Raw genomic sequence first — 117,056 nt, forward strand, 5'->3', positions numbered from 1 at the left:
ATATATATATTTAATCTCATTAAACTGCTATATCTGGATGTTGAACATTAACAAGCCAGGGCTTTTTGTATAATGCTGTGGAGGATGGGGAAGTTTGGCTGTTAGAACAGAAGAAAAAATGTTGCAACAGCTGCTATTTTGCTCCATAGGCAATCACACCGACCAGAAAGGATCAAAGGATTGTTCATGCAGCCCTGACCCTTCACTGCACACCAAATGCAATGTTCAGGGTAGGTCGTCACAGAAAACACATTGAACTGTCTACAGGTGTTTGTAATTCTCCATAGCAAAATACAACTAAGGTCTGCAAAATGCTGCCTGTTAAATTAATTATGGAGTGTGTGTGTAAACATGAGACTTGGAGAGACATAAACCAATGTAAAATATAAGATCACGAAAAAACCTGTCTGCAAAAAAATAAAAAATAAATACTATTTTAAATGACGTTTTCTTAAATAATGGGTAGGCCTATATTCAAAACAAACCTGACCTGATAAACATGTCAATGTCCTCCTTTGTGAGGAATAGAATGGATCAAGATATTTCACTGAGAATCCAACTTATTTTAAGGTCATTCTATTTTAAATCAAACAAAATGACATGGAGGCTATATTTTATTGAATGTTATTAAATGGTGAATGGTGTTTTGTAGTATCAACCTTATTCAAATATTTTCTTATAAATGTTGATCCTTTCATGTTATTTATCTAGAGCAGGTTAATATGCGACTTTTATGGATACTTAGGCTATTAAAACACTTCTTAAGACATGCTGAGGTCTGTCGAGCTAAATAAGTGGCTACAAGTTAATATAATTACACAGTTAGAATATATAAGTGCTATTTGGGTGCTGATTGTTGGGCAGAGACATCGAATGAGATGTGGAATGCACTTGGACACCCAAAATTTTCTAGCACTGTTACTGTAGGCGGGGACTGATGCTTTATCAAGTCAAATCACGGCTCGCACCCTCTCCACATTCTCGACCTTCATCGGGTTCTGACCTCCACCCTCAAATGACGTCAGAAATCACAACAACTGATCGGACCAATGGTGTGCTGCATGCATACTTCTGGGGTCTGAAACACCAAGACGTCTCGGAGAGGAGTCAGAGTGGGTTGAACTTTTTCCAGATTAGTTATTTGAACAATGTGCAGTGTGAGATCGCTTTATGGATGTTTCGAAGTAATTTTTAAAGCGTTGGTTTATCGCAGGATTACTGCAATCAAGAGCAGCGAGAATAAAGAGTCGACGCGCATCAAGATGTTGCCGCGCGGTTTGCTCTCGCGGCAGTGAGCAAATGTGATTCATTCCAACCATTTGGAGTTTTGACCATGGATAGATTTCGATGCATGTTTCTGTGAATAGTGAAGTAACAAATATGAGCACACTTAACTAAAGTGGTCAACAAAACGCGGCTAGACGACGGCGGGCATGGAACAAGGAGAGTTGTTCGTCTCAATCTCTGGTAAGAAACATTATGGATTGTGGACAAACAAATGGAAACCCTTGACCCAATAAGTTAACTTTCAAGCTGTTGCATGTGGGCACATCAAGGAATGGCACAGTCTGGCAACCTTGCAGTCACTCTACGGCTGCAGATATTGATTTTGTCCATCGGCTGTGCGTTGATATGTTTTAGTCGTTTATCCACCGCATCACAGGCACACAGCCAGCGTTTGATATGCTGGCAGGCCATCATGAAGTGCCAAGCAGAACCGGAGTGTCACTACGCGTATACTCAGTATCTACACGCGTGCGGTCCGGTAATTAACGGCAATAGGAAGAAATGTCCTAGCCACTGCATTTCGTCCATAATTCAGCTCAACCTGACTGTGAACGGCCCGGCACTGGAGGACTGCGAGTGCTCCTCGGACACTTTATGCAAGATGACCAAGCGAGCCATCGAGCCCTGTATGCCCAGAACCAGCCACATGGGCTGCACCGAAGCCCGTAAGCAGTGCGAGAAGGATCCCGAGTGCAGCACCGCCATGCGAGACTATCTGTATCACTGCAGGAAACTGTTCGGAGGAGAGCGCTGTTCGGACGACTGCCGGCGGGTCATCACGAACATGCGCTCCATTCCCAAAGCCCAGCTTCTGGACACTTGCGTGTGCGACGGCACAGAGAGGACCATATGCGAGTATGTCAAAGTCAGCATGAAAAACTTCTGCTTTAACGACAGATATGGCGGTAGTGGCTTTTCAGATACTGAGGACGACTCGGAGGACGACTACGAGACGGATTATGAGGACGAAGAGAGTGATGCCTGGGATTTAAGAGCACAAAAGTGTTCGATTGTGGTGTCCACCATTTTGACACTTTTTTCTTTTCTTTTGTTATATTAAGAAAAGTTATGTTTACAGAGTTCAGTTGTGCATGTTTGGCCTTGGTGGAAATGGGACAAGTTCTAACCCCCCTAAAGCAGAACTTGCACCCTCCCTCATATGGAAGTCAAAACAAAATGTTTGTGTTGGGGTATATAGGCTACAAATAACTTTAGGCTACGTGTAACAGTTTTCCACGTTTCAGTGTCTGCAAAAGTAAAACTATGTTATCAAGACACTTTCAAAGTTAATTTTTCAAGGTCTCTATGGTCTGGTGCGAGGACACATGAATTGGGGCCCAGCAACCGAAATGAAATCGCACCCATGGTTTCCCCTCGATTAGCCAATTACTAATCACTTTATTGTTGGTGACACACAAAAATGTGTTTTGTTTAAAATGTCTATCTTTTTGGCGGTGGCACCATGAGACATTTGCATGGGATGAATCTCACATCGAAAAATGTTACTGACAGAAAAGTAGCACGCATGAAAGTGACCGAATCATTTGCACATTGTATTTGACCCTATATTTGCAATCGCTTAAGTGCTTTGTACAGTTATACAAGAGAAACAGACCAATGGTTAAGAAAATGGTGGAAGAAAACCCAGAATCCCATAGTTGAAGGTAGTTCCAAAACCTAGTTGATCTGCCAAAATTTGCACACCATGAAAAGGATTAAGTTGTTTTTGATGTCAAGACAATATGATGGAAATATGTGCTCCACTATATATTAAGTTATTATGAACTATTGTGGAAACTTCTGTTCAAAGAGATAAAAAATAAATAAATAATGGAAGTTTATTTTTTTATGAAAGATGGTCAGTGTAAATTGTAGGCGAACAACTTGGTTATTGTAAATGTGTATGTTTTTGTATCATATAATTGTGTGAATAATGTTGATAAATAATACCATGTAATACGGTTTATAATGTTCATAAAAATTGGCTCCAAATTATTACAAAACCATTTGACCTTTTGTGTGGTTATTTCACTATACAAACCAAAACAAATGGTGTACATTTGTTAAGCTCAAATAACTTACTACATAATAACAACTACATTTGAATGATCTACGGCATGTCCACCATGCAGATCTATTGTCAAGTAAGGTATGTTTTTACTTTCTACTGTACAGTAAGCAGATTAAATTTTAGCTTACCATATGCTAATATACTATCAAGTGAGCATTAAGTAATTCATTTAGTCAATAATGGTCTTGGGCTGTCATCAAACAAGCTTCAATTTCCACCTGACACCCACTGCAGTTTATAAATGTTACCAAAGTAATCTGCTAGTCAAACATTTTGGCTCTGTCTGTTCCTGCACTTGACCTTGTAAACATAAATGTTTACAGAGGGAGTTAGTCTAAGTTCCCAGAGACTCTCAACATCTAAGGAAACAAATGAGGTTGTCTTTAAACGGGATCAGAGTTGAACATGAGCCAAGTAAGGCCTTGACTGGCTTATTTGTTCAGAGCTTGAGTGTTTATTTAAAGTCTTCACTCAGGCTGATGAGGAAAAAAGTGGTGTTCGCGTGAATGAAGCCTCAAGTAGCCATCACAAACGTACTCAGTCTGCTACTGTGTGAGTGTGTGTGTGTGTGTGTTTAAGTGGGCTTGTCATTGCTCAAAAGAGTTTGCTTCTCAGTGTGAGTAGCACTTATAGTACAAATCTCCTCTTGGATTCCATATGCCTCTTTGTTCTGTGAAGTTTGATATAGTTAACATTCCAAATACAAAAGAAAGGCATTATCCCCTAAAATAGCATAGAATTTGCCCTTCCCCCAACACCTTAAAAATATCATACTCTCACAGAAATGAATCATTGGAAAAATAGTGATTTCTAGAGACCCAAGATGGTAGCTGTGGCGCTTCATTTCGAGGCAGATGCGGGACAAGGCTCCCCAGTCTTAATGAATGAAGGAGAAGTCGAGTGGCACTTATGTCATGCTAATACTAAACACACAATAGAGGCAGTACACAATGACCAGGCACTTCATTCTGTCTTCTAGCTGACACCTCTAGAAAGAGCAGATTGAACATTCTTGAGAGAGCAGAAGGAGGAGATAGTACAATGTAAATTATGTTAATCTGGCTCAAATGAAGAAGTGGAGGAGGTTACTTTTTAAAAACTATACTGGTGTCCCAAATGATACACTATGCGCTTATACACTATGCATGTACTCAACCTTGTAGTGTATGAATATTGTACTGTTATTTTGTCATTGAATGTCAGTGTCTGATTGCCCCCCCCGTACATGAAGCGTCCAACATTCCACACTTTGTTTTTTCGGTTAATTGAGTGCATTATCCGTATATTTTAAGTGCACTTTTTCTATTTGGAATTTTCATTATGAACACACTACTCACACTATATTTCAAGTCAAGTCAACTTTATTTATATAGCGCTTTTAACAATGTAGATTGTTCCAAAGCAGCTTTACAGTGTTAAACAGGAAAATAATGCAGCATAATTTTATTCAGCTGTATAGCCATTCTGGAAAAAAACGCTGATGTCATCAATTCATTTCAATTATCATACAGTGACAGTGTGGGCTTTAGATCAATAATTAGATCAGTAATTTAGTTTAAATGGTTAATTTAGTTTATTAATTAGATTTATTTCGATGTTTAGTTGAAAAATTTAGTGTCCCCAACTGAGCACGCCAAGCCAGAGGCAACAGTGGCAAGGAAACCAAAACCCCATTAGGTGACCTAATGGAGAAAAATAAACCTTGGGAGAAACCAGGCTCAGTCGGGGTGCCAGTTCTCCTCTGGCCAATTAACAAACAGCGTATTATATTATTATTATTATTCTGGCAGCTTTACTGCTCAGAGGTCATAATAGATCAGAATATTCAAGGGACCGGGGGCAACATGCTGGAGACGGGTTTATTGAGAATGATGTTGATTAAATAATTATTAAAGTGCAACATTCGAATGATCGGAGGCAACACGCTGGAGACGGGTTTATTGAGGATGACATATCGGTTTAAGTATTATTTAATTGTAATTTTCGAACAATCGGAGTCAACACGCCAGAGACGGGTTTATTGAGATGCCGTGTCGATGAGGCAGTTGCAGGGGGAGTCTAATCACGGTCTCTGCAGACACTTAGGGGTCCTGTGTTGGTCTTCTCCGGGCGCAGGTCCACCATCTGAACTGGATACGGCCCGGATCCAGCTGACTGCAGTAAACCTCGGGATAAAACAGAGAGACTATCATTAGCGTAGATGCCATTCTTCTGATGATGTAACGAGTAATGGGAAGTGTTCCCGGTTCCGGCTGACCTAGTTAATGCAGCCTAACAATCATTTCATTGAAAAAGTGATTTTATGTGTATGCCACAGTAAAGAGATGTGTTTTTAGTCTCTTGTGTGTCTTGTGTGTCTTGTGAGATGAGTCTGCTTCCCGAACAATGTTAGGAAGACTGTTCCAGAGTTTCGGAGCTAAATAGGAAAAGGATCGACCGCCTGCAGTTGATTTGGATATTCTCGGTATGATCAACTGGCCAGAATTTTGAGACCGCAGTAGACGTGATGGAGTATAATATGTTAAGAGCTCACTCAAGTATTGGGGAGCTAAACCATTTAGTGCTTTGTAAGTAATAAGCAAGATTTTAAAATGTATGCAATGTTTAATAGGCAGCCAGTGCAGTGTTGACAGAACTGGGCTAATATGGTCATACTTCCTGGTTCTAGTAAGAACTTTAGCTGCTGCGTTTTGGACCAGCTGGAGTTTATTTATTAAGCGAGCAGGGCAACCACCCAGCAGAGCATTACAATAATCTAGCCTTGAGGTCATGAACGCATGAACTAACTGTTCAGCATTTTGCATTGAGAGCATGTGCCGTAATTTAGATATATTTTTAAGATGGTAGAAAGCAGTTTTACAGATGCTAGATACGTGGCTTTCAAACGAAAGATTGGTATCAAAGAGCACACCCAGGTTCCTCACTGACGACAAGGACTTGACAGAGCAGCCATCAAGTGTTAGACAGTATTCTAGGTTACTACTTGTGGAGCTTTTTTGTCCAATAATTAAAAATTCAGTTTTTTCTGAATTGAGTTGCAGGAAATTACCGGTCATCCAATGTTTTATATCAGCTATGCATTCCGTTAATCTTGTGAGTTGGTAAGTTTCTTCAGGGCGTGAAGAAATATAGAGCTGAGTATCGTCAGCATAACAATGAAAACTAACGCCATGCTTCCTAATGATATCTCCCAGTGGTAGCATGTACAGGGTGAAGAGTAGCGGTGAATATTTAAATTTTTTTTATAGAATAGTGCAAAAGTACGTGATTTGGGACACACCTTATATTATTTAATATTTGTATACACTTTATGTGTGTTCATAAATGTTTGCAATACAACTAGAAAAAAGTAAAAATGTAAATATATTTTTGAGAGAGTAAATATTTTGCATAAATAAACAGTATAAATATATTTTAGTTTCTCTTACAACAATTAAGCAACAATTACATGTATAAAGTTGTAGAAAAGTTACATTTTTTATTTCTCCTTTTAGTGTTTTTTAACTGGATATTTGGCTATTCTTTTCTGCAGGTTTCATGTTGGAAGTTTTTCCAAAGGCTGCATACTGCCTAACTAAACTTTTCTGCTTGTTTTCTCTCAGAAGTAACAAGGTGAGGTGAACTGACTATTATCCCCGTCAGGTGAAGGGCCCCATGGGACTTAGTAAAAGGGGAGCCGTTTCTCAGATCAGACATGCTGTGTTGAACCTGTCACATTCAGTTTTTCTTGAGAACAGGCCCCTTTAAAACTGACAACACTGCAGTTAATCCAGTTATGTCCACTGATTTGAGTGTGAGAAAAGTCAAAGAAAACGTTACCTATTTCTTTCAAAGTCTTAAAAGTTGTTGTGTATCTTGTGTCAGCATGGTGTATAGCTGGATTTTGCATTGATGCAAGATTCATCATGCGATAAAATTCACAACCCTCCATTCAACTGAAAACTGTTAATCTACATCATGGTTCTACGTAAGAAATTAGACAAGGAGCAGTTTCTCTCTGTGGAAACTTTTCCCATTGCACATTTAATCTGTTGAGTGGGGCATATACATAAAAAAACATTTTGAGCGGGTGAGGTTCAGATGTCAGTGGATGGGAAGAGGGGGTTGGTTTTTAAGAGGTTCTTAAAAGAAGGAATTTGGGGGAAGGGCAAGCAGTAAAGGACCTTTTCTGAATGACCCTACAGAGGACCCCTCCACACCATCAGCATACTTTAGTCTGAAATAGTGAGCTGGACTGCATGAGTGCATATGACTTGGTTGCGCTTCTATGTCCATTTTTTCTTCCATCAAGGGGATGAAGAGCAGTGAAAAGAGAGAGAGAAGAGAAACAAAACTGTGCTGACATGGGGCATAACTTAATTTTCACGCTGCCGAGACAGATGGGAAAGGTAATGTGGCGTGACGGCTCTTAGAAACTTCAATGGATGCCATGACCTCAGGGAAGTCAGAATCTGACTGCACTGGGAAATTAAATTTTTTCTTTGGTGGTGGAGGAGGTGGTTTGGGACACCTTTCAGCTCATTGCTTTGAGATATTTTCCAAGAACAAAAAATGGCTCTATCATGTTAGAATACTAAAAAAAGAAGTTTCATGGAATTTTACTATCGAACAATTCACCATATTTTGATGAAACATTTTGATGAATGTACATCTAATTGCTCTTTTCCTTTCCAATTGCCCGTGTGCACTTTTTTTTTTGTTCTTGGTTTGGAGTGTTGTTTTTAGATGGGGTCTCAGTCCAAATCCATTGGTGCCACAAGTTGACTCTTGAAGGGTATTGAAGCTGAAAGGAGCTTCTCAGAGGCTCAATAGGGAGTTAAGAGGGCTACTCTATTAACCTGACCTCTAGAGGCCCAAGATGAGTGAAAAGTGAGCCATCTACCTCAACATCACATCTATTTCTCATACATTCATTCCTTCTTTGTGTGGGCCAAAACACTAGTTCTCTCTCTCTCTCTCTCTCTCTCTCTCTCTCTCTCTCTCTCTCTCTCTCTCTCTCTCTCTCTCTCTCTCTCTCTCTCTCTCTCTCTCTCTCTCTCTCAGCATATTCATGTTCAAACAGATCAAAAACATGTTTTTAGTTTGATTATGTAGTTTTAGTTTGATTATATTTAGTTTGATATATATATATTCTACAATTAAACTAAAACATGTTTTGATCTGTTTTTGTTTATGTTGACATTAAACTAAAATACAATAGGCAAATCACACACAAAAATAAATAAATAATAGGAAATGGGGATGGTAATTGTGTGCGTCTTGTTCACAGAAATGCCAACTCTTAATTTCTCTCTGTCAGTAAATCAATGAATGATTCATGCAATGCAAACTATTTGGGCTGTACTGCCTATTTTGACCACAAGCCGGCAGTGTTGTCAAAAATGCGTGGAACCATACAACTTTATGAGAGTATCTGTAATTGAACCTGTTTATTTTCTTATTTTGTTCACAGCATTTTTAATATGTGATTCTTAGCAGTAGTCTTCGCTGGTTGTATCTCCTCTGCAGGTAACACCTCGCGTAATGCAGGTGCGCGTCCGTTGGCGACGCCCTCCGGAGCAGCGGGACCAGGAAGACCAGCAGCCCCAGTTCCCCAGCTGTTCAAAAGACGTGCCTAGAAATGTGTGAACAGAGACAGACAGAACGCTCAGCTCAAAGCAGCAGAAACAATGTTATGGAAGTTTTACAGGCCGTTGCACACAGAAACACACACCTGTTTTCACCATTTTCGTGTCAACGTTCTGACACGCGACACCTTCAGTCCCTGGTGAGCACATGCATTTACACTCCCCGTCTATCTGGATCACAGTGCCACCGTTCTGGCAGGGCTGGCACTTACACACGCTGTATTCGGCCACATAGTCATCGAGGGCTCTTTTGAGATTGTCCCGCCTCGGCTGAGCATCAGGAAAGTCCAAAGGGATCGCATTGTAGATGGGTTCAGGCTGGCAGAAAAATGAAAACAAATTGTGTTCCAATTACAGCAGTTAGTTACCACGCATGCACTGGCATTCAGTTGAAAACTGAAGGTGAAGTGTCTCACATCACTGTGAATGAGAACAGGTAGATCGGAGACGGTCTTTGCCCATTCCACATATTGCTTATAGTCTAGAATGCCATCTTTAGTGAGCTGAGACTTCATGGCTACTGCTGAGGCTGGACTGCCCCCTCTCACTGCGATCAGCACCTTGTCAATAACCCCCTTATTGTTGTTGTCATCTGGTGAACAATTTGTAAGCAAATTAATTTAAAAGGAAAGTTCACCAAAAATTAAAATGATGTCATCATTTGTTCACCCTCCTGCATTTAACACAGAAGAAGATTATTTTGTTGTACAAAACAACACTGGATCCCACTGATTTTTATTTGAATGGACAACAACAAAAAATCTAATTTTTTTTTGTGTTCATTTTTAGTGAACTATTCCTTTAATATCTTACTATTAAAATGAATGTATGCACAAACACACCTGTGGGTTTTTTTGTTAGACTATCACATTTGCTTGGTTTTAAATGTCCTCCTCCGTCTACAACTCCAATCTGCAATGTGGCTCGAAGTCCAACCTCGAAACAGTCCTTGACCGTGGATTCACTGACCTCTGTAGTTAGATAAAGTTGAACCATCAAATAAAGTAAAGTCATCCTTTAATGAGGCTTTCAGTCTGAAAAATTAACGCCTTTATATTACTGAGTGTCATTTAAATGCCATTTACAGTATATATTCTAATATCTTTTGGAATTGCAATAACATTGTGATGTTGCACCCAAGGTCTCCAGGCTTTTAAAAAAAACTTGAAATGTGATTTTAAACTCACCTTTTAGTTTGCGGATATCCTCATTCATTATGTAAACAAGTTCATATTCTCCACCGGACTTTCCGTTCTTGGTGAAGTGTGTTCCGTAGTCCTCCAAGAAAGCAAAATACTGTCCCTTCTCATATGTAAGTGGCAAGGCATCCACATCATCCAAGAAAGTTGAGGATACCTCCAGCCCTCGCTGTCTCATCCTGTAGGTGGCCAGCTCCACTCTGCCTTTCACTCTCAAGAAGGTCTTTCTCTGAAAGAGAACACAGTAGTAGAAGCAACACAGATGTTGCAGATTTGAGAAGGTACTCTTTATTATTTCTTTTCATACCCTACATAAACAAACAACATATTTATTGTGTATATTTTTTGTGTCTTTGTTCAGTTTTGAATTTCAGTCTGTTCTACATGAACATGGTGGTTTATGAGCCTGAAGATGTGAATTACAATAAATAAACGGGTGCAAACTAATTGTAAGTAATTGCTCAAGAAAGCAATAAAACGAATAAACCTGAATCTCACTCACCTTGGTCGTTGTGATTTCTGACAGCTGTTTGATGATATTTTTTCTTTCGAGCTTAGTGTCAACTCCTCCTGTTATACTCAAACCTGTGCCAAGAGCAGCATTTTGCCCCCCACCTGGCACGGCAGCCTCACTGCCGTCACCAGGACCTTCAGCTTCACCACCCACAACAGGACCTCCAGCATCCTCACTGGGACTAGCAGCTTCACCACCCTCACCGGGGCTGGCAACATCTCCACCCTCACCGGGGCTGGCAACATCTCCACCCTCACCGGGGCTGGCAACATCTCCACCCTCACCAGGGCTGGCAACATCTCCACCAGCACCTCCAGTGTTACCGCCTGCACCAGCACTGGAGGGCTCAGTAGGTGAAAACTTAAAGCTTAAGCCAAATTCAAAAGAGTTGGAGGATTCAGTAGTTATCTCTTTTATTACAGAGTGAATGTCCTCATGCAACACTTTGGAGCTGCTTTCTTCCACTTTTGTCTGAAGATAAAAAAAACATTGGTGAAGACTAAAAATTGTGTTTGTAAGGTGTGTGTCTTTGCCAGAATTAAAGTGCTTTTAACCTTTTATTGTCCGTTTGTTTGTCTTGCAGTTATTTTTAGGAGATTTACAGTTTGTTTATTTCAGTTTTTCTCTCTAATACTCAAAACCTTTGTAAAACAACAGTTGACAACATGCATACAGTAAACTGAGTGACCCACCTCATAGCTGAGAACTCCAACGTTCCAGGGTAATCTGTTATATTCCAATGTATATGGATTTCTGATCCGGTTACATTGGCCATTATTTAATCTGTTATTAAAGGGATTCATTCGAGGTCCAGATCCCAGAATATTTATTCTGTTTAGAGGAGAATTAAACATCTTTAGAATATGTACAGAAGTTGTGTATGCCAAAGTGTATTAATAATTGCAATATTTGTGTTCTATTCTATTTTATAATCGATTTTTTAAATAATTGCCTACAAAAATGACAGGCTTGACATTAGTTAATGCAAAACCTTAAAACATGAAATAGCACAGTGTACTTTAACAGCATATTTTAATCCTAGTAATGTTAATTTGTTACATAGACTACTGCTCAAAAGTTTGGGGTTGTTCTCTTTTTTATTATTTAGTAAAAATATTAAATATTGTAAAATATTATTACCATTTAAAATAACTGTTTACTATCTGAAAATATTTTAAAATGAAATTTAAATCATGATAACTCTCAAAATAGGCTTAGTATGGTAATGGATATGACAATGTTAATGTATTTGGTCTTGGTGGACTAGATCTGCTATGCTGCTGCTGCTGCAGCAGAGCAATTATGGAATCATTTCTAATAGATACACAGACACGCTGCTGCGAGCATGTAAGATATGCTGCTGCTGCATAAATAAACATACATAAAAGTGCATTTACGCCATGCAGTAATTATGAGATTTCATATTTATATATACATACATGTACATATTCCTGTGATTATAAAGCTACATTTTAAAGGGGTCATGAACTGCATTGTTTTATAATGTTTCCTGGTGTGCACTTAAAATGTTAGTATGATTTTTATATCAAAAATCGTCATAATTTAGGAATAAATGACATTTTTCCTACCCTGGTTTTAGCCCTCTGATTTTAACACTGTTTTAAGGGGCGGGTCTGCTGTTAGACTGCAATGTAAAAGTCCATGCTGTGATTGGCTAACATCTTTGCATATGAAATAGCTAAGTATTACACGTAGAACTCTCTCAAAAACATTTAGCACGTTTTTACAATTACTGCTCTAAAGGTTAACTAATCAATTTCAGTAACTCAGAAACTAACTTCAGTAACTGATAAACTCGTGCTGTTTGATTGACAGCTCCAGCGATTGGAAAGGGAGTGTTCTTTGATCGCTTTCTATATATAATTTAATCACAGTTTAAATGACAGATTATTTTCATCCTGCTAACAGAAACAATGTTAAATTGACCGTTTAGTCACCGGTTTGAAATCACATCAGAAATCACTGGTCACAGATCAGGCATTAAAATTAACACGGTCACTTATGTAGTGGCATTACTGTCGAGTCCATATCGTAAAAGTCTGTTTTTTTTAAAGCCTGCGCCGAAATTGCGACTGATTTACCAAAAGAATCCACTGTGAAATGTACCGAATACAAATAAATAAGGCTCAACGGAGAGTATAATAACCACATTCCTAGCATTAGTATCCTTTGGATGGTAATGTTATTTTTATTCTAGTGATCCTGTATCGCTCTTCTATCCTCGTCATCTCACTAACACACCAGTCAGTGGGGCCAAAGTTGCAACGATGAAATAGGCATTGATTGTCTTCTGCAGTGGTGGTCTTTGACCTATTTATTACGATAGGCACATTCCACAATGAGTCGTAATCTGGGCTTGGTTACAATAAAAGCTGTTTTTGGACTAACAAGGACGTTTTCAGTTCTGAAACTTACAGGACATTCTTATAATATGATTACCTCTTATATGCCAAATGCTAGGAAAAATTTCTTTCTCAGTTCATGACCCCTTTAACCAGACTGCAGATTTCAGTGTCACATGATCCTTCAGAAATCATTCTAATATGCTGATTTGGTGCTCAAGAAACATTTTGTATTATTATCATTTTTTCAGGACACTTTGATGAAAATGATAAAATACAGCATTTATTGGAAATAGAAATCTTTTGTAACATTCTAAATGCCTTTACATTCACTTTTGATAAATTTAATGCATTCTTGCTGAATAAAAGTTTTAATTTCTTTAAAACAAATCTACTGTCCTCAGACTTTTGAATGGATGTGTACATTATTAATATACAAATATAGAAAGTTACAAAAGGCTCTGACCCGTATCCAGCTTGGATGGCTAGGTCAGACTCAAATACAGCTGTTTTGCCGCAAGGTGTCCTGATGACGGGACACTCGTCTTCATCAGACGTATCTGACTCTCCACAGTCATTATCTCCATTACACTTTAGATTTTTGTTTATACATATTCCTGAGGGTAGAGTAATATATTTAATGCTGAATACTGCTTAGCAAATTCACCCTATAACTAAACACATACCGGCCAACTTTGCACAGACAAAATTATTCTGACCTGAAGCGCACTGCCATTGAGAGCTTTTACAGACTGGTGGAGGGTCCACCTGGCATTTGGTAGAAGGTTTACAGAGTCTCTTCTCTCCAATTGGGTTTATGCACCTAGAGCCTTTAAACTGCCCAAAGACCTCAATGCCCCTAGAGCGATGCTGTGTTACACAAGCACAGGTGAATGCAACACATTTCTTCAAAATATTAAATCAGAATGATTTCAGATGACAATTTGAACGACATTATACAGAGAAGAAGAGCTATTCCAGTACCATGGTGTTAGTGCACGGGTCACAGGATGCCCACTCGGACCAGGCACTCATTTTGCAGTCGATTGATGCAGGATCATTAATTTCCCTCACCTCCCGTCTGGACCCTCGCCTTTGAAAAAGACAAATAATGATCAGCTTTATAATAATAATAACTTACTATTCTAACTCCATCTTAGCGAATAACTTTGGTTCAACACTAAAAATAAACAGAAAGTTACAACTTTTTACACATCCAACAGTGTAGCATGCACTACAATGTTTCTGAAATTGTGCATACTTACATGTGGTCTGTTATGCTCTTTCCATTAGCCTGATAAAAAAGGCATATCGTTAAACATAAAGCAGCTAAAGTCTTCATGGTGAAGCTTTGGACAGCCATTTGAATGTGTGTAGAAATGTGTACACTAGTATTTAAGCGCTGATTCAATGTTAATAATTAACATCAAGCTTTTTAGAGTCGACGAGGTTTGGAAATGTGTGTCTCCAAATGTTTGTATATCACTGTGCTTTCCCAGATATCATGAGACGCCACAGCATTTACCGTAACTGTCTAATGTTAAGTTAAATATCTACACTCTAAGAAATGCTGGGTTAAAAACAACCCAAGTTGGGTTGAAAATGGACTAACCCAGCAATTGGGTTGTTTTAGCCCAGCGGTTGGGTTAAATGTTGGAAAAACAACCCAATCGCTGGGTTAAAACAACCCAATTGCTGAGTTAGTCCATTTTCAACCCAACTTGGGTTGTTTTTAACCCAGCATTTTTTTTAAAGTGTAATGTTATTTGACTAATGTATTTCAAGCTGTTTTTCCCTGCTTTTACCTGAATTTTTGTACATCATAGTGTTTACCAGTCCCAGAATTGCCCTCTCTCCCAGACACAGCCAAGGAGGCCATCCCTGAGCTGCAGACACCTCCCTGGCTCCCTGAGCTTCCCTGCTCCCTGAGCTGCCTGCGCCTCCCTGAGCTGCCAACGCCTTCGTGGCTCCCTGAGCTGCCGGTACTTCCCTGCTCCCTGAGCTGCCTGTGCCTCCCTGAGCTTCCGGCGCCTCCCTGGTCCCCTGAACTGCCAGCATCACCCTGGTCTCATTAGTTCGGCTGTTTGTGGTGTACTTAAGCCCTGTGTTCATTACAGTCTAAGTTGTCTGTCGTTGGTATTTTCTGGTTGTTCTTGTTTTTGGTATTCCTGAGAAACCTGAGCATTACTGTTTGATTTTTTTTTTAATCAATAAAGACTGCTGCACTAAGATCCAGTATCAGAGAGAGCCTTGATTTCACAAACATGTTGACATCTCAAACAAATACTATTGACATATCAGAAGTCCAAATGTTTTTACTGATTACAGGCTTTTGAAAATGTGTCTGTTTGTTTGGTGGATGTTTATAAATGTTAATCTTAATGCACAATCTCATATAAGGATCTGTGTGTGATGATATGAATTATTACTTCTATTTGACTTCTTTCATATAAATTATTTGATGGTGCACAGTGTGTAATATACACAGAGATGTTTATTTATGTAGATTTCCTATTTTCAAAGTGATCTCAGAAACCTGCATTTCATCTGTGCCAAGTCAGCTGCCTTCTCCACTCCAAATTCAACCATGTCACAAAACAATACAGCTCTGATGGTGCCTTTGTGCAGGGTCAAAGAGGAATGCTGGCCAGTCAAAGTGAACATAGATCCTGTCCTGTACACCACAGCTATGTGCTGAGAACACCACTTTTTAATGTTTCAGACGCTTCCCCTCGGCTCACTCAGGAAGGTGGAGGGGACTTGAACTGCACTCCTTTCCTCTTTTCCTGTTTTTGGGGCACCATTACTGTGAGATTAGTCCAAAAAAACAAAAACAAAAAACCCTTCACTCAGTTCTTCTGCACATCTGGGAGATGGTTGGTGAAGGGCTGTGTTTGCAACCTTAAAAAAACTACACTTAAACATCTAGATCGATAGAGACTGTACTTTGTCAGATAATCTGAAATTACAATATTCTTTTTTCAAAATCCTATTATTATTCAATGCTAGAAAGTGTTCTAAATAAATACACTATTATTATAATTATTTAATTAAAAAATATTTTAGATTAAGACTCTTTATATGCAAATAGCTTGTGAAAGCATTGTACTTAATTCATTTCATGAGGCAAACTATACATTCAGATAGCTGTCAAATTTTGGTAATTTCTCAGTTCTTATCCCTAGACAATGCAAAAACTCAAATCTGTAGGAAAAGCAGCCCTCTGTTCCCCCATGAAGGAAGCTGAGTAAGTGAAATCTTTGACGCATACCATTTCCAAATAGCAACTCTAGTGTACAACTCTTACAATTGCCGGCCATCAATTGTATATTGTACACAATCAATTCTTACAAATGATTACTGAGTGAAATGTGTGAGTGATATGCCCCATAACTAATCATTATTCCCCTTTAAAATATTTGTATGACAGTAATAAAAACAGAAAATTAAATGTCTTGTGGTTAATATATGGCACATTGAGCTAAAAGTCCATCAGTTGTCCATCAAGCCCATCAGAATCTGTTGCCCTGAGATAATGCCATTTCATATTTGTGTAGTTTTATTTCAATACATACAGTGGCAAGAAAAAGTATGAGAACTGCTTGCAGAATCTGTGAAAATGGGAATAATTTTAACTGTTTAACTGATGCTCCAGACGGAAACACAATCCATTAATGAATTTGAAAATCAAGGTAAATTGTACTTAATTTGTCTTCCGGGAAACATGTAAATATCTTCTGTTGCTTCTGAAGGGCAGTACTAAATAAAAAAAATTAATATTTAAACAAAATAAGAAAAATTTGGATATCTTCATCCTGTAAAAAGGTTTTCACCCCCTGGCTCTTAATACATTGTGTTTCCTTCTGGAGCATCAGTGAATGTTTGAACCTTTTTTAATAGTTGTGTTTGAGTCCCTCAATTTTCCTCAGTGTGAGAAGATGGATCTTAAAATCATACAGTCATTGCTGGGGGAGGGTTCAAATATGCAAAAGATGCTGGAAAATTGAAGAATGTGCAGGACCTGGAGGATTTTTCTGAAGAACATTGAGCAGTTTAACTGCTCAAGACAAACAAGGGAATCAAGAACAACCATCACAAAACAAAAAAACAGCCGTCGATCATCCAAGTAACGACACACAGCACTGAGAATCAATGGTTCATAAACTCGGGGTCATTTTAATAAATTCAGCTATTTTTTTGTCTTGTGGACTAAAATATCTTATTCAGGACAGTACTAAATAAAAAAATAACATGCATTTTGTATGATCCCTCTTATTTAGTTAAAATTATTCCCATTTTCACAGATTCTGCAAGCGGTTCACAGACTTTGTCTTGCCACTGTAAATACAAAAAAAGAAAGACATTTTGACCTTTATTAGTTTTCGCATCTCTGTACTACTTTCTTCCTATCCTTACTATCCCTCTGCTGACACTGCTGACATATAAGAGAGGGAATCGGGTAAAGAAAATGCTTGCCAAACTAAAGATGGAGAAGGGTTTCAATGAGATGTGAAAACGAATAAAGGTCCATTTCACATTTTTTATTTAATTTTACTAATAAAGTTATACAAATCATTAGCGTGAACTGACCCCCATTGGTTTCAATGTTTCACGCTAATTTGGACATGCACATCAAATAGACTTGTTTTACAAAACTTTAAGACTTTTCCCATAAATGTGTCATATATCACTAAAATGGGAGTATCTCAGCTTTAATGTAGTATGGCACATAGTCAGGAAAATTATGTTTCACATTTCTTGCAGTTTTAAAAAATAAGCTTGTTTTTAAATTTGGAATTTCTCAAAAACAGGATTTTCTGAGCCTGAAATTCAGCACATCTTTGACATGGTCTTACTCTAAATATGAAAGATATCAAGGTTATATGTTCACAGAATGTTCTTTACATTATGTAGGATGTTTTTACGTAGAAAACAGTGAATCACAAAAAAATGACAGGCGGGGTCACAATTATGTCAGCAATGTCAGCAGCAGAGAGAAAGGATAGGAAGGAAGGATGAACTGAGAGCTTAAGAATGTTCCATGGTTTAAAAAAGAAAAACAAAAATGTCCATGATATATGTAGGCCTATGCATTATAATCATCAAGTGATGATTTTTGCTAAAAGTATTTGTGTTCAATTCAAGGTTAATCAATCAGTGTATTGGTTATAAAGGCCAGGATAAGGTGCGCGGTACCTGTGGGAGGCGCTCAAGTCTCCGCCAGTTTGGCACTCGTTAGCGAGCGAGCAGTTTGAGGAGGAGGACCGCCTGTCTGGAGTAAGAGTGGTTTGGGTTTCACGCTCATCAACACTATCTATTTTTTGAGTTTGTTATCAGTTTTTCAGGTGTGGAGTTCAAGAATGCATAATTGCGGTAAGTTACGGAGGCTATTGCGCGTCATCCTCAAGTATTACCTGTGGCGTTTTGATGTTGAAGTTGACTGTCAGTCCGACATGTGTCGGTATTTGACTTGATGGCATTATAAAAGAAAAGTTTCAATGAAAAGTTTAATTTAACTTAAACATGGTTACAGGAGTTTGATATAGGTGGTTTTGAATTTCACCACGTGCCATTTCAGTTAGCGTTAGCTTTTTATACTTTTAACAAGTGAATTAAAAAAGAAAATACTGAAATTATGTGCTAAGTTTTAGTAGTCTACTATGTAAACTATTCAGTTATTTAAAAAAAAATGATTGTACTGTATCCTACTAGAGCTACTACGTTTTTCAAGGGGTGAAAAATCTGGACTTTGATTACAGAAAGTCAGCACCAGGAAAAATCTAATCAAAAAGTAAAAATTGCCTTCCCAAGTTCATAGGTGTCATTTGCTTCTCCCGTTTCCTTTTTTTCTCTCTCTCTCTTCTAATTCGTTTTATTTTAAATTCCGTGCTTATCTGCTGTTATTAATGTAATGGACCTGTTTGCAAGGCTAATGTGTAACTTGCATGCTTGTAATACTGCTGAGGTGGAATTGTGCCTGTTTATGAACACCCTCAACTGTTGCTGAATCCTCTGTTTTAATGAAACTTAACTGTTGTGACTTTTGGGTCCATTTAAGTTACTGAACAGCCAGGGCCATGAGACCGGTCCTCATCCGAGTATAAATTATATTTAGGCATTTCACTGAGAGGTGTTTGTTTGTTTTTTGGAACAGAAGATCAGACATATGGACCTTAGAAGTTCTCCATATTCAGGGGGCATATTCTATAAGAAAAAAAGAAAGGAAATAAAATACTTTCTGAGCTTGTGTGGTCCTCAATCTTGTCTTACCTGGCTCATTTGGGTTAATGTGTAGATGGTCATAAGATTTGTGTCTGTGAATATTCTCGGTCATTCAGGCTATCATGTTCTAGAATTCCTGAAGCATCTGGGCTTTCAGATGGGAAACTGTGCAAATTCTTTTGATTTGTGACATTTCTGACTTCAATTGAGAGATTAGGCAAAATCTATGAATTGGCAGGCAGACGAAAGTTCTGTTTAATATTGTTTATAGTATGCTTTGATTATGTTTTTATCTAGGCCCAGATTCCTTTTCTGATCAGCTGTAATAATGTCAGATATTAGATTGTTGAATTGATTGTTGTTTGTGTATTCTGATTGGTATGATTATGAGAGGGGGGCAGAATTCCATTGCCCTTCATAACCCATGTTTAAAGCTGTAACTTCCATTCCTGCATTTCACAGCACAAAACCCGTTATCAACATTTTATGTGCTTTTTTGTGAAACCGCATGCAGATTACCTGCTTGGGTGCTTGTAAAGCAGAAAACACTCATGATTGTGTTGCACAAGAATCTTCATTTCGCTTATCACGCTTTTTTTATGGTTTCTGCATTACAGGCTATCTTACACTATGACCCTGGAAACTAGGCCATAATGAGAATAATCTTACAGCTATTCTGCTACTGTTTTCCGCTCTTGATAATCAACTCCGCTGATAAACCATTCATCTTTGCCTCTGTCAGCTGTTGACTGTCATAAAACATTTACTCTTCTACCAATTGGGTTGTCATATTCCTCTTGAAATGGAAATGTTTTTTCTTCTGCATTCTCATTTATAGTGTGTGTGTATATAATATAATATAATATATAATATAATTAATATAATATAATATAATAATAATAAATGTGTATATCATCTCTAAGTAATATTCTCATAGTTTAAAAGAGACTGTACCTGCTGCTCATGGTCATATGACCTAATAGAACTTTGGGTTAATTATAAAACTTTAATGCTTTCATGATGGCCATTACTGATATATTTTCAGCTCCATTTTGTCATCCTTGTCACTGCTTTAGGCTCCTGCTGCATTATGATTATGTAAACTCGTAAGCTTGCGTCTAAATATTGGTCACAACAAATTTATGTAAGATAAGGAACAGATAATCCAGAGTACATCAGACAGATTTTATTCGCCAATGTAAACCTGGAAAAGTAATTCTGTCCTAAAACCAGCACCGTGATGCGAACATTTGGGTAATCTTGAGAATCATGGGATTGGATATGTGTTTTTAGGGATGATGAGCTGCTGGAAAAGGATTAACAGGTTTTAATTGCTCAACCTTTGATCTGCCCACCTTTGCTCTGTTGCTCTTTTCTCTTTCTGCTGAGAAAGACACAGCTAAACTTTATTTGCTGCTCATAAGGTATGTCTTTCAGACCATTTGAAATGATTTTCTTTCCTAAATTGAAACGGTGTCTCGTTCAGTTTAACTGATTAATATCTGTGCAGATGTTTATCCATCTTGTATGAGTGTTATGTCTCTGGATCTTATGGTTGAGATGAACAGCCTTTCCTTTAGTCTCTGAAATTAGTTCATGATGATTACTTCATGCTTGATCTATTTTGCATCATTTTATTTCTAAAGGTTACACATTTTGGTTTTGAAAGTACTTTATTGGTCCTAATGTTTAAATCAGGGGGTTTAGGTATTTGAGTTCAAATGTGGAGATTAGGCATAGACATGAAATGAGGGATTATTTTGGAAGATTTTGTTTCCTTAATGGCATTTTCCTATAAATCCTGTATTTCAGGGATGGAAAACTTATTTTGCACCCCCCCCCCCCCTGCTTACTAAGCAGGAAGTGCTTTTTTTGCTTCTGTCGTTTCCTCTCCTTCCTCTGCCTTTCTGTCACTAACAGAATCTATGGCCCAAGTTAAATTTGTTGGCAGAGTTTTACGTTTTTGAATGTGTATGTGATGCCTTCTGAATTAAAACGAATGAGTTGCTTGTTGTTAAATATGAAAAACTGGTTATGCATATTAATACTTGTTCCTGTGACTGAACGTCATGAATAAAAGAGATCGATACTGGTCACGTTTCAAAGTTCACAACTATTTATTTCCTTTATTTATCTTTCTTTTTTTTCTCTCTCCAGGCGCAGTGCTGAGAATGTGTGCTTGCTGAATATCCTACCTGCATCTGTCCCCTTGTTTTTTTTTTTTGCCGCTTGGTTTTGTCCCCTTTTTTGCTTTCATTCTCCTGAAGCACCCGTCATGTTGCAACCACCTGATGCCGAGCCCGTTACTGTGGTACCAGCAGAACCAGCATCAACCACTGAGCCAACTGCCATAACACCCACTGCACCCGTGACCAGAACTTCATTCTGGAGGGAAAAGAGAAAAAGTACAGTCTGGCCTTGTATCTTTAAAAAAAAAACAAAAAAAAAAACTTTTTTCTTTCTTTAAGTAATGAGCTTGTCCTGTTCCTCCACAGTCCCAGAGAAGACAGATGAGTTCCTGCTGGCCCGGTTTCAGGGTGATGGAGTGAGATATAAAGCCAAGCTTATTGGCGTGGATGATGTCCCAGAAGCAAGAGGGGATAAAATGTGTCAGGATTCCATGATGAAACTAAAGGTGCATATTCAAGATGGCTTTATTTCTGTTTTGCTTTATATGGTGTATATTTTTAATGGTTCAGAAGACTTCGCTGGAACAATATAATTCATCTCAGAGCAGAAGAGGCCATAAAAGCCATTCTTGTAGTATGAGGTTACGCACCAGTCACCGTGTGTATGTGGAAGTGGCAGGGTTAAAGTCTTTCTCGAAGATCGACCGTTACCTTTCCTTCTTATACCCTGAGCAAAGCATTGTTAAACATGAGTGGAATACCAACACCAAAACTGGGAAACCAAAAGTTATGGCAAATGGGTGGTGATCAAGAGTGGCAGAAGTACATTTACATATTCTCCTCAATGCATGTTTAAGCAATAGTACCTAGATTGTACATTAGGATACTTTTAATATCTCTGAGTTCACCACCGATCAGTTTATAAACTGTCAGATGAGACCAAACACAACATGTGGTTACATGTTAGAACAGACTAGTAGAAAAATAGTATGTAGTGGAAAGCACGTGTCCTGTGACGCAAATGGTACAGAGATGTCATTGAGGTGTAAATGACTCTGTCTCCCCTGACAGAACCATCATGTGCATGGAGTGTCCCAACAGTCCTCAATCAGCATATTGATGAATCCCTTGCAATAGACTGGCATTAGCATACTGTGATGAAGGCCATTGTGCCACTTTTAATTCACTTGTATACTTTGAAAAGGATTTCAAAAGTTAAAAGTTCTACCCATATTTGCTCAGTCCTACATTATTATAAACTGTGGTACAGTTATTGTTGGAAGGAGCTGTACTCCGCTTTTGTTTGTGTACAGGGCATGGCAATAGCTGGCCGTTCTCAAGGCAAGCACAAGCAAAGAATATGGGTGAACATCTCTCTAACAGGAATCAAAATTGTAGATGAGAAAACTGGGGTAAGTAGTTTTGTGGAATTGATTATTGCCCTTGTCATGTCATAAAAATCTGTATTGACTTAATAGCATGCTCTGTCATATCATGATTTAAATTTCTCTCTCAGGTGATTGAACATGAACATGTGGTGAATAAGATCTCTTTCATTGCTCGTGATGTCACTGATAACCGGGCCTTTGGATATGTTTGCGGAGCAGAGGGGCAGCATCAGTTTTTTGCTGTTAAGACAGCTCAGCAGGTCTCAGTTTGTTCATAAAAAAAATAAAAAGATATCTTGTGATGTAAATCAAATCTTGCATAAATATAATATAATATATATATAATAGTGTGTGTGTATGACGCAATTAAAAATATATATTTTAAAATGTGGATGGAATATGTCATTCAAAGTGTAAGCAGAGCACTCATGTACTCTTGTTGTCAATTCCTCTCTTACAGGCTGAGCCTCTGGTCATTGATTTGAAGGATCTGTTTCAACTAATCTTCAATATGAAGAAGAAGGAGCAGGAGGCTGCACAGAAGGTGTATATCATCGTAATACTTTAAACCAAAAGCATTTATTTAGATTAGTCCCTTAAATTACTGTTGTCTGAGATTTAGGGATACATTTGGTACTACATATTTCATGCAGGAAGATTGTAGGCTTATCTAGATATTTGTCTTTGTTAGTAAGCGAAGCTATTTTGTAGTACTCAAGACTTTTTTCCAAACATAATAACCGCTCTCAATAATTGATAATTGTTTTTCTTTGTCACTTTGATTTTCACGTTTTCATAAATATTTTGAACCCTTTTTCCTATGTTATATTCATTTTATTTACTAAAACCTTTACTACTTTGCAGGGTGAAGGAAATGGCACTGTGACTGAGGTGGGTATAACCCATTTTTGGGAAATATTTCAGTTGTATTTTAATGTAACCTTTCATCTGTCTTCATGTTCGGTCATCAGAATGGTGGTGATTCTTTACTCACCCTGGATGGCCAAGAAAATGCTGTAAAAGTGAGTGCTTGCAACTTTGTACAAAATGGCAATTTCATACAGATTAGACTAAATAATCTACTCCAAATGGACCTTGGAATCCTCAGAAAATAACAGATGCCATTTTTTTTAATTATCAGACTGTAGAGCAGATGGACCTGTTTGGCAATATGTCTACTCCACCTGACATTCACTCACCTACGGTAATGATCCTACAGTATACATCTTTGGGTGTGAATCTTAAGCGGTTTATTAATTTTCTTTTAGAAACATACCCGGACTTTGCCAGTATCTTCTGTTAAAAACTACCAAAGTCATCCATCGGACCTCTCATTTAAGGGTCTCAAGCATTTGCATTGGCTGTTTTTCAAGACCAACTCAAATACTCTTTCACTGCTAATATTGCTTTTGGTAAAATCCCACTGGCCAGTAGATGGCACCCAAACTCAAAAAATGGGAGAAGTGCACTCACAATTACTGGTGGTTTTATATGATGCTATAACTACCTTACTGTTTTCTTTAAGTATGTATCACAGAATCTACCTCACCTCATCTTTTTTTCTTTTTCTTCTAAAACCAGCCTGACAGTGTTCTGCTGCTTGACTTTGCTGTTGTGATTGATGACATTCAAGTGAATCAAGAAAATCCTTTCATCTGCTACCCATCTCCTCTCTGCCATAAATCTGACAAACCCGTTTCATTCACATCAGATCTTTTCCCAACTTCTAGTTCCGATCCCTTCAGCGATGATCCCTTTTCTCCATTGAATGATCAATCAGATTCCATGTTCTCTTCCAATAACAAGTCAGATCTTTCTAGTTTCCTCTTGAATGAGCCAGACTTGCAGCAAAGCCTGAATAAAGACTCCTCAAACAGTCAGCCGTTTAATGGACTGTCCAGTACCCAGTTGTCTCATGAAAGTCCAAATGCACAAGTAAAGCAGCTTCCCTTAAGCACTCTGAATGGTGACCGCAATTCCCTCTTTAGCCAGAATCCTTTTTTGTGTACCTCATTGAACAACCCACCTATCTTAAACGGGTTATCCAAATCAGGTCCTCCTGTCCTCCAAACACCTCTCTTGTGTAATGGATCAAGTAAATCAGTGGCATTGTTTCAAACCATTCCGCCACCTTCTGTTCAAAATGGAGGCTTGATGGTCCTTTGCCCCCCACCCCAAAGTTCAAAGTCTGGATACATGCAGAGGAGAGGGAAGGTGAACATGTGGCAAGAGCAACTCCTTACGGAGTTCTCAGTCTGTATTACTTCACTTACAATGGATGAGAGAGACTATAAGGACAGTGCTGTATGGCATAAACGTCATTAATTTAATAAATATTTAATTATTTAAACCATATCCAGATGTTCACATTGGCCCTCATTTATCAATCTTGCGTACACCATTTTTCCAGCGTACACCTGGCGTACACCCAAAACCACGGTGACTTTGAGATTTATCAATATGGACGTTGGCGTACCGCACGCTCAAATCCTACACCAGCTCAGGAGGTGGTGTACGCACGTTTTGAGTTAGTGCGAAAATGCACAGAAAAACAATTCCTAACACCACAAAACGCACTGACAAAGATATGCTATATTATGACCCACTGTAACAACAACAACAACAAATAAAGCCCTATTCGCACGGGATAAGTATTATCTGGGGACCTCGTGTGATTTATTTAGAAATTACTTCCCCACATCTGAATTTTGCGTGGCGCATTCGCACGAGATAAATTTTACTCGAATTTACTGACTTATCTCCCGGATATGATGTTACTTGAAAATGTTTTTTCGTAGCTGTATGAAATTATAAACAGTCGTATCGATATCATTTTGATTGTTTTAGTAATACAAATAATTTCGTATAATAACAATATACGACGGAAGATTCAGTTTCAAAGCTAATGTAAAAGTGCCCATTTAAGCGAGTTGTCATTGTACTGTTCTGTTTTTGTGTTTTTCATTAAGAATAATATTAAACACACCATTCAAGCAATTAGGCTACTCCCAAATTGTGCTCATTCTAAAGTGAAAGTAGTAGTCTATAATCCGCGCGGCCGCACGGGAAGTCATAACGGTGCGCATTATATGCAGCCTAGCTCCATTCTTCGTGAAAGATAAAGATAGAAATGCGCACAGGACACAAAAACCTTGCAAAAATTGTATACGATCCGCCTAATCCCGGCCAAATAGATGCCGATTCGCACAGGACTAATATTAGGCCTATCACAGGACCTCGGTGTTCGGCGAAATATGGTAGGTCATTTGCGGGGGAATTTTTACTTTACATATTACAGACATGGCCGATTTGCACGGGATTAAGATCACAGACATTCTCTGCAATTATTACAAATCACCAGAGCTCCCCACATCCCGTGCGAATAGGGAAGTAATTATAAACTTAAGTGTTTATTTTTGTGCAACATGGACTTCAATGTTTAATTTGTGTGACTTTACCAAAGCATTTGATATGTATTCCTCCAGTTGCGAGCCTGTGCGCTTTACCTGACGTTGGTTAGGCCCGGTTAGCTGCGCACGGACTGGAACTGAACATAATTCAGACTGACAAAATAATAAAAATGACATTCTTCTTCTTTTAAATAATAATAAAATAAATAATAATAATAACGAAATTCTTCTTCTAAATAACAATAAGCGTCATTAATAGGCTAATACAAATCATAATAATAATAAGAATCTAACAAATTGTCATGCAATTATATTAATGTGAATGAATGGTACTCCACATCACATCATCATCACTATTGTACACCCGAATACATGTGATGTGATACGAAATTAAATGCATATTATTTCAAAACACGTGCTGTAAAATAATTAATTGTGATAGGTAATTTCTCATCCAAAAAGCTATTTAAACTGGATTTCCACCGTACACCTTTTTGTGGGCGCCTTTAATCCCACTCTTTAAACTCCCAAATAAAAAAATAAAAAATTTTCCACTTCCCTGGTGATGGTCTCGATCTCCACGTCAGAGAAGTTTCGCTTCATTGCCGTCTTCCGAGTGTCCATGGCGTAAAATGAGGGCGTGGGGGAGGCATGAGACTTGAATATATAGGGGCGTGTTATTCTAATGACGATCGTTTTCAGCACGGCATTTATCAAGGGCAGGTTTTGCGTACGCCTGGATTTCAGAGGTGCGCACAGCTTCATAAATCAGGCGGTGAGAGGAGTGTAAGCATAATCTTACGCCAACATATACGCCCGTTTCTACGCAAGATTGATAAATGAGGGCCATTGTCTAAATGCATTGAGGCTTGAGAACGAATGGATGGTTAAATTATTGATTTAAAGAAAGTCCTTGTAATCTGTCTCATAGAACCGTCTGTCTCACGATAGTTGGATATATTTTTGGGTGATGGTTTTTTTTCTTTTTTTTTTTTTTAAAGGGTAATTTGTCACATTGGAAAGTTGGATGGAAACTGTCACTTTAATAATTTGTGTTGAGGGACATGGCATTGTCTGTGTACTGTGTGTCTTAAATGTATTTTTATATACTTTTTGCTGATACCAAGTTTTATGTTAATCGGCTGCATGGTCTCCTTTCTCTACTCCACTGTAGAAGCTGGATGAATCCATATAAAATGGTTAATTTCAAAGCTTAAAAAAAAAAAAAAATAAAAAAAAATATATATATATATATAATTGTGGATGTATACAACAAAGTCATGACAATCCCTGAAACAAATACTATGTCTAACTGCATGCTTTGTACAGATATACTGTAGATCTAACTTAACTGCCTTTTTTGTTGTTTAGGTTTTTTTTTGTCTTTCCAAATGACATCATTTTATTTAAAAATGTTCTCAGTGGCAGCATTATTTTATACTATCTATCTCACTCTCTTTAAAAAAAAAAAAGTTTAATGTCATTTGGTACTGAAATTTTGCTTAAGTGCAGAGTACTAAACATGATTTTAAACAACATTTGTTCCTCCACAGTCACCTGGAAATGACATGTTTGGAGCTGATCTCTTTGCTCCACCAACCCAGGAGTCTCAACCCTCAAATCAGAACTCCTCCATTCCAGCGGACTTATTCAACACCACACCTTCCTCCACTATCAATGCTCTTGGTATAATGCTTGCTTTTATTCTGTGTGAGGGGGGAAAACTAATTAATATGACTAAGTTTCATATTATGAAGAGTTTATTTTTTTACTAAATCTGCCTTTTATAGTGTGAATTAATATACAGTACATGTATTGTAAGAATCTATTTTCTCTTCTAGCACCCTCTGGGGTCTGCTGACTCCTATTTGAAAACCCAAGTTAATTAACCCAAGTTATATATATATATATATATATATATATATATATATATATATATATATATTATATAAATTATTATTTTTAATAGGTTCATTGTCTCTGGGCCCTACTTCTGTAACTCAAACTCCTGGGACAGCTCCATCTCCATGGGGTCAAATGCCGCCGATGTTTCCTCCTCAGGGCGGTGTTCCTCAAGTAACGCTTCCAGGACAACCAAAACCTTTTCCTCAACCATCTGCATTTGGGGGCCTGCCTGCACCTGCATGGGGGCAGCAAGGAGCTTTGCCTTTTGGTTCACCAGCTGTCACACAAGCCTGGGGTCAACTGGGATCCACAGCACCTGTTGGGGCCTGGCCCACAGCCAGTCCTGTAGCCAGTCCTTTCCAACCAAACCATTTTGCTCCCATAATGCCTCCTAATGCTATGATGGGTATGCAGCAGGGTGCATTGGTTCCTCCTCGCCCACCACCCCGTCCTCCGGTGAAAGAAGAACCTCCAGTGGCCAAAAGTGCCTTTACAGCTTTGGACCCCCTTGGGGAGAGGGAGAAGAAGACCGGAAAAGACATGTTCAAAAATTTCCAGATGATTAAGCCCCAGAAAGCAGAACAAGAACCTGGTCCAAACACCAATGGCTCATTTGACCAGTACTTTTCCAGTAAGGTTGGCCTGGTTCAGGAGGTGGCAGATCACGATGACTTTGACATAAACCAAATCTCAGTTAACTCAAATGGTACACATTTATTTATCACCTGTAACTTATGATTTAAGACATGCAGCATAGCGATTTTGATTGATCATTACAGTTCCCCATTTTGTGTCCAGGGACTTCCAAACTTGCTCCTCAGCAGTCCCTTGCGACTGTTGCAGTACCTCAGGGAGCAGGTCTGATCCCGGTCCCAGCCGCAGGGCTTTTGGATGCTGCCTTCTCTCCTAATCTAGTCCCTGCACTCTTAAACCAGAGTCCTGCAGCAAGCTCAAACCTTTTTGATGACACTTTTGGAACTAACCCTTTTGGAGCACCACCTATGAATACAGTATGTGTATTATTAATTTTTTTTTAATTCTAAAAGTGTCATGTTAAGAAACGACACTGTTTTTGGGATTGAAAATGTGTTGCTGTTTTGAATTACTGAATTTTATTTATTTGTCTTTTTTAATTTTTATCACAGAGCACTCCAGCCGCTCAGACTGCTTCCCACGCAGATGCTTTTGGAGACCCATTTGGGGGAAATCCTTTTGCCTGAGAAACTTAAGCACTGCTGGTACATAACTATACATATTGAAATATTACTTCATGTTGACCTCTACATAACATGCTATTTGAAATCTCTAAGAAATGTGATTTATGTTAATGCATAGGCTTGGTTTTATTAACATAAATGCACTGTAATATTACTATTATTAATATTTAATTTCCTGTTCCTCTATTTATTTCAGTACACTCCACTGGTCCAGTGCTGCTGGGCCAGAGAACCACACATGCACTGTAGAGTTGCTATCAGCATTCTACTACAATGAAAAGCAATGTGCTCCTAAACCCCTTTCTTGTATTGTTCACATTTCCACTGTATAGCTTTTGTAGCCTCACTTTCTGTGCCTTTCTAACTGATTACAGATCAGCCCTTCTCTTTCTGTCCATTCAGATCAACCCATTTCAATCCCAAGTCACTCATGAAAAAAGATGCACAGTGAAGTAGTTGAAGTTAGGGTTCTTTTGTAGAGCGTAATAGAAAAGAAGAGCGAATAAAAGATAATCATGTTTGTGTAAATGATTTTTCTCTATGCAATTATCCTGAGCATTTATGATGACGTAAATCTGCTTAATCCTAATGATTTGTCATTAAAGAAAGTGAATGGATATCTGGCTTTGTTTTTTTTGTTGTTGTTTTTTTCTGTGTTAAAACGCTTGAGTAATATTTTAGCCCCAGGTAGTACAATCTGAGCAATTATCAATGTTAATGCATCTTTCGTATATCTGACTTTAAATGTTGTTTACTGACTTGACTAAGGAATTCTTTAGAGCTTTGATAAAGTATGTACATGCTGTTGTACAACAAAGTTCGTTACCATGGTAAAAGAAAGAGCACCAAGATGTGACCGGACTACAGAGGCCATAAATGAAACCACACTATTGCCAGTGTGCCCGTTGTCATGCGCCAAGAATTTGCCATTATCCCTTCAGTTCTATTAATACAGATAGGATGGCATCATTCTGTGTATGTCAGATTGTAACATTTGGGTGAAAGATTTGCCAAGCCTCTTTGTTGACTTTTGGGACTGGATAACTGGATAATTTGGGATGAAGGTTTAATCGACAAGAACGGTATAAAAGAAGTGCGTGGTAGCTTTTCGCAAGTCTGCAAATCAGATTTACTGTTGCTATATCAGAATCAGATATTCAAAACAAAGTGTTTTGAAATTAAGTTTAAAGATGCCTCGTCCTTTGTTTCACCGAAATGGTTGCTGGGAACCTCTTCAGGAGAGAACACAAAACCTTTTCAACCAAAACACTGACCTCCCTTGCTTCCTTGAGCCTGATGAGGTTAGCTGGATAGATTCAGCCAGGAAAAGATTAGGGACATCGACCTGGCCAGGATCTATGCGTTTACCTCTCTTCAGCTCTTTGTGCATGGAGATTCCTCCTAAATCATGTATTGGACCTGAAGGACGGGATTCGGAATCTGTGTGTGAACAAATGAAAGGACCGCAAAACTGGAAAGTCTGTCTAGATGTCAGTCCATTTTCTTCAGAGGAGATCAGCATCAAAACCAAGGAGGGATATTTGGAGATAACCGGTATGATGACCTTGATATGTCGGGCTTTGGTCTATTTATAATGCAATGCATACTTCTGTTAATAAAAACTGCATTTACAATGACATCACATACTACAAATCACATTTCATTCGGATGGCAATGGCATGTTGTTTAATAACTGTTTTCACTCATAGGTAATCACGAAGAAAGGCAGGATAATCACAGATTGATCTCAAGAAGCTTTACAAGAAAATACAAGTATGGGAGCTTTTGTTTTATTTTGTTGTTAATTTGTGTTCTCCTATTAACTACTACTGTATTTTAAAATGAAAAGAATAACACAAGAGCCAAAGCTATTTCTCCAAACTGAACCTAGCCGGAAATTATGCTGTTTTTTTTTATCACATAGTTACAGCTGTACATAATGTAAGGTGTTACTCCATCATTACTCATGGCTGGTTTAATTTTTCTTGTGTAATTCATTAGGCTTCCTGCTGACTTAGACCTAAAACTGATCAACTCCATGCTGTCTCCAGATGGTATTCTCTCAGTTGAGGTTCCATTACCTGGCTCTAATACCAGTCTCCCTGGAGAGATTGTCATCCCTATTCACATTATGGACAAACCGTTGCCTGCAAAGTAGTAACCCAATATCTTAAAAGTAATGAATGTGTTTTCCTAACCTTTTGTTTTTGATGGCTAACCTTGTAAATGCTAGTGTTGCTAGAGAATATTTATCATATTTTGAACCATTACCAAATTATAAACATTACTGTGCAGACAGTGATGTGCTAAATGATAAGCTCTGCAGTTACTTTGGTTTAAATTCTCAGACCAGTTTGTAATGCATAATCTGTGCTTTCTATGTATTAGAATTCTTATAAGATGATAAATCCTGTGTAACCAGTAAGTACTGACAGACAAAAGAGCGTTCAGATCAGTTCACTCTTTTTCAGGCTAAAGGGTTTCACACTGGGGTTGGTGTCATATAATGCCAGGACAATCCGTTTGATCTTGAGAGACTGTACTAAATGTGTAAACAGTAAAACAATACAATCATGTAAGTTATATTAAACAAGAAGACACTGTAATTGTGATCTCTAATCAACAATTAGTTAGTTAGCAAATAATTAATCTCAGCATCATGTACCGAGCAGAGCTTCGTGTCACATCCTATAGATGGTGCTGGTATTTAAAGTCAGACAGCTCACACCAGATTCTGTGAAGTGAACTTCATGACCGTTATGAAACCCAAAGCCTTCCTCCTTTGGTTTCCTTCTTGGAGGTGACCAAAAGTATGGAGGCAGGTTTCTCCTTACTTCAACAGTTGTACCTTGACTATTTTTGGATGTGTTCCACAGCTTTCATCACATTGGCCAGGGGCAGTAATTCAATGACATGTCTCAGTTACAATGCATGGTAAAAACAGCAACATGTTTCCAAATGGTCAGTACTTTGTTCTATTATATTTTGTGTGATTCAAATATATATCTCTAACAAGAGTTGCCCAGAGGAAGTTACTTATAGAATGAAGAAGTGCCAATTCAGCATCAATAAAATAGCAAGATGCATGTTGCTGACAGACAATTGAGCGTCTACCCGCTATAAATCTTCAGAAGAGCTCCGTTGGTTACGTGGTCATCTAGCGTTTATCATATGATGAGTTTTCCTGCATTTCCTGATTCTGACTTAAGAAATGAATCCAAGGAGTCAACTGAAGACTTCAATGTTCATTAGCTTGTATAAAACTCTGACCTTGATATAGTGTGCAAGTGTGCATAGAACACACATCATTTATCTCTATTCATATCTGGCAGAATGTAATTTGTTGCTTAGGGCACAAACAACTTCCTCCAAGTCGTTCCTACAAGTTGTCTAGGGATCAGTGTGTGTGCGCATAGAGATTTTACACAATCAAATGTCAATATATGTTACAATAAATGATGTATGTAAACCGCTATTAAAAACTTGACAGTATTTATTTATTTCTTGTATTAATGAATCAATTAAGACCAATGAATGAATCACCTGTTGTATTAAATAGTCTGAGCTTATTAAAATGCTTATGATAACTGCTGTTAGTACATGCCAGATTAAATTGAGGGTTGGAACTAAGCCTGTAAATATACACCATATAATACCGCAGCATGTAGAACTGCCACTTGGCACCATCATTTAACTTAGTGCACACATGGTGGACATGCCAAAAATACAGCACAGGGAATCTCCAATTACATTACAAGCCTTAAGCTATTCAGGAGGAAGGAGGGTGTTGAAATGGTGAGAATGTCACCGAGCTCCACAGTGGCCACTCTCCACTGTAATGAGCAAATGAAGATTTATGGCTCAATAAATGTTTCATTTGTCAACATCTTCACATTTTAGTGTTACGTGCAGAACATTACAATGTGTAAACATAAAGGAACAGTTTTGCTCAGAAATACATCTGTTATTCACATTTAGCATTTTCTGATATTGAAGAAGCTAGTATACATCTTAAGTATGTTAAGAAAATAAATAAAAAAAGATCTTGAGTGTTGGTCTTGAAAAATGATTCTTGTTCTTTCCAAAGATTGTTAAAATCACAACATTATATAAAGTATGATTAGGCTGATGGTTTCAGGGCAGAAATTCAAATAATTGCAATTAAATCATTTTTCATGATCACCATGGGGCGTAATTAATACAGGTTTCCTTTACAGCATGAGCAATTTAATGCTGTAAAACTTTCTTTTTGGTTGCCTTTTAATTTGATTGTCTATCTCTGCTTGTATCTCTTTTACTCACGTCCTACCACCCTAACCTACTAAAAGCCATGCATGCCAAGAATGTGCAGGCTCAGTGCTACACTCATTTGCCCTGCTGTAAAAAAATCAGGCAAATGTTATGCTAGTGTTGATGTCTGTTTTGGAGGGAACGAGGCAATAAAAAGTAAAAAAATATGCTCCAGGTCAAGGTGATAATGCAATATTGTTAATGTCTAATATGATTGTTGACACTTTAGACAAACTTGATGTATTTTCCCATTATATAACAAAATATCAACCAAAAAATATTGCTCAAACATATTAAGCTAAACATTTCACAAAATGGTTTAACATGATTAAACAAATAGATATGCTGTTCAGAGTTAGGTATTTGTACACTAGACAATTGTCAAATGTTAGTGGAATAGGTAATGTGATGAACTTCACCTGTCGTTTGTCTGTAAAAGACACCTGTGTGAACTTGAACCAATAACCTCGAGACCATTTGGTTAAGTCATTGCAAAAAACAAAAAAAACAAAAAAAAAGCCTCAGAAAATTAAAGTTTGTTCTGAGAAATGGTCTAGCATTATTTGTTTGCAGATGCCACTTGGTTTTAAATTGTTTCTAATGCAATACAATTGATGTACAAGTGACTTACAAGTGGCCTAACTCAAAATGTTTTTGGGGCCACTGTTGAATACAATGCAGTTTAAAATTGTTACACTGATGATTGTAACATGCTTCCAGTTTGACAGAGGCTTCTGTTGTTTGAACATGAAACATTTTCCAACATTTTCTCCAGGTAACAAAAACAACCAATTGCCATAGCACAGTCATCTCTCTCTCATTTAGAACAGCAGAATTAATATTGAGACTAGTCCTGAACATAAAATGCCGATACCTTTTTTCTATGATGACATTTTACTTTTCTAATTACAAATACTTATCTTGAAGAGATTGAAAAATCCATTATCCAGTATGATGCTGCTGCAGCTGCATAGTGATGACAAAGCCAAGCAGTTCAACACATTTCTCCTTGACATTAACAGGTACATTAAATAAGAACTAATCCATGTGTGACTAATCCAATCTTGGTTTCAGAGTCACTGATGTATCATAATATATCTGTTGACATTGCATGCATCTTCAAGGTAGTGTTGAATGTCATCATAACTAATTAGTTATATCAATGCAATTGATGTATCAAACAAAACTATTATATCTAAACTTCACTTTCTCTAAGACAAAACAAAAAGAGAGAAAATGTAGTATTTTCGTTCTGGAAAAAATAATAAGCAGTACAGTTATTTCCATCTTCAGAATGATTGTCAGTGCCAAGTGTTTCACCTGATTAATTCTTTGACTCCCATTTCTAGCCATATTTAACTTCTGCTTGGCTAGCAGAACAAATCCAATATAAGGCAGTACGGATAAGCCCTGAAGACTGTCGAGGAGACAGAAGAGTTTGTGGTTGTGGTGAGAACTCTAATTTCTTTAAGCATACTTACAATAGATGATGATTAAACAAAATGGAGAAAAGGGCTATGACTATTGAATATTCTGGATGTTTGCGTTCAAGTTTTTTCAGTATTACTTAATGTGAGATGTGAAAAGAAATATCACATAAATGCATGGTACTTTGATAAAATAAAATGGTAACACTTTACAATAAGGTTTTATTAGTTAACATTTATTAACTACATTAGTTAACATTAACTAATAATGAACGGCACTTCTACAGCATGAATTAATCTTTGTTAAATGTTAATTTCAAAATTTACTAATTCATTATTAAAATCAAAAGTTGTATATGATAACATTAGTTAATGCACTGTGAACTAACATGAACAAACAATGAACAGCTGGATTTTTATTAACTAACAACAAAGATTAACAAATACAGTAACAAATATATTGTTCATGGTACATTCACGTAATATTTTGATAATTCAATTAGAGGAAAACGTAGAACAGGAAGGTCACGTGAATTTTAAATCTATTACAGAGCTTCTGGAAAAACATCACTAGTGGGAAGAAGAAAAAAAAAGGTAAAGTTCATCCTTATTTAGTTTGTTAATAATTAAACAGCCATTCTCATTCTTAATTCATGGACAGTTCATTTGAGTTATTTATTTATTTTTGTCATGTAGTAGTACAATTGAAATGTCATGAACATCTTTTTAATATAACCATGACACTTAGTGTATCGATGATGACAAGTGTCATTTAAACAATTAATGGTGTTTAGTGATGAGATTTTCTTATAAATAATATAAAGTTACCTTCTGTTCACTGCAGTAAGCCGCCACCATGAGTACGGACGCGGAGATGGCCATTTATGGCAAGGCTGCCATTTACCTCCGTAAGCCTGAGAAGGAGAGACTCGAAGCTCAGAGCAAACCATTTGATGCCAAGACTGCCTGCTATGTGGCTGATGAAAAAGAGTTGTATCTCAAGGGAACAATCAAGAGCAAAGATGGTGGCAAAGTCACAGTTGTTTTGCTTGACACTAAGGAGGTAAATGTATACATTTCATTAAGAAACTGGATGCTCAATCTAAATTAATCATTACATGGTCTTGATAAATCTAATATCGACTGGATAATATTTATAGGAGAGAGTTGCTAAGGAGGATGACGTCCACCCAATGAATCCTCCCAAGTTTGACAAGATTGAGGACATGGCCATGATGACCCATCTCAATGAAGCCTCTGTGCTGTATAACCTCAAAGAGCGTTATGCTGCATGGATGATCTACGTAAGTTCTGAAACAATGTAAATCAGCACTGACATTAATTTGATCTGTGTTGTTGCAATCTGACCACGTCTCTGCTCATTTCAGACCTACTCTGGACTCTTCTGTGCAACTGTGAACCCCTACAAGTGGCTCCCAGTGTATGATGCAGAAGTGGTGTCTGCCTACAGAGGCAAAAAGCGTATGGAGGCCCCACCCCACATCTTCTCTGTCTCTGACAACGCCTATCAGTTCATGCTGTGTGGTAAGATCTGATTTATGAGATCTGAATTAAATATAGGTTGAAAACAATTGCTTAAACATTATTACCTTTGAATTTACAGACAGAGAGAACCAGTCTGTCCTGATTACGTATGTATCAAGCCTTCAATTAGAGATGTTGAGAACAGTTATATTTTTCTCTTGTGGAACTTCCCCATGTCTTATCATCTTCTGTCTTCTAATCTCTCATAAACCAGTGGAGAATCTGGTGCTGGAAAGACTGTGAACACCAAACGTGTCATCCAGTACTTTGCCACAATTGCAGTGGCAGGTGGTGAGAAGAAGAAAGAGCAGACTTCCGGCAAAATGCAGGTATGAGATATAAAACAATGTCATACATATTATTTTGAAAGATGTTGATTTACACTCATCTATCAAACTGGTAACACTTTACAATAAGATTGTATTAGTTAACATTAGTTAATGCATTAGTTAACATGAACTAACCATGAACAACACCTCTGTTCAGCATTAGTTAATCTTTGTTAACGTTAGTTAATAAAAATACAGCTGTTCATGTTAGTTCACAGTGCAGTAACTAATGTTAACAACATTTTAATAATGCATTAGTAAATGGCTAAATTAACATTAACAAAGATGAATAAATGCTTTATAAGTGCAGTTCATTATTAGTTAATATTAACTAATTTAGTTAACTAATGTTAACTAATGAACCTTATTGTAAAGTGTTCCCAACAAACTATATGATGTGTGAATTTGTGAAATGCCTATAAACAGTGTTTAGTCATGAAATAGAAAATAAATGAAAACCATTCAAACAACACAGGGCTCTCTTGAGGACCAGATCATTGCTGCCAACCCTCTGCTTGAGGCTTATGGTAATGCCAAGACTGTGAGAAATGACAACTCCTCTCGTTTTGTAAGTTCACCACTTTTTATTTACCGTAAAGTTGGTCAGTTGTGTTTAATTTCTCTATACAGTTTTCTATAAAGCAATTTTTAATATTATTATTTATTTATTATGCTATTTTGTTTTAAACAGGGTAAATTCATCAGAATTCACTTCGGTACATCTGGAAAACTGGCTAGTGCTGACATTGAGACATGTAGGTGGACATAATTTCATTGATCCATCCTGCACATTTATCTTTGTCTGTCACTCTTCAGATGATTGTGACTCAAGTACATTCTCTCAACAGATCTGCTGGAGAAGTCTAGAGTGTCATTCCAGCTTCCAGATGAGAGAGGCTACCACATCTTCTACCAGATGATGACCAATCATAAGCCTGAGTTGATTGGTAGGTGCACATATTTCATTCAATATTTTAGATAATATTGTAAGATGCTCTTTCATAAATGCTGTGTATTTTTACAGATATGACGCTCATCACCACCAACCCCTATGACTTTCCCATGTGCAGTCAGGGTCAGATCACAGTGGCCAGCATTGATGATACAGTGGAGCTGGATGCTACTGATGTGAGTCATTGCTGTTTAAATTGTGGCATATTCTATTTAAATTTGGCAGATCCTAGAGTTCATTCTTCTCTGTAATTTACAGGACGCTATTGACATTCTGGGCTTTAGTAATGAGGAGAAAATGAGCATCTACAAGTTCACTGGAGCTGTGCTTCATCATGGCAACATGAAGTTCAAGCAGAAGCAGCGTGAGGAGCAGGCTGAGCCTGATGGCACAGAGGGTGAGTAAATAGTAAATAGTAAAATAGTACTAATGTGTGTCAACATGCAGTTCTTTGACACAAAGAAAAGGATGGTTTTAGTTTTCAAGGCAAGAAAAGGGATGGATTTTTTTGCAACGTTTTTAATTGCAGAGGCTGACAAAATCAGCTACCTTCTGGGTTTGAACTCTGCTGATATGCTGAAGGCTTTGTGCTACCCCAGAGTCAAGGTCGGAAATGAGTTTGTGACCAAAGGCCAGACCGTGCCACAGGTATGTAGCATTTGTTCAATCTGACTAATTATTGCAAAGATAAAAAAGCAGAAGTTTTAAATAAAATATCCACTCTATTCTTACAGGTGTACAACTCTGTTAATGCCTTGGCCAAATCTATCTATGAGAGGATGTTCTTGTGGATGGTCATTCGTATCAATCAGATGTTGGACACAAAGCAACAAAGAAATTACTACATTGGTGTGCTGGATATTGCTGGCTTTGAGATCTTTGATGTAAGAATCATTATTTTATCTCTTTTTATGTCAAATTGAATAATATTCAGTATTCAGTCAGTAAATGTTTCTGTTATTTTTTTTTCCATCAGTACAACAGCATGGAGCAGCTGTGCATCAACTTCACCAATGAGAAACTGCAACAGTTTTTCAACCACACCATGTTTGTGCTGGAACAAGAGGAATACAAGAAGGAGGGCATTATTTGGGAGTTCATTGACTTCGGCATGGACTTGGCCGCTTGCATTGAGCTCATTGAGAAGGTCTTTACCGATTTTTTTACTTATTAATTTCCATTAATGGTCCATTCTCAAAATCTTACATTTTTACTAATTAAACAACATTCTTTAATAAACAGCCCATGGGTATCTTCTCCATCCTTGAAGAGGAGTGCATGTTCCCCAAGGCTACAGACACATCCTTCAAGAACAAGCTGTATGATCAGCATCTTGGCAAGAACAAAGCTTTCGAGAAACCAAAGCCTGCCAAAGGCAAGGCTGAAGCCCACTTCTCCCTGGTTCACTACGCTGGAACTGTGGACTACAACATCACTGGCTGGTTGGACAAGAACAAGGATCCACTGAATGAGTCTGTTTTGCAGCTGTACCAGAAGTCTTCTGTCAAACTGCTGGCTACTCTCTACCCACCTGTTGTTGAGGGTAATAAACTGAAATGTTAACATGATTATGTACATAATTTTAACCAAACTTTGATCCAGTTTTGCACTCTTTTCTTGTTATTACTTTATATGTTTTCTTTTGTCTAGAGACTGGTGGCGGCAAGAAGGGAGGCAAGAAGAAGGGTGGCTCCATGCAGACTGTGTCTTCTCAGTTCAGAGTATGTCTTTGTTAGAGACCAAATGTGAATAATGATGCAATTAAAAGGACTTAATAAGCATTGACTGTACATCACCTTGCTTGAGTCTAGATCAGAAAAATCAACTACTGATAGAATCTGAGTAAGAATGCTGAATCTTTTCATTATTAAACAGGAGAACTTGGGCAAGCTCATGACCAACTTGAGGAGCACTCACCCTCACTTTGTGCGTTGTCTGATTCCAAATGAGTCCAAGACTCCAGGTAAAGTAATAAAGAGCTCACAGATATTCTCATATTAATACAATATTTAAAGTTAATGTATATAATAATGATAATGTTAATTTACCAAGCTCATGATGTAAACTGTTAATTATAGGTCTCATGGAGAACTTCCTGGTTATCCACCAGCTGAGGTGTAACGGTGTACTGGAGGGTATCAGAATCTGCAGAAAGGGCTTCCCCAGCAGAATCCAATATGGTGACTTCAAGCAGAGGTAAATGTGACCACATGAAAATAAAATGTCCTGTGTAGGCTCTTTATTAGAAGATATGAAGCATTTTAATAAATCTTCCAATCTTCCATAGATACAAGGTGCTGAATGCCGGTATTATCCCAGACGGACAGTTTATGGATAACAAGAAGGCCAGTGAGAAACTCCTGGGATCCATCGATGTTAATCATGACGAGTACAGATTTGGACACACAAAGGTTAATATTCAGCTTTATAACTTTCAAGATTCAGTGATCATGGTCATTTTGCCAGGTAAAACAACATATGTTGTATTTACTGTTTTACATAAATTCAGGTGTTCTTCAAAGCTGGTCTTCTGGGTACTCTTGAGGAGATGCGTGATGAGAAACTGGCAACTCTGGTCACAATGACTCAGGCTCTGTGCCGTGGTTACCTGATGAGGAGGGAGTTTGTGAAGATGACGGCGAGAAGGTAAGGAATGTCATGAAATGAAAAAAGTATAAAGCTTTCTCAGTGGGAAATTTTACAATGATTCATAACCCACATTAATTTGCAGTGTTTATGGGTTATCAATGCAAATATTTTTTAAAGGTATTTAAAAATACTCTTTACAAATATGTTTGACCCATAAAGTGAAGGAAATATTTTGTTGACTAGTTTAAAAAAAAATGCATTTACCAATAATTCTGTATTTGATCATCCCAATTGTTTCATCAGGGATGCAATTTACACCCTCCAATACAACATCCGCTCATTCATGAATGTCAAACACTGGCCATGGATGAAGGTTTATTACAAGATTAAGCCTCTGCTGAAGAGTGCCGAGACTGAGAAGGAGCTGGCAACCATGAAAGAGGACTTTACAAAATGCAAAGAAGATCTTGCCAAGGCTGAAGCCAAAAAGAAGGAGCTTGAAGAGAAGATGGTATCACTGCTGCAAGAGAAAAATGATCTGCAGCTGCAAGTAGCATCTGTGAGTATTCTTGAATTGAATAAATTGAATTTAAGCTCCATTAAAATGTGCAATGCTGTTTCCAAAGGCTATAGCAACAACATTTTTTTTTTTTTTACAGGAATCTGAGAATCTTTCAGATGCTGAGGAGAGGTGTGAGGGTCTGATCAAAAGCAAAATCCAACTTGAAGCGAAACTCAAAGAGACAACTGAGAGACTGGAGGATGAGGAAGAAATCAATGCTGAACTGACAGCCAAGAAGAGGAAACTGGAGGATGAGTGCTCTGAGCTGAAGAAAGACATTGATGACCTGGAGCTCACCTTGGCTAAAGTGGAGAAGGAGAAACATGCCACTGAGAATAAGGTTGGAGATTGAGTTGGTTTAAGATTGGACTTAATATCTGTCTTATATGTTGATATAGAATATAAATGGTAAAATATAAGCTTATTTGAAACAAAACCAAAAATCACACAGGTCAAGAACCTGACTGAGGAAATGGCAGCTCAGGATGAGAGCATTGCCAAGCTTACGAAGGAGAAGAAAGCCCTCCAAGAGGCACATCAGCAGACACTGGATGATCTTCAGGCCGAGGAGGACAAAGTCAACACCTTGACCAAATCCAAGACAAAACTTGAGCAGCAAGTTGATGATGTGAGTTGATTATGTAAACATGTTATTAATTAACTGTGTTTAAATGTTATATATCACTGTGAACATAACAGTTGGCCCCACTTTATTTTAGGTGGCCTTAACTACTATGTACTTACATCAAAAAATAAGTACAATGTACTTATTGTGTTCATATTGTATTGCAAAACACTTTTGCTGATATTGAGGTGGGATACGGGTAAAGTTAGGGACAGGTGTGGCGGTATGGGTAAGTTTAAGGGTAGGGTTAGGTGTAAGGGAAGTGTCAACAGTGTAATTACAAATGTAACTACAGAAATTAATTACAGATGTAATTACATGCAGGTATTTTTAAAAATGTAAGTACAATGTAAAAACATGTATGTACACAATTGTGCATTGTATCAAATAATTAATTAAAATGTTAGTACATAGCAGTTAAGGCCACCTAATATAAAGTGGGTCCTAACATTTATATTTATATAACAATGAACATATTTTACAAATCATTGTCCTGTAGCTCGAGGGTTCCCTTGAACAAGAGAAGAAGCTTCGCATGGATCTTGAGAGAGCCAAGAGAAAGCTTGAAGGAGACCTGAAATTAGCCCAAGAGTCCATCATGGACCTGGAGAATGACAAGCAGCAATCTGATGAGAAGCTGAAGAAGTAAGAATTCTTTGCAAATTCTTATAAAAAAAAAAAATGGTTTTCATTTATTTCAGATCATTCATTGTTTTCCCCTTTTACACACAGAAAAGACTTTGAAACGAGCCAGCTGCTCAGCAAGATAGAAGATGAACAATCTCTGGGTGCTCAACTCCAGAAGAAGATTAAGGAGCTTCAGGTATTTTCAGATTTCAGCATCAGATTTTTTCAAACATTACGATCATTATGATCAAATACAGATCAAATACAAATCATCTAATTACCTACTTTCCATGTAGGCTCGCATTGAGGAACTGGAGGAAGAGATTGAGGCTGAGCGCGCTGCTCGTGCCAAGGTTGAGAAGCAGAGAGCTGATCTCTCTAGGGAACTTGAGGAGATCAGTGAGAGGCTTGAGGAGGCTGGAGGAGCCACTGCTGCTCAGATCGAGATGAATAAGAAGAGAGAAGCTGAATTCCAGAAGCTGCGTCGTGATCTTGAAGAGTCCACTCTCCAGCATGAAGCTACTGCTGCTGCCCTCCGCAAGAAGCAGGCAGACAGTGTGGCCGAGCTGGGAGAGCAAATCGACAACCTGCAGCGCGTCAAGCAGAAGCTTGAGAAAGAGAAGAGCGAATTCAAAATGGAGATTGATGATCTCTCCAGCAACATGGAGGCTGTTGCCAAAGCGAAGGTTTGAGAACTGATTCTGATAAAAAATAACTGATAAAAAAAATATATTTTTAAGGAAATATATCAAATGTGGTTAAAAATCGAATCCAATGTTTTTACAGGCTAATCTTGAGAAGATGTGCCGCACTCTTGAGGACCAACTTAGTGAAATTAAGTCCAAGAATGACGAGAACCTTCGCCAGATGAATGACCTCAGTGCTCAAAGAGCAAGACTTCAAACTGAAAATGGTAAAATATAAATATATTTTTTATTTCCTCCACTGACAAATGACTTACATGAACTCAAACCTATAGTGGCAAAATTGTTTACACACTGGCAGTAGCACACATTAATGACATAATGTTGGATATGCCAGCCACTTTTCTTAGAGGATTTTAAGCATGTTGTGGTTTACTGTGAAACTGTCAAACAGAAACTAGACTGATAGCAGTGCACTAAAACCCTCTCCAAGTTGTTTATTAACTATAAAGTATTGGCACTACTGTCATAAAAACAGTGTTTCTTCCCTCCATTATTATCAATATAAACCATTTTACAAATATTTTTGTAAATGTAAATCTCAAAAGGTGAGTTTGGCCGTCAGCTGGAGGAGAAGGAGGCTCTGGTTTCTCAGCTCACCAGAGGCAAACAAGCTTTCACTCAGCAAATTGAGGAGCTTAAGAGGCAGATTGAAGAGGAGGTTAAGGTAATACAAAATAATCAATACATGCATATTGTCAATTACTTTACTGTAGAGACAAGCTAATATTACGTGACTTTGTCTCCTAGGCTAAGAACGCACTGGCCCATGCTGTGCAATCAGCCCGTCATGACTGTGACCTGCTCCGTGAGCAGTTTGAGGAAGAGCAGGAGGCAAAGGCTGAGCTGCAGCGGGGAATGTCAAAGGCCAACAGTGAGGTTGCTCAGTGGAGAACCAAATATGAAACTGATGCCATCCAGCGCACTGAGGAACTTGAAGAGTCCAAGTATGTATATTATTGTATAATAGTCCCAATTCTCACAGCTATTGTATAGGTTGGTTTTCAAAACAATGTGTATTACATAACAGGAAGAAGCTGGCTCAGCGTCTGCAAGAGGCAGAGGAACAAATTGAGGCAGTGAACTCCAAATGTGCATCTCTGGAGAAGACCAAACAAAGACTCCAGGGTGAGGTGGAGGATCTCATGATTGATGTGGAGAGAGCCAATGGTTTGGCTGCTAACCTTGACAAGAAACAGAGGAACTTTGACAAGGTAAACAATTTGAGTCATTATATATGATATTCTCTTTTTAAAATATTGCTGGAATGGGCTTTGTTAAACATATTATTATTTAATTGATACTAAAATATCTCCACCAAAGGTCCTGGCAGAATGGAAGCAGAACTATGAGGAAGGTCAGGCAGAGCTGGAAGGTGCCCAGAAAGAGGCTCGTTCACTCAGCACTGAACTGTTCAAGATGAAGAACTCCTATGAGGAGAGTCTGGATCAGCTGGAGACCCTCAAGAGAGAGAACAAGAATCTGCAGCGTAAGAATGAAACTGTTAAATTAGAAAATACTTCAATGTTTTAATTCAAAATGAGCATTTAAGTGTAAACACGTGATTATGATTACAGATAATATTTTTTAAATGTATTGATCTTTCTATAGAGGAGATTTCAGATCTGACAGAGCAGTTAGGTGAGACTGGTAAGAGCATCCATGAGCTGGAAAAGGCCAAGAAGGCAGTGGAGACTGAGAAGTCAGAGATTCAGACTGCCCTGGAGGAGGCTGAAGTGAGTATCTGGACATTAATATGGAATTCATGCTAGAACCATCATAATGTGTTGTTAATTCATACTCTCATTCTGATATTTAAATGTAGTTTTTATATTTCAAAGGGCACCCTGGAGCATGAGGAGTCCAAGATTCTTCGTGTCCAGCTTGAGCTAAACCAGGTCAAGGGTGAGGTTGACAGGAAGCTTGCAGAGAAGGATGAGGAGATGGAGCAGATCAAGAGGAACAGCCAAAGAGTCATTGAATCCATGCAGGGCACTCTGGACTCTGAAGTCAGGAGCAGGAATGATGCCCTGAGAATCAAGAAGAAGATGGAGGGAGACCTTAATGAGATGGAGATTCAGCTGAGCCACGCCAATCGCCAGGCTGCTGAGGCCCAGAAACAACTCAGGAACGTCCAGGGTCAACTCAAGGTAAGTGACTTCCTTTTGAGTCAAGTCAAGTCACCTTTATGTATACAGCACTTTTTACAATGCCGTTTGACTTTGGAATGTACTAATATGTTTGCATAATCAAACTTTTGTTAGGTTAAGGTCACCAGAAAGCAGATTGAAAGCTCATTCTAAAGCTATTGTTATGTTCAGGATGCCCAACTGCACCTTGATGATGCCCTGAGAGGACAGGAAGACATGAAGGAGCAAGTGGCCATGGTGGAGCGCAGAAACACTCTGATGCAGTCTGAGATTGAGGAGCTGAGAGCTGCTCTGGAGCAGACAGAGAGAGGCCGCAAAGTGGCTGAACAAGAGCTGGTGGACGCCAGTGAGCGTGTTGGGCTGCTGCACTCTCAGGTAAGGGCTTTTTTAGGAAATTGAGAGCACAATTTAAAATGTCCAAACTGTTGCTTTCCATTGTGTAGAACACAAGTCTCCTGAACACCAAGAAGAAGCTTGAGGCTGACCTTGTTCAGATCCAGAGTGAAGTTGATGACACAGTACAGGAAGCCAGAAATGCAGAGGAGAAGGCAAAGAAGGCCATCACTGATGTGAGCAACAGTAGCTGCCAAATGTTACAACAGACGCTTATGTGCTTGAATAAAAATGTCTAATGACTTTCTGTATTAATGCAAAAGGCTGCAATGATGGCAGAAGAGCTGAAGAAAGAGCAGGACACCAGTGCTCACCTTGAGAGGATGAAGAAGAATCTGGAGGTCACAGTGAAGGACCTGCAGCACCGTCTGGATGAGGCTGAGAACCTGGCCATGAAAGGAGGAAAGAAACAACTCCAGAAACTGGAGTCCAGAGTAAGATTGCCTTCATTCTGATGTTAAAGGAGTCATGAACTGGCTTTTTAAAAAAAAATGATACTGTTGTCTGCGGTCAACTTATGATGTTTGCGTGGTTTTTACATTAAAAAACATTATAATGAATAAGTAATAGACTATTTCCCTGGTTTTAAGCTTATCTCTGGGAACGCTCTGTTTTTATAGGCGTGCCACATTGAAGACTTGGAAGTAAACGCCAACTGCTATGATTGGATAACAGTTGTGCATAATAATAAGCTTTGGCTTCCCCGTCAGTACATGTGGGAATTGTTTTGAAAACGTGTGGAAAAAATGGCAACCGGAATGATTCGTCTACAGGGCTCGCAAAATGTCTTTATCAAACAAACACAATGATTTTTCTCTTATTCTCCCGCAATTATTTGGATTGTTATTCTTTATTACTTGGCCCGCCCGATCGGTGGATATAACCGCAAAACTTCACAGCAGGTAAATTAATCTGTTCAAAACTTCCACGATTGTATTTTTCCTTCAAATATCAAGAGTGAATGACGCACATCAAGAAAGGAATGTTATTTCACTATTTAAGATAGCCCGTCGGGCAGGCCAGTGATACATTTTGGTATCCCGACTGGAAAACACATAGTCCCGGGACGTCAGGCTTTGCGAGCCCTGGCCGATACATGTTCAAGTCATTGACTGAAATCATTTTAATAATGTCTCCCACTAACTATAGGTCCGTGAGCTTGAGGCTGAAGTTGAAGCAGAGCAGAGACGTGGAGCTGATGCTGTTAAAGGTGTCCGCAAATATGAGAGGAGAGTCAAGGAGCTCACCTACCAGGTACAAAAAATGTGTAGTTAAATTCAGGCAACATTAATCTGATTATGTTCTAGTCTGATCCATGTTCATTATCTGCAGACTGAGGAGGATAAGAAGAACCTTAACAGACTGCAGGATCTGGTTGACAAGCTTCAGCTGAAGGTCAAGGCTTACAAGAGACAGGCTGAAGAATCTGTGAGTACCTCACTGTAAAAAATGGTTTGATCAATAAGTTATATCAACATACATTTTTACATTGCTTTAACTCATCAAAATAAGTTAAGCAATGTTCAACTTGAAACTTTTTATAAGTTATACAAGATTCAACTCAAGTCAGTTTAATGCATTTTAAGTTGAATTGTCTTAAACATGCAAGTTGATTGTAGTTAAAAATTTAAGCCAGCAACTTTTTTTTAGAGTGTACACCTTGTGAACATATATACAATCCTGATACAATCATATAGGCCTGTCATATATTGGTCGATGCAATCGACTGCGTCAATGCTGATAATTAGTCAACATTTATACTTTTAATCAACTGGCTAAGTTGGGTACAATATGACATTTTATTAGTACCGGTACTTAAAAAAATCGGCACTCTAATAAGAGCAGTATTTCTTCATTTGTGTCGATGTGTGACAGCAGGAGTGTGTGTGAGCTCTGCTTCCACCGTTCACTAAACAATGGAAGCAGAACAGTCAAATATATATGCGCAGGCAGCTCAGGGAAAAGAACGCAACAGAAAGTGTGGCGTGCACACGCCTTTCACTCAGACAGATTGCGTTGTCAATTTCGCAGATTATTGGGTTTGAATGGTCAAAAATATGTAAAAAAGCACGTCCTGGCGAGGATTAAGGTAAACACAGTCGGATATGTCTTTAGTGAATGTATACAGAGTTGAATGAGAAATGTTACAATGAATTTGGTCCGTGCAGGTCTTAAAGGGCCGGACGTAATATTCTGTGTGATTAATGTTAATCAAACAACAAAAGAAAATAGAAAATCACCCCATGCTTGACTGAATAACTTTAATATATTTATTAAGAATCAGTGTATAGTTAATTTACAGAGTGACTATGCAGACTATGCATTTTTGTTTTTACATTGGATTATTTAATTTATTTATTGCTACTGTTAATTAGAGCTACTGTAGCTGAAAATAAAACACTGTTTTTATCATATTGTTTATAATTTACATTTTGGCTTATTTAAAAAAAATGGATAAAAGAAAATCAAATATCTATATTGTAATTATAAAATTACATTTAAAATTTTTTTTACTACTCGTATCATGAAATAAGATTTCGGTCATCCCAACCTGTTCAGAATAGTGGTTAGTGTTAACATGATTGATAATAATGTTATTGTAGCAAACATCTCTGTAAGGATGTTCACACTGGCATGTTATTATTATTATTATTATTATATTATTATTTTTAAATAAAGAGGGGGGAATGGTCAAAAAGCAGGGCAGGAACAGCATGGCCAAGTGAGTTTTTAGGGTTAAAATAAAAAAAACCCCGGTTAACCTTGAATAGTAAGTTCTATCATATTATTCTATTACTTTTACTGTTTTTTGCCATGGTATCGCTTCAGTATCCGTATCGAGGTATTTTAATCTGGTATCGTATCGAAGTCATAATTTTGGTATCATGACAACATTCTATATAAAAAGTATTTGCTGATATTCTCTTTTTTTTGTTATGTTGGTTTACAACTTCGTACCTTTTTCCATTTTTACTCTTTCCGTTTTACATTTTGTCAAAGGCTTGTTTACATGTATACTTTTTTATACATTTTTAGGCCATACTTTTAGGTCTACACTACTGAATGCCAAAGTTGCAAGTTAGATTAAATGTTTTAAGTAAAATTGTTGAAAATTATTGTGATAAATTAGTCGATAGATTAATCGATAAATTAGTCGATAGATTAATCATTATAAAAATAGTCGTTAGTAGCAGCCCTACAATCATATGTGACTTTGCAGGAGGAACAAGCAAACACTCACCTGTCCAAGTTGAGGAAGGTGCAGCATGAGTTTGAAGAGGCTGAGGAGCGTGCTGACATTGCTGAGTCTCAGGTCAACAAGCTCAGAGCCAAGAGCCGTGATGCTGGAAAGGTAAATTATTTTTCTGATACATGTATTTTCAAACTTAACTTGTATTCTCTGTTATTCTAATAATGTATTTTCTTACTCTCTTTTTTTCAAGGGCAAAGAGGCAGCTGAGTGAAAAACCTAACATACCATGTACATGTCTCCAAAGCTGTGAAATTAATAAACCTTGAAAATCAGCAGCTTTCTTTTGTGGTCCTTTTTCTTGATTTATTTATTCATTCACTCACCCACTCACAATTTTTTATTTTGTGCTGTTACCAAAGTATGCTTCATGATAATTTTTTAACACTTGATAGATATGGCTTAACAAATAGTTTATGAACTTAATGAACTTGATTTTTGCTTCGTATTTTTCTTTATAGCTACATTAGCATTGAAAACTTGTTGAACAATTTAAGTCATAAACAAAACTTCAACTTGTAGCTAAAATTTGGTATCTATTTTGAACAGAATTCCCCTGAACTTATTATTGTGAATTTCACCATATCAGTCTGATATACAGTTTCCAGAGGCACTGGGATATGTTAACTAGAGATTACAGAGCTAACACAAAAACCTTTCTATCAGAACCAGCATTAACTTCTTGAGCAATTTGAGCTACAGTAGCTCGTCTGTTTGATCGGACCACATGGGCCATCCTTCACTCCCCACATGCCTTGGCTGGCCATCACCCTGTCGCTGGTTCACCACTGTTCCTTACTTGGAATACTTTTGATAGATAATAACCACTGCAGACCGGGAAAACACCACACAAGAGCTGCAGTTTTGGAGATGCTTTGACCCAGTCGTCTAACCATTTGGCCCTTCTCAAACTCACTCAAATCCTTATGCTTGCCCATTTTTCCTGCTTCTTACACATCAACTTTAAGGACAAAATGTTCACTTGCTGCCTAATATATCCCACCCACTAACAGGTGCCGTAATAAAGAGATAATCAGTGTTATTCACTTCACCTGTCATAATGTTATGCCTGATCGGCGTATAAGCTAACAGTATCCGGTAACTCTTATTTGATGATGCAGCATAAGCATTTGGAATATGACACAAAGACTGAGTTTAATGAAACTGGGTTAATGTAAAAATGCAATCATGTTTTGGTTGATCAAATAATCAGCATCCAAATGCCAAACAGGCCAAAATTAGCAGCACACTGTACAGCCACAAGTACAGCTAAGGTCAAAAAAGTGTTAAGACTAAGAGAACAGAATGCTGTCACTGTAATGTCACTACCAAACAAATCAGAAGGGATTTGCCAACATTAAACACTGTCACTGTCAGGAAAAGTGCATGTAAGAATTTATCAACCTTTTAATTGTTTGACCTTCTTATCTGATAGTCTTATAAGGTTATATGTATATAATTATTTTGAATTGAAACCAAAAGCATCAAAAAGACTGTCATGCAACTGTACTGGAGCCAGTCCTATAGTTCTAACATTGCAGTCCTACGTACAGGTCTTTTTACATTTAAGGCACAGCAAGAAATCTGATACTTGAGAGAGCCTGTTCATGGAATGCAAAGTCATCAAGCAAAGCAGTAAAATGTAAAAAAAGCAACAACAAAAACATGTATACACACGGTACATGTTCAGTTATTCAGATTACAACATGACACTGAATAAGAAGTTAATAGAAAATATATGATAAATATATAAATCCAGACACACTTATTTGTTAATAGTTACATTTATAGGGATATAATTAACCAATATTAGTAGTTTACAAAAGTCTATTTATTCACTTACCTGCTATAACCCATAAGCTGAAATCATTGAGGTTGGTTAGCAGTAATGGTCTATATGACTAGCATTTTGCATTTTTTTTACTATAAGGAATCTTATCTTATGTTGACAAGTCTTGCCAAACAATACACTAAACATCCATGAAGATAAAGAGGAATTACAAATTATTCCAAGTGTTTCCTCTGTTTCAAGTCACGTTAAAAATGTAATCTTAAATCTGTTCACCCCTTTAATTGATGAATTTTAATTAATTTAATTAATTTTGTATATTGCATATTTAAGCAAAGTACTGAAATCTTTTCAACAATATCTTAAAGTGTTACTTACTTCTAGTTATTTTGTTCTATTCCCAACTATGGTTAGCACCATCTGATCAATTTCCTGACTCAGATATTAGCCATATTTGGTGTTAGCCACATTTAACTTCTGCATTGCTTGCAAAGCAAGTCCAGTATAAAGACCATGGGTAGAACCGGAGACCTTTGCGTTCGGAAGGCCAGTCAAGTTTGCTTGTGGTGAGACAACACTTTAATTTCCTTTTCAAGATGTACACAGTTTTAAAAAAATGGTAACACTTTAGAATAATGGTCATTAGTTAACATTAGTTAATGTATTAACTAACATGAACTAACCATGAGCAATACATTTGTTACTGTTTTTGTTCATCTTTGTTAATGTTAGTTAATATAAATCCAGCTGTTCATGGTTTGTTCACACTGCATTAACTAATGTTAACAAGATTTTAATAAAGCATTAGTAAATGTAGAAATTAACATTAACAAAGATAAATAAATGCTTTGTAAGTGCAGTTCATTATTAGTTCATGTTAACTAATATAGTTAACTAATGTTAACTAATGACCATTATTCTAAAGTGTTACCAAAAAATTATGCCATCTTTTTTGATAACCTGTATCAACTATTTGTACAGTAATTCAGTTTGTGTATTCTTCTTTTAAAGACAAAAGTTGCAAAACATTTTTTTTTATAATGTAGCTTTTATATATGAAAAAGCATGGTTTTAATGTATAATATCTTATAATATCTCTATGTATATTACAGTTTCAGAAATTCATCAGAACTTGTGGCAGTGTGGTAAGTTACATTTAAGATGCTAAATTAAACTAAATACATTTTATGGGAAAAATAAACATACTGAAAAAGGCATTAGTGCTCTGGCTCTGTATAGAAATACACACACATTTTATATATTCAATATCCATGTTTTGGGTTCCTCAAATCTGGCCCTGGAGGGGCACTGCCCTGTTTAGTTCAAACCCTGATCAAATCTACCTTTTGTAGTAGCCTAACTCTGAAGATCTTGATAAGCTTGCTCAAATGTCTTTGATTAGGGCTGGAGCTAAACTCTGCAGGCCAGTGGCTATTCAGGGCTGGATTTGACATGCTTTACAATATTGTAGATAATTAGTGATCAAATGCCTGATAATTTACACTTTTTACCTATGGTTGTGACAATCTTTAAATTCCAGAAGTAAGCCGCCACCATGAGTACAGACGCGGAGATGGCCATTTATGGCAAGGCTGCCATTTACCTCCGTAAGCCTGAGAAGGAGAGAATTGAGGCTCAGAGCAAACCATTTGATGCCAAGACTGCCTGCTATGTGGCTGATGTCAAAGAGTTGTATCTCAAGGGAACAATCAAGAGCAAAGATGGTGCCAAAGTCACAGTTGTTTTGCTTGACACTAAGGAGGTAATTTTCTACATTTCATTAAAACTGGATGCTCAATCTAAATGAATCATTACATGCTCTTGATAAATATTTGGATAATATTTATAGGAGAGAGTTGCTAAGGAGGATGATGTCCACCCAATGAATCCTCCCAAGTTTGACAAGATTGAGGACATGGCCATGATGACCCATCTCAATGAAGCCTCTGTGCTGTATAACCTCAAAGAGCGTTATGCTGCATGGATGATCTACGTAAGTTCTGAAACAATGTAAAGCAACATTGAAATTCATTTGATTTGTGTTGTTGCAATATGACCACGTCTCTGCTCATTTCAGACCTACTCTGGACTCTTCTGTGCAACTGTGAACCCCTACAAGTGGCTCCCAGTGTATGATGCAGAAGTGGTGTCTGCCTACAGAGGCAAAAAGCGTATGGAGGCCCCACCCCACATCTTCTCTGTCTCTGACAACGCCTATCAGTTCATGCTGTGTGGTAAGATCTGATTTATGAGATCTGAATTAAATATAGGTTGAAATTCACATTCATAGTTTTATAAAACAATTGCTTAAACATATTTATCTTTGAATTAACAGACAGAGAGAACCAGTCTGTTCTGATTACGTATGTATCAAGCCTTCAATTAGAGATGTTGAGATCATTTATATTTTTCTCTTGTGGAACTTCCCCATGTCTTATCATCTTCTGTTTCCTAATCTCTCATAAACCAGTGGAGAATCTGGTGCTGGAAAGACTGTGAACACCAAACGTGTCATCCAGTACTTTGCCACAATTGCAGTGGCAGGTGGTGAGAAGAAGAAAGAGCAGACTTCCGGCAAAATGCAGGTATGAGATATAAAGCTATGTCATACATATGATTTTGAAAGATGGTGATTTACACTCATCCCACAAACTATATGAAATGTGAATTTGTGAAATGCCTATAAACAGTGTTTAGTCATGAAATAGAAAATAAATCAAAACCATTCAAACAACACAGGGCTCTCTTGAGGACCAGATCATTGCTGCCAACCCTCTGCTTGAGGCTTATGGTAATGCCAAGACTGTGAGAAATGACAACTCCTCTCGTTTTGTAAGTTCACCACTTTTTATTTACCGTAAAGTTGGTCAGTTGTGTTTAATTTTTCTATATAGTTTTCTATAAAGCAATTTTTAATAGTATTATTTATTTATTATGCTATTTTGTTTTAAACAGGGTAAATTCATCAGAATTCACTTCGGTACATCTGGAAAACTGGCTAGTGCTGACATTGAGACATGTAGGTGGACATAATTTCATTGATCCATCCTGCACATTTATCTTTGTCTATCACTCTTCAGATGATTGTGACTCAAGTACATTCTCTCAACAGATCTGCTGGAGAAGTCTAGAGTGTCATTCCAGCTTCCAGATGAGAGAGGCTACCACATCTTCTACCAGATGATGACCAATCATAAGCCTGAGCTGATAGGTAGGTGCATGTTTTTTATTCAATATTTTAGATAATATTGTAAGATGCCCTTTCATAAATGCTGTGTATTTTTACAGATATGACGCTCATCACCACCAACCCCTATGACTTTCCCATGTGCAGTCAGGGTCAGATCACAGTGGCCAGCATTGATGATACAGTGGAGCTGGATGCTACTGATGTGAGTCATTGCTGTTTGAATATTGAAATATTCTATATAAATATGGAAAATCATAGATCTCATTCTTCTCTGTAATTTACAGGACGCTATTGACATTCTGGGCTTTACTAATGAGGAAAAAATGGGCATCTACAAGTTCACTGGAGCTGTGCTTCATCATGGCAACATGAAGTTCAAGCAGAAGCAGCGTGAGGAGCAGGCTGAGCCTGATGGCACAGAGGGTGAGTAAATAGTACTAATGTGTGTCAGCATGCAGTTCTTTGAATTGAGAGATCCGTATTTCTATTTTCACAAAGAAAAGGATGGTTTTAGTTTTCAAGGCAAGAAAAGGGATGGATTTTTTTGCAACATTTTTAATTGCAGAGGCTGACAAAATCGCCTACCTTCTGGGTTTGAACTCTGCTGATATGCTGAAGGCTTTGTGCTACCCGAGAGTCAAGGTCGGAAATGAGTTTGTGACCAAAGGCCAGACCGTGCCACAGGTATGTAGCATTTGTTCAATCTGACTAATTATTGGAAAAGAAAAAAAGCAGAAGTTTTTAATAAAATATCCACTCTATTCTTACAGGTGTACAACTCTGTTAACGCCTTGGCCAAATCTATCTATGAGAGGATGTTCTTGTGGATGGTCATTCGTATCAATCAGATGTTGGACACAAAGCAACAAAGAAATTACTACATTGGTGTGCTGGATATTGCTGGCTTTGAGATCTTTGATGTAAGAATCATTGTTTTATCTCTTTTTATGTCAAATTGAATAATATTCAGTATTCAGTCAGTAAACGTTTCTGTTATTTTTTTCCATCAGTACAACAGCATGGAGCAGCTGTGCATCAACTTCACCAATGAGAAACTGCAACAGTTTTTCAACCACACCATGTTTGTGCTGGAACAAGAGGAATACAAGAAGGAGGGCATTATTTGGGAGTTCATTGACTTCGGCATGGACTTGGCCGCTTGCATTGAGCTCATTGAGAAGGTTTTTACCGATTTTTGAACGTATTCATTTCCATTAATGGTCCATTCTCAAAATCTTAAATTTGTACTAATTAAACAACATTCTTTTATAAACAGCCCATGGGTATCTTCTCCATCCTTGAAGAGGAGTGCATGTTCCCCAAGGCTACAGACACATCCTTCAAGAACAAGCTGTATGATCAGCATCTTGGCAAGAACAAAGCTTTTGAGAAACCAAAGCCTGCCAAAGGCAAGGCTGAAGCCCACTTCTCCCTGGTTCACTACGCTGGAACTGTGGACTACAACATCACTGGCTGGTTGGACAAGAACAAGGATCCACTAAATGAGTCTGTTTTGCAGCTGTACCAGAAGTCTTCTGTCAAACTGCTGGCTACTCTCTACCCACCTGTTGTTGAGGGTAATAAACTAAAATGTTAACATGATTATGTACATAATTTTAACCAAACTTTGATTCAGTTTTGCACTCTTTTCTTGTTATTACTTTATATGTTTTCTTTTGTCTCTTTATCTGAATAGAGACTGGTGGCGGCAAGAAGGGAGGCAAGAAGAAGGGTGGCTCCATGCAGACTGTGTCTTCTCAGTTCAGAGTATGTCTTTGTTAGAGACCGACTTAAAAAGCATTGACTGTACATCACCTTGCTTGAGTCTAGATCAGAAAAATCAACAACTGATAGAATCTGAGTAAGAATGCTGAATCTTTTCATTATTAAACAGGAGAACTTGGGCAAGCTCATGACCAACTTGAGGAGCACTCACCCTCACTTTGTGCGTTGTCTGATTCCTAATGAGTCCAAGACTCCAGGTAAAGTAATAAAGAGCTCACAGATATTCTCATATTAATACAATATTTAAAGTTAATGTATATAATAATGATAATGTTAATTTACCAAGCTCATGGTGTAAACTGTTAATTATAGGTCTCATGGAGAACTTCCTGGTTATCCACCAGCTGAGGTGTAACGGTGTACTGGAGGGTATCAGAATCTGCAGAAAGGGCTTCCCCAGCAGAATCCTCTATGCTGACTTCAAGCAGAGGTAAACGGGACCACATGAAAATAACATTTCCTATGTAGGCTCTTTATTTGAAGACATGAAGCATTTTGATAAATCTTCCATAGATACAAGGTGCTGAATGCCGGTGTTATCCCAGACGGACAGTTTATGGATAACAAGAAGGCCAGTGAGAAACTCCTGGGATCCATCGATGTTAATCATGACGAGTACAGATTTGGACACACAAAGGTTAATATTTAGCTTTACAACTTTCAAGATTCAGTGATCATGGTCATTTTGTCAGGTAAAACAATATATTTTGTATTTACTGTTTTACATAAATTCAGGTGTTCTTCAAAGCTGGTCTTCTGGGTACTCTTGAGGAGATGCGTGATGAGAAACTGGCAACTCTGGTCACAATGACTCAGGCTCTGTGCCGTGGTTACCTGATGAGGAGGGAGTTTGTGAAGATGACGGCGAGAAGGTAAGGAATGTCATGAAATGAAAAAAGTTTAAAGCTTTTTCAGTGGGAAATTTAACAACAGTGATTCATAACCCACATTAATTTGCCATGTTTATGGGTTATCAATGCAAATATTTTTAAAGGTATTTAAAAATACTCTATACAAATATGTTTGACCCATAAAGTGAAGGAAATATTTTGTTGACTAGTTTAAAAATAAATGCATTTACCAATAATTCTGTATTTGATCATCCCAATTGTTTCATCAGGGATGCAATTTACACCCTCCAATACAACATCCGCTCATTCATGAATGTCAAACACTGGCCATGGATGAAGGTTTATTACAAGATTAAGCCTCTGCTGAAGAGTGCCGAGACTGAGAAGGAGCTGGCAACCATGAAAGAGGACTTTACAAAATGCAAAGAAGATCTTGCCAAGGCTGAAGCCAAAAAGAAGGAGCTTGAAGAGAAGATGGTATCACTGCTGCAAGAGAAAAATGATCTGCAGCTGCAAGTAGCATCTGTGAGTATTCTTGAATTTAATTAATTAAATTTGGCCTCCATTAGCCTGTTCAATGCTGTTTCCAATGATATAGCAACCTATTTTTAACAGGAATCTGAGAATCTCTCTGATGCTGAGGAGAGGTGTGAGGGTCTTATCAAAAGCAAAATCCAGCTTGAAGCTAAACTCAAAGAGACAACTGAGAGACTGGAGGATGAGGAAGAAATCAATGCTGAACTGACAGCCAAGAAGAGGAAACTGGAGGATGAGTGCTCTGAGCTAAAGAAAGACATTGATGACCTGGAGCTCACCTTGGCTAAAGTGGAGAAGGAGAAACATGCCACTGAGAATAAGGTTGGACATTGAGCTGGTATAAGAATTGACTTAATCTCTGTTTTATATGTTGATATAGAATATAAATGTATTATATCATAAATGTAAAAAAATATGTAAAATATTAGCTCATTTGAAGCAAAAAATAAAATAAAAAATTACACAGGTCAAGAACTTGACTGAGGAAATGGCAGCTCAGGATGAGAGCATTGCCAAGCTTACGAAGGAGAAGAAAGCCCTCCAAGAGGCACATCAGCAGACACTGGATGATCTTCAGGCCGAGGAGGACAAAGTCAACACCTTGACCAAATCCAAGACAAAACTTGAGCAGCAAGTTGATGATGTGAGTTGATTACGTAAACATGTTATTAATTGACTGTGTTTATATGTTATATATCACTGTGAACATAACATTTATATTTATATATCAATGAACATATTTTATATATCCTTGTCCTGTAGCTCGAGGGTTCCCTTGAACAAGAGAAGAAGCTTCGCATGGATCTTGAGAGAGCCAAGAGAAAGCTTGAAGGAGATCTGAAATTAGCCCAAGAGTCCATCATGGACCTGGAGAATGACAAGCAGCAATCTGATGAGAAGCTGAAGAAGTAAGAATTCTTTGCAAATTCTTATAAAAATAATCTTTTTAATTTATTTCATATCATTCATTGTTTTCCCCTTTTAAATACAGAAAAGACTTTGAAACGAGCCAGCTGCTCAGCAAGATAGAAGATGAACAATCTCTGGGTGCTCAACTCCAGAAGAAGATCAAGGAGCTTCAGGTATTTTTCAGATTTCATTTTAAGATTTTTTCAAACTTCACTATGATCAAATACAGATTACTACAAATCTAATTAACTTCTTTCCACCATAGGCTCGCATTGAGGAACTGGAGGAAGAGATTGAGGCTGAGCGCGCTGCTCGTGCCAAGGTTGAGAAGCAGAGAGCTGATCTCTCTAGGGAACTTGAGGAGATCAGTGAGAGGCTTGAGGAAGCTGGAGGAGCCACTGCTGCTCAGATCGAGATGAATAAGAAGAGAGAAGCTGAATTCCAGAAGCTACGTCGTGATCTTGAAGAGTCCACTCTCCAGCATGAAGCTACTGCTGCTGCCCTCCGCAAGAAGCAGGCAGACAGTGTGGCCGAGCTGGGAGAGCAAATCGACAACCTGCAGCGCGTCAAGCAGAAGCTTGAGAAAGAGAAGAGCGAATTCAAAATGGAGATTGATGATCTTTCCAGCAACATGGAGGCTGTTGCCAAAGCAAAGGTTTGAGAACTGATTCTAAAATATTTTTAAGGAAATATATCAAATGTGGTTAAGATTCTTAAAAATCGAATCAAATGTTTTTACAGGCTAATCTTGAGAAGATGTGCCGTACACTTGAGGACCAACTTAGTGAAATTAAGTCCAAGAATGACGAGAACCTTCGCCAGATGAATGACCTCAGTGCTCAAAGAGCAAGACTTCAAACTGAAAATGGTAACAAGTTGCACAATATCTAAAAAATATAAATATATATTTAATTTCCTCCACTAACAAATTACTTACATGAACACAAACCTGTAGAGGCAAAATTGTTTACACACTGGCAGTAGCACACATTAATGACCTTCTTCCCTCCATTAATATCAATATAAACCATTTTCCTCATCATGTAATTTAAATTTAAATCTCAAAAGGTGAGTTTGGCCGTCAGCTGGAGGAGAAGGAGGCTCTGGTTTCTCAGCTCACCAGAGGCAAACAAGCTTTCACTCAGCAAATTGAGGAGATTAAGAGGCAGATTGAAGAGGAGGTTAAGGTAATACAGCATAAACAATACATACACACTTAATTACTTTACTGTTGAGACAAGCTAATATTATGTGACTTTGTCTCCTAGGCTAAGAACGCACTGGCCCATGCTGTGCAATCAGCCCGTCATGACTGTGACCTGCTCCGTGAGCAGTTTGAGGAAGAGCAGGAGGCAAAGGCTGAGTTGCAGCGGGGAATGTCAAAGGCCAACAGTGAGGTTGCTCAGTGGAGAACCAAATATGAAACTGATGCCATCCAGCGCACTGAGGAGCTTGAAGAGTCCAAGTATGTATATTATTGTATAATAGTCCCAATTCTCACAGCTATTGTATAGGTTGGTTTTCAAAACAATGTGTATCACATAACAGGAAGAAGCTGGCTCAGCGTCTGCAAGAGGCAGAGGAACAAATTGAGGCAGTGAACTCCAAATGTGCATCTCTGGAGAAGACCAAACAAAGACTCCAGGGTGAGGTGGAGGACCTCATGATTGATGTGGAGAGAGCCAATGGTTTGGCTGCTAACCTTGACAAGAAACAGAGGAACTTTGACAAGGTAAACAATTTGAGTCATTATATATATGATATTCTCTTTTTAAAATATTGCTGGAATGGGCTTTGTTAAACATATTATTATTTAATTGATACTAAAATATCTCTACCATAGGTCCTGGCAGAATGGAAGCAGAAATATGAGGAAGGTCAGGCAGAGCTGGAAGGTGCCCAGAAAGAGGCTCGTTCACTCAGCACTGAACTGTTCAAGATGAAGAACTCCTATGAGGAGAGTCTGGATCAGCTGGAGACCCTCAAGAGAGAGAACAAGAATCTGCAGCGTAAGAAAGAAACTGTTAAATTAGAAAATACTTCAATGTTTTAATTCAAAATGAGCATTTAAGTGTAAACACGTGATTATGATTACAGATCATATTTTTTAAATGTATTGATCTTTCTATAGAGGAGATTTCAGATCTGACAGAGCAGTTAGGTGAGACTGGTAAGAGCATCCATGAGCTGGAAAAGGCCAAGAAGGCAGTGGAGACTGAGAAGTCAGAGATTCAGACCGCCCTGGAGGAGGCTGAAGTGAGTATCTGAAGATCAATATGGAATTCTTACTAGAACCATCATATTGTGTTGTTAATGCATACTTTCATTCTGATATTTAAATGTTCATAGGGCACCCTGGAGCATGAAGAGTCCAAGATTCTTCGTGTCCAGCTTGAGCTAAACCAGATCAAGGGTGAGGTCGACAGGAAGATTGCAGAGAAGGATGAGGAGATGGAGCAGATCAAGAGGAACAGCCAAAGGGTCATTGAATCCATGCAGGGCACTCTGGACTCTGAAGTCAGGAGCAGGAATGATGCCCTGAGAATCAAGAAGAAGATGGAGGGAGACCTTAATGAGATGGAGATTCAGCTGAGCCACGCCAATCGCCAGGCTGCTGAGGCCCAGAAACAACTCAGGAACGTTCAGGGACAACTCAAGGTATGTGACTTCTGACTTTGGAATGTATTAATATGTTTGTATAATCTAACTTCTGTTAGGTTAAGGTCACCAGAAAGCAGATTGAAAGCTTATTGTAAATCTATTGTTTTGTTCAGGATGCCCAACTGCACCTTGATGATGCCCAGAGAGGACAGGAAGACATGAAGGAGCAAGTGGCCATGGTGGAGCGCAGAAACACTCTGATGCAGTCTGAGATTGAGGAGCTGAGAGTTGCTCTGGAGCAGACAGAGAGAGGCCGCAAAGTGGCTGAACAAGAGTTGGTGGACGCCAGTGAGCGTGTTGGGCTGCTGCACTCTCAGGTAAGGGCTTTTTGTTTCTTATAATTAGAGATGCGCCATCGGCCATAATAATCGTCTGATAATCACATTCTATGACTCAATCGGTAGTCACTAAATTTGGCCCATTTCACTAACCGATCGCAATTTATTGACATAATACCATAAAAGTAGCTGCAGATGCGCATGTAAACATTATACAGATGAGGCGTTTGTGTCACGTTCTGATTTGTAACTTATCAAACTAGTTTTACTAGTTTACTAGTTTAACTAAATATTATTAAAGTAGTAAATATTAGCGTTTTTTTACAATGAAATCAAGGAAATTGAGAGCATCATTTAAAATGTCCAAACTGTTGCTTTCCATTTTGTAGAACACAAGTCTCCTGAACACCAAGAAGAAGCTTGAGGCTGACCTTGTTCAGATCCAGAGTGAAGTTGATGACACTGTACAGGAAGCCAGAAATGCAGAGGAGAAGGCAAAGAAGGCCATCACTGATGTGAGCAACAGTAGCTGCCAAATGTTACAAAAGATGCTTACGTACTTAAAAAATGTCTAATGACTTTCTTATTAATGCAAAAGGCTGCAATGATGGCAGAAGAGCTGAAGAAGGAGCAGGACACAAGTTCTCACCTTGAGAGGATGAAGAAGAATCTGGAGGTCACAGTGAAGGACCTGCAGCACCGTCTGGATGAGGCTGAGAATCTGGCCATGAAGGGAGGAAAGAAACAACTCCAGAAACTGGAGTCCAGAGTAAGATTGCCTTCATTCTGATGTTAATAGTTATGATCTAAAAGGTTAAAATTGTGTAATGCTTTAATACTCTGGTATGTTTTGTATGGCCTAATATATATTTCCATTGATTGATATAATTTTAATAATATCTCTCACTAACTATAGGTCCGTGAGCTTGAGGCTGAAGTTGAGGCAGAGCAGAGACGTGGAGCTGATGCTGTTAAAGGTGTCCGCAAATATGAAAGGAGAGTCAAGGAGCTCACCTACCAGGTACAAAAAATGTGTAGTAAAATTCAGGTCACATTAATTTGATTATGTTCTAGTCTGATCCATGTTTATTATCTGCAGACTGAGGAGGATAAGAAGAACCTCAACAGACTGCAGGATCTGGTTGACAAGCTTCAGCTGAAGGTCAAGGCTTACAAGAGACAGGCTGAAGAATCTGTGAGTACCTCATTTGAGAACTATAAACACTTTGTGAACATATCAAGTTCCTGATATAATCATATGTGACTTTGCAGGAGGAACAAGCAAACACTCACCTGTCCAAGTTGAGGAAGGTGCAGCATGAGTTTGAAGAGGCTGAGGAGCGTGCTGACATTGCTGAGTCTCAGGTCAACAAGCTCAGAGCCAAGAGCCGTGATACTGGAAAGGTAAATTATTTTTCTGATACATGTATTTTCAAACTTAACATGTATTCTCTGTTATTCTAATCATGTATTTTCTTACTCTCTTTTTTTCAAGGGCAAAGAGGCAGCTGAGTGAAAAACCTAACATACCATGTACATATCTCCGAGGCTGTAAAAAAAATAAACCTTGAAAATCATCAGCTTTCTTTTGTGGTCCTTTTTCTTGATTTATTTATTAATTCACTCACTCACTATTTTGTATTTTGTGCTGTTACCAAAGTATGCTTCATGATCATTTATAACACTTGATAGATACGAATAGTTTATGAACTTAATGAACTTGATTTGTGCTTCATATTTTTCTTTAGCTACATTAGCATTGAAACTTGTCGAACAATTTAAGTCATAAACAAAATTTCAACTTGTAGCTCAAATTTGGTATCTATTTTGAACAGAATTCCCCTGACCTTATTATTGTGAATTTCACCATATCAGTCTGATATACAGTTTCCAGAGGCACTGGGATATGTTAACTAGAGATTACCGAGCTAACTTAAAAACTATATATTAAAACCTATATATATATATATATATATATATATATATATATATATATATATATATATATATATATATATATATATATATATATATATATATATATATATATATATATATATATATATATATAGTTTTTTCTCCAATTCGTTGTTGAAATATAATAATTTATACACAGTGTCTGTCATTTTCATGACAGGTTTATTTAAACATACATTAAATAATCAAGACATTACTAACAGGTTAAGTAGAATAATGAATATATAGGCTAATATCCTCCTGGAACCCAGGAATAGACTTTTGTCCACTGTAGTGGACACTATATTTTAGTGAATTTCTCTGACATCATACTTGTCACAGTTCTGGATGTCCTGTAAAGAGCACATTCTGGGCATTTTGGAGACACAACAAGTGAATAGGGAAAGAAATTACATATCAATATTCCTATGAAATATTAGATATTATTATGAAAATGTTGCCAATTATTACTCCCATTATTACACGTCTATTTTCATTGCATGTTGTCCAAGAACACATTAATATGCAAATTAGATACGGTATAGATACATTGCATTGAATGGGAATATCCAAGTATGGCCATTTAACCCACATATTACATAAAGTAAAATGGTAAATCAATGCTTTCCGTCATATCTTTCATAAAATAGTCCAGAATCATCTTTAAACAAAGTTTGTTTTAATCATGAAACCTAAAAATTGATTTGTGAATTAAAAATAAATCCCATTGTTTTTGCCTATACATGCAATTTCATGTCATTTTATTTTTTAAACAACCCTGGTGTCAACTACAGAGGACATATCATATCATATCATTTTTCAAAAATGCATTTAGTGTATATATTTAGTGAAAGTGTTGAATTCTCTAGTGAATACAATTCTGTGGACACTGAATGACTGCCTGAGGTAAATGTGATGCTACCTGACATTGTTTAGTTTACAAACAGTTATATTGAGGTCTTTCCGCCGTTGAAACACGGATTGAGCGATTACACCACGTGACAGTAAGTTGTAATGTATCCTCAACATACCTTCAGATGTTCATTCATGTTTATTCTTTAGGAAGAGATGATCGATCGCATTCTTTTTTTTTATTTTTAACTCTGCAGAAATATGTTAGTTACATTTTTTATATGCCACAAAACAGATCAGCACTCATGGCAGAATTGTGTTTGTATTGATGCAAACATTTCTGAGCAATTGTAATTGTGAAGAATTAAACAAATATCTGTCCAATACTTGATGTAACCACATCTTGCTAACCTAATGATGTCCATATTTCCAAGTACACGTGTTATAATACAAAATATCTCAGAGTAAGGATGGTAATGCCTTTTGACAGAAAGAATATGCAATAAACTAAGAACGTATATGTATTAGCTGTGAGAATAAAACATGATCCTTAAAATTATGTATGGTCATTATTCATGAATAGTATGTGTGCGAGGGGTTCAAATTACTGCTTACTAGCAAGGATGATGATGATGATGATGATGATGATGAAGCTAATTGTTAAGTGGTAATGATGACATGAACACCACATCCTTATGTACTCTTTCAGTGATACATCTTATTATTCTTATGGCCTGAAATAAATGGATTCACCAAACTATGCACAAAAAGTGTTAAGACTAAGAGAACAGAATACTGTCACTGTAATGTCACTACCAAACAGTTTTGAAATCAGAAGGGATTTGCAAACATTAAACACTGTCACTGTCAGGACAAGTAAGAATTTATTAATCTTTTAATTGTTTGACCTTCTTATCTGATAGTCTTATAAGGTGATATGTATATCATTATTTTGAATTCAAACCAAAAGCATCAAAAAGACAGTCATGCAATTGTACTGGAGCCAAGAACAGTCATAGTTCTAACTTTGCAGTCCTACGTACAGGTCTTTTTACATTTAAGGCACAGCAAGAAATCTGATACTTGAGAGAGCCTGTCCATGGAACGCAAACTCATCAAGCAAAGCAGTAAAATGTAAAATAAATATATGCATAGGTACAGTAAAGGCTCAATTATTCAGATTACAACATGACACTGAATAGGAAGTCAATAGTAAACATATATGAGAAATATATAAATCCAGACACTGATTTGTTAATGCCAATAATAGTTTAATAAAAAGACCAAATCAAATCAATCATCAAATAACCTAATTATAATATACATTTATAGGGATTTAATTAACCAATATTAGTAGTTTACAAAAGTCTATTTATTCACTTACCTACAACCCATTAGCTGTAATCATTGAGGTTGGTTTAGCAGTAATGGTCTATATGACTAGCATTTTGCATTTTTTTACTATAAGGAATCTTATCTTATGTGGACAAGTCTTGCCAAACAACACACTGAACATCCAACAAGTGTTGCCTCTGTTTCAAGCCACGTTAAATGTAATTTTGTTCACCCCTTTAATTTGATGAAATTTAAATAATTTTTAATTTAATAAATGTTGTATCTTGCATATTTAAGCAAAGTACTGAAACCTTTTCAACAATATCTTAAAGTGTTACTTACTTCCAGTTATTTTGTTCTATTCCCAACTATGGTTAGTGCCAAATGGTCCATCTGATCAATTTCCTGACTCAGATTTTAGCCGTATTTGGTGTTAGCCACATTTAACTTCTGCATTGCTTGCAAAGCAAGTCCAGTATAAAGACCATGGGTAGAACTGGAGACCTTTGCGTTCGGAAGGCCAGTCAAGTTTGCTTGTGGTGAGACAACACTTTAATTTCCTTTTCAAGATGTACACAGTTTTAAAAAAAAAAATATGCCATCTTTTTTGATAACCTGTATCAGTAATTCAATTTGTGCCTTCTTCTTTTAAAGACATAAGTAGCTAATATTTTTATAATGTAGTTTTTAGAAATGAATAAGCATGGTTTTATTGTATAATATCTTCCTGTGTGTATTACAGTGTTTGAGAAATTCATCAGAACTTGTGGCAGTGTGGTAAGTTAAACTGAAGATGCTAAATTAAATTAAATACATTTTATGGGAAAAATAAACTTACTGAATAAACATACTCGTAATTTGTGCTCTGCATTTCACCCATGCAAATGCACACACATAGCAGTGAGTATCACACACACACACACACACACACACACACACACACACACACACACACACACACACACACACACACACACACACACACACACACACACACACACACACACACACACACACACACACACACACACACACACAATTGAAGGTTAGGAGCCTTGCTCTGCACCTCAGTTGTGGGTAATAAGAGAGGAGAATAGCTCTCTGCTCATCCACCTACTTTCCTGCCAGTACTGAGACTTGAACCTACCACCTTCAGATTACAAGTCCAACTCTCTAACCATTAGGCCACAACTGTGTTTATTTTAAATTACACAAAATTAGTGTTCAAATGCCTGATAATTTACGCTGTTTACCTATGATTGAGACAATCTTTAAATTCCAGAAGTAATCCGCCACCATGAGTACGGACGCAGAGATGGCCATTTATGGCAAGGCTGCCATTTACCTCCGTAAGCCTGAGAAGGAGAGAATCGAAGCTCAGAGCAAACCATTTGATGCCAAGACTGCCTGCTATGTGGCTGATGAAAAAGAGTTGTATCTCAAGGGAACAATCAAGAGCAAAGACGGTGGCAAAGTCACAGTTGTTTTGCTTGACACTAAGGAGGTAAATGTATACATTTCATTAAAACTGGATGCTCAATCTAAATGAATCATTACATGCTCTTGATTAATCTAAAATTGACTGTATAATATTTATAGGAGAGAGTTGCTAAGGAGGATGATGTCCACCCAATGAATCCTCCCAAGTTTGACAAGATTGAGGACATGGCCATGATGACCCATCTCAATGAAGCCTCTGTGCTGTATAACCTCAAAGAGCGTTATGCTGCATGGATGATCTACGTAAGTTCTGAAACAATGTAAAGCAACATTGAAATTCATTTGGTCTGTGTTGTTGTAATCAGACCATGTCTCTGCTCATTTCAGACCTACTCTGGACTCTTCTGTGCAACTGTGAACCCCTACAAGTGGCTCCCAGTGTATGATGCAGAAGTGGTGTCTGCCTACAGAGGCAAAAAGCGTATGGAGGCCCCACCCCACATCTTCTCTGTCTCTGACAACGCCTATCAGTTCATGCTGTGTGGTAAGATCTGATTTATGAGATCTGAATTAAATATAGGTTAAAAATTCATATTCATAGTTTTATAAAACAATTGCTTAAACATATTTACCTTTGAATTAACAGACAGAGAGAACCAGTCAGTCCTGATTACGTATGTATCAAGCCTTCAATTAGAGATGTTGAGATCATTTATATTTTTCTCTTGTGGAACTTCCCCATGTCTTATCATCTTCTGTTTCCTAATCTCTCATAAACCAGTGGAGAATCTGGTGCTGGAAAGACTGTGAACACCAAACGTGTCATCCAGTACTTTGCCACAATTGCAGTGGCAGGTGGTGAGAAGAAGAAAGAGCAGACTTCCGGCAAAATCCAGGTATGAGATATAAAACTATGTCATACATGATTTACACTCATTCCACAAACTATATGATATGTGAATTTGTGTAATGCCTATAAACAGTTTTTAGTCATGAAATAGAAAATAAATGAAAACCATTCAAACAACACAGGGCTCTCTTGAGGACCAGATCATTGCTGCCAACCCTCTGCTTGAGGCTTATGGTAATGCCAAGACTGTGAGAAATGACAACTCCTCTCGTTTTGTAAGTTTTTATTTACATGCAGTTCAATTAGTCAGATGTGTTGGATTTTTCTATAAAGAGATTTTATAATTATTATTATAGTCATCATTAATAATAATAATACAAAATATTTACTACTAATAATAATTTGTTATTTTGTTTTAAACAGGGAAAATTCATCAGAATTCACTTCGGTACATCTGGAAAACTGGCTAGTGCTGACATTGAGACATGTAGGTGGACATAATTTCATTGATCCATCCTGCACATTTATCTTTGTCTATCACTCTTCAGATGATTGTGACTCAAGTACATTCTCTCAACAGATCTGCTGGAGAAGTCTAGAGTGTCATTCCAGCTTCCAGATGAGAGAGGCTACCACATCTTCTACCAGATGATGACCAATCATAAGCCTGAGTTGATTGGTAGGTGCACATATTTCATTCAATATTTTAGATAATATTGTAAGATGCTCTTTCATAAATGCTGTGTATTTTTACAGATATGACGCTCATCACCACCAACCCCTATGACTTTCCCATGTGCAGTCAGGGTCAGATCACAGTGGCCAGCATTGATGATACAGTGGAGCTGGATGCTACTGATGTGAGTCATTGCTGTTTAAATTGTGGCATATTCTATTTAAATCTGGCAGATCCTAGAGCTCATTCTTCTCTGTAATTTACAGGACGCTATTGACATTCTGGGCTTTAGTAATGAGGAGAAAATGGGCATCTACAAGTTCACTGGAGCTGTGCTTCATCATGGCAACATGAAGTTCAAGCAGAAGCAGCGTGAGGAGCAGGCTGAGCCTGATGGCACAGAGGGTGAGTAAATAGTAAATAGTAAAATAGTACTAATGTGTGTCAACATGCAGTTCTTTGACACAAAGAAAAGGATGGTTTTAGTTTTCAAGGCAAGAAAAGGGATGGATTTTTTTGCAACGTTTTTAATTGCAGAGGCTGACAAAATCAGCTACCTTCTGGGTTTGAACTCTGCTGATATGCTGAAGGCTTTGTGCTACCCCAGAGTCAAGGTCGGAAATGAGTTTGTGACCAAAGGCCAGACCGTGCCACAGGTATGTAGCATTTGTTCAATCTGACTTATTATTGCAAAAGTAAAAAAGCAGAAGTTTTTAATAAAATATCCACTCTATTCTTACAGGTGTACAACTCTGTTAATGCCTTGGCCAAATCTATCTATGAGAGGATGTTCTTGTGGATGGTCATTCGTATCAATCAGATGTTGGACACAAAGCAACAAAGAAATTACTACATTGGTGTGCTGGATATTGCTGGCTTTGAGATCTTTGATGTAAGAATCATTATTTTATCTCTTTTTATGTCAAATTGAATAATATTCAGTATTCAGTCAGTAAATGTTTCTGTTATTTTTTTTCCATCAGTACAACAGCATGGAGCAGCTGTGCATCAACTTCACCAATGAGAAACTGCAACAGTTTTTCAACCACACCATGTTTGTGCTGGAACAAGAGGAATACAAGAAGGAGGGCATTATTTGGGAGTTCATTGACTTCGGCATGGACTTGGCCGCTTGCATTGAGCTCATTGAGAAGGTCTTTACCGATTTTTTTACTTATTAATTTCCATTAATGGTCCATTCTCAAAATCTTAAATTTTTACTAATTAAACAACATTCTTTAATGAACAGCCCATGGGTATCTTCTCCATCCTTGAAGAGGAGTGCATGTTCCCCAAGGCTACAGACACATCATTCAAGAACAAGCTGTATGATCAGCATCTTGGCAAGAACAAAGCTTTCGAGAAACCAAAGCCTGCCAAAGGCAAGGCTGAAGCCCACTTCTCCCTGGTTCACTACGCTGGAACTGTGGACTACAACATCACTGGCTGGTTGGACAAGAACAAGGATCCACTGAATGAGTCTGTTTTGCAGCTGTACCAGAAGTCTTCTGTCAAACTGCTGGCTACTCTCTACCCACCTGTTGTTGAGGGTAATAAACTGAAATGTTAACATGATTATGTACATAATTTTAACCAAACTTTGATCCAGTTTTGCACTCTTTTCTTGTTATTACTTTATATGTTTTCTTTTGTCTAGAGACTGGTGGCGGCAAGAAGGGAGGCAAGAAGAAGGGTGGCTCCATGCAGACTGTGTCTTCTCAGTTCAGAGTATGTCTTTGTTAGAGACCAAATGTGAATAATGATGCAATTGAAAGGACTTAATAAGCATTGACTGTACATCACCTTGCTTGAGTCTAGATCAGAAAAATCAACTACTGATAGAATCTGAGTAAGAATGCTGAATCTTTTCATTATTAAACAGGAGAACTTGGGCAAGCTCATGACCAACTTGAGGAGCACTCACCCTCACTTTGTGCGTTGTCTGATTCCAAATGAGTCCAAGACTCCAGGTAAAGTAATAAAGAGCTCACAGATATTCTCATATTAATACAATATTTAAAGTTAATGTATATAATAATTATAATGTTAATTTACCAAGCTCATGATGTAAACTGTTAATTATAGGTCTCATGGAGAACTTCCTGGTTATCCACCAGCTGAGGTGTAACGGTGTACTGGAGGGTATCAGAATCTGCAGAAAGGGCTTCCCCAGCAGAATCCAATATGGTGACTTCAAGCAGAGGTAAATGTGACCACATGAAAATAAAATTTCCTGTGTAGGCTCTTTATTAGAAGATATGAAGCATTTTAATAAATCTTCCAATCTTCTATAGATACAAGGTGCTGAATGCCGGTGTTATCCCAGACGGACAGTTTATGGATAACAAGAAGGCCAGTGAGAAACTCCTGGGATCCATCGATGTTAATCATGACGAGTACAGATTTGGACACACAAAGGTTAATATTCAGCTTTACAACTTTCAAGATTCAGTGATCATGGTCATTTTGCCAGGTAAAACAATATATGTTGTATTTACTGTTTTACATAAATTCAGGTGTTCTTCAAAGCTGGTCTTCTGGGTACTCTTGAGGAGATGCGTGATGAGAAACTGGCAACTCTGGTCACAATGACTCAGGCTCTGTGCCGTGGTTACCTGATGAGGAGGGAGTTTGTGAAGATGACGGCGAGAAGGTAAGGAATGTCATGAAATGAAAAAAGTATAAAGCTTTCTCAGTGGGAAATTTTACAATGATTCATAACCCACATTAATTTGCAGTGTTTATGGGTTATCAATGCAAATATTTTTTAAAGGTATTTAAAAATACTCTTTACAAATATGTTTGACCCATAAAGTGAAGGAAATATTTTAAAAAAAATGCATTTACCAATAATTCTGTATTTGATCATCCCAATTGTTTCATCAGGGATGCAATTTACACCCTCCAATACAACATCCGCTCATTCATGAATGTCAAACACTGGCCATGGATGAAGGTTTATTACAAGATTAAGCCTCTGCTGAAGAGTGCCGAGACTGAGAAGGAGCTGGCAACCATGAAAGAGGACTTTACAAAATGCAAAGAAGATCTTGCCAAGGCTGAAGCCAAAAAGAAGGAGCTTGAAGAGAAGATGGTATCACTGCTGCAAGAGAAAAATGATCTGCAGCTGCAAGTAGCATCTGTGAGTATTCTTGAATTGAATAAATTGAATTTAAGCTCCATTAAATTGTGCAATGCTGTTTCCAAAGGCTATAGCAACAACATTTTTTTTTTTTTTTTTTTTACAGGAATCTGACAATCTTTCAGATGCTGAGGAGAGGTGTGAGGGTCTGATCAAAAGCAAAATCCAACTTGAAGCGAAACTCAAAGAGACAACTGAGAGACTGGAGGATGAGGAAGAAATCAATGCTGAACTGACAGCCAAGAAGAGGAAACTGGAGGATGAGTGCTCTGAGCTGAAGAAAGACATTGATGACCTGGAGCTCACCTTGGCTAAAGTGGAGAAGGAGAAACATGCCACTGAGAATAAGGTTGGAGATTGAGTTGGTTTAAGATTGGACTTAATATCTGTCTTATATGTTGATATAGAATATAAATGGTAAAATATAAGCTTATTTGAAACAAAACCAAAAATCACACAGGTCAAGAACCTGACTGAGGAAATGGCAGCTCAGGATGAGAGCATTGCCAAGCTTACGAAGGAGAAGAAAGCCCTCCAAGAGGCACATCAGCAGACACTGGATGATCTTCAGGCAGAGGAGGACAAAGTCAACACCCTGACCAAATCCAAGACAAAACTTGAGCAGCAAGTTGATGATGTGAGTTGATTATGTAAACATGTTATTAATTAACTGTGTTTAAATGTTATATATCACTGTGAACATAACATTTATATTTATATAACAATGAACATATTTTACAAATCATTGTCCTGTAGCTCGAGGGTTCCCTTGAACAAGAGAAGAAGCTTCGCATGGATCTTGAGAGAGCCAAGAGAAAGCTTGAAGGAGACCTGAAATTAGCCCAAGAGTCCATCATGGACCTGGAGAATGACAAGCAGCAATCTGATGAGAAGCTGAAGAAGTAAGAATTCTTTGCAAATTCTTATAAAAAAAAAAAATGGTTTTCATTTATTTCAGATCATTCATTGTTTTCCCCTTTTACACACAGAAAAGACTTTGAAACAAGCCAGCTGCTCAGCAAGATAGAAGATGAACAATCTCTGGGTGCTCAACTCCAGAAGAAGATTAAGGAGCTTCAGGTATTTTCAGATTTCAGCATCAGATTTTTTCAAACATTACGATCATTATGATCAAATACAGATCATATACAAATCATCTAATTACCTACTTTCCACGTAGGCTCGCATTGAGGAACTGGAGGAAGAGATTGAGGCTGAGCGCGCTGCTCGTGCCAAGGTCGAGAAGCAGAGAGCTGATCTCTCTAGGGAACTTGAGGAGATCAGTGAGAGGCTTGAGGAGGCTGGAGGAGCCACTGCTGCTCAGATCGAGATGAATAAGAAGAGAGAAGCTGAATTCCAGAAGCTGCGTCGTGATCTTGAAGAGTCCACTCTCCAGCATGAAGCTACTGCTGCTGCCCTCCGCAAGAAGCAGGCAGACAGTGTGGCCGAGCTGGGAGAGCAAATCGACAACCTGCAGCGCGTCAAGCAGAAGCTTGAGAAAGAGAAGAGCGAATTCAAAATGGAGATTGATGATCTTTCCAGCAACATGGAGGCTGTTGCCAAAGCAAAGGTTTGAGAACTGATTCTAAAATATTTTTAAGGAAATATATCAAATGTGGCTAAGATTCTTAAAAATAAAATTAAATGTTTTTACAGGCTAATCTTGAGAAGATGTGCCGTACACTTGAGGACCAACTTAGTGAAATTAAGTCCAAGAATGATGAAAACCTTCGCCAGATGAATGACCTCAGTGCTCAAAGAGCAAGACTTCAAACTGAAAATGGTAACAAGTGGCACAAGATCTCAAAAATATAAATACATTTTTAATTTCCTCCACTAACAAATTACTTGCATGAACACAAACCTGTAGTGGCAAAATAGTTTACACACTGGCAGTAGCACACATTAATGACATATTGTTTGATATGCAACTTTTCTGAGAGGATTTTAAGCATGTTGTGATTTACTGTAATACAGTCAAACAGAAACTAGACTGATAGCAGTGCACTAAGACCCTGTCCAAGTAGTTTTTCAACTATATAGTATTGGCACTACTGTCATAAAAACAGTGTTTCTTCCCTCCATAATATCAATATAAATATTTTTCCTCATGTCATTTAAATGTAAATCTCAAAAGGGGAGTTTGGCCGTCAGCTGGAGGAGAAGGAGGCTCTGGTTTCTCAGCTCACCAGAGGCAAACAAGCTTTCACTCAGCAAATTGAGGAGATTAAGAGGCAGATTGAAGAGGAGGTTAAGGTAATACAGCATAAACAATACATACACACTTAATTACTTTACTGTTGAGACAAGCTCATATTATGTGACTTTGTCTCCTAGGCTAAGAACGCACTGGCCCATGCTGTGCAATCAGCCCGTCATGACTGTGACCTGCTCCGTGAGCAGTTTGAGGAAGAGCAGGAGGCAAAGGCTGAGCTGCAGCGGGGAATGTCAAAGGCCAACAGTGAGGTTGCTCAGTGGAGAACCAAATATGAAACTGATGCCATCCAGCGCACTGAGGAACTTGAAGAGTCCAAGTATGTATATTATTGTATAATATTCCCAATTATGACAGATATTTTATAGATTGGAATTTCCAAATAATGTGTATTACTTAACAGGAAGAAGCTGGCTCAGCGTCTGCAAGAGGCAGAGGAACAAATTGAGGCAGTGAACTCCAAATGTGCATCTCTGGAGAAGACCAAACAAAGACTCCAGGGTGAGGTGGAGGACCTCATGATTGATGTGGAGAGAGCCAATGGTTTGGCTGCTAACCTTGACAAGAAACAGAGGAACTTTGACAAGGTAAACAATTTGAGTCATTATATGATATTCTCTTTTGCTATAACATGCTATAAGCGAACCGATCCTAAAATATCTCCACCATAGGTCCTGGCAGAATGGAAACAGAAATATGAGGAAGGTCAGGCAGAGCTGGAAGGTGCCCAGAAAGAGGCTCGTTCACTCAGCACTGAACTGTTTAAGATGAAGAACTCCTATGAGGAGAGTCTGGATCAGCTGGAGACTCTCAAGAGAGAGAACAAGAATCTGCAGCGTAAGAATGAAACTGTTCAATTAGAAAAGACTTCAATGTGTTAATTCTAAATGAGCATTAAAAAATAAACACGTGATGATGATTTCAGATAATATTTTTTTTTCTTTCTATAGAGGAGATTTCAGATCTGACAGAGCAGTTAGGTGAGACTGGTAAGAGCATCCATGAGCTGGAAAAGGCCAAGAAGGCAGTGGAGACTGAGAAGTCAGAGATTCAGACCGCCCTGGAGGAGGCTGAAGTGAGTATTTGAAGATCAATATGGAATTCTTACTAGAAGCATCATAATGTGTTGTTAATTCATACTTTCATTCTGATATTTAAATGTTGTTCATAGGGCACCCTGGAACATGAAGAGTCCAAGATTCTTCGTGTCCAGCTTGAGCTAAACCAGATCAAGGGTGAGGTTGACAGGAAGATTGCAGAGAAGGATGAGGAGATGGAGCAGATCAAGAGGAACAGCCAGAGAGTCATTGAATCCATGCAGGGCACTCTGGACTCTGAAGTCAGGAGCAGGAATGATGCCCTGAGAATCAAGAAGAAGATGGAGGGAGACCTTAATGAGATGGAAATTCAGCTGAGCCACGCCAATCGCCAGGCTGCTGAGGCCCAGAAACAACTCAGGAATGTCCAGGGTCAACTCAAGGTATGTGACTTCTGTTCAGCTTTGGGATGTATTAATATATTGGAATAATTTAACTCATGTTAGTAAAAGGCCAAAATAAAATACATCAAAAGCTTATTGTAAATCTATTGTTTTGTTCAGGACGCCCAACTGCACCTTGATGATGCCCAAAGAGGACAGGAAGACATGAAGGAGCAAGTGGCCATGGTGGAGCGCAGAAGCACTCTGATGCAGTCTGAGATTGAGGAGCTGAGAGTTGCTCTGGAGCAGACAGAGAGAGGCCGCAAAGTGGCTGAACAAGAGTTGGTGGACGCCAGTGAGCGTGTTGGGCTGCTGCACTCTCAGGTAAGGGCTTTTTGGTTTTACAATGAAATTAAAAGGGGTCATATAATGATATTTTCAAAGATTAGTTTTTTTTTGTATTGGGTGTAATGCATTTGATCAGTCATAGCAAATAATACTTTAACAACTAATAAAACATACTTACAGGCTCTGGTTCAGAAGCGCCATATTGCCCTAGCAAAGTTGGAATTGCCCCATTTTTATTTTAGAAATTATAAGAAAAGATTAGTGTTTGTGCACGGTCTTGTACTTTCCCAGGTTAACATCAGGAAATTGTCCTCCATAAAATACACTGTACACACACAAACATTTGGGTTGTAAAATCTTAACCACTGATTCCTAATTGTGTCCACTCTCGGAAGGGCAAATCAAGTGCTGCTTTTGCTTTCGCATAGAAACACTAAAACCCTCCAGGTTTAGTGTTATCCAGACCTTATCTAGACCTAGCTAAAACACCTCAATCGAATTCTCCCTCACCGACCTGCATCACCTGGTGGAAATATTTGCATAATGACATAACAACACTACTAGGACAATGAAGCCACACTTTCTTTCTTTGAGTATGCATTTGGACGTCATTATGCAAATATTTCCACCAGGTGATGTAGGTCGGAGAGGGAGAATTTGATCAAGGTGTTTTAGCTAGGTCTGGACCTGACTTCTCTTTTAGATAGAATAAATCTTTTAGTGGGAGACTTTGAGCTTTGTAACTCTGCAGATCTTATGAACGCACAAACAGCTATAACACAGTCAAGAGAAAGGAAAACATGAAAATGCATCATATGATCCCTATAAGGAAATTGAGAGCATCATTCAAAATGTTCAAACTGTTGCTTTCCATTTTGCAGAACACAAGTCTCCTGAACACCAAGAAGAAGCTTGAGGCTGACCTTGTTCAGATCCAGAGTGAAGTTGATGACACTGTACAGGAAGCCAGAAATGCAGAGGAGAAGGCCAAGAAGGCCATCACTGATGTGAGCAACAGTAGCTGCCAAATGTTTCACAAGGTACTTGAACAATGAGGATCTAATGAATTTCTGTGTTCATGCAAAAGGCTGCAATGATGGCAGAAGAGCTGAAGAAGGAGCAGGACACCAGTGCTCACCTTGAAAGGATGAAGAAGAATCTGGAGGTCACAGTGAAGGACCTGCAGCACCGTCTGGATGAGGCTGAGAATCTGGCCATGAAGGGAGGAAAGAAACAACTCCAGAAACTGGAGTCCAGAGTAAGATTGCCTTAATTCTGATGTTAAAAGTTATTATCTGAAAGGTAAAAATTGTGTAATTCTTTAATGTAATTCTTTAATTGGATAGTCTAAATATATTTTATTTGACTGAAATAATTTTAGTAATATCTCTCACTAACTATAGGTCCGTGAGCTTGAGGCTGAAGTTGAAGCAGAGCAGAGACGTGGAGCTGATGCTGTTAAAGGTGTCCGCAAATATGAAAGGAGAGTCAAGGAGCTCACCTACCAGGTACAAAAAATGTGTTGTAAAATTCAGGTCACATTAATCTGATTATTTTCTAGTCTGATCCATGTTTATTATCTGCAGACTGAGGAGGATAAGAAGAACCTCAACAGACTGCAAGATCTGGTTGACAAGCTTCAGCTGAAGGTCAAGGCTTACAAGAGACAGGCTGAAGAATCTGTGAGTACCTCATTTGAGAACTATAAACACTTTGTGAACATATCAAGTTCCTGATATAATCATATGTGACTTTGCAGGAGGAACAAGCAAACACTCACCTGTCCAAGTTGAGGAAGGTGCAGCATGAGTTTGAAGAGGCTGAGGAGCGTGCTGACATTGCTGAGTCTCAGGTCAACAAGCTCAGAGCCAAGAGCCGTGATGCTGGAAAGGTAATTTATTTTTCTGATACATGTATTTTCAAACTTAGCATGCATTCTCTGTTATTCTAATCATGTATTTTCTTACTCTCTTTTTTTCAAGGGCAAAGAGGCAGCTGAGTGAAAACTTTGACATTTACTGTCACCTGCTCCCATTTGTCTCTGAAAATGTGCAATTTCTCAATAAAACATTATATTCATCTACTTCTCTTTAATTCCCATTGCTGTTTTTTTTTGTTTTGGTTGTAATTTTCTTCTCCATTAATTCACTCACTCACTTTTTTGTATTTTGTGCTCTTACCAAAGTATGCTTCATGATAATTTATAACACTTGATAGATACAAATAGTTTATGAACTTAATGAATTTGTGCTTCATATTTTTCTTTAGCTACATTAGCATTGAAACTTGTCGAACAATTTAAGTCATAAACAAAATTTCAACTTGTAGCTCAAATTTGGTATCTATTTTGAACAGAATTCCCCTGAACTTATTGTGAATTTCACCATATCAGTCTGATATACAGTTTCCAGAGGCACTGGGATATGTTAACTAGAGATTACCGAGCTAACTTAAAAACTATATATTAAAACCTATATATTATATTATATATATATATATATATAAAAAAACTAATTTAGACAGTCCACTTGGTTAAGTTCTTTGTACAGTATATATATATATATATATATATATATATATATATATATATATATATATATATATATATATATATATATATATATATATATATATATATATATATATATATATATATATATATATAGTTTTTTCTCCAATTCGTTGTTGAAATATAATAATTTATACACAGTGTCTGTCATTTTCATGACATATTTATTTAAACATACATTAAATAATCAAGACATTACTAACAGGTTAAGTAGAATAATGAATATATAGGCTAATATCCTCCTGGAACCCAGGAATAGACTTTTGTCCACTGTAGTGGACACTATATTTTAGTGAATTTCTCTGACATCATACTTGTCACAGTTCTGGATGTCCTGTAAAGAGCACATTCTGGGCATTTTGGAGACACAACAAGTGAATAGGGAAAGAAATTACATATCAATATTCCTATGAAATATTAGATATTATTATGAAAATGTTGCCAATTATTACTCCCATTATTACACGTCTATTTTCATTGCATGTTGTCCAAGAACACATTAATATGCAAATTAGATACGGTATAGATACATTGCATTGAATGGGAATATCCAAGTATGGCCATTTAACCCACATATTGCATAAAGTAAAATGGTAAATCAATGCTTTCCGTCATATCTTTCATAAAATAGTCCAGAATCATCTTTAAACAAAGTTTGTTTTAATCATGAAACCTAAAAATTGATTCGTGAATTAAAAATAAATCCCATTGTTTTTGCCTATACATGCAATTTCATGTCATTTTATTTTTTAAACAACCCTGGTCTCAACTACAGAGGACATATCATAACATATGAATAACATATTATTTTTCAAAAATGCATTTAGTGCATATATTTAGTGAAAGTGTTGAATTCTCTAGTGAATACAATTCTGTGGACACTGAATGACTGCCTGAGGTAAATGTGATGCTACCTGACATTGTTTAGTTTACAAACAGTTATATTGAGGTCTTTCCGACGTTGAAACACGGATTGAGCGATTACACCACGTGACAGTAAGTTGTAATGTATCCTCAATATACCTTCAGATGTTCATTCATGTTTATTCTTTAGGAAGAGATGATCAATCGCGTTCTTTTTTTTTTTTTTTACTCTGCAGAAATATGTTAGTTAAATTTTTATACGCCACAATACAGATCAGCACACATGGCAGAATTGTGTTTGTATTGATGCAAACATTTCTGAGCAATTGTAATTGTGAAGAATTAAACAAATATCTGTCCAGTACTTGATGTAACCACATCTTACTAACCTAATGATGTCCATATCCAAGTACACGTGTTATAATACAAAATGTCTCAGAGTAAGATTAATGCCTTTTGACAGAAAGAATATGCAATAACCTAAGAACGTATATGTATTAGCTGTGAGAATAAAACATGATCCTTGAAATTATGTATGGTCATTATTCATGAATAGTATGTGCGAGGGGTTCAAATTACTGCTTACTAGCAAAGATGATGATGATGATGATGATGATGATGATGAAGCTAATTGTTAAGTGGTAATGATGACATGAACACCACATCCTTATGTACTCTGTCAGTGATACATCTTATTATTCTTATGGCCTGAAAGAAATGGATTCACCAAACTATGCACAAAAAGTGTTAAGACTAAGAGAACAGAATACTGTCACTGTAATGTCACTACCAAACAGTTTTGAAATCAGAAGGGATTTGCAAACATTAAACACTGTCACTGTCAGGACAAGTAAGAATTTATCAATCTTTTAATTGTTTGACCTTCTTATCTGATAGTCTTATAAGGTGTACAGTATATCATTATTTTGAATTCAAACCAAAAGCATCAAAAAGACAGTCATGCAATTGTACTGGAGCCAATAACAGTCATAGTTCTAACTTTGCAGTCCTACGTACAGGTCTTTTTACATTTAAGGCACAGCAAGAAATCTGATACTTGAGAGAGCCTGTCCATGGAACGCAAACTCATCAAGCAAAGCAGTAAAATGTAAAATAAATATATGCATAGGTACAGTAAAGGCTAAATTATTCAGATTACAACATGACACTGAATAGGAAGTCAATAGTAAACATATATGAGAAATATATACATCCAGACACTGATTTGTTAATGCCAATAACAGTTTAATAAAAATACCAAATCAAATCAATCATCAAATAACCTAATTATAATATACATTTATAGGGATTTAATTGACCAATATTAGTAGTTTACAAAAGTCTATTTATTCACTTACCTACAACCCATTAGCTGTAATCATTGAGGTTGGTTTAGCAGTAATGGTCTATATGACTAGCATTTTGCATTTTTTTACTATAAGGAATCTTATCTTATGTGGACAAGTCTTGCCAAACAACACACTGAACATCCATGAAGAGGAATTACAAATTATTCCAAGTGTTGCCTCTGTTTCAAGTCACGTTAAATGTAATTTCGTTCACCCCTTTAATTTGATGAATTTTAATTAATTTTTAATTTAATAAATGTTGTATCTTGCATATTTAAGCAAAGTACTGAAACCTTTTCAACAATATCTTAAAGTGTTACTTACTTCCAGTTATTTTGTTCTATTCCCAACTATGGTAAGTGCCAAATGGTCCATCTGATCAATTTCCTGACTCAGATTTTAGCCGTATTTGGTGTTAGCCACATTTAACTTCTGCATTGCTTGCAAAGCAAGTCCAGTATAAAGACCATGGGTAGAACTGGAGACCTTTGCGTTCGGAAGGCCAGTCAAGTTTGCTTGTGGTGAGACAACACTTTAATTTCCTTTTCAAGATGTACACAGTTTAAAAAAAAAATGATGCCATCTTTTTTGATAACCTGTATCAGTAATTCAATTTGTGTCTTCTTCTTTTAAAGACATAAGTAGCTAATATTTTTATAATGTAGTTTTTAGAAATAAATAAGCATGGTTTTATTGTATAATATCTTCCTGTGTGTATTACAGTGTTTGAGAAATTCATCAGAACTTGTGGCAGTGTGGTAAGTTAAACTGAAGATGCTAAATGAAATTAAATACATTTTATGGGAAAAATAAACTTACTGAATAAACATACTCGTAATTTGTGCTCTGCATTTCACCCATGCAAATGCACACACATAGCAGTGAGTATTACACACACACACACACACACACACACACACACGCACACGCACACGCACACACACACACACACACACACACACACACACACACACACACACACACACACACACACACACACACACACACACACACACACACACACACACACACACGCACACACACACACACACTTATGGGGACTTTCCATAGGCGTAATGGTTTTTATACCGTACATACTGTATATTCTATCCCGCTACACTGCCCCTGCCCCTAAACCTACCCATTACAGGAGACATTCTGCATTTTTACGTTTTCAAAAAACATCACTTAGTCTGATTTATAAGATGTTTTCTAAAAATGTCCCCACAAGGATGAGGATTTCGGATATTGCCATCTTTGTGGGGACATTTTGTCCCCATAACGTAGGGATTACCAGTCCACACACACACACACACACACACACACACACACACACGGAGCAGAGCTGCAGCGCTCGGGAAACAATTGGGGGTTAGGAGCCTTGCTCTGCACCTCAGTTGTGGGTAATAATACCCTGCCAGTACTGAGACTTGAACCTACCACCTTCAGGTTACAAGCCCAACTCTCTAACCATTAGGCCACAAATGTGTTTATTTTAAATTACACAAAATTAGTGTTCAAATGCCTGATAATTTACGCTGTTTACCTATGATTGAGACAATCTTTAAATTCCAGAAGTAATCCGCCACCATGAGTACGGACGCGGAGATGGCCATTTATGGCAAGGCTGCCATTTACCTCCGTAAGCCTGAGAAGGAGAGAATCGAAGCTCAGAGCAAACCATTTGATGCCAAGACTGCCTGCTATGTGGCTGATGAAAAAGAGTTGTATCTCAAGGGAACAATCAAGAGCAAAGACGGTGGCAAAGTCACAGTTGTTTTGCTTGACACTAAGGAGGTAAATTTATACATTTCATTAAAACTAGATGCTCAATCTAAATGAATCATTACATGCTCTTGATTAATCTAAAATTGACTGTATAATATTTATAGGAGAGAGTTGCTAAGGAGGATGATGTCCACCCAATGAATCCTCCCAAGTTTGACAAGATTGAGGACATGGCCATGATGACCCATCTCAATGAAGCCTCTGTGCTGTATAACCTCAAAGAGCGTTATGCTGCATGGATGATCTACGTAAGTTCTGAAACAATGTAAAGCAACATTGAAATTCATTTGGTCTGTGTTGTTGTAATCAGACCACGTCTCTGCTCATTTCAGACCTACTCTGGACTCTTCTGTGCAACTGTGAACCCCTACAAGTGGCTCCCAGTGTATGATGCAGAAGTGGTGTCTGCCTACAGAGGCAAAAAGCGTATGGAGGCCCCACCCCACATCTTCTCTGTCTCTGACAACGCCTATCAGTTCATGCTGTGTGGTAAGATCTGATTAATGAGATCTGAATTAAATATAGGTTAAAAATTCATATTCATAGTTTTATAAAACAATTGCTTAAACATATTTACCTTTAAATTAACAGACAGAGAGAACCAGTCAGTCCTGATTACGTATGTATCAAGCCTTCAATTAGAGATGTTGAGATCATTTATATTTTTCTCTTGTGGAACTTCCTCATGTCTTATCATCTTCTGTTTTCTAATCTCTCATAAACCAGTGGAGAATCTGGTGCTGGAAAGACTGTGAACACCAAACGTGTCATCCAGTACTTTGCCACAATTGCAGTGGCAGGTGGTGAGAAGAAGAAAGAGCAGACTCCCGGCAAAATGCAGGTATGAGATATAAAACTATGTCATACATGATTTACACTCATTCCACAAACTATATGATATGTGAATTTGTGTAATGCCTATGAACAGTTTTTAGTCATGAAATAGAAAATAAATGAAAACCATTCAAACAACACAGGGCTCTCTTGAGGACCAGATCATTGCTGCCAACCCTCTGCTTGAGGCTTATGGTAATGCCAAGACTGTGAGAAATGACAACTCCTCTCGTTTTGTAAGTTTTTATTTACATGCAGTTCAATTAGTCAGATGTGTTGGATTTTTCTATAAAGAGATTTTATAATTATTATTATAGTCATCATTAATAATAATAATACAAAATATTTACTACTAATAATAATTTGTTATTTTGTTTTAAACAGGGAAAATTCATCAGAATTCACTTCGGTACATCTGGAAAACTGGCTAGTGCTGACATTGAGACATGTAGGTGGACATAATTTCATTGATCCATCCTGCACATTTATCTTTGTCTATCACTCTTCAGATGATTGTGACTCAAGTACATTCTCTCAACAGATCTGCTGGAGAAGTCTAGAGTGTCATTCCAGCTTCCAGATGAGAGGGGCTACCACATCTTCTACCAGATGATGACCAATCATAAGCCTGAGTTGATTGGTAGGTGCACATATTTCATTCAATATTTTAGATAATATTGTAAGATGCTCTTTCATAAATGCTGTGTATTTTTACAGATATGACGCTCATCACCACCAACCCCTATGACTTTCCCATGTGCAGTCAGGGTCAGATCACAGTGGCCAGCATTGATGATACAGTGGAGCTGGATGCTACTGATGTGAGTCATTGCTGTTTAAATTGTGGCATATTCTATTTAAATCTGGCAGATCCTAGAGCTCATTCTTCTCTGTAATTTACAGGACGCTATTGACATTCTGGGCTTTAGTAATGAGGAGAAAATGGGCATCTACAAGTTCACTGGAGCTGTGCTTCATCATGGCAACATGAAGTTCAAGCAGAAGCAGCGTGAGGAGCAGGCTGAGCCTGATGGCACAGAGGGTGAGTAAATAGTAAATAGTAAAATAGTACTAATGTGTGTCAACATGCAGTTCTTTGACACAAAGAAAAGGATGGTTTTAGTTTTCAAGGCAAGAAAAGGGATGGATTTTTTTGCAACGTTTTTAATTGCAGAGGCTGACAAAATCAGCTACCTTCTGGGTTTGAACTCTGCTGATATGCTGAAGGCTTTGTGCTACCCCAGAGTCAAGGTCGGAAATGAGTTTGTGACCAAAGGCCAGACCGTGCCACAGGTATGTAGCATTTGTTCAATTTGACTAATTATTGCAAAAGCAAAAAAGCAGAAGTTTTTAATAAAATATCCACTCTTTTCTTACAGGTGTACAACTCTGTTAATGCCTTGGCCAAATCTATCTATGAGAGGATGTTCTTGTGGATGGTCATTCGTATCAATCAGATGTTGGACACAAAGCAACAAAGAAATTACTATATTGGTGTGCTGGATATTGCTGGCTTTGAGATCTTTGATGTAAGAATCATTATTTTATCTCTTTTTATGTCAAATTGAATAATATTCAGTATTCAGTCAGTAAATGTTTCTGTTATTTTTTTTTCCATCAGTACAACAGCATGGAGCAGCTGTGCATCAACTTCACCAATGAGAAACTGCAACAGTTTTTCAACCACACCATGTTTGTGCTGGAACAAGAGGAATACAAGAAGGAGGGCATTATTTGGGAGTTCATTGACTTCGGCATGGACTTGGCCGCTTGCATTGAGCTCATTGAGAAGGTCTTTACCGATTTTTTTACTTATTAATTTCCATTAATGGTCCATTCTCAAAATCTTAAATTTTTACTAATTAAACAACATTCTTTAATAAACAGCCCATGGGTATCTTCTCCATCCTTGAAGAGGAGTGCATGTTCCCCAAGGCTACAGACACATCCTTCAAGAACAAGCTGTATGATCAGCATCTTGGCAAGAACAAAGCTTTCGAGAAACCAAAGCCTGCCAAAGGCAAGGCTGAAGCCCACTTCTCCCTGGTTCACTACGCTGGAACTGTGGACTATAACATCACTGGCTGGTTGGACAAGAACAAGGATCCACTGAATGAGTCTGTTTTGCAGCTGTACCAGAAGTCTTCTGTCAAACTGCTGGCTACTCTCTACCCACCTGTTGTTGAGGGTAATAAACTGAAATGTTAACATGATTATGTACATAATTTTAACCAAACTTTGATCCAGTTTTGCACTCTTTTCTTGTTATTACTTTATATGTTTTCTTTTGTCTCTTTATCTGAATAGAGACTGGTGGCGGCAAGAAGGGAGGCAAGAAGAAGGGTGGCTCCATGCAGACTGTGTCTTCTCAGTTCAGAGTATGTCTTTGTTAGAGACCAAATGTGAATAACGATTCAATTGAAAGGACTTAAAAAGCATTGACTGTACATCACCTTGCTTGAGTGTAGATCAGAAAAATCAACAACTGATAGAATCTGAGTAAGAATGCTGAATCTTTTCATTATTAAACAGGAGAACTTAGGCAAGCTCATGACCAACTTGAGGAGCACTCACCCTCACTTTGTGCGTTGTCTGATTCCTAATGAGTCCAAGACTCCAGGTAAAGTAATAAAGAGCTCACAGATATTCTCATATTAATACAATATTTAAAGTTAATGTATATAATAATTATAATGTTAATTTACCAAGCTCATGATGTAAACTGTTAATTATAGGTCTCATGGAGAACTTCCTGGTTATCCACCAGCTGAGGTGTAACGGTGTACTGGAGGGTATCAGAATCTGCAGAAAGGGCTTCCCCAGCAGAATCCAATATGGTGACTTCAAGCAGAGGTAAATTTGACCACATGAAAACAAAATTTCCTGTGTAGGCTCTTTATTAGAAGATATGAAGCATTTTGATAAATCTTCCAATCTTCAATAGATACAAGGTGCTGAATGCCGGTGTTATCCCAGACGGACAGTTTATGGATAACAAGAAGGCCAGTGAGAAACTCCTGGGATCCATCGATGTTAATCATGACGAGTACAGATTTGGACACACAAAGGTTAATATTCAGCTTTATAACTTTCAAGATTCAGTGATCATGGTCATTTTGCCAGGTAAAACAATATATTTACTGTTTTACATAAATTCAGGTGTTCTTCAAAGCTGGTCTTCTGGGTACTCTTGAGGAGATGCGTGATGAGAAACTGGCAACTCTGGTCACAATGACTCAGGCTCTGTGCCGTGGTTACCTGATGAGGAGGGAGTTTGTGAAGATGACGGCGAGAAGGTAAGGAATGTCATGAAATTAAAAAAGTATAAAGCTTTTTCAGTGGGAAATTTTACAATGATTCATAACCCACATTAATTTGCAGTGTTTATGGGTTATCAATGCAAATATTTTTTAAAGGTATTTAAAAATATTCTATACAAATATGTTTGACCCATAAAGTGAAGAAAATATTTTGTTGACTAGTTAAAAAAAAAATGCATTTACCAATAATTCTGTATTTGATCATCCCAATTGTTTCATCAGGGATGCAATTTACACCCTCCAATACAACATCCGCTCATTCATGAATGTCAAACACTGGCCATGGATGAAGGTTTATTACAAGATTAAGCCTCTGCTGAAGAGTGCCGAGACTGAGAAGGAGCTGGCAACCATGAAAGAGGACTTTACAAAATGCAAAGAAGATCTTGCCAAGGCTGAAGCCAAAAAGAAGGAGCTTGAAGAGAAGATGGTATCACTGCTGCAAGAGAAAAATGATCTGCAGCTGCAAGTAGCATCTGTGAGTATTCTTGAATTGAATAAATTGAATTTAAGCTCCATTAAAATGTGCAATGCTGTTTCCAAAGGCTATAGCAACAACATTTTTTTTTTTTTTTTTACAGGAATCTGAGAATCTTTCAGATGCTGAGGAGAGGTGTGAGGGTCTGATCAAAAGCAAAATCCAACTTGAAGCGAAACTCAAAGAGACAACTGAGAGACTGGAGGATGAGGAAGAAATCAATGCTGAACTAACAGCCAAGAAGAGGAAACTGGAGGATGAGTGCTCTGAGCTGAAGAAAGACATTGATGACCTGGAGCTCACCTTGGCTAAAGTGGAGAAGGAGAAACATGCCACTGAGAATAAGGTTGGAGATTGAGTTGGTTTAAGATTGGACTTAATATCTGTCTTATATGTTGATATAGAATATAAATGGTAAAATATTAGCTTATTTGAAACAAAACCAAAAATCACACAGGTCAAGAACCTGACTGAGGAAATGGCAGCTCAGGATGAGAGCATTGCCAAGCTTACGAAGGAGAAGAAAGCCCTCCAAGAGGCACATCAGCAGACACTGGATGATCTTCAGGCCGAGGAGGACAAAGTCAACACCTTGACCAAATCCAAGACAAAACTTGAGCAGCAAGTTGATGATGTGAGTTGATTATGTAAACATGTTATTAATTAACTGTGTTTAAATGTTATATATCACTGTGAACATAACATTTATATTTATATAACAATGAACATATTTTACAAATCATTGTCCTGTAGCTCGAGGGTTCCCTTGAACAAGAGAAGAAGCTTCGCATGGATCTTGAGAGAGCCAAGAGAAAGCTTGAAGGAGACCTGAAATTAGCCCAAGAGTCCATCATGGACCTGGAGAATGACAAGCAGCAATCTGATGAGAAGCTGAAGAAGTAAGAATTCTTTGCAAATTATTATAAAAATAATTGTTTTCATTTATTTCAGATCATTCATTGTTTTCCCCTTTTACACACAGAAAAGACTTTGAAACGAGCCAGCTGCTCAGCAAGATAGAAGATGAACAATCTCTGGGTGCTCAACTCCAGAAGAAGATTAAGGAGCTTCAGGTATTTTCAGATTTCAGCATCAGATTTTTTCAAACATTACGATCATTATGATCAAATACAGATCAAATACAAATCATCTAATTACCTACTTTCCACGTAGGCTCGCATTGAGGAACTGGAGGAAGAGATTGAGGCTGAGCGCGCTGCTCGTGCCAAGGTCGAGAAGCAGAGAGCTGATCTCTCTAGGGAACTTGAGGAGATCAGTGAGAGGCTTGAGGAGGCTGGAGGAGCCACTGCTGCTCAGATCGAGATGAATAAGAAGAGAGAAGCTGAATTCCAGAAGCTGCGTCGTGATCTTGAAGAGTCCACTCTCCAGCATGAAGCTACTGCTGCTGCCCTCCGCAAGAAGCAGGCAGACAGTGTGGCCGAGCTGGGAGAGCAAATCGACAACCTGCAACGCGTCAAGCAGAAGCTTGAGAAAGAGAAGAGCGAATTCAAAATGGAGATCGATGATCTTTCCAGCAACATGGAGGCTGTTGCCAAAGCAAAGGTTTGAGAACTGATTCTAAAAAATTTTTAAGGAAATATATCAAATGTGGCTAAGATTCTTAAAAATAAAATTAAATGTTTTTACAGGCTAATCTTGAGAAGATGTGCCGTACACTTGAGGACCAACTTAGTGAAATTAAGTCCAAGAATGATGAGAACCTTCGCCAGATGAATGACCTCAGTGCTCAAAGAGCAAGACTTCAAACTGAAAATGGTAACAAGTGGCACAATATCTCAAAAATATAAATATATTTTTAATTTCCTCCACTAACAAATTACTTGCATGAACACAAACCTGTAGTGGCAAAATAGTTTACACACTGGCAGTAGCACACATTAATGACATATTGTTTGATATGCAACTTTTCTGAGAGGATTTTAAGCATGTTGTGATTTACTGTAATACAGTCAAACAGAAACTAGACTGATAGCAGTGCACTAAGACCCCGTCCAAGTAGTTTTTCAACTATAAAGTATTGGCACTACTGTCATAAAAACAGTTTTTCTTCCCTCCATAATATCAATATAAATAATTTTCCTCATGTCATTTAAATGTAAATCTCAAAAGGGGAGTTTGGCCGTCAGCTGGAGGAGAAGGAGGCTTTGGTTTCTCAGCTTACCAGAGGCAAACAAGCTTTCACTCAGCAAATTGAGGAGATTAAGAGGCAGATTGAAGAGGAGGTTAAGGTAATACAGCATAAACAATACATACACACTTAATTACTTTACTGTTGAGACAAGCTAATATTATGTGACTTTGTCTCCTAGGCTAAGAACGCACTGGCCCATGCTGTGCAATCAGCCCGTCATGACTGTGACCTGCTCCGTGAGCAGTTTGAGGAAGAGCAGGAGGCAAAGGCTGAGCTGCAGCGGGGAATGTCAAAGGCCAACAGTGAGGTTGCTCAGTGGAGAACCAAATATGAAACTGATGCCATCCAGCGCACTGAGGAGCTTGAAGAGTCCAAGTATGTATATTATTGTATAATATTCCCAATTATGACAGATATTTTATAGATTGGAATTTCCAAATAATGTGTATTACTTAACAGGAAGAAGCTGGCTCAGCGTCTGCAAGAGGCAGAGGAACAAATTGAGGCAGTGAACTCCAAATGCGCATCTCTGGAGAAGACCAAACAAAGACTCCAGGGTGAGGTGGAGGACCTCATGATTGATGTGGAGAGAGCCAATGGTTTGGCTGCTAACCTTGACAAGAAACAGAGGAACTTTGACAAGGTAAACAATTTGAGTCATTATATGATATTCTCTTTTGCTATAACATGCTATAAGCGAACCGATCCTAAAATATCTCCACCATAGGTCTTGGCAGAATGGAAACAGAAATATGAGGAAGGTCAGGCAGAGCTGGAAGGTGCCCAGAAAGAGGCTCGTTCACTCAGCACTGAACTGTTCAAGATGAAGAACTCCTATGAGGAGAGTCTGGATCAGCTGGAGACTCTCAAGAGAGAGAACAAGAATCTGCAGCGTAATAATGAAACTGTTCAATTAGAAAAGACTTCAATGTGTTAATTCCAAATGAGCATTAAAAAGTAAACACGTGATGATGATTTCAGATAATATTTTTTTTTCTTTCTATAGAGGAGATTTCAGATCTGACAGAGCAGTTAGGTGAGACTGGTAAGAGCATCCATGAGCTGGAAAAGGCCAAGAAGGCAGTGGAGACTGAGAAGTCAGAGATTCAGACCGCCCTGGAGGAGGCTGAAGTGAGTATCTGAAGATCAATATGGAATTCTTACAAGAAGCATCATAATGTGTTGTTAATTCATACTTTCATTCTGATATTTAAATGTTGTTCATAGGGCACCCTGGAACATGAAGAGTCCAAGATTCTTCGTGTCCAGCTTGAGCTAAACCAGATCAAGGGTGAGGTTGACAGGAAGATTGCAGAGAAGGATGAGGAGATGGAGCAGATCAAGAGGAACAGCCAGAGAGTCATTGAATCCATGCAGGGCACTCTGGACTCTGAAGTCAGGAGCAGGAATGATGCCCTGAGAATCAAGAAGAAGATGGAGGGAGACCTTAATGAGATGGAGATTCAGTTGAGCCACGCCAATCGCCAGGCTGCTGAGGCCCAGAAACAACTCAGGAACGTCCAGGGTCAACTCAAGGTATGTGACTTCTGTTCAGCTTTGGGATGTATTAATATATTGGAATAATCTAACTCATGTTAGTAAAAGGCCAAAATAAAATACATCAAAAGCTTATTGTAAATCTATTGTTTTGTTCAGGACGCCCAACTGCACCTTGATGATGCCCAGAGAGGACAGGAAGACATGAAGGAGCAAGTGGCCATGGTGGAGCGCAGAAGCACTCTGATGCAGTCTGAGATTGAGGAGCTGAGAGTTGCTCTGGAGCAGACAGAGAGAGGCCGCAAAGTGGCTGAACAAGAGTTGGTGGACGCCAGTGAGCGTGTTGGGCTGCTGCACTCTCAGGTAAGGGCTTTTTGGTTTTACAATGAAATTAAAAGGGGTCATATAATGATATTTTCAAAGATTAGGTTTTTTTGTATTGGGTGTAATGCATTTGATCAGTCATAGCAAATAATACTTTAACAAATAATAAAACATACTTACAGGCTCTGGTTCAGAAGCGCCATATTGCCCTAGCAAAGTTGGAATTGCCCCATTTTTATTTTAGAAATTATTAGAAAAGATTAGTCTTTGTGCACGGTCTTGTACTTTCCCAGGTTAACATCAGGAAATTGTCCTCCATAAAATACACTGTACACACTCAAACATTTGGGTTGTAAATCTTAACCACTGATTCCTAATTGTGTCCACTCTCGGAAGGGCAAATCTAGTGCTGCTTTTGCTTTCGCATAGAAACACTAAAACCCTCCAGGTTTAGTGTTATCCAAACCTTATCTAGACCTAGCTAAAACACCTCAATCGAATTCTCCCTCACCGACCTGCATCACCTGGTGGAAATATTTGCATAATGACATAACAACACTACTAGGACAACGAAGCCACGCTTTCTTTCTTTGAGTATGCATTTGGACGTCATTATGCAAATATTTCCACCAGCTGATGCAGGTCGGAGAGGGATAATTTGATCGAGGTGTTTTAGCTAGGTCTGGACCTGACTTCTCTTTTAGATAGAATAAATCTTTTAGTGGGAGACTTTGAGCTTTGTAACTCTGCAGATCTTATACACACACAAACAGCTATTACACACTCAAGAGAAAGGAAAACATGAAAATGCATCATATGACCCCTATAAGGAAATTGAGAGCATCATTCAAAATGTTCAAACTGTTGCTTTCCATTTTGTAGAACACAAGTCTCCTGAACACCAAGAAGAAGCTTGAGGCTGACCTTGTTCAGATCCAGAGTGAAGTTGATGACACTGTACAGGAAGCCAGAAATGCAGAGGAGAAGGCCAAGAAGGCCATCACTGATGTGAGCAACAGTAGCTGCCAAATGTTTCACAAGGTACTTGAACAATGAGGATCTAATGAATTTCTGTGTTCATGCAAAAGGCTGCAATGATGGCAGAAGAGCTGAAGAAGGAGCAGGACACCAGTGCTCACCTTGAAAGGATGAAGAAGAATCTGGAGGTCACAGTGAAGGACCTGCAGCACCGTCTGGATGAGGCTGAGAATCTGGCCATGAAGGGAGGAAAGAAACAACTCCAGAAACTGGAGTCCAGAGTAAGATTGCCTTAATTCTGATGTTAATAGTTATTATCTGAAAGGTAAAAATTGTGTAATGCTTTAATACTCTGGTATATTTTGGATAGTCTAAATATATTTTATTTGACTGAAATAATTTTAGTAATATCTCTCACTAACTATAGGTCCGTGAGCTTGAGGCTGAAGTTGAAGCAGAGCAGAGACGTGGAGCTGATGCTGTTAAAGGTGTCCGCAAATATGAAAGGAGAGTCAAGGAGCTCACCTACCAGGTACAAAAAATGTGTTGTAAAATTCAGGTCACATTAATCTGATTATGTTCTAGTCTGATCCATGTTTATTATCTGCAGACTGAGGAGGATAAGAAGAACCTCAACAGACTGCAGGATCTGGTTGACAAGCTTCAGCTGAAGGTCAAGGCTTACAAGAGACAGGCTGAAGAATCTGTGAGTACCTCATCTGAGAACTATAAACACTTTGTGAACATATCAAGTTCCTGATATAATCATATGTGACTTTGCAGGAGGAACAAGCAAACACTCACCTGTCCAAGTTGAGGAAGGTGCAGCATGAGTTTGAAGAGGCTGAGGAGCGTGCTGACATTGCTGAGTCTCAGGTCAACAAGCTCAGAGCCAAGAGCCGTGATGCTGGAAAGGTAAATTATTTTTCTGATACATGTATTTTCAAACTTAACATGTATTCTCTGTTATACTAATCATGTATTTTCTTACTCTCTTTTTTTCAAGGGCAAAGAGGCAGCTGAGTGAAAACTTTGACATTTACTGTCACCTGCTCCCATTTGTCTCTGAAAATGTGCAATTTCTCAATAAAACATTATATTCATCTACTTCTCTTTAATTCCCATTGCTGTTTTTTTTGTTTTTGTTGTAATTTTCTTCTCCATACAGTATTCCTGATTATTTTTCTCATGCTTATTGCATTACATTCATTTACAGTAATCTCTTCAAAGAATTTATATATATCAATAAGCTTTTAACCGGGCTGTAACATGTTATTAAAAAGGATTTAAGGGAATTAAGAAAAAGAAACAAGAATGGTAAAAGTTACAAGTCTATTATAGTCATGAAGTTGTCAATTTATACTATTTGCAAATAATATTTTATTTTAAAACAGGTGCACATTCACTCTTATTCGTAGGCTATGTCTAATTTGTAAAAAACGAAAACGTTTATTGTCACATTCAGTTATGAATTACATGAATCATGCAAATAATAGTATATTTTCAATTCCAAATGGTGACATTTCATAAAAAAGTCAATCACTGGATATTACTGTCGGTCACTGAACATTTCGTAAAACAGTTGGCAAATATTCTAATTAAATTAAAGCTACTTACATACCACACACTCTTTTACTGTTAAAACTAATTTGTTGTTTTGGAATTCGCACTCGTTTTCTGTGAACAGTAAGGCAGCCTTCTTTGATTTGATTGTCCATCTCAATTATTTTGACTGACAAGTTGAGGTTCTCAATGTCTGTGGTGGTTACAGCCCTGCTAAGTACTACAAATCATCTTCCACTGAAATAAATTAATGACTGAAGTAGATTATTCTCAATAACACAACCTATGGGTTTTAAAATGATAAAATTATGAATAAACATACAAAATTTAATAAACAGGCAATTAAATATACAACTTGAATTATTTTGCAGTTTATAGCGGTGACATCCTTCTTTGCATTTTAGTTAGTAAAGAAACACCTTTCGGTTACACATTCTAACATTCAATTAGTTATTCAATTAGCCTATATGTCAAATCTATTGGCGAGGGGTGGGATGAATTAGAAAGATATATATATATATATATAATATTTCTAATTATATCTCAATTATATCTCTACGAGTAATTATTAATTTGAGAAGTCGATAAATGAATGAAAGGGAGAGAGTAAACGAGTAGCCGTGTAAGCACTTTTCCATGAAAGATTGGAGTTACATGGAGAGTAACATTCTAGGTCAGATATTGTGACCTTTCATTTTTAAATAGCTAGGCCTACATCAACAGAGAAAAATTAAATTACTAGTTTACGTTAGCCTGACAAGCCAGACCCACATCAAGATATTGGATCTGGGAACTCACCATTGGCAGGGCTCAATCCGAGGGGCGGGATAAACGGTTGTCTTTCAAATTCCCTCTGCACTCAATAGGATAGCGCTACAACAAATCAGAGCAACGAAGAAGGTGAAGCGGAGCTAGTTGATAGATTAAACTTTTGCCTTATCCGGTCGGCAAAACTCCGAACACATCTTCCTTTCTTACGAATGACTTTCAGTGCTGTTCTCCAAGTCTTCCAGATTCGCGGCCAAATCCGATTCGAAAGACCGCTGTTTGCCAGCTTCTTTGTTTACAAGTAGCACACAGAACTGCCTCAACTCTGCCGTCATTATGTTAAGCCCGCCCACCGACTCTATAGACCAATTTACACCTTACACTGACGCAGGTTCAACTGTGCATGTCAGTTGCAAAAGACGATCTGGAAAGTGTTATAATGTATGAAACACATTGATTTAAATCGTGCTTTAGGCTAACAGCAGTTGAATGATTTTAGCAAATAAGCAGTTCAATTTGATTAAATGTTTGATTAAATTGCTGACACCGAATGAAAATAATGAAAATTTGAAAGAAATTTGAGAAAGTTTAAGATTAGGTAAGTTTAAGATTTTTTTATTTTCAAAATGTAGGATTATATATATATATATATATATAGCCTACATTTTGAAAATAAAAAAATATAAACAAGGCTCAAACATCTATTTAAGCATGCGCCGTCAGTGAAACAATACTACAGCCTGTAAAATATTTAAATAAATATCAGTAAATAATGGCAATATAAATTATATAAGAAAGTTAAATATTAGTTAATATTGGCTTTATATTTCCCCACAGAGGTGCTCATATACTTTGTGCGGAAAGGGATGTAGGCTACACGAGCTGGAAAGAGAGCATTGCTTTTCTAATATCTTCATGTTTTCTCCTGATGTTCCAAAACTGCTAGTTTTACTAAAAGGTGTGAAGAACGAAACCATCTTCCGCAGGGTCAAGAACTCCTCGGGTTATGACTATAACCCTTGTTCCCCGAGAAGGGAACGAGACACTGCGTCATCGTGATGACACTTTGGGGAACGCCCCTTCGCGTCAAGCGTCTGAAGAAACGGTAGAATCAGCTCAATCCGATTGGTGTTGCGTGATGACGTAGTATGTGACGGCATACCCGGAAGATACAAAGAGACGTCCTGAACACAACAGAGATAGCGTTCTTGCGATGAAGCGAGCGCTCTGATGATTGGGTGGACACGAGACGCAGTGTCTCGTTCCCTTCTCGGGGAACAAGGGTTATAGTCATAACCCGAGACGTTCCCCTTCGAGGGAACTCGAACTGCGTCATCGTGATGACACTTTGGGGAACGAGTACCAACTATCCCGCACCAATCATACCCGCCCCAATGTGAAGCTGGAACCCAGGCACAACTAGGGGGCGAGCACTCTCGCGCCAGGCGTCTCAGGGAGATGCAGACTGTAATAACGAATGAAGGTGTGGCCCACCCAGCCGCCTCGCAGATCTCTTGCATAGAGGCTCCAGAAAGGAGGGCCACCGAGGAGGCCATGCTCCTGGTAGAATGGGCCCTCACGGCTAAAGGTGAAGGCAAGTTGCGCACCCGATAAGCCATGGCTATAGCCTGGACAATCCAGTTACAGATCGTCTGCTTTGACGCAGGCAGCCCTTTCTTGGGTGAACCAAAACACATCAACAGCTGGTCTGACTTTCTCCACTGAGCAGACTTCTCCAAGTAAATCCTCAATGCCCGCACGGGGCAGAGGAGGTGAAGTCTGCTCTCTTCCGCCCTCACGTGAGGCGGAGGATGAAATGCCTGGAGAACCACTGACCGTGCCACATTAGATGGCACCTTGGGCACGTAGCCCTGACTAGGATGCAAGATGCCCTTTACCATGCCAGGGGCAAACTCCAGGCAAGTCGGCGTGATAGCCAAGGCCTGGAGGTCCCCCACTCTCCTCAGAGAAGTGATGGCAAGGAAAAAAGCCACCTTGAAGGTCAATATTCTCGCCTCAGCCGACTCCGGCGGCTCAAAGGGGGCCTCAGCCAAACCCTCGAGCACCACCGCCAGGTCCCAGGTTGGGACCCTGGAATGAGCCGCAGGCCTCAAACTCCGAGCCCCACGGAGGAATCGTACAACCAGATGGTGCCTTCCCAACGGCCCATCACTTAGAGGTGCGTGGAAAGCCCAAATGGCAGCCACATACGCCTTAAGTGTGGACGGGGAAAGACCGGCGGAGAAGCGGTCTTGACGGAACTCCAGCACTGAAGCCACCGGGCAGATAACTGGGTTCACCTCCCGCTCTCTACGCCAAGTGGAAAACATTCCACTTCAGGCTGTACAACCTCCTGCTGGAAGGAGCTCTGGAGCTGAGTAGGGTCTCTACGACACCCGCCGACAGGCCCTCTACTAGGTACTGGGCCCCCTCAAGGGCCAGACCCAGAGACCCCACACCTCTGGCCGGGGGTAGGCTTAAATCGTGCCCTCGGCCTGAGATAGCAGGTCCCTCCTCAGAGAGACCTGCCATGGGGGACCGTCCCGCAGGTAGATGATGTCGGAGAACCATACTCAAGTGGGCCACCGGGGTGCTACTAAGAGAAGGCTGATGCCCTCCCGGCGGACACGCTCCAGAACTCCCGGGAGCAGAGTGATCGGGGGAAAAGCATACAGACGTAGCCTCGGCCACATCTGTGCCATGGCATCCAGCCCCAGCAGGGCCGGATGAGTGAGGGAGAACCACAGCGGGCAGTGGGACGTCTCTTGAGACGCGAATAGATCCACTTCCACCGGGCCCAACCGCTCGCACATAGCCTCCACCACCTCGGGGTGGAGTCGCCATTCCCCGGGCCTCAGCCCCTGCCTCGACAGGATGTCTGCTCCCTAGTTTTGGTCCCCGGGGATGTACATCGCCCTGAGGGATGACAACCTCCCCTGGGACCACAGGAGAACCTGATGCGCCAGTCTGCAAAGAGGGCGCGACCTCAGGCCCCCCTGGTGGTTTAGATACGATACTGCCGACATGTTGTCGGATCGTATCAGGACATGGTGGCCGTGGAGGTCCGGGAGAAAGCTCCTTAGAGCTTTGTAGACCGCCAGCATTTCCAGGCAGTTGATGTGCCAGGATGAACGCCGGGTCTCCCACAGACCTCTGGAAAAGCGGCCTTCCATGACCGTGTCCCAACCAGTGAGGGATGCGTCTGTTGAAACGGTTTCCCGGCAACATGATGCTCCCAGCACTGGCCCCCGGGACAGGAACCAAGGTCTCTTCCATATGACGAGGGAACGAAGGCATCTGCGCGTCACCCTGATCATACAGAATGATCTTCCCCTCAAGGAAAACCTCCCTGGTTCCCAGCCACCACTGTAGGGGTCTCGTGCAGCAGGCCAAGAGAAATGCTGTTGGACGCAGCTGCCGCAAGTCCCAGCAGTCCTAAACTGCTACATAGTGATGCCCGAATGGAGGAACCTGATAATGATACACTTCGCCCCCGAAAGCGAACCTCAGGAATCCCCCGTGACACAGAAGGATGGAACATGGAAGTATGTGTCCTCTTTAGATCCACCGTGACAGAATAGTCCTCAGACTGGATCTGAATCGCGACACTCAAGCATCTTGAATCTGAATCTCCTTGGAGAACGATCCAAGTACCTCCGATCTAAAGTTGGACGCAACTGGCCATCCTTCTTAGGAACTATGAAGTACCGGCTGTAGAACCCGGACTCCCTGACTGGCGGAGGAATACGTTCAAAGCCTCCTTAACCCACAGGGAGTGTTCTTCCGGTTCCATTACCCACACCTGCTCTGGGCCGACCACAATCCAGACCGCCCCGTTAGACTTCGGGGGAGGGAACTGAACTGCGGCCTGTAACCCCGTTCTACAGTACGCAGGGCCCATGCAGATATATTCGGACGCATAACCATGCGCCGAGATAATCTGCTAAGGGAACCGGCCTCTCGAGGCCGGCCTCGGGTGTCAACCGAGCCTCCTCCCCGACCCCCTGAAGCGGCTAACCGGCAGGGCGAAATCGAGGAAGATTTTCCGCCGCAGGTCTTGCTAAAGGCGGCTGGTGCAGCACACGTGCGCTGAGAAACGATGTGGCCCGAAGCGTACTAGATGGCGGGAGCACAACATCGATTCCCAAAAGCTCCACAGGGGAGGCGACCTCGATCGCTCCTACCCGGGAGAGGGGGCCAGCCAGCAGGGGCCTCATCTAAGGGAGCAGCTCGACAGAGCCGCAACCTCCAATCTTAGATGGATATCCAGACAAGTCAAACACGCTTGGGCGACAGACTGATTAAAGTATCTAACTTAACAAAGTCAGATAACATGACACTCAATTCCTCACAATTAAAATGTCATCATAATCACCCAACCCGTGCAACCTGGTCTGAATGATAGGCTGTATATCTAACTCCTCAAAGTCAGATCTTATTTAATTCCTCAGAATTAAACGCAGCCACACTTCAGATGATACTGCTTTATTGTATTATATACGGCTCATAAACCACACGTTGCCTCAACAACGTGGCTCAAGCCGTTATAATACAATTGGCTTTCACCACTCGAGAAGAAAGCCAAACAGTATCACATTTCACAAATACGGTAAAACATGATCTGAATGATAGGCTGAATGTCTAACTCCTCAAAGTCAGATCATATTTCATTTAATTCCTCAGAATTAAATGCAGCCACAACTCATCAGACGATACTGTTTTATTGTATTTAAACTAACTCATAAACCACACGTTGCCTCAGCAACGTGGTTCAAGCCGTAATACAACTGGCTTTCATCCCTCGAGAAAAAAGCCAAACAGGCGCGAGGCTGAAACACCCGAAGGCGCACGGCAGTACCGTCGAGATATTTCTGACTGAAAAACAGCCCGCCCCCTCAGGAGCTGACTGCATGCCTCGCACCCACAGTATCCCTTCTCACCGTGTCACGTTGTATAACTCTAATAACAGACCCAAACCTGCCCGCCGCCTCGGCAACGCGAGGTTGAAATCAGCATTAGTAAAGGCGAGCCTCGATACGGAGCCCATCCAATTCCTCAGAATTAGACAGCTCACGCATCGGGTCCTCCACCCCGGGGGAAGAAGCCGCAGCGCGGGCTTCTATGCGGGGAAGGAGAACAATGGAGCTGTCACCGGGAAGGAGACGATGCCTTAAGCACTCTCAAGTTCCCTTGACAGACCCATCTGCGAGTCCATGATAGATCAACCATGCTGCCTCAACAGCACGGGATCGGCCATGGAATTCGCGAGCCCTGCATGCTTGAGAAAACAACGTGGGTAGATAACAACACCAAATACTCACAGACTGGTAACACAGAGCGCTAACGCTGAAGAGCAAAAAGCTATCTCTGTTGTGTTCAGAATGTCTCTTTGTATCTTCCGGGTATGCCGTCACATACTACGTCATCACGCAACACCAATCGGATTGGGCTGATTCTACTGTTTCTTCAGACGCTTGACGCGAAGGGGCGTTCCCCAAAGTGTCATCACGATGACGCAGTTCGAGTTCCCATCGAAGGGGAACTAAAGGCTTTGTTTGATTATGTTTTAAGAGAGAAAGCGAAACTAAAAATATCCGGCATGTATGAAATGCGCTCTACACATAAACTTGACGCAACTTAAGTTTAACCTGTTAAGCTGCACCCCCACTTTGGGGCTCACAGCTGAAAACGACCTACCTGAATTAAAACAATTATAGCTCCTGAGAACAGTGTGCTACAGGCACAATTAAGGTATCTTTGGAAAGAAGACACTTGGGACTCTACTAAAAAGCAATCAGAGTTGATAATTCTCAAACAGATAAAAAATTATAATAGTTGAAATGCCTCAAAAATTATTTGCACTACACAGAATGTTGTATTATTTCATGTAAAAATATATGAAAATAGACCTGGAGGAATCCAGTTCAGTTATGGATTGAAAGCCACACGACTTATCAGTTTATATTTCAAGTTTGAGGAAGATATAATGAAAAATGTGGTTCCTGCAAGCTTTTTTCCAAGACTATGTCTGTTCCATTTCTCCCTCCGCCTGCTTGAGGCACATCCCCAGAAATGACATCTCCCAACTAAAACAATTGCAGTTGCTGAACAATTTGCACTACATGCACAATTTAGACATCTTTAAAAAGAAGACACTTTAGAGTTTATTACCCAAACATTAAAGTAGAAAAAAACTTAGAAAGACAAACAGTTATAGAAGTTGAAGTGTCTTGAAGATGATTTGTGCTACAATGAACACTTTATTATTTGATGTAAAAATATATGAAAATAAGCCTGGAGGAATCCAGTTCGTTAATGAATTGAAAGGCACAAGTCTCATCAGTTTATATTTAAAATTTGACGAAGATATCATGAAAAATGGGGTTCCTGCATGCTTTTTTCTAAGAATATGTCCAGGTGCCAAGAAACCTACAGGAGACTTGATAACCTAATGTTATGAAGTGTACTGCAAGCTGTTTTAGCCATCATATATGATGCTTGAATGCTTTTTCAACTATAAAATAATAGGCAGAACCATAAGACTTTGTATTAGTGATTTATTTGTACAACAGAACTTATAAAAATATAATAAAAATGAAATATTAATAAAAAAGAGCTAAACTAAAAATACAACAAGTAATATAAGTATAATAACTATAAATATAACTAGTAATATAAATAACAATATAATATAAATATATAGCTATAAAAACACACACAATTTGCAAATGTAAAAAAAAAAACATTTACTGGCCTTTTACTGGCTGATTCAGGTCTACAACAGCAAGTGCAGATCTTGAAGAATCTGAAAGCTTTCTTCTCTTTTCTGCTGGTTGGCTGGTGCTTGGATGCCATAGCTCATCTGAAGACTCAACCTGATGCCTGTAGAATGGCAAGGAAAGGAAAGAGAATTAGCACTGCATGTATTATTTCTGTATAGTTTGCCCATTCAATCAACAATCACACTGTCATCATTCACTCTAATTACAGGCCATCCCATGAACAATGAAACTGATGGGCAGTCGGTTAGACAGCATTCATATTGATGGACACCTATACATTCTCACACAGCCCAAGCATCAATCTAACGGCCGGCTATACAGTGAGCATTCATATTGACGGCGGCCCATACATTCGCACACAGTCCTACAATCAATATAATGGCCGGTGATACAGTGAGCATTCAACACCACACAGATGGTCGGCCGTCCAGAACTTTTCTTTTTTCGTCAATTTGTTTTTTGTAGCACAGGGGAAAAAAAAATGCATTTTATATATTATATATATATATATATATATATATATATATATATATATATATATATATATATATATATATATATATATATATATATATATATATATATATATATATATATATATATTTTTTTTTTTCTGTGTGTGCTAGAAAAAATGCTAAATATCAGTATATGTATAATCTATACTGGTATATTGTAATTTTTCTAGCACACAGGAAAAACATAAAATAAATACAGTCTCAATATATATATATATATAAACAATTACATGTGTTATATATATATATATATGTTTTATTTACACACACGGGGAAAAATTATATATACTTTTTCCCCATGAGTGCTAGGAAAAATGCAAAATATCAGCATATGTATAATGCATACTGGTATATTGCATTTTTTCTAGCACACAGAAACAATAAAATAAATACATTCTCACACACATTCTCAATATACATAAACAACTACACATAGCGACTCACCGGTATGTTATTGGATCAACTTCTCTGTCAACAAGCACCGTCATCGCTGTCTTGACTCTCCTCAATGTTTTCCACATCGCTGCTTCGAGTGAGCTCAAATAAAGCATCTTCAGCACAATAAAAACTTCTTTTGACGATCCATTGGATAATACATTCCGTCCAGTTAGTAAGATTAGCAAACAGTTACTACAAAGAGACCTCTGTTTGTTTACTAGCCCGTTAGCTCTTAGCTGTCAGATGGGGGTGTGTCAGACTCGGAGCATCTCGTGGGGAGATAGCGCCACATTGGCACATTCAAATGAATAAATATTCACGCCCATGTGACAAATATAAACATGAGAGGTCTCGTTGGAATCGTGTGCTCATTGGCTACATTTTCTGTCAGTCATGACGATTCATGTAGCAAGAGCTAGTAAAAAGAAAGTAAACAACAACAGACAAGACGACGAAACCCCGTCAAAATTAGATTCAAATAGTTCTAGATGGACCAATACAACAAACAGGGACAGTTCGTCTGCAGTTTTTGTGACTGGTGTTGTTTGTTAAGGTAGTTCTCTTAAGGTAGTCCTCTAATAGCTATTGCTATTAATAATTTATTCATTTATCAATTTCCACGTGTTTTAAATATTATACACTACTGATATTAATTAACTGAATATATATTTTGTTTGTAGGTTGGGGGTTTTATAGAAATGTATGCAGTTATACAGTATAAAACTTTAAAGGCCGTTTTCTCAAAATGAGTTTTTCCTCACACTCAGAGTCAGATATATCCACTTCAGTAGTACCTACAAGCACCAACTTATGCAGTCTTATACTGAACTATATTCTGAAGGCTTTTACAGAGGGATTTGTTGATATATAATTCTTATCCTGAGTTATAGGTCCTTTAACTCCAAAAAACATGGCGAAAATAGATTTTTTAAGGCTATTGTCAGTATTCTCTAATTTACTAAAGCACAAAATAAGATATCCAGAATCCCCTCTGTAAAAGCCCTCTCATCTAACATGTCAACAAATAGAACCAAGAATTTTAAACATGGTCCTTTCCAATTTCCAAATTTTGTTTTTGGAAAAGTATGCAAATGAGCGTATATTTAAGTATATAAGGCCTCATTTGCATATTAAAACATTAATTTACACAAAACTTGTAATACATTTTTTTCTTATGTTTATGCCAGTAATAAACTGGAGAAGTTTCACAGTGATATCTTGTAATTAAAAAAAAATCCCTATTCACCTGTAGTGTCTCGCCTTAAAGGTCCCATGGCATGGCATTTTTCTATTATTTTATAGTGTTTCCTGAGGTGTACTTATATTATTAGTATGATTTTTACATCATAAAATGTCATAATTTAGAAATAAAAGGCATTTTTTCTATACTGCTGTTTGCCCTGTGGCTGAATGCCCTGCTTCAAGAGGCGTGTCTACTGTGAGACTTCAGTAAAAACGCCCACTGTTGTGATTGGCTGACATCTTTGCATTTTAAATGAGCGGAGGGGGCGTGGTTTAACGAGGCACGAGCAGGCACGAGTCTGCCAGAGACGGATGGACCTGTGTTCACTTCTCATCAGTTCTCTCAGCATGTCTCAGTTCAGGGTGAACTGTTGTAGTTACTAGCATATACTTCAGGTTATTAGTTTATTTCTAGTCGGAGGGGCTGTCACTCATGTCAGAAAGTTAGTAACTTTAGTAAATTATGGATCAGCGCTGACTCGAGACGCGAACCGTTTAGAACGATTCAGTCCGATTTGGTGAACTGGTTCGGTACACTAAAAAGAACCGATTCAAAAGAATGATTCGTTCGCGAACCGGACATCACGGAGACGAAGCGATTGCTAACAAAGTTATTTATAGTAACTACTGAGTTATGAGAGCGGTGTCTGTCAGCGCGAGTTTATTGTGTTTGTATCTGAGAGTTCTGAATAAACACGAGTCCCAGTCACGCCGAGTCCTCTTCATCATTATTCTACCAACTTTGTAACACATGCAATGTACCATTACAGCGAGATGAACGAGTTAGTAAGTGTTGAGTATAGCATTATTTCTAGATATGTTCCAATCATATGAATAGCGTCATTGACGCGCATTGAGTAACGTTACATAGCGCAAACAAAGACACAACAGCTGTAATCGAATGTAATCCAGTTTATTGTGGGGAAAGCTGGCTAGCCTAGCCGGATACCCTCATGCTTACCCTCCTTCTGCTTAATCTCAAACCGCGTTTGGTGCCTCCGCTGTGGGCCAGATGCAGTACTGGGGGTCGGGGATGTTGGAGGCCGAGCTTCGGCGTGTGTGAAGTTTATCTCTAAAGATGTGACTGCTGATGTTAAACAGAAAAGACTGTATGCACATTTTAGAACAGATAGACGCGACAAGGACGTACAAAAACACTGACTCACAAGATAGAAAACACGAAAACACTGTTCTGTCGGGAGAGAGAGAAGCTGCTGCGTGTCCACAAATAATAAATAATAAGCTACACATAAGAAATCAATGATCACAGATCAGAAGGAACTGAAGAAAGACTTCTGTTTTCATTTGTACATCCAAACACTGAGAAACTGCCAGTGTTCACTCGTTCACAAGTAACGTTAATGATCTCGAGTGTTTGCATGGGCGTGCCAGATTCTCTGGGCGGGGAAAGGGAGGAAACCGTTCCTGCTTGGACGTCAAACCAGGAGACTTCAGGATTGGCTCGTCAAGTCAAGTCAAGTCAAGTCAACTTTATTTATATAGCGCTTTTAACAATGTAGATTGTTTCAAAGCAGCTTTACAGTGTTAAACAGGAAAATAATGCAGCATAATTTTATTCAGCTGTATAGCCATTCTGGAAAAATTTCAAGTATCATACAGTGACAGTGTGGGCTTTAGATCAATAATTTGATCAGTAATTTAGTTTAAATGGTTAATTTAGTTTATTATTTAGATGTATTTCGATGTTTAGTTGAAAAATTTAGTGTCCCCAACTGAGCACGCCAAGCCAGAGGCAACAGTGGCAAGGAAACCAAAACCCCATTAGGTGACCTAATGGAGAAAAATAAACCTTGGGAGAAACCAGGCTCAGTCGGGGTGCCAGTTCTCCTCTGGCCAATTAACAAAATCTAGGCTCGTCTGGCCTGTCATTTTCTCAAAGGCAGAGAAAGACAGCCAGAACTCGGTTTTACACCGATCAACATTTCTATCCACTTGGGGACAATATTCAGGCTAGGGGAACTCATATTAATGTTGAAATACCTCATAAAATGAAAATTTCATGCCATGGGACCTTTAAACAAAATTTATTTGATTTGAATCTACATGCTATAGGTAAGGTTGCAATAAAGTTGATGAAACAGATCTAATCACAGCAGTCAGTTTTATTTAACACAGAACTCAGAAAACAAAGGAACAAAACAACCAAACCAAACACAGAGTTTAAAAAGACAAAGCAATTAATGAAATTAACAACAGGTGTAACTGATGATTAAATAATGAAAAACCACTACAGCACTGTAAACTATGTTTTTTACCCCCCAAAAATTAAGTCCTCATGAACATTTGTCATTAAAATATGCTGTTTAATTGTTTAACTGTTTAACATTTACTTTAAAATAAATCGAATCATGATTCGGATCGCGTGTCAAACCGCCAAACTGCTGAAATTTGGCGATTCAAACCACTGATTCGACTCGCTGATTCATAACGCTTCGAAGCTTCATGATGCCGTGTTTTGAAATCGTCATCACTATGTAAGTCGTTATTTAGGGTTTTTTTGCGCACAAAAACTATTATCGCCGATTCATAAAGTTATTTTAGAACCACTGTAGTGAGATGGACTTTGTAACGACGTCTTTAGTACCTTTTAAGGGTCTTGAGAGTGAACCGTGCCATTGTGCCAATGGAGGCCTTTCAGAGCCATCAGATTTCAACTAAAATATCTTAATTTCTGCTCCGAAGATGAACGGAGGTCTGACGGGTGTCGAAAGACATGAGGGTAAGTAATTAATGACAGAATTTTCATTTTTGGGTGAACTAACCCTTTAATGAATGAAATAAACATTGTAGCGTGCCTCCCATCCAATAAATCGCAGTAATCTTTGTACTTTATTACTATTGATATGAAACAAAGTCTCAGATTTCAAATTACGTCTATTTTTTTACGAATGAGCTTCTGAAAGTGTGTTAAAAGATACAGTACAACTTACCGAAATCTGTATCATGTCACATAGAATAGCTCAATCAGTGTTTCAACCGCAGAAAGATGTTAGTAAATCGGCTTGTAAATGTCATGTAACGTCACATTTTCCTCAGAAAAACCATATCCAGTGTCCATAAACTCGTTAGTCAGCTAGAAAATTAACTCTAGAGAGGACTATTTCGTTAATTATATGCACCACATTACATAAGCTATTCATTGTACATGTTCTTCAATATTTAATGCATGTATGTATGAATAAATCTGGCAAGTTTTTATGCAGGCACCATTTAAATGTTTATATTTCAAAAATCTAATGATTATGTAATTGTAAAGTTATTATAACTTAAAGGAGAACTCCAGTGATTTTTTAAGTTAATCTTGATCGTTATACCTTTGTGAGTACTGTCTATAGAAAAAAAAAACTAACCGGATTGGTGCTTGCAACACGGAGCTGTTACAGTTAATAAACACGGCAGCTATGGGGGCATATACATAAAGAGTGTCTTTGTGCCTCTTAACAGACAAAAAATGCAATTAAAATGTCTGTCCAACATGAACAGGGCCCTTAAATGACAACGAGATGCGTTTAGCAACTTAGCCATTGTTTAAACTCACCGAAATAGTGTTTTAGATGGCTAGCTGTAGTCTCGCGCTGAAGTCCCGTGGGAACTCAGTTGTAGCCGGTAAAATGTAAATAGTCCAGGGGGGAGGAGCATCGTGTGTGTGAAGAGTGATTATCGGCTCACAAGTGAATAGTTCGTAACGCTCCTCCCCCCTGGACTATTTAGATTTTACCGGCTACAACTGAGTTCCCACGGGACTTCAGCGCGAGACTACAGTTTGCCGTCTAAAACACTATTTCGTAGAGTTTAAACAATGGCTAAGTTGCTAAACGCATCTTGTTGTCATGTAAGGGCCCTGTTCATGTCTGTAAATTTGTACCTTCAATATTAGTAGGCTAATGTAGTATCCACTGACTCCCATAGTTTACAACATTAGTTCAGAAATTTGTTTTCCTTAAAGGGTTAGTTCACCCAAAAATGAAAATTCTGTCATTAATTACTCACCCTCATGTCGTTCGACACCCGTAAGTCCTCCGTTCATATTCGGAACACAAATGAAGATATTTTTGTTGAAAGCTGATGGCTGAGAAAGGCTTCAGATAGGCCTCCATTGGCATTCAGTACATTTACACTCACAAGACGCATAAAAGGCACTTAAAACGTTGTTACAAAGTCCATCTCACCACAGTGACTCTACAATAATTTTACGATGCGACGACAATATTTTTTGTGCGAAAAAAAAAAATCAAAATAACACCTTTATCCAACTTGTTATTGTCTTCCGTGTGTGCGGAAGATCCGGCGTTCGGACACATGACCCAGAAGCGATTTGTTTATAAGCAGAGGAAGACGCGCGTGTCTAAGCTGTTGGATTCTACATTGATCGTGCTTTAGGTCTCGGCGTAGTCCTCAAAATGGGGCTTAAGTGTGCATTTCATGGTTTCCCGAACGCCGGCGCTACGTCATATTCTCGCGCATGCGTCGTGGAGGCATACACGGAAGACAAGAACAAGTTGGATAAAGGTGTTATTTTGATTTTTTTTTGCGCACAAAAATTTTTGTCGTCGCATCGTAAAATTATTGTAGAGCCACTGTGGTGAGATGGACTTTGTAACGACGTTTTAAGTGCCTTTATGGGTCTTGGGAGTGTAAATGTACTGAATGCCAATGGAGGCCTATCTGAAGCCTTTCTCAGCCATCAGCTTTCAACTAAAATATCTTCATTTGTGTTCCAAATATGAACGGAGGTCTTACGGGTGTCGAACGACATGAGGGTGAGTAATTAATGACATAATTTTCATTTTTGGGTGAACTAACCCTTTAAGAAAATGTTCCATGTATTATACCTGATACATATCCATAATAATCTGTGTTGACGCAAGAGCAGACATTCAGCTCTTGTGTGTCGGTCTGCTGGTAGATGTTGGACTTGGCCAACTTTAATTTCACCATATCAATTAAAAAAAGCATTTTAATAGACTTACCAAGTGCAATCAGTCTTGGGGTACTGGGCAGAGAGAGGCTTCCCTCTACATCTGCTGGAGTTGCAGTGACCTAAAAGTAGAGCAATTAACAAAAGGTTGGGAGAAATGAATTTCATATATAGAGAACATACTTGCATCTTGTTTTAAAATACTTCTCAATGTGCTCTCCAATCAAGTTTATGCTTATATGTCACTTTGTGATATCTTGTGATACAACCCCTTGACCAACCAAGTATGTCTGCCTATCTTGCAAAATAGAAGTTTGATGATAAATGATTATGAAAATGAAATTGAACTTCAAATGCATGACACATAAATACAAAAACAGTAATAGTAATTTAGAAATGTCTTGTTTAAGAAACTATGACACTAATTACAATCATTATTCTCTAGAATCAGCTGTTCAAATAGCATTAATACTTACATCAGCAAGAAGAAAGAAAACAAGCTATACAAATTGGGAGAATCTCATGGAATGTATACGCCAAAATGAGTGTTGGCGTGCATATGGTACGCCGTTTTTCGCGTGCATATGATACGCACCTTATGGCGTATTATACGTAAGAACCCCCCACCCTACCCAAAAGCGTATCATATGCACGTGAAAAACTGCGTAGCATATGCACGCTAGTAGTGGGAACTTCGGATCATTTTACTGACTCGGATCTTTGAGTCTCGTTCAGCAAAATGAACGTCTCGGTTACGGATGTAACCCTCGTTCCCTGAGGAGGGAACGGAGACGTAACGTTAGTGACTAACGAATGGGGGTTTCGCTTAGAAGCCTATCAACTTCGAGTTTTGAGAAAACGCCCAATGGCGTGCCAATGCCATGGGCATGCGGAATTTGCATACGTAACTCCGCCTCACTGCGTGAGTATATAAGGAAGTACGAGGCAATATCGCATTATGTTACCTGCTTGAGGAGCCAAGACTGAACTCCTGCGTTCCAGGTAGCACAGCTGATGTGGCAAGGGGACGTTACGGGGGAAGGAGCGGCCCTGCCGCCGTCTCCTGGAAAGAACTGCCCATCCCTGAGCCGTCCGCATCAGGAGCGCCGCTTAGCCTGGTGTTTCTTCGCGGGCTGCGGGGCTGGAGCGGACTGGGACGCCTTCCTGCGGCTGCCTCTGCGCGGCCCGGGTGGAGGCTGCTGCTTGGGTGGCGCAGAGGTAGAGGGGGCCGCAGGAGGGCGTCCTCGGCGGAGAGCAGGCTGAGGCACCTGCGCGGGCGGTTGGGTGGAAGCAGCAGCTGACCGCCGGGGCAGGATGTGTTTTATCGCCTCAGTCTGCTTCTGAGCGGCCGAGAACTGTTGGGCGAAGCTCTCGACCGCTCCGCCGAATAGCCCATCCTGTGATATGGGGGCGCTGAGGAAACGGGTTCGCTCAGCGTCACGCATATCAGACAGGTTGAGCCATAGGTGTCTCTCCTGGACCACATTTGTGGACATCACCTGACCCAGGGAGCGTCCGGTCACCTTCGTCACCCGGAGAGCGAGGTCGGTAGCGGCACGCAACTCATTGCTGAGTCCTGGATCAGCCCCTCTCTCGTGCATATCACACAGCAACTTGGCTTGGTAAGCCTGAAGAGTTGCCATGGTATGCAAAGAAGCGGCGGCCTGCCCCGCAGCTCTATAGGACTTCGCCACCAGGGATGACGAAAACCTACAGGCCTTGGAGGGGTGCTTTGGGTCACCACGCCAGGACGAAGCGCTTTGTGGACACAGTTGCATCGCAACAGAACGTTCGACTGGGGGGACCCCAGTGTACCCATGAGCCGCGGCTCCATCGAGGGAGGTGAAGGCGGAAGAGGTCGCCAAACGTTCACTGGAAGACAACGGGGACTTCCAGGAACGCGCGACCTCTTCATGCACCTCGGGGAAGAAAGGTATTGGAGGAGAGGCCGGACGGGCGTCCGGACGCGCCGCCCCCAAAAACCAATCATCCAACCGCGAACGCTCGGGCTGAGGCGGAGGGTTCCACTCCAGTCCAAGCGCTGCGGCGGCCCGAGACAGCATGGCTGTCAACTCTGGGTCCGACTCGGGCAATGCTGGCGCACCCGAAGGTGGCAGCACAGCCGAATCATCATCCTCAGATGACTCCAGCCCACCTTGTGATGCGGCGATAGACATCACTTCCTCTTCCGCCGCGCCAAACGCCCCAGTCGGGACAGCAGGAGCCGGCCCCGATGTAGACGCCTGAGCGCGGACCGGGTCAAGTGCATGAGAGGGGGGTGTGGGCCGAGGAACTAGCGTCGGAGCTTTGTTCCACACCGTCACCCTCAGATCACCCTGGTCACCAGCCAAAGTGCCGCCTCCAGAGGAGACCGCAGATTGGGGGGTGGCGGAGGGGACTCTCGTTCCGGCATCAGCACGGAATTCACGGAGTCTCGATCAAAGCACTGAGATGGCCAGGTTCCCGCAGAGGGAACATGAGTCATCCACAAGCGCTGCCTGAGCGTGCTGAAAGCCCAAACACGTCACACAGCGCTCGTGCCCGTCAAAAGAAAAAAGAGATCTACCGCACCCAGAAGTGCACGGACGAAACATCCTGAAAAGGTGCAAGCTCTTTTGTGAGAGGAAACTTTGCAGTCGATGCCGAAGCGCCCAGGGAAACACACACCAGGTGTTGAGATCGATTGCTGATCGATTGCTCCTGTCTGCCTGCTGTGTCTGTTGCTCTGTAGCTCAAGTCTGTAGCTCTGTAGAGCCTTGCTTACGTTTGAATCTTTATTTTGATATTTCCTCTTTCTTCTACTGCTAAATATAACTTACTCATCACCATACATTGTTTAAAAATTGCCTATCACGTTAAATTTGACATCGCTAGCTTTTAATCTAAATCACCATCACACGTTAGCATTTTGCTAGCCTGTTAGCTTGTTATCTCTGCACCCGGGCCTCCCTTTTTTTGAGTTCATAACTTGGATTAGTAAATTGTGTCCAGCAAACGATTGTGGTAAGTGGTAAATTGGATTAATCAACAAACACGGTAAGTCATGTCTTCTCCTGTCATTATCACCTGCAGTGCATGCCACATGTTCAGTATAGGCTTCTCCGCTGGCGAAAAGGGCTTCACATGTGATAAATGTAAGGAGATAGTTAGGCTGACGGAGAAGATTTCAGAATTAGAAACACGCATCCATACTTTATCTGAGAGTAGTGAGGATGTAACAGCTTTAGACACTGATTTGGATGCGAATAGCTTAGTGAACTCTGTACATTCTTCGGTTCCGGCTGCAGGGCCCTCACAGCAGGGAAACTGGGTAACAGTGAGGCAGCATAGTCGCAGACCAAAGAACCGCTTTTCCGTTCCGGTTAGAACATCAAACAGGTTCTCCCCTCTCAGTGAAGCACCCACTGAGTATCCTGTTGAAAGTGCCCTAGTCATTGGCGATTCTATTACACGGAACGTGAAGATAGAGACACCAGCTACCATAGTCACTTGTTTACCGGGAGCCAGAGCACCTGACATCAAAGCAAATTTAAAAGTGCTGGCTAAAGCTAATCGTAAATTCTCTAAGATTATTATTCACGTCGGCACTAATGATGTTCGACTTCGCCAGTCGGAGATCACCAAAATTAACATTAAAGAGGTGTGTGAACTCGCTAGTACGATGTCTGAGGCTGTTTTTTGTTCTGGACCGCTCCCGGTAAAAAGGAGTGATGAGATAGTTAGCAGACTATCATCACTCAATGGCTGGTTGTCTAAGTGGTGTCTGCAAAATAACATAGGGTTCATAGACAATTGGAAAAGTTTTTGGGGCAGACCTGACCTGTTGAAGAAGGATGGCATCCATCCCTCTTGGGGTGGTGCCGCTCTTCTCTCTAGTAATCTGGCACATAGTCTTAGAGCTAAACCTTGACTCACTAGGGCCCAGGTCAGGAAGCAGACAAACTGGCTAAACCGACCGTCTGCTAGCTGTCTCACGTTACCGGAGTCAGATAAATCCCAGCACATAGAGACTCTTTCACCTAGATATTATCATATAGAGACTGTGTCTGTTCCCCGAATTAGTAAATACAAAAAAACATCAAAACCATTCAACAGTAAAAATTTAATTGACGTCCAACAAATAAACAAAATATATAATACAGATGAACAATTGATAAAGCTTGGGTTGCTGAATATTAGATCCCTTTCCCCAAAAGCGCTTATTGTTAATGATATTATTACAGATAATAATCTAGATGTGCTCTGTTTGACAGAAACCTGGCTAAAACCTGACGACTACATTACCTTAAATGAGTCCACCCCCCAAGATTATTGTTATAAACATGAGCCGCGTCTGAAAGGTAAAGGGGGAGGGGTTGCTGTAATTTATAATAATATCTTCAGTATTACTCAGAAGTCTAGTTTCAAATATAATTCCTTCGAAGTTTTGGTGCTTTATGTAACGCTATGTAGTGTACATGATAAAACCCGTTCAACATTTGTGTTAGCTACTGTATACAGGCCACCTGGGCATAATACAGACTTTATCAAAGAATTTGCTGATTTTCTATCAGAGTTAGTACTGGCCGTAGATAAAGTACTAATTGTTGGTGATTTTGATATCCATGTTGACAACGGAAAAGACGTATTGGGATTAGCATTTAAAGACACACTAAACTCTATTGGAGTTAGGCAACACGTGTCAGGAGCCACTCATCGCCATAATCATACTTTAGACCTAATATTGTCACATGGAATAAATGTTGATACCGTTGAAATTCTGCAGCAGAGCGATGACATCTCAGATCATTACTTAGTATCATGTATACTTAATTTAGCTAAGGTTGCAAAGCCGCCCCCTCGCTTTAAAAATGGCAGGACAATCACTGCCGCTACTAAAGATTGCTTTTTAAATAATCTCCCTCATCAGTATCATCTGCTCAGCATCCCAGATAGTATAGAAGAACTCGATGTTGCAACAGAAACTATTGACTCTCTCTTTTGCAGTACTTTAGACACAGTTGCTCCTCTGCGCTTAAAGAAGATTAAAGAAAATAGTCCAACGCCGTGGTACAACGAGCACACCCGGGCCCTTAAAACAGCAGCCAGAAAAATGGAGCGCAGCTGGAAGAAAACAAAATTAGAGGTATTTCGTAATTCGTGGAAAGAGCACATGATCACATACAGAAAGGCTGTAAAAACTGCTAGATCTGCTTATTTCTCAACTCTCTTGGAAGAAAACAAACACAACCCAAGGTATTTATTCGATACAGTGGCTAAATTAACCAAAAATAAAGCTTCAACTTCTGATGATTGTAAACAGCACAGCAGTAATGACTTTATGAACTTCTTCACATGTAAGATTGATAATATTAGGAAAAATTTTTTAACCATGCAGCCGTCTAATACAGCATCACATCAGACAGAGCATTGTAGTGTCACTGAGGAAAAATTACACTCATTCACTGCTATAGGAGAAGAAGAATTGGCTAAACTCGTTAAATCATCAAAATCGACAACATGTATGCTCGACCCTATACCAACTAGGCTATTAAAAGAGATGCTACCAGAGGTCATAGATCCTCTTCTTAATATCATTAATTCATCTTTGTCATTAGGATATGTACCGAAAACTTTTAAGTTGGCAATTATTAAACCACTTATTAAAAAACCGCAACTTGATCCTACAGATTTAGTCAATTATAGACCAATCTCAAATCTACCCTTTCTGTCAAAAATACTTGAAAAGGCAGTGTCTTCACAATTATGTTCCTTTTTAGAAAGAAATGGTATCTGTGAGGATTTCCAGTCAGGATTTAGACCGTATCATAGCACTGAGACTGCTCTCGTCAGAGTTACAAATGATTTGCTCTTATCATCCGATCGTGGCTGTATCTCTCTATTAGTGTTACTCGATCTTAGTGCTGCATTTGATACTATCGACCACAACATTCTTTTGAATAGACTCGAAAGTTATGTAGGTATTAGTGGAATTGCATTATCATGGTTTAAATCATACCTATGCGACCGTTATCAGTTTGTAGTAGTAAATGAAGATATGTCACACCGATCGCAAGTTCAGTATGGAGTACCGCAAGGCTCAGTGCTAGGACCGCTACTCTTCACCCTGTACATGCTACCACTGGGAGATATCATTAGGAAGCATGGCGTTAGTTTTCATTGTTATGCTGACGATACTCAGCTCTATATTTCTTCACGCCCTAAAGAAACTTACCAATTCACAAGATTAACGGAATGCATAGCTGATATAAAACATTGGATGACTGGTAATTTCCTGCAACTCAATTCAGAAAAAAATGAATTTTTAATTATTGGACAAAAAAGCTCCACAAGTAGTAACCTAGAATACTGTCTAACACTTGATGGCTGTTCTGTCAAGTCCTCGTCGTCAGTGAGGAACCTGGGTGTGCTCTTTGATACCAATCTTTCGTTTGAAAGCCACGTTTCTAGCATCTGTAAAACTGCTTTCTACCATCTTAAAAATATATCTAAATTACGGCACATGCTCTCAATGCAAAATGCTGAACAGTTAGTTCATGCGTTCATGACCTCAAGGTTAGATTATTGTAATGCTCTACTGGGTGGTTGCCCTGCTCGCTTAATAAATAAACTCCAGCTGGTCCAAAACGCAGCAGCTCGAGTTCTTACTAGAACCAGGAAGTATGACCATATTAGCCCAGTTCTGTCAACACTGCACTGGCTGCCTATTAAACATCGCATAAATTTTAAAATCTTACTTATTACTTACAAAGCACTAAATGGTTTAGCTCCCCAATACTTGAGCGAGCTCTTAACATATTATACTCCATCACGTCTACTGCGGTCTCAAAATTCTGGCCAGTTGATCATACCGAGAATATCCAAATCAACTGCAGGCGGTCGATCGTTTTCCTATTTAGCACCTAAACTCTGGAACAGTCTTCCTAACATTGTTCGGGAAGCAGACACACTCTGTCAGTTTAAATCTAGACTAAAAACACATCTCTTTACTGTGGCATACACATAAAACACTTTTTCAATGAAATGATTGTTAGGCTGCATTAACTAGGTCAGCCGGAACCGGGAACACTTCCCATAACACCTGATGTACTCGTTACATCATCAGAAGAATGGCATCTACGCTAATGTTAGTCTCTCTGTTTTATCCCGAGGTTTACTGCAGTCAGCTGGATCCGGGCCGTATCCAGATCAGATGGTGGACCTGCGCCCAGAGAAGACCAACACAGGACCCCGAAGTGTCTGGGAGACCGTGATTAGACTCCCCCTGAAACTGCCTCATCGACACGGCATCTCAATAAACCCGTCTCCTGCGTGTTGCCTCCGATCATTCGAATATTGCACTTTAATAATTATTTAATCAACATCATCCTCAATAAACCCGTCTCCAGCATGTTGCCCCCGGTCCCTCGAATATTCTGATCTATTATGACCTCCGAGCTGTAAAACTGCCAGAATAATAATAATAATACGCTGTTTGTTAATTGGCCAGAGGAGAACTGGCACCCCGACTGAGCCTGGTTTCTCCCAAGGTTTATTTTTCTCCATTAGGTCACCTAATGGGGTTTTGGTTTCCTTGCCACTGTTGCCTCTGGCTTGGCGTGCTCAGTTGGGGACACTAAATTTTTCAACTAAACATCGAAATACATCTAAATAATAAACTAAATTAACCATTTAAACTAAATTACTGATCAAATTATTGATCTAAAGCCCACACTGTCACTGTATGATACTTGAAATTTTTCCAGAATGGCTATACAGCTGAATAAAATTATGCTGCATTATTTTCCTGTTTAACACTGTAAAGCTGCTTTGAAACAATCTACATTGTTAAAAGCGCTATATAAATAAAGTTGACTTGACTTGACTTGACACCAGCTGTCAGGCGGACCACTGCACAGATCAGCAGGCAGGAAGTATGCGATCACTGGAACGCGCCGTCACACCAACACCGACTGGAAAGCTGCTCGTCTCGAAGAAGCTGACAGAGTCTCAGAAGGCTGTAGGAGTGAAGAGGTAGGTACTCTTGGCTCCGAAAGCAGAAACATAATGCGATATTGCCTCGTACTTCCTTATATACTCACGCAGTGAGGCGGAGTTACGTATGCAAATTCCGCATGCCCATGGCATTGGCACGCCATTGGGCGTTTTCTCAAAACTCGAAGTTGATAGGCTTCTAAGCGAAACCCCCATTCGTTAGTCACTAACGTTACGTCGTAGTGACTGAACGAAAGGGAACTAATCTTTTTTTGAGTCATTTCGTTAATTTCAGAAAAATATAATTAAAATGACATGTTAATTAGCCCAACCCATCTAGTACTTATGAAAATGTTGATTACATTTGTAAAACTAAATAAAAATAAACTATAGGGTACTGCAACCAAAGCCAAATGATAAGAAACTGAAACGTTTAATTAATTGATTAGTTGTTGGGTCAGGCTATTGCAGTCTAACTCTGTTAGTTCACCTCACCTCCTGATCCAAGACATTCTCTCTTTTGCAACTTCATATTTATCACGTTTGTTCTCCGCCTCTCGTGTCTTCGAACTCCTCGAGACATTAGTTGTCGACTCGTCTGTGTCTGACTCTGATCTGGGGCTGGGCCATGTGACACAGGTCCGGGAACAGAATGATTAGTTCATCTTTCGAGTCTCGAGTCTCGAGTTCGGGTTTGAGTCTTTCGTTCTTCCTGTCAGTCTCATAGAGTCTATGCTGTCAGAAGCGGAAACAGAAAAGATTTGTTCTTTCGAGTTCGGGTTTAAATCTTTCGTTCTTCCTGTCAGTCCCATAGAGTCTATGCTGTCAGTAGCGGAAACAGAAAAGATTAGTTCTTACGAGTCTTTCGGGTTTGACGTTTGAGTCATTCGTTCTTTTGCCACGTGACTTGTCACTGCATTGAACACTAGTTCACAACCTTTTTACTAACAAGCACGTAGTTATTTTTTTATTTAATTTTTATTTTATATAATTCTCAGTTAATATCAGACATAAACAAATATGGGAAATATGTTGACTATTCAAGTCTAACATCACAAATTCAAGTCAATTAGACTATCACTCATTTTGAATCATATAGCACAAACACACACACACACACACACATATATATATATATATATATATATATATATATATATATATATATATATATATATATATATATATATATATATATATATATATATATATATTATGTTACAAAGGTTTAGGTAACATTTTTAAACTGATTTTTATTCATTAATAACACAAGGACAAAAAAATAATAATATAACTCAATAAAGAAAAATAAAATACAGTTGATTCAAAACGAGTAATAGTCTAATTGACTTGAATTTGTGATGTTAGACTTGAATAGTCAATATATTTCCCATATTTGTATATGTCTGATATTAACTGAGAATTATATATAAAAAAATAAAAATAAAATAAAAAATTACTACGTGCTTGTTAGTAAAAAGGTTGTGAACTAGTGTTCAATACAGTGACAAGTCACGTGGCAAAAGAACGAATGACTCAAACGTCAAACCCGAAAGACTTGTAAGAACTAATCTTTTCTGTTTCCGCTACTGACAGAATAGACTCTATGGGACTGACAGGAAGAACGAAAGACTCAAGACTCGAAAGATGAACTAATCATTTTTGTTCTTTCC

At 38.8% G+C, this 117,056-nt stretch overlaps 6 protein-coding genes and 1 pseudogene across 8 annotated transcripts; 6 read left to right on the top strand and 1 right to left on the bottom strand.

The window, feature by feature from the left end:
* Positions 1-1,069: 1,069 nt before the first annotated feature.
* On the top strand, positions 1,070-3,286 carry gas1b (growth arrest-specific 1b). Its single transcript, XM_079813717.1, has one exon. It carries the CDS (start codon positions 1,541-1,543, stop codon positions 2,345-2,347), a length of 807 nt encoding a protein of 268 aa, XP_079669843.1. The 5' UTR covers positions 1,070-1,540; the 3' UTR covers positions 2,348-3,286.
* A 4,555-nt stretch (positions 3,287-7,841) lies between these two features.
* Positions 7,842-15,210, bottom strand: c9 (complement component 9). Its single transcript, XM_079813897.1, has 11 exons — positions 14,327-15,210; positions 14,046-14,154; positions 13,781-13,931; positions 13,528-13,678; positions 11,391-11,529; positions 10,687-11,169; positions 10,173-10,413; positions 9,828-9,956; positions 9,402-9,577; positions 9,072-9,303; positions 7,842-8,972 (listed from the first exon to the last, which is right to left on the bottom strand). The coding sequence occupies exons 1-11, from the start codon at positions 14,422-14,424 to the stop codon at positions 8,830-8,832; spliced, it is 2,052 nt and encodes a 683-aa protein (XP_079670023.1). The 5' UTR covers positions 14,425-15,210; the 3' UTR covers positions 7,842-8,829.
* A 2,845-nt stretch (positions 15,211-18,055) lies between these two features.
* Positions 18,056-29,954, top strand: dab2 (DAB adaptor protein 2). Of its 2 annotated transcripts, XM_079814741.1 has the most exons (15): positions 18,256-18,434; positions 21,441-21,688; positions 21,779-21,918; positions 22,726-22,824; positions 22,929-23,060; positions 23,261-23,344; positions 23,665-23,691; positions 23,772-23,822; positions 23,942-24,004; positions 24,382-25,014; positions 27,764-27,896; positions 28,180-28,821; positions 28,914-29,125; positions 29,261-29,353; positions 29,529-29,950. In XM_079814741.1, the coding sequence occupies exons 2-14, from the start codon at positions 21,559-21,561 to the stop codon at positions 29,333-29,335; spliced, it is 2,421 nt and encodes an 806-aa protein (XP_079670867.1). In that variant the 5' UTR covers positions 18,256-18,434; positions 21,441-21,558; the 3' UTR covers positions 29,336-29,353; positions 29,529-29,950. The 2 variants fall into 2 exon arrangements, with proteins under 2 accessions (XP_079670868.1, XP_079670867.1); XM_079814742.1 differs by lacking the exon at positions 24,382-25,014 and having other exon boundaries at positions 18,056-18,434; positions 29,529-29,954.
* Positions 29,955-30,522: 568 nt separating this feature from the next.
* hspb15 (heat shock protein, alpha-crystallin-related, b15) lies at positions 30,523-31,490 on the top strand (the record flags this gene model as incomplete). The annotated part of the gene is made up of 3 exons (XM_079814430.1): positions 30,523-30,886; positions 31,042-31,105; positions 31,334-31,490. 3 exons carry the CDS (start codon positions 30,523-30,525, stop codon positions 31,488-31,490), a joined length of 585 nt encoding a protein of 194 aa, XP_079670556.1.
* Positions 31,491-35,037: 3,547 nt separating this feature from the next.
* Positions 35,038-62,361, top strand: LOC307125413 (uncharacterized protein). Its single transcript, XM_079815265.1, is given in 81 exon segments — positions 35,038-35,071; positions 35,601-35,643; positions 35,894-36,112; positions 36,210-36,353; positions 36,438-36,594; positions 36,674-36,701; positions 36,809-36,923; positions 37,399-37,491; positions 37,615-37,678; positions 37,772-37,870; positions 37,948-38,051; positions 38,134-38,272; positions 38,405-38,523; positions 38,610-38,759; positions 38,852-39,022; positions 39,118-39,435; positions 39,437-39,459; positions 39,461-39,596; positions 39,751-39,838; positions 39,954-40,071; positions 40,163-40,286; positions 40,385-40,521; positions 40,768-41,023; positions 41,124-41,366; positions 41,478-41,654; positions 42,151-42,296; positions 42,384-42,474; positions 42,575-42,964; positions 43,065-43,191; positions 43,531-43,649; positions 43,733-43,929; positions 44,013-44,196; positions 44,306-44,471; positions 44,594-44,718; positions 44,824-45,132; positions 45,304-45,507; positions 45,576-45,701; positions 45,789-45,959; positions 46,675-46,779; positions 46,858-46,953; positions 48,746-48,877; positions 51,677-51,704; positions 52,112-52,326; positions 52,414-52,557; positions 52,642-52,798; positions 52,900-52,927; positions 53,035-53,149; positions 53,304-53,396; positions 53,520-53,583; positions 53,677-53,775; positions 53,853-53,956; positions 54,039-54,177; positions 54,320-54,438; positions 54,525-54,674; positions 54,765-54,935; positions 55,031-55,331; positions 55,451-55,521; positions 55,649-55,736; positions 55,852-55,969; positions 56,053-56,176; positions 56,275-56,411; positions 56,660-56,915; positions 57,006-57,248; positions 57,394-57,570; positions 57,690-57,835; positions 57,919-58,009; positions 58,102-58,491; positions 58,578-58,704; positions 58,905-59,023; positions 59,105-59,301; positions 59,385-59,568; positions 59,680-59,845; positions 59,968-60,092; positions 60,186-60,494; positions 60,611-60,814; positions 61,165-61,290; positions 61,374-61,544; positions 61,692-61,796; positions 61,875-61,970; positions 62,048-62,179; positions 62,271-62,361. Coding segments are annotated over 79 exon segments (11,748 nt in total). The 5' UTR covers positions 35,038-35,071; positions 35,601-35,643; positions 35,894-35,905; the 3' UTR covers positions 62,292-62,361.
* Positions 62,362-65,426: 3,065 nt separating this feature from the next.
* Positions 65,427-77,093, top strand: LOC307125504 (myosin heavy chain, fast skeletal muscle-like). The gene is made up of 41 exons (XM_079815375.1): positions 65,427-65,457; positions 65,661-65,695; positions 66,201-66,422; positions 66,518-66,661; positions 66,746-66,902; positions 67,005-67,032; positions 67,140-67,254; positions 67,391-67,483; positions 67,632-67,695; positions 67,789-67,887; positions 67,965-68,068; positions 68,151-68,289; positions 68,422-68,540; positions 68,627-68,776; positions 68,868-69,038; positions 69,134-69,434; positions 69,542-69,612; positions 69,767-69,854; positions 69,970-70,087; positions 70,179-70,302; positions 70,401-70,537; positions 70,771-71,026; positions 71,133-71,375; positions 71,487-71,663; positions 71,783-71,928; positions 72,016-72,106; positions 72,207-72,596; positions 72,683-72,809; positions 73,164-73,282; positions 73,364-73,560; positions 73,645-73,828; positions 73,913-74,078; positions 74,192-74,316; positions 74,413-74,721; positions 74,842-75,045; positions 75,891-76,016; positions 76,097-76,267; positions 76,413-76,517; positions 76,596-76,691; positions 76,769-76,900; positions 76,992-77,093. The coding sequence occupies exons 3-41, from the start codon at positions 66,216-66,218 to the stop codon at positions 77,010-77,012; spliced, it is 5,814 nt and encodes a 1,937-aa protein (XP_079671501.1). The 5' UTR covers positions 65,427-65,457; positions 65,661-65,695; positions 66,201-66,215; the 3' UTR covers positions 77,013-77,093.
* Positions 77,094-81,381: 4,288 nt separating this feature from the next.
* On the top strand, positions 81,382-89,783 carry LOC307125511 (myosin-4-like; annotated as a pseudogene). Its single transcript has 32 exons — positions 81,382-81,588; positions 81,684-81,827; positions 81,912-82,068; positions 82,171-82,198; positions 82,306-82,420; positions 82,557-82,649; positions 82,798-82,861; positions 82,955-83,053; positions 83,131-83,234; positions 83,317-83,455; positions 83,588-83,706; positions 83,793-83,942; positions 84,035-84,205; positions 84,301-84,601; positions 84,721-84,791; positions 84,946-85,033; positions 85,149-85,266; positions 85,358-85,481; positions 85,573-85,709; positions 85,956-86,211; positions 86,315-86,557; positions 86,669-86,845; positions 86,965-87,110; positions 87,194-87,284; positions 87,385-87,774; positions 87,861-87,987; positions 88,342-88,460; positions 88,542-88,738; positions 88,823-89,006; positions 89,091-89,256; positions 89,370-89,494; positions 89,591-89,783. The product of its transcript is annotated as a myosin-4-like (transcript).
* The last annotated feature ends 27,273 nt before the right edge of the window (positions 89,784-117,056 follow it).

The sequence above is a fragment of the Gobio gobio genome (genome assembly GCF_949357685.1).
Source record: "Gobio gobio genome assembly, chromosome: 4".
In the NCBI taxonomy this organism is placed as follows: domain Eukaryota; kingdom Metazoa; phylum Chordata; class Actinopteri; order Cypriniformes; family Gobionidae; genus Gobio; species Gobio gobio.

Coding starts and splice junctions, on each gene's coding strand:
- c9 (XM_079813897.1), bottom strand. CDS start 14,424: ATGGCTGTCCAAAGCTTCACCATGAAGACTTTAGCTGCTTTATGTTTA. Junction 10,414..10,686: donor CAGAAATCACAACGACCAAG/GTGAGTGAGATT, acceptor GTTCTCTTTCAG/AGAAAGACCTTCTTGAGAGT. Junction 9,957..10,172: donor GGATATCCGCAAACTAAAAG/GTGAGTTTAAAA, acceptor ATCTAACTACAG/AGGTCAGTGAATCCACGGTC.
- dab2 (XM_079814741.1), top strand. CDS start 21,559: ATGTTGCAACCACCTGATGCCGAGCCCGTTACTGTGGTACCAGCAGAA. Junction 23,061..23,260: donor CTGTTAAGACAGCTCAGCAG/GTCTCAGTTTGT, acceptor CCTCTCTTACAG/GCTGAGCCTCTGGTCATTGA. Junction 23,823..23,941: donor GCCAAGAAAATGCTGTAAAA/GTGAGTGCTTGC, acceptor TTTAATTATCAG/ACTGTAGAGCAGATGGACCT.
- gas1b (XM_079813717.1), top strand. CDS start 1,541: ATGTGGGCACATCAAGGAATGGCACAGTCTGGCAACCTTGCAGTCACT.
- LOC307125504 (XM_079815375.1), top strand. CDS start 66,216: ATGAGTACGGACGCAGAGATGGCCATTTATGGCAAGGCTGCCATTTAC. Junction 69,435..69,541: donor CTACCCACCTGTTGTTGAGG/GTAATAAACTGA, acceptor TCTTTTGTCTAG/AGACTGGTGGCGGCAAGAAG. Junction 74,722..74,841: donor ATGTCCAGGGTCAACTCAAG/GTATGTGACTTC, acceptor TGTTTTGTTCAG/GACGCCCAACTGCACCTTGA.